Source organism: Gigantopelta aegis, chromosome 8 (genome assembly GCF_016097555.1).
Source record: "Gigantopelta aegis isolate Gae_Host chromosome 8, Gae_host_genome, whole genome shotgun sequence".
NCBI lineage: Eukaryota > Metazoa > Mollusca > Gastropoda > Neomphalida > Peltospiridae > Gigantopelta > Gigantopelta aegis.
Window position 1 is genome coordinate 10,216,427 of NC_054706.1, and position 144,179 is coordinate 10,360,605.

Consider the following 144,179-nt stretch of genomic DNA (forward strand, 5'->3'; position numbering starts at 1 on the left):
TTGTCCGACGGGCAACTAGTATCATAGAATTAAGTTATCTGACTGAATATTATGTCATAGAGAACGTATTCAGGATCCAGTTGTTCACAGCATAGTTAAACTAACCCTGGGTTGGTCGACTCTTTTCCTTTTAATTAATGTTGCACAAATACAAAATAAACTTTAGATTAGTTTATGTATGAATACCTTTAGTAGTTCTAAATCAAATATTAAAATTATGTTTTCAATTATTATTTGTATTGATGCAGTCCTTGGTTTTCAAAATGTCTGTGAACCACTGGTGAAGCTAACTAACGTTTGAACAAGCAGCCCTGGTGTTTTAGGAACCATTTCATTGTATGCTGAGAACTTGTTTACACATACAGGCTGCTTTTCTATAGATCTATTAATACACACTGCACACTGCGTGTAATTTACTGGGCACCGTTCCACGAAGCGATCTTAGCCACAAGATCAATTTAATGCATAGGGTAGCTATGCGCTTAAGGTAATCTTAGGGCTAAGATCGCTTCGTGGAACAGGGCCCTGAACAACAGGAGACCAATAAATATATTTTTTAATAATCACCCCAAAGGGATTTTTTCTTCAGTAAAACAGTTTTATTTTAAATTTAAACTCACACACAATTGTGTAATGATACAGGCCCGTAGCCAAAGGGGGATCGGGAGGGTCGATCGACACCCCCCCCCCCCCCCCCCCTTTACCGGTGACTTTTTTTAACATTCGGCAATCTTCGCGCCCTCGTGTGAGCCTAAATGACCCCCCCCCCCCCCCCTCAAAATTCTGGCTACGGGCCCGTCAGATAGTCTAAGGTTTTTGCACATTCGAATTTGTTCGTGTTACTTCTTTCAATTCGCAATATTATTGTAATGCACCACAACGCATTTTGTGTGTGTAGTAATTGATGTTGTTTTTACGAATATCCTTAATGCTTTCCCAGTAAAATTGTTTTACGCTAAATGTAGACTGAAAAATACAAATAAGAAATGCTAGTTCCATTTTATGCAGTGTAGAAATTACACATTAATTATTTCAAGTTAGTAATGTTGCTTATGTTTTCGCACAGGACTAAACTGCTGTGTTTACAAAAAGTTGGAGGTTTCTCAAGATTTAGAGAGCGCGTATAAAAAACCCTGCAAATAGACGTTGAATCAAAAAGCAGTTATTGATTGTTTTTGATGAGAAAATGTGTGCATACTTGAATCATTAAAAGAAAATATATTTATTTTCTAACGGTAGATTTCTTCCTAGCGTAAAGTAATTTCTGACTGATTGTTCCAGCGTTACATGTTATTTCTGATAGACTATAAAATGCCGACGTCAATGGGCATCAACAACGGCTAGCAATGAATGAATGACACCCCAGCACGAAAAATACATCGGCTATTGGGTGTCAAACTATGGTAATGCAAACAAATAAGGTGATGATCAACATCAATATAAAAATTCGAGATTTAAATAAAAACTGTGTGAAGAACTGTGCAAAAATACAAATATTACAGATAGATACTGACTTTTACTCAAATTTCGATTTGTGCTGTATTAGCCATTCTCAAAGACAATGTTACACCCCTGCACCACAGTGAGGTTATAGTACGCGCAAAGGAGCAATGTCAGAAAATTGATATTGAACACGTGCTGGCTGTGCTTGAACCTTGATTGGATGTATGCACGGTGATCAAAATGTTGCCCGCCCCGGCACCAACACTGGCTCGCGGTCTGACAACTAAACACTAAGTTCATGTCCCTTTGTCCAACTTGCCAAGTTTAGCTCTTGTTGTATTACATATATTGAATTTGTTTTATACGTTTTATTAGATTACTATCACTAATTCCTTAAACTGTTTTTGTAAAAGTAATATTTATAATTAAGCTACACATAGTTAAATGTATTGAATAGACAGTCCTTACTGGTTCACAACACAGTTTGTACTGGTTTAATTTTCAATATACCCCGAGCTGGAATGAAGATATCTGACTGATACCTACCTGGGAATATTATTTTATTATCATTTAAATACTTAAAACAAATTTACACTACGATTCTGGAACTTTTCCGCTTTGGTGGATGGCTATATTCTATGGACATTGTTTATATCTTTTGGATGTGGCTGCAAACATATCTCATTAACGTCTGAATATGCTAGCATCGGGGTGGGGCGTGGGTAGGTGATATATATATATTCGGCTTCCAAAACGAAAATCTTGATAATTGAGCAGCAGGTGCCCCTGCAGCCCCCACCCTGTGTTTGAAGCTTATGTATCAAAGGCAATGTACGTGTAATGACTGTCGTCTGTATTTTTAGAGGGAATTTCTTCACGAAATCTTTAGACGAACTAGAGAGATTAAGCTACATAAACAACATGCTTCAAATAACCATTCGTTTCCTTTGTTTGCTCTAAATCGAAATTGTAATTATCCCATCAGTTTTAGAGAGAAAAAATCGCAGTTACGACTATTATATATTTGACTTTTTATCGTGACGTCTTTGCGCCGTACTTTTAAAAGATTAACTATGGTAGAGAATTAATCCCCAGTCGGAAACTGTATTGGTTTTCAATACTGAAAGTGTCCCACAACAAAAGAAGAGTTTCGTTCAATGTAGAACATATCTAAACCTGTACGCAGTGAACATTAACGACCATCAATGTACATTGTATACATAAAAGCAATACTAAACACGTTTTATTTATTTATCACCATGACCGCCAGTAGAGAAAAAAAACCTCCACATATATCTATAATTATAATTACTCTGTATAGTTCTCAAATCGTTCATGGTAGCACGTATTTAGATCTGTAAAAAAATTTTTTTATCTCAATTCCGTTCTCGTTGTCATGGTTTCTTTTATTAAAAATGTAGGTGTGTTCCCCCGTACATCTATATTTTTGTATATTACAAAGGGGAACAAAGTCGCGCCAAACACAGCTCACATGGGAAACGGACTTTATATGGCTTGAATAATAACTATGGCAACAATAATTACAAATAGTTGAATATGGAAAACAAAGTATTAAACAACACGACTGATATACCAGTCGTAGAGAAGTGGATGGAACCAACAATAACCCAAATTGTCTACTGGGGTGAACATAGTGCAGGGCCGGGATGTGGCTCAGTTGGTAGAGCCCCTGCCTGAGGTGCTCCGCTCATAGAATTGAATAACCTCAAAGGGCCCAGTGTTGTTTTGGCTTCTTTTTTTTCGTTTTTTTTTTTTACCTCGTCCCAACCAGCGCACCACGACTGATATATCAAAGGTCATGCTATGTGCTGTCCTGTCTGTGGGAAACTGTGTATTTCAGATCACTTGCTACTAATGAAGGTTTCGTCCATATACATTGTTGTTGAAGATTTACTGACTTCGATTATAATCAAACAAATAATGTATGCATCAAAGATTTTTATATCATCACATTTATGAGTTTGCTATCTATCCGTTATCTTAAAAACACATCAGTAGTTCAGTAGTTGTGCGCACTGGTGTAGCCGGGCGAGTGAGTATAAGGGCCAACTTTTATATGTGCCTGCCTCTCCATAACATGGTTCATTAATAGTGTGGTTGCCTCTCCCACGAGCGTGTCCCCCCCCCCCCCCCCCAAAAAAAAGAGAAAAAAAAAGGTTATTCTGAAACATTGGGTCGAAGTGTTGAAACGGTTTAGTTCACATGTCAAGATATAATACTATGAATACTATGAATGGAAGCTAGAATGGGGAGCTGAATATTTTAGTCTATTAGGAATAAACTTTTCTCTATATATGCAACAAATGATTGATGAAAATTATGAATATAAAATATTGGAAATGAAGAAATCTATGAAACAGTGGTCAGCAAGAAAATTAACCGTTTTGGGTAGAATTATTGTGGTAAAATCGCTTGTAATACCCAAAATAACACATTTACTTATTTCTTTACTAAATCCACCGGAAAGAATATTAAAACAAATAAATAAATGACTTTTTAATTTTGTATAGCAAAACAAACCTGACCGGATAAAAAGAACAATACTAGTGCAAGATTATGAAAAAGGTGGGCTTAAAATGATAGATATTATACATTTCTCTACAGCATTAAAACTGACTTGGATAAAAAGACTGTTTGGGTCAAATTCTAAATTGGCAAATATTTTTCTGCTCCAAATTTGACTGTTTGACCAAAGCATAATAGATATCTGGTTTTTATGTGCAACATCCGGCAGACAGCATAACACATATCTGGCTTATATGTGCAACATCCGGCAGACAGCATAACACATATCTGGCTTTTATGTGCAACATCCGGCAGACAGCATAACACATATCTAGCTTTTATGTGCAACATCCGGTACACAGCATAACACATATCTGGTTTTTATGTGCAACATCCGGCAGACAGCATAACACATATCTGGTTTTTATGTGCAACATCCGGCAGACAGCATAACACATATCTGGCTTTTATGTGCAACATCCGGCAGACAGCATAACACATATCTGGCTTTTATGTGCAACATCCGGCAGACAGCATAACACATATCTGGTTTTTATGTGCAACATCCGGCAGACAGCATAACACATATCTGGCTTTTATGTGCAACATCCTACACTATCCCACATACAGGATAGTACATACCACGGCCGTTGTCCAGTTGTGGAGCACTGGCTGGATATAGCCCAATTGGCCCACCCACGGGGATCGATCCCAGACCGACCGCACATCAAGGGAACACTGAGTTACGTCCCGTCCCCACAGGGTTATTAGAGGCTGCTTGAAAAAAAATCGTAACATAATAAATAAAAAAACAAATAAATAAATAAAAACAAGTAAATAAACTTTCAATAACTAACTCATAATAATAAAACTATTAGGAAAAGGAACTCAATACCCTCAAAAATGTATTTTAAAAAAAAGAAAAAAAAAGACACGAGTGTTTGAATGAATGTGTGTGATAGGTATGACCAGTGTCTCTCCGCTCAAAACGATGGACGGATGGATGTAGGCACTGTGTTTTGTTTTCACTACAATATATATTGCCAATGATTTGAAATTTTCAAATTTCACTGTGGATACTGGGAAAAACATATGTCAAGTAAATCCACTGTATATCAGTCATGCCTAATTTTGGGGACCATGCAAATTACATTGATCACCTGCTGCAAAATGTTTACATGTGTACATGATGGGTAGCATTGAACCATTGAACAACACAATCTCTGTATATTTAATAGGTTACATCCACATATACTGACTAAAAACTAAATCACAATACACCTCTAAAGGTATACTAGTTTTAAATCTTCTCTGTATACATGGTACAGTTTTAAAGCGTAAATGTCCTTATATATGAGTGTGAATATATATATATGTACCTTAAAATCTAATATAAATTAATTAAACTGCTGTTTAAACATGAAATGTTACATTTCAAAACAACCTACCTATATAGACCCCCGCCCTACAGGTGATATATAGGCTGATTGTACAAAGGTGAAAGGAGGCTGCTTGAAAAAAAAATCGTAACATAATAAATAAATAAATAAATAAATAAGCAAACAAATAAATAAATACAAATAAATAAACTATAAATTATTTTATTTTTTTTAAATAATAGAAATTTTTTAATTTCCCTACTTTAGATACGAACGGCGTACCTTTTGCGTTGGACGCGAACTCGTTCGCAGTTAACTACTTCACACATGTAAACAAAGCCTGTCATTTAAACCACATATACATATATGCGAGTGGCGAAGTGCTTTCTTTGGGTATGTTAAAATAGTTTAATAATCTTGTGAATGCGCTATCACGGGAGACATAGTGGCACGAGAATTCTATTTTACACCTATTTAAATCATTTCTTATTTCACGTCTTTAAGAATGTAACTTCTAGTTCCTAAGAGTATTGCCACCGACAATAAAATAGGATACCACCGCTTCCCGGACGTAAGCAGTTATAACCATTCAACATTCAGTGCGCTAAAATTAAAGACACTACCTCGCGTCGGGCTGAGTCCTTAGAAGTGGTTTTGTTTATCGACACCACTAGAGCACCTTGATTTATGAATCATCAGCTATTGGATGTCAAACATATTTTGGACAGTTTTAGAGAGAAAACCCGCTACACTTTCCCATTAGTAGCAAGGGATCATACACTTCCCACAGACAGGATAGCACGGGCGTTGCTAAGTGCGACGGATCGGGGCCGGGCTAAATAGGTCATGGCTAGACTAAGTAGGTTGGGGGGCCGGTCTAAGTAGGTGAGGGCCGGGTCAGTAGGACGTTGCACACGGTACAGTAGGCCAGTTTAAATAGGTCAGGGTCAGTCTAAGTAAGTCAGGGCCGGGTCAGTAGGACGAGGTCACGTGACAAGTCCGTGACGTCATCAAGGTCAAGGTCACGTAAAGTAGGTCATGGCTCTATACAGGCCTCCTTACTACTCCTGTGGACTGATGGCCTAACCACGACGCCACCGAGGCCGGTAGTCGTAATGTTTTTTCCAATAGAATAAAACCCCAGTGATGTATTCCATTGTAATTGTATCTGCGGATACACGCTTCTTGAACACCACGGCTACTGTGGGTAGAAATCGACTAGTTCGAACGCTATCATGTTTCATATTTAAATTATTATTATTATTATTATTATTATTATTATTATTAGTATTACTGGGAGTTTGTAATACGACAGAACATAGACTAGTTGCACTGTATTTTTAACTTTAAAGGGACATACCCTAGTTTTTAAACACTAACGCATATGTTTTTACTATTATAACCGTTTTTGATAACTTAAACCATACTTTACATAGATTTTATTATTTAGATTATCAATTTCCGTACTTTCGAAGTGTTTTTGGTCATCCTGGTGTTTTTAACGTCACAAAATGCATTTCTCATATTTTTAAAAAAGCACGTGCGTCTGAGAAGTAACAGTTATGGAGTCGAGTTTTAGTCTATTTTTAGAGGGTATTTTACCATTTCAAAGTCACAGACTCATGTTTCACTCAATTGTAACTTTATCCAAATGTGTTACAGGTTTGTAGATTAACTAAACTTAGTGTTAATTTTCACGGGCTGAAACTAGGGTATGTCCCTTTAATGAAGAAAAATAAAACAAAACAAAGCAAGAGAAAAAACCACAAATAAACAAATAAAAACGGGCAACTGCGAATGGAAACTAAATACAAAAGATAAAAGAAATTAATCTCAGTAATTACTAAATGAATATTAAGTATAAACTGTGATACTGAAAAGCATACATGTAGTCGTCGGAAACGAGGTGGTGGTGGGCGGGGTGAGGTGGTTATGTACTCTACATATAAGTATTCACCCAACAACCACTAGTTGACAATGAGAAATAGCATTTAACCTGCTTACCAAGATGCTGACATTTTCCAACACCCATGAGTGGCAGAAATATTGGGTCTGGTGTAGATGGGGATATTTAATGAACATTTAGAGGCTTGACAACATCTTTTTTCTACTTTATTAAAATAGTGGGCGAGATCCCTGTCGGTGGGCCCATTGGGCTATTTCTCGTTCCAGCTAATGCACCACGACTGGTATATCAAAGCAAAGGCCGTGGTATGTACTACCCTGTCTGTAGGATGGTAATTTAAAGATCCCTTGCTGCTAATCGAAAATAGTAGCCTATGAGGTGACAACAGCGGGTTTCCTCTCTCAATATTTGTGTTGTATTTAACCATATGTTCGACGCCATATAACCGTAAATAAAATGTGTTGAGTGCGTCGTTAAATAAAACATTCCTTTCCTTATGTGTGTGTTTGTGTGTGTATAGCAGAAAGTACAATTAATTTTTTTTTGCTGCATATAGGTTACTTTGTATTGAATTTGCCAGATTAGTTAGAAATTCTGAATTAGCTTTGTTAATGGGAGTTCTAAATGACGAAGCCAAGCAAAGATTGTTTTATGGGAGAGTTGCAAAATTTGCAATCAAATATTTGTGCAATATTAAAAACATTTGGACCTCAGCTTTTGCGCATATATATGTGTGTGTGTGTGTGTGTGTTGTATATATATATATATATATATATATATATATATATATTATGATTATTATTATTGTCGTTGTCCCCTGCGCGTGCTGTAACCTCACCGTGTTGCAGATGTGTAACATTCTCTTTGGCCAATACAGCACAAAATTGAAATTTTGAGTCAGTATGTATCTGTGATATTTATATTTTTGCACAGTTCTTTACACTGTTTTATTTAAATCTTGCATTTTTATATTGATGTTGATCATCACTTCATGTTTAGCATTTACCATAGTTTGAGACCCAATAGCCGATGTATTTTTCGTGCCGGGGTGTCGTTAAACATTCATTCATTCATTCATTCATTCATTCATTATTGTTGTTGTTGTTGTTGTTGCCCTTGCGCGTGCTGTAACCTCACCGTGGTGCAGGGGTGTAACATTCTCTTTGAAAATGGCCAATACAGCACAAAATTGAAGTTTTGAGTAAAATTCAGTACAGTTCTTTACACTGTTTTTTTTTTTCATCACTTTATTTATTTGCATTACCATAGTTTGACACCCAATAGCCGATGTATTTTTCGTGCTGGGGTGTCGTTAAACATTCATTCATTCATTCATTCATTTATTTTGTTGTTGTTGTTGTTGTTGTTATTGTTGTTGTTGTTGTTATTGTTGTTGTTGTTGTTGTTGTTGTTATTATTATTCAACAACACTCAGATACAATACAATTTATAACATTAGGACAATAAAAAAGCATAAACGTTAACATACATAATAACACTAATCAACATGCATATAGTTAACATAGATCAGCTGGTACATTATCAAAGTAACTAAAAAGTGCCAAATTATTACATAATTATTGTATGTAACCCTGTTAAATTATACTGTGGTAACGTACCATATGTATTCATATTTTGTTTATTATAGCATGACTGTAACGTAGTGACATCAGGGCTCCCAACCCTGACACTACCATATATATTTCTGGTGGTTAATAAACTTTGTTTTTAAATATTAAAAAAAAGTACCAAAGAGAAACATCGATTGAAAATACAAGATGGTGTTTTAAAATAAATATAGCAAGATGTTTTAATAATGGTGCATTACGCAAAAAAGGCGGGACGTGTCGCAGTGGTAAAGCGCTCGCTTGGTGCGCGGTCGGTTTGCAATCGATCCGCGTCGGGGGCCCATTGGGCTATATCTCGTTTAAGCCAGTGCACCACGACTGGTGTAGGATGGTTCATATAAAAGGACTCTTGCTACTGATGAAAAAATGTTCGACATCCAATAGCCGATAATTAATAAATCAATGTGCTCTAGTGGTGTCGTTAAATAAAACAAACAAACTTTACACAAGGAAGGAAATATTTATTTAACGACGCACTCAACACATTTTATTTACGGTTATATGGCGTCAGACATATGGTTAAGGACCACACAGATATTGAGAGAGAAAACCCGCTGTCGCCACTTCATGGGCTACTCTTTTCGATTAGCAGCAAGGTATCTTTTATATGCATCATCCCACAGACAGGATAACACATACCACGGCCTTTGATATACCAATCGTGATGAACTGGCTGGAACTGTACACAAAAGTATCATAGTTTTCATAGGATTACTTCTACTATATGTTTTAAATGTTCTTCTAATGTTTCTATATTATTTTTACATCTGAGTAATTATCTCAAAGCACTTAAAAGTGTGTCGTGGAACAGACAAGACCTTGTGAAAAATTATCTTTGGAAAGCCGCGTCCAGAAATAAGAACTTGAATGCGCTAATGGCTCTCTCTGATACGGTCAACTACTCTAATTGATGCATGGTTACAGCGGACAGCACACAAAACGTCTCACGTATTAACGACGAATTAAATATATCTATTGCAATTAGATTTGGAATAAAGGCTGCTTTTGAAGGATGACAAAGAATGGCGTGTCTCGGGGAAAATTATTGGTTAAATAACAGGAGTATAAAGATTGCAACGTTAATGTGTTTCCCAGACGTTTTTATGACGGAGGTGACAATACATGTGTGTGTGGTGGGGAGGGGGGGGGGGGCGGGGGGGGGGGGGGTATTACGGAGGTGCCTATATAGTCGTCTTTTCATGATGCAGGTGACAATGCAGGCGCTTTTATGATGGAGGTGACAAAGCAGGCGTTTTCATGACAAGTAACAATGCAAATGCTGCTGTTTATGACGGAGGTGGCAAAGCAGGCGTTTTCATGACAAGTAACAATGCAAATGCTGCTGTTTATGACAGTACAGGGTTTTTTATTATGGATGTGACATGACAGACTTTAATAGCAGTTATCGTCTCATTTGGAAATTTGTCCGCGCAAGTAGTCTGCTGTTTGACTGTGATTATTTCATGGCAGACAGCTTTAAAGTGGCAACTATTTGACTGAAGTGACAGGGGGGATCATGTAGTTTGTTAACATGTTTAACTTGTTGACATTGAAGACTTGTTTGTGGTATTTCCGGCCCATGCAAAAGTAGTGCTTTTTATGTAAAATGGGTGTACTCCGACCAGGTTTAGTGGGTGTGTTTGTTTAAACCAATATCCTGGGAGAAAGAGCTGGACAACAAGGGTTGTCCTTTTCAGAGTATGTTTATGCAAAGGTACATAAAAAAATCCATGGGCCTGCTGATATTAATAAAAATGTTATAGCCACTAACGCTATATAGAAACACACAGCGTAATTAATTGTTGTCTGTGGCCGTTTGTTGCACACGCTTGTTAGACTGGTTTTATGCTGCACATTGAACCGACAGAACACTTTGGGAACCAGTCACAACAGGTTTTGTGGAGGTAATAAAAAATGATTTTATTACGGAGCCTTCTGATTTCATAACTTTTTTGTGAACGAATATTGCCACACACACACATACACAATATACTTGGCCATAGACATTTTAAAAGAAATTTGAATAAAAATTATCTTTATTTAATTATTATTAAATAAATGTTAATTTAATAATTAAATAAAGATAATTTTTATTCAAATTTTATGACAACATACATGCATACCTGACACTCAATGGCAGGACATTGTGTCATCATTATTTAATTTCATATTCAAGTCGTTTTAGATATTTTATCGTAATTGCACTTCATATCTCCTGTTTATAGATACAGTTGTTTAAATTACACGTTTGTATTTTTAAAATACGATCAGTAAAGTAAAGTAAAGTAAAGTTTGTTTTATTTAACGACGCCACTAGGGCACATTGATTTATTACCTTATCATCGGCTATTGGACGTCAAACATATGGTCATTCTGACACTGTCTTTTTTTTTAGAGGAAACCCGCTGTCGCCACATAGGCTAGTCTTTTGCGACAGGCAGCGTGGGATACAAACACAAAGAGATCAAAAAACATCAAGTTCGTTTAATATCATGGTGCTTAAATATGATATGCCAGTGGGTCCTATCACAAACTGTTCATGTTGTGTATCCACAATTTCTATCACAGATGGCCATGACAAAAATGGCTTCCTGACATAATTTGACATTCTTAGTGATATATTTTGTCTCGAAGATATTTTAGCAAATCACATGTTCCTGTCTGTGTAAGAACCCGCTGTCGCCACATAGGCTACTCTTTCACAATAGGCAGCAAGGGATCTTTTATTTGCGCTTCCCACAGGCAGGATAGCACAAACCATGGCCTTTGTTGAACCAGTTATGGATCACTGGTCGGTGCAAATGGTTTACACCTATCCATTGAGCCTTGCGGAGCACTCACTCAGGGTTTGGAGTCGGTATCTGGATTAAAAATCCCATGCTTCGACTGGGATCCGAACCCAGTACCTACCAGCCTGTAGACCGATGGCCTAACCACGACGCCACCGACGCCGGTCAAAATACGATCAGATGCATTGGTAATCATCAAACTTAAAAACGAAGAAACGACACGAATTTAATCTTGAATTTTTACAAAAACGTAAACACGATTTCTATATTTTCACTGTAACAAAAATATATTCTGTACATTCAAACAATGTTTTATATACAATGTTAGCTGGGGTGTAGCCAGAGAGGAAAAAACGCCGAGACAAACCCAGACCTGTAAAATATATATCAGTGTCATGGGGAAAATACAATAAATCTGGTTAGATAATTAAAATGATCGTGTCTTCATAGTAATTTAATAAAATTGCCACAAAAAACACATTTATGTACAATTAGTATTATGTTTTTCTACTTGAAATGTGACTTTGTACTTTAAAATTTCAATATGTTCAGTTAGTGGTGAAATGTCTGTTCTCACGGCATTTTTCTACTTTTAGACTAGTTTTGTATCTGCTGCAGATCCTGAACATGCCGAAGTATGTTATTGAACACCTGAATTGAATTGTTGGCGATGATGTTTTTATATATTACATGTGAGCCAAAACTTGCTTTCACCAGATTGACTTCGCCGTGTCAGTCACTGTAAAGCGAAATGTGTGTCGCCTTTAAAAAAATGCAGTGACCACTTGCATTGTACACAATACCGGATGTATGACGAAGAACTTGAGGAACACCTATTCATAGGTATTAATTAGTGTTAAGTGTCTGAGAGTTCGAAGCGACACTGACGCCACAAAATCATGCGACAAGCTTACGGATCGCCTATCTAGCTCTAACAACACCGAATGTTTTAGGGAGGTTGGGTCATGTTCCACCGGAAATATAACTACAAATGTAGTTTCATGCAGACTTTCGCATAATGAATAAATTCAACATACACACAAAGATATCGAAATTATACAAGCAAACCTGTCTGAGTGACCACTGTAAATTCTAAAAACAAAATGTGTTCATTTAAAACAACGTTGACAGGTAGCAACAAATAAGCGATCTTCACACCTTCACGGATGCTGGTCCGACCTCTCCACTGTGTATCAATTAAGAAATTGTGACTGTGGAATGCATCTAATTGCCTCTGGGTAATCTAAGTAAGACCGGCTTCGGTGGCGCAGTGATTAAGCCACCTGACTACAGGCTGGCAGGTACAGGATTCGCAGCCCGGTACCGGCTCCATCCTAGAGCGAGTTCTCAAGGAGTCATTTGGTAGGTGTAAGACCACTACACCCTCTCCTCTCTCACTAACCACAAAACAACTAACAACTAACCCACTGTCTTGGACAGACAGCCCAGATAGCTGATGTGTGTGTCCAGGACAGCGTGCTTGAACCTTAATTGTATATTAGCACGAAAATAAGTTAAAGCGAATTAATAAACTAAGTAAAGAGAAGACACACTTGAGAGAGAATTTATTCAAAACGGTTCGAAGCTGGCTCACACATTCATCTTTCTCATCTATCACCCTCTGCTTATTATTCTCATTATCTTAATATAAGAAAATTTCCAATTTCAACCTCTTTCGACACTGTCTGTCAGTTTTTTCTGACTGTCTTCTGAGCTGTCCACACCATCGCCTACCTGTCTCAACTTCCTCCACGGGTGCAGTCTCTGTGTATTTCCATGCACCCACCTGGTATCCTTGTCCTCTGCCGCTAATAAAGCTGGTCTGACCCACGGCATTGACTAACGACTGCCGGTAGTAGGGGTGCATAGGTGGTTACAAGTGCCTCTTAACAATGCCAGAAATAACTACTGAACACTTCCCGGAGTGGTCAGACTAAGCCCACAGTTAAAAGCTGATGTGGAATGGCAGGTGTGTGACACAGATAGCCACAAGAGACAAGCACCTGTCGAGGTTGGAGAGACAAGGACTGGGATGTGGAGGTGGACAGCGAAAGAAGTTGAAAGATAGGAGGAGTTTCTAGATCGGGAAGAAATGAGATGGAATTCAAAGGAGAGAAAGGAACGGGGGCAGTGGGATTAAAAAAAAATCTCAACGGTTAACTTAGTGCTTTTCAGTTATATTTTATTATTTGTGAAGAAGGCGACATGTGGAAAGGTGATTTTTATAAACGTCTAGAGCACACATCCATCAATTAGCAGTACAGATAGTGGAAAAGGTTTTTAAATCATAGACTGTAAATGTTGCCACTGTTTTTAACGTCCACTTTTCTTAAGCGGTTGCTTTTGACTACTCCTTTGTGTCTCTGTGTCAAGTCTCCCTCCTGTTAAAAACTTCGTCTCTCTGTTCGCAATTAATTGAACCAAAGGAGCGTGCAATAAAAGACATGTTGTTATAGACAGGTCGAAATATTGTCAATATTTCTTCAAACAAACCAAAACAAAACCATACTTGTATAATACATCCTGACCACAGAATTTTATTTCGTAATATTGATATTCTATATTTAATAACAACACTATGACATGAAAAAAATCGTTTGCACTGCGGGTATTGTGCGGCCAACAATAACGTCTAAAATGTCGGAACTGTTTGTCACGCAAGAGGTCACTCATGAAATCGACTTATGTTCTCTTCGAGATTTTATAAAAGAAATATGATCGCTGCTAATACCGTGTGGGGTTTACACAATCAGTTGTGGGTGTGCGCTTCCGCCACCATGTTTTAGAACATTCAGTAACAATAGGGAACTCTATCGAATGCCCTTCACGGAATGAAGACAGAAAGAAGCAAACAAACATTGAATAAATAAATAAATAAATAAATAAATACAATAAATAAATAAATAGTGACAAACAGATAAATAAGTGTATATATATCGTAATAAATAAATAGGCGAACTATTTAAAATATATAACAATATATACATAAAAATAAGAAGAAGAATATAATAATTATTATTAGTAGTAGTAGTAGTAGTAGTAGTAATAGCAGCAGCAGCAGCAGCAGCAGCAGTAGCAGTAGTAGTAGTAATGAACATATATTGGAATGAATGAACGAATGAATGAATGAATGAATGAATGAATGAATGAATGAATAAATCAATGGAAGTAATTAATAATAAAAATAATTATTACAATTAAATTTTAATTTCTTATAATTAATAATATTTAACTGAACAATGAATCTGGAGGTGCAATGCACCAGAATGTAAATGGGTATCACAATAGAGCACAACAAACTGAACATAATAAACAGGACAAATAAATAAAATTCCTCTTGTTGACATATAGCATAATAGTCACCTGTTTTCACAAGGCGACAAAGCTGCGTCCATGCTGCATAGTGTTGTTTGTTTGTACTTATTTTCGTGTTTATATACAACTACATGTATATCTGTTCAGGACAGTATATTAATGAATAGTTGTTAGAGATAAGTCAGTGTAGTGGTTTAACGCCTACCCACTGAGTGGGAGCCTGGTAGCCGGTAGGCGATTGCGAACCCAATACCTACCAGCCTTATGTCAGATGACTTCTACATACAAAAAAAATGCATATTAACTTGAAACATGCATGAATATATTAGCAACAACATTGGCATGTGGTCCTTTTACTCAGAGATGACTGTAGTGCTAAGTGTTGGTCTTTGTTTCGAATAACTGAAATATCTATGAGCCTGTATAGAATTGTTTCGGTTCTGTTGTTACATTGTGTTAGTTTGCCCATTTACTGGATGTTCAATAAAATAAAACAAGCACATTCTCCACGCTCCACTTGCGATTGTTAAAGAGTTTACCAAAAACGTCTGACGTTTCATAGCTGCAAAACAAACACATACAACCATTCTTTGAAACCTTTCATTCGTAGTGTTTTACCATTTATTTATTATTAATATTCGTGCGGTTTGCATATATGTATAGCAAAATCTATCTGTGTATAAAATATTTCTAAAATGTGTTTTTTCCCAAGAGAAAGCGAATGTTGCTGTCAACAAAATGAACGTACTGTCACATCCTTGCATTATTAATGCAATTTCAATATCATATTCTCAGGTATACATACACCAGTTGTTCTCCACAATTGGTGATTGATTAGCTGAATTCATTTCAAAATGTTTAAATTGCATCCCTCTTTTTTTCAGAAGGTGCCATCTCGTTAGAATATTATATAATTGAATCATTAAAGGGACATTCCTGACTTTGCTGCAATTTTTAAGATGTTATCAACTAACAGATACTTTTTGACGACTGTAATTACATATCAAATATATTTTTCTGCATAAAATATTAGTGGCTGTATATTAAAGTGTGTCTGATCGTTCTAGTATTTGTACTAGGTTAAATTTCATTTTATTTCCTAAAACAGATTTTTTCGTATGTACGAAATTATTTGAAGACAAAATCCAGTTTGGGCCTCTTACAAATATTAAGACAACCAGAAACACATTGAATATACAGACACCGATATTCTAAACAAGAAAATATATTTAATCTTTAAGTTTAATCGTAGAAATATTGTATTAGTCGGAAACATCTTACAATGCAGCAAACTCGGGAATGTCCCTTTAAAATTCAGTAACTGGTTTTGTTTTCTCATTCCAGTGTTTAGAAGTGGTACAGCGCTCGCTTGATGCGCGGTCGGTTTCGGATCGATCCCCGTCAGTGGGCCCATTGCGCTATTTCTCGCTTCAGCCAGAGCACCGCGACTGGTACATCAAAGGCTGTTTTATGTGCTATCCTGTCTATGGGATGGTGCATATAAAAGATCCCTTGCTGCTCATCGAAAAGAGTAGCCCACGAAGTGGCGACAGCGGGTTTCCACTCGTAATATCTTTGTGGTCTTTAACCATATCTCTGGCGTCATATAACCGTAAATAAAATGTGCTGAGTGCGTCGTTAAATAAAACATTTCTTTCTTTCCAGCGTTTCGAAATGACGGTGCGCCATGATGTTTCCGAACGTTACAGTTCGACACAACTACGGTTATAAATCTAACCACAGAAATTATTGCCATAACAAAACATGTGGAACATGAGCACTGAATACAGCCATCCAATTACAAATGTAACGTGAGGGACCCTAGCTTAAATGTGAACGACCAAAACCGTTATCCGTTACAAAGATCATATCTCTGCACAGTGCATAGTCGAATGGGCATTTGGCAAAATAGTGCTTGATTCCACGAATGTCTATCTAGTGCCTCGACATTAGAAAGATAGACACTCCCGAGAAGATCCTTTACTGGACAACAAATCTTTCGTACGCTTAAAAGAGGACTGCCACCCCAGAGTAATTTACTGAATCAAACCTAGCTCAGAACAGAGCTCATTGGAATACTTTAAAGAATGTTTTTCCCCAACTGTTTTCACTCTTATTGCAGTAGTTAGCGTTAGGGTTACATATGGCTTAGGTTAGGGTTACATATGGCTTAGGTTTGGGTTACATATAGCTTAGGTTTGGGTTACATATAGCTTAGATTAGGGTTACATATAGCTTAGGTTTGGGTTACATATAGCTTAGGTTAGGGTTACATATGGCTTAGGTTAGGGTTACATATGGCTTAGATTAGGGTTACATATAGCTTAGGTTAGGGTTACATATAGCTTAGGTTAGGGTTACATATAGCTTAGATTAGGGTTACATATAGCTTAGATTAGGGTTACATATAGCTTAGGTTTGGGTTACATATAGCTTAGGTTAGGGTTACATATGGCTTAGGTTAGGGTTACATATGGCTTAGATTAGGGTTACATATAGCTTAGGTTAGGGTTACATATGGCTTAGATTAGGGTTACATATAGCTTAGGTTTGGGTTACATATAGCTTAGGTTAGGGTTACATATGGCTTAGGTTAGGGTTACATATAGCTTAGGTTTGAAAATATCATCGGATATATTGTTCTTACATGTACTGACGAATACAGTTGCTTTTACATTAAAATCATACCGCAATAATGAAAAAAGCGACGGTGTTTGTGGTAATAGTCGGGACAGTTTTTAAAATTATATAATATTACACAGTAAAAGTAAACAGTGTACCAAACTGAATGTTCCAACACTTTAGTGCGTGTGTCTAACAACCATTTAAGCAAGCTGTTTTGGATGCACCAGATGCCCATGTCAAAGTATACCGAGCAAAAAAAGACACGCGAATATTTTAAATATAAATAATTTATAAATAATAATAAATAAATAAATAATAATAAATTAATTCGGTAAATAGGCCTAATATGGTAACAAGTCATTAATATACTGAGTCAAATTAAAAACTTCACAATCTAAAATTTGAATAAAGTCAATGAATGTTGAAAGCAGGTATTTTTCAGGAATAAATATTGTAATGGCAATGTCTACACTCCATTTGAAGCCCATCGCAGCCCACGTGACCCACAGTACCATTGAGGCAAACGTGGTTTTGCGCGTGCCACTGGTCATGTGACTACAATATCACACGTGTTTTCATCGTTACTTGCTCACAGTAGTCTGACACAACGACAAAATACATTAAAACGATATTTGTTACGACCTGTTTCGATGCCACGCCTCACAAATGTGCAGCATGAACGTGCCGTCGGCATGTTGCACGCGAGAACGTCAGTAGCTGACATTGCTAGGGCGTTGGGTTGCAGTCGACGGACACGAGTACAACATACGGGAACAACACCTGATCGCCCCCGACTGCGCACTCTCAGGAACCCTCCACAGGCTTTGCAGGAACTTGGTGCCTCATTAGTGGAACATTGGCGTCGTATCCCTAATACAGCCTTTACACGCACCAGGCAGTCAATGAGGAGGCGTTGCCTTGCAGTTGTGAGTACACATGGAGGGCATACGCGCTACTGAACCTGTGATTTCATCAGACGACCCTGCTTGTGAATTACCATTTTGACTGACTGTGATTTTGACGAATGAATGAATGAGTGTTTAACGACACCCCAGCACGAAAATACATCGGCTATTGGGTGTCAAACTATGGTAAATGCGACAACAATGTGTTGATCAACATCAATATAAAAATTCAAGATTTAAATAAAAACAGTGTAAAGAACTGGGCAAAAATACAAATATCACAGACAGATACCGACTTTTACTCAAAATTTCAATCTGTGCTGTATTGGCCATTCTGAAAGAGAATGTTACACCCCTGCACCACGGTGAGGTTACAGCACGCGCAGGGGTGTGATTTTGACAAATGCTGTGGGCGCATCGAGCCGATGTTTGACTCAACATTTATTCCTATTCTTTCTTTGGACGTCATACAATAAAAAAAAAAATCTTATTTAACACGTTCTTCTGTCATAGTTGCTAATTAGCCAAGATGAAACGGTTGTGAAGCTTTTAATTTGATTCAGTATAATTCTAAACGACAGAAAAGCTAATGGTATTCAAGCTGAATAATTTTAAATAAAACTAAATTAATAGTTGAGTTTATTTTGTTGATCAGTATATACTGAGTCTGCCTATAAACGTTTGTTTTGTTTAATGATACCACTAGAACATATTGATTTATTAATCATCGGCTATTGGATGTCAAACATTTGGTAATTTTGACATATTATAGTCTTAGAGACAAAGTATGGGTCCACCGTGGAAATCAGCACCACTACATTTTAAAATTAGTAGCAATCGATATTTTATATGCACCATACTACAGACAGGATAGGAAAGTGGTGGTGCACTGGCTGGAAAGAGAAATGTCCGAATGGGCCCACAGGCGGGGCTCGATCCCAGACCGATCGCGCATCAAGCAAGCGCTTTACCACTTGGCCGTGGTAAGAGATAACCTGTCTGTTGGATTGTCACAGAGAGAGAGAGAGAGAGAGAGAGAGAGAGAGAGAGAGAGAGAGAGGAGAGAGAGAGAGACAGACAGACAGACAGACAGACAGACAGACAGACAGACAGACAGAGAGAGAGAGAGAGAGACAGAGAGAGACAGAGAGAGACAGAGACAGACAGAGACAGAAACAGACAGACAGACAGACAGAGAAAGAAATATAAGACAGACAGACAGAGAGAGACAGAGAGAGAGAGGTGGGGGAGAGACAGACGGGTATATGCACATACATAGTATATATTTTCTCTTGCGTGCTGATTTCCACGGTGGACCCATACTTTGTCTCTCTGTCTCTCTTTGTCTCTGTCTCTCTCTGTGTCTCTTTGTCTGTCTGTGTGTGTGTGTGTCTCTCTCTCTCTCTCTCTCTCTCTCTCTCTCTCTCTCTCTCTCTCTCTCTCTCTCTCTCGCTCTCTCTCTCTCTCTATCCAGTTAATTTTAAAATATGCTTAGTTGTCATTAAAACATCTCTTTCCTGTCCGTTAGTTTTGCTATTATCCATGTTATTGATTACACTGGGACAATTCTCTCGTTTTACGTCACATGTCCCAGACTGTGAACACTTGTCAAGTAAGTATCAGTGGCTCCATTGTGACCAACAGACCAACTCGTGCGGGCTCTGTCATGTGGATCACTGTTGAAACTACGAATATGACATGTATTGATCAACGCATTGTTTCTACTTAAATTTTTAATATCACCAATAGATCAAGTTTGTTTGTCACGCTGTTATAGACATTTTACCCTTTTTTATAATTTTCTTTGGAACTTGATTAATCCACACAAAGGAAAAGAGACGCAAAGCTGTTGTGTTGTGTTTCGGATCTCAGTCTGTCGAATACTGTTTGTCTCGAAGGATGTTCGGCTCGACACAGTAAAATGTTTTCCAAGAACAGTTTTATGCTGTTAGCTGTGGGCATCCTCCTACTGAATAAAGGTAAGGGCATTGCATTGGGTTGGGGGTAGAGGGTGTTTGATACAATCATGGTTTCTCAGTGTCACAAACCAATAAATTCAGTTAATTGAAAAATGAAAATAAAATCATTTATGTCACCTTCTAAAATAAGGTGTTTTCGTGCATAGTTAAGGACATTCCTGAGATAATTTGAAAGAGGTGAGGGTGGCAGACTCTCTCTCTCTCTCTCTCTCTCTCTCTCTCTCTCTCTCTCTCTCTCTCTCTCTCCCTCTCTCTCCTCTCTCTCTCTCTCTCTCTCTCTGTGTGTGTGTGTGTGTGTGTGTGTGTGTGTGTGTGTGTGTGTGTATATATCTCCTCTCTCTCGCAAGAACTTAGAAACATCTTTTAACACTAAATAATAAAATGTTTATATATTTTTGTCTAAAACTGATTATTTTTTTCTTTTGTCGAAGTACGTAAAATATATTCTCAATGTATAGTCATCTAAAAGTATGTCCAGCCCACAACAACATATACGTTTCAAATCTTATCTCGAGATAAGTACTTGCGTATACCACTGATATCTAACTAACTGTGAGTCCAATATTATTAAAACCATCGTACATCCTGAGTAGTCCGGTATTTTCAAAATCATCATGCATCCAGGGGATTCATACGATATATATCTTAGAATAGAAAAGTCCAGTATTATCAAAATTATCAGACATAATGAGGATTCAGCAAGATTATTCATTTAAAAAATATAATATTATCGAAACCATCATACACTTTGGGAATTCAGTAAGATGTATTTCTTTAAAAAGTCCAATATTATAAACATTATTCAGTAAGATATATTCCAGTATTATTCAAATCATCATACACCATGGGCATTCAGTAAGATATATTTATTTAAAAGTCCAATTTATTACAATAATTCATACATCCTGTGGATTCAGTCAGTAAGAAATATTTGTTACAATTGTCCAATATTATCAAAATCATCAGACAACCTGGGGATTCAGTAACAAGTATTTCTTACAAACGTCCAATATCAAAATCATCAGACAACCTGGGGATTCAGTAACAAGTATTTCTTACAAACGTCCAATATCAAAATCATCAGACAACCTGGGGATTCAGTAACAAGTATTTCTTACACACGTCCAATATCAAAATCATCAGACAACCTGGGGATTCAGTAACAAGTATTTCTTACACACGTCCAATATCAAAATGATCAGACTACCTGGGGATTCAGTAACAAGTATTTCTTACAAACGTCCAATATCAAAATGATCATGTATCCTCAGAATGTATACGATATATTTCTGGCAAAAGTTTAATATTATCAAAAAAAGTAAAGTTTGTTTTATTTAATGACGCCACCAGAGCACATTAAACGTGTTTCTGATGGTTCTAATATTTGTACTAGATTAAATTTCATTTTATTTTCTAAAATAATTTTGTTTCGTTCGTACGAAATTATTTGAAGACAAAATCCAGTGTGGGCTTCTTACAAATATTAAGACGACCAGAAACACATTGAATATACAGACACTGATATTCTAAACAATTTTTTTTTTTTTAATATGTATGTTTGATCGTAGAAATAGTTTGTTAGTCGGAAGCATCTTGCATGCAAACTCAGGAATGTCCCTTTAATGATTTGTTGGGGTGGGGGGGGGGGGGGTGCTGTGGTGGTTTTTGTCGTTCGTTGTTTTTTTGTTTGTTTTTTGGGGGGTTGGGGGGGATGGGTTGTGTTGGGGTTTTTTGTTGGTTGTTTGTTTGTTTGTTGTTGGGGTTTTTATTGTGTGTAGTTGATGTTGATGTTGTTATTGCTGTTGTTGTTGTTGTTGTTGTTCTTGTTTTTGGGGTGGGTTTAAACATTAAAGAATGGAGAGTATTACATGAAACTTGTACTTATTTATGATGCAAACACTAATATTTCAGTTTGTGAATACTTTTACATATATATTTATTGATTTAAAACCAAAAAAAACACGACGGCAAGCATTCAGCAAAAAGTCTGGTATGTGTAGAGTGTTTGACGCGACGCGGGCAAAGAACGCGGAATACGGGCGTATCAAAAATCCACTCGTTGGTTACCAGTAGCGACGCAACTACATACGCGTCGAGGTTTTTGTAAGAAACATATTTTCTTCATATTTGGGGGAGGGGGGTGAGTGTGTAATTAAAAGGCAAACCAAATAATTTTAAACAATCTAGTGGTTAGACCGTCGTCTCAAAAGCTGAAAGGTTACCATTTCATCAATGTTTTCAACCTAGAACTAGGGACTTGGTGGGCAGTACACTGTTTATAGAAAAGGTGTGATATCATGACAGTGTTCTTGAATTGCAAAATGGTAGATTTGGGGTTTTGAAAATTATCTGTGAACCGTGATTAAAATACCCTGAATTTTACATGGACGTGTAGCCGATGTATATCGAAAATAAAACAAAACAAAACAAGTAGCTGGGGTAATAAATAAAATAACAAACTCGATACCAGTTATTATCAAATTTATGTCCCGAGTGAAATATATTTCGCTTGTCACGAGCTTTTGCGAGTGACAAGTGAACATTATTTCACGAGGGACATACATTTTATAATAACTGGTAACTCGTTTATTATCCTCAATTTAGTGGCCATTTAACTGCCAGTATATGATGCTACAAAAATGGACAAGGCAATTTTGTTACCAGTCTGTCATTCATATGTGTCTTAAAACTGTCCGAAATGACGACAGTTACTAGTACATTGAGTGGAAATGTTTCTAATGACGACGTAAGGATGTAATGTACTGGGTAGTGACAGTATTCCCGTAGAAGAAACACCTTACAGCAATTCGTGAAAATAATCATTACCGATGCCCTTTCGACTCTGCCTTGTGCGGAGGTACGATTTTGATCAAGAAAACAGCTTTGTCGTTAAGATTCTATTTAAAACAACAACATAGTAAACTTTATAAATAAAGGAATGGAATTTATGTTTAAATATATTTCTAAATTTTAATGATAAAGTTGTTCCTGAACATTGTTGTGTGATGTAAATATGGAGCTTAAGTGCTTCCTGCAATAAACAGAATTGTCAGTCACAACCTCTTTTTTAACTTGAGTAAATATGGACTTTTATCATCTGTGATAGACCACTAACATCAATTCTCCACTTGCCTCATTAAAATAACTGAGTGACTAGAATAAACAGGTATGTCGGTTCCAGCATATATGGCAAAGTATTGTAAAATCAAGAATATTTTAAGTTCAAGATGGCGATTTTCGTGATATTCACGAGCGCATTCGTGCTTCAAACGTTATTTTGCTTATAAAATAAAAAAAGACATTTAAATATTTTTTATAAACAAGTTTCACGGAACTAAAAATACGTAAAACGAGAACAAATTGATTGCTGTGCAGTTTTCACCTCTTTTTCACTAATCCCAATTATATTGTGTTCCAATTAACTTCATTTGTATTTTACAGTACCATAAACGTATATAGGTGCAGGTAGGTGGCATGTGTATCAATTTCGATATTTGGTTCTTCTGATAAAGTCAAACTTTACTGTCTCGAAATTACAATACTCGAGGGTATATTTTTCAACTTATATTGTGTAATTCTATTCCCTATGCAGACTGTTTTCAACAGTTTTATTGTAGTTATCGATAACAAATATAAAATAATCCGTTAATGAAATTAATGAGAATAAGCAATCTCGACCTTTATATATTTTACGTTGATCATATTGAATTTAATATGCGTTGCCTAGCTACTGCTAATATTTTGCACTTTTGACTGTCAGTGAACATATAACTAATATTGTACTGCATTAACTTCTGCAGGATATTCAGTCTCTTACTTGTCCGCATGTGTAACTAATATTAAAATGATAACAACATTCGCAGGGCACCAATTGAATTGCTGAGAGAAGCTATTTGAAATGGGGAACGCTCTATAGTCCAAAGGTTCCATGGCCCAAAGGCTCAATAGTCCGAGGACTACTAAACCTATGGTTAGGGTTAGGGTTGAACCTTCGAACCATTGGAAATAGGGTGTTTATTTTAGCGTCATACATTCTTTATAATTAATTTAAATATTCTCTTCGCTCCAAAAATTATTTGAATGATATTTCTGTAAACTACAGTTCTTGTTAATCTGAAATGACAATCAGGATGGGTTAGTTTGTCAGTTTCATTGACATGTTAGATGTTTGCAATTAGTTTTTCGGCTGACCATGAATTAACATTGAGTTACATATTTAATATAAAATATCCTTATTAATAAATATCTATTAAATAGTTTGTTGCTGTTTGTGGGTCTTTACTTTATTTTATTTTATTTTATTTTATTTTTATTTTTATTTTAGTTTATTTTATAGTTTTATTTGTTTGTTTGTTTTGGGTGGGGGTCTTTTTTCTTCTTTTTTTAGGAGGGGGGTTGTATAAGTTTTTTATTAGTAGTTGTTTTGTTTTGTTTTGTGGGTTTTGTTTTGTTTTGTGGGTTTTGGTTTGTGGGGGGGGGGGGGTGTTTGTTTTTTGTGGGTTTTGTTTTGTGAGGGGGGTGTTTTGTTTTGTTTTGTGGGTTTTGGTTTGGGTTGGGGGGGTTGTTTTGTTTTGTTTTGTGTTTTGGTTTTGTGTGGGGGGTTTGTTTTGTTTTGGAAGGTGGCGGGGCAGTATTAGTTTTTGTTTATGCTACAGTAACTTTTGGACATGTTATACACCGAAATGTTCAATAAACTTGTTGCGATTCCAATGTGGCCGACTAGCAATCCAGTCTGCGAAACGTCTGTTGGTCAACACCACTAGAGCACGTTGATTTATCAATCATCAACAGTTGGATGTGAAACATTTGGTAATTTTGATATATAGTTTTAGAGAGGACACCTGCTAAATTGTTTCGTTAGTAGCAAAGGATAATATATATGTACAGCCCCACAGATAGGATAGCATATATCACGACTTTTGATATACCAGTCGTGGCGCACTAGCTGGAACGAGAAGTAGCCCAATGGGACCACCGATGAGGATCGATCTTAGACCGACCACGCATTAAGCGAGCGCTTCACTACTGGTTACGTCCCTGTAATAGCTTCTGACTGCTCAACTAATAAAAATGAAATAATATAGTTTTAATCATCTTATTAAAGAGGTTTACATGTCTGCCTTGTTATAGGTTTTAAGTCAGTTGTATTGCCCTGAGACTGACTATATTAGCACAAAATAGTATTGTGTCGTGCTCGCATCGGTCATACATACTTAACCCATTCATTTATCTTGAAGCAGGATCCTCCACCTCAGTTTGAGCACAGTCAGTGTATTCTGACGGTGCGCCACATTTTGGTGGAGTGTAAGCATCTGAAGGAAACTAGAAAAGATATAATATTTGGACAACGAAATGTGATGGAATCTTCTTCTATTACAATTTCTTCGAGATACTGATTTTTATTATAAATTTTAATTTTACCTATCTGTGATATTTGTAATTTTCGCACAGTTCTTTACGCTGTGTTTTTATTTAATTCTTGAATTTTTATATTGCTGTAGATCATCACTTTATTTGTTTATACCGGCCTCGGTAGCGTCGTGGTTAGGCCATCGGTCTACATGCTGGTAGGTACTGGGTTCGGATCCCAGTCAAGGCATGGGATTTTTAATCCAGATACCGACTCCAAACCCTGAGTGAGTGATCCTCAAGGCTCAATGGGTAGGTGTAAACCACTTGCACCGACCAGTGATCCATAACTGGTTCAACAAAGGTCATGGTTTGTGCTATCCTGCTTGTGGGAAGTGCAAATAAAAGATCCCTTGCTGCCTGTCGTAAAAGAGTAGCCTATGTGGTGACAGCGGTTTCCTCTAAAAACAGTGTCAGAATGACCATATGTTTGACGTCCAATAGCTGATGATAAGATAAAAAACAACAATGTGCTCTAGTAGCGTCGTTAAGTAAAAAATATATATATTTGTTTATTTTACCATAGCTGATGTATTTTTCGTGCTGTGGTATCGTTAAACATCTATTCTATTCTATTCTATTCTATATTAGCACAAGGCAAAGTCGGCAAAACGGCAAATACAGTGAGAGAACTTATAACAACATCTACAGGAACATTCATTCATTCATTTCAACTTATTTTCGTGCTTATATCCAATTAAGGTTCAAGCACAGAGTACTGGGCACACACTTCAGCTATCTGGGCTGTCTGCCCAGAACAGATGATTAGCGGTTAGTGGTTAGTGAGAGTTAAGTTGGTGTAGTGGTCTTACACCTACCCATTGAATCGTTAAACTCGCACTAGGTACCGGAATATTGAAATTAACATTCATAGTTGCTGATATTTGGGGATTAAATATTGTGTGTCTGAAATCATAGTTTGAAAAAGTAAATCCTAGGAATTACTTTTTGGAGACCATGAAAGAAAATAACACACTCACCCAAAGCAATAACCAAACACAAAATAAAGAAACCAAGGACACACAAAAACATTTTCAAATATATATACGCATGTACGCGCTCACTGTAGCATCCAAATCATACTTATTGTATACATTAACGGCTTCTTTGTTCGTTGTACATGACAATGATGGTTTTCGCTTTCTACACCAGAAATATATTTGATAATTTTCACAATACGTTTCACTTCATATCTCTTTAGAACTGGTATCTGAACTGGCTCGTATCGCAGCATTGTGTTCCATGACAAACGACAAATACCTCTGGGGAAGGTCAAGGGGAAATATACTGGACATGGTTATTGATTGTAAACCAACAGCCGCAATGCATAAATAATAAACATGACACTAAAGTTAGCACCCAAAACAACCTTTACTATTTTCATTAAATGTTAAATGAAAATACATTGTGACAGTTTATTTTCTGAACCTGGTTACGGCAGATCTATTGCTCTCTTGGCACTCCGCACTATTTTCTGTTGATGTAATTTTTTTAAATGGCAAGTAAAAACAAGTTGTATTGCTGTTTTGCTTATTAAAGAAAAGAATTTGATAATGCAACAAGCTGCAAATTACAATTTAGAAATTCTATCCGGTATTTAAATTAATGTACGAATGTTTTAACGTGTGACAGCCCCATTCTCAGTTTTCTTCTTTTTGACTGATGCAAGGTGACGCACTATCACCCTTTTTGTTGTCTGTGTTTTGGGAACTGAGCCAATTGTGGGAATTTGTAAGTTTATAAAATATGTTTTATTATTATTATGCCCTGTAGATTATCAGGGTGTTTGAAAGGTTCAAATGGATTTCTGTAAAAACAAAAAAAACAACAACAAACAAACAAACAACAACTTTGCATGTTAAAGGAAGATTAACAGATGCAATAGTGTTAACATAAGTTGAAAGACTGCTGTATTATATTCAATGGAATATGAAACAATATCAGTGACATAGTCTTGCTATTTTGTGACACATGGTGTTATTTGATTAATTGGGTTGTCACCATGTCTGTGTATGTCTGTTTGTCTGTCTGTTTGTCTGTCTGTGTTTGTCTATGTATATCTGTGTTTGTCTGTCTGTGTCTCCCCTGCCTACTTGTGATCGTGTATTCAGTGTTCAAAACTTGCACCTATTTATTTTATCTACCCACAAGATAACTTTATAACTTGCAATCCTAAAAAATAAGCCAAATTTGTCGCTTAGGGTAGTTTAATAAATGATATCAGCACCACACTAAGCAAGAGTGGTGGGATCAATAATCTATTGAACAAGAATCTAATTTGATAAAACATGCGTCAAGAAGAATTTAGCCGTATTTAGGTTCTCACTTGCTGTAATAGGTTGCTACAAACTGTGCAGAGATAGAGTCAATGTTGGGATGAATAAGTGTTTAACGACACCCCAGCTCGAACAATACATCGGTTGTTGGGTGTGAAACGCAATGTTGGAAGTAACAAAAACCTATGGTAGTCGGTTCTGGACTAACCACTCCCAGCAAGTTATCATGTTTCACCCGTTTGATCACCCCCAAACTTTTTTTTTCTATAGTTTTACACTGTGCTTTAATTAACCTCATGATTTTGTATACTGATGTTGTTCGTCACTTAATTTTTGCATTTACCATAGTCTGACACCCAATAGCAGATGAGTTTTTCATGATGGATTGTCGTTCAATATCCATTCATTTGACATCCAATAGCCGATGATTAATAATGTGATCTAGTGGTGTCGTTAAACAAAACAAACTTTGTTTTTCATTCTTTCATTTTGTTTTTCTATAGTCATCGCAAAATAGTTATCTGCCATCAATACCGAATCTCGGCATCAACTTACCTTTTTTCGGGGGGGGGGGGGGGGGGGGGGGGGGGGACGTGCATTTGTGCAGGTAAAACATTCATCATTTTGAACTGAGCATTGCGCATAGCTGATGTTAACTATAATCATTTTGCAGCCATAGTAAATTAATGGTGGAAAACACTTTATAAGAGTAGATTGCTTTGTAAGTACTTTTTTATGTATCGGTTTTATTGTTTATTCATATATAATTCTGTGATACTACAGAAAGACCAACGCATAAAAGCTATCAAATGGCACTGTTGTTTGTTACTGCCCATTAGGACAGTAAATCAATTGATTTATTCTGAAAATGGATACCTATATGGAAAATTAATAATTGTTCGTGCTCTCGTGTTTACGGTATGATCTCTCGGTTTAGCGACGATCGATATGCAATGCACAAAATGTATCAATATTCTAAGTTTTGCAATGAAAAAACCCGAATGTTTGATTAAGGGCCCCCATCACATTTTAAGGCTATCTGGCTGGCTGATTTGTTGGGTGGTTGGCTTATTTTCTCCTAAGCACGGTTTGATAAGTGGATGTGTATGTTTTAAGTTACAAAACATATTTTTTTAATAAAATAGTCAGGGCTGTAGGAAATTCTGACAAAAAAGTTAAAGTTTGATTTGTTCATTGACACCGGATGGAACGAGTATTATGGAATGACAAATAAAAACTCGTTGCACTGGCGTAAAAAGTGCGGTGGCAAGAGGGGCATATGCCCCCCCCCCCCCCCCCCCCCCACACACACACACACACTTTCCATGATGCAGTGGAAGAAGCGATGGTTTATACTTACATTCATTCACACACACACACACACACACACACACACACACACACACACACACACACACACACAATACAGATACATATACATATATATATAGTCACATGACCTTCCGTAAATAGTGATATTGCTCTGAGACGGTTCCACCAGTCCGATCAAAACTGATATTGCCCTGGAAGATTTAACCAATGAAAATAAAGATTAGACAAAATTATATCCAATTAATAGCGGTTATATAGCGTCAGACATATGATCAAGGACCACACAGATTTTGAGAGGAAACCCACTGTCGCCACTACATGGGCTACTCTTTCCGATTAGCAGCAAGGGATCTTTTATTTGCGCTTCCCACAGGCAGGATAGCACAAACCATGGACTTTGTTGAACCAGTTATGGATCACTGGTCGGTGCAAGTGGTTTACACCTACCCATTGAGCCTTGCGGAGCACTCACTCAGGATATGGAGTCGGTATCTGGATTAAAAATCCCATGCCTCGACTGGGATCCGAACCCAGTACCTACCAGCCTGTAGACCGATGGCCTAACCACGATGCCACCGAGGCCGGTTATATAACAAATAAGGGGCGGGACGTAGCCCAGTGATAAAGCGTTCGCTTGTTGCGCGGTTGGTCTAGGATCGATCCTCGTCGGCGGCCCATTGGTCTATTTCTCGTTTGAGCCAGTGCACCACGGTTGGTACATCAAAGGCCGTGGTATGTGCTTTCCTGTCTGAAGGATGGTGCATATAAAAGATCCCTTGCTACTAATGGAAAAATGTAGCGGGTTTCCTCTTTGAGAATATATATCAAAATTATCAAATGTTTTGCATCCAATAGCCGATGGGGTGTCGTTAAACATCTTTTCTATACTAATAGCGATGATTAATAAATCAATGTGCTCTAGTGGTGTCGTTAAACAATACAAACTTTAAAATAACAAATAAATGTTTTCATTAATATGGGGGGGGGGGAGGGGGTGACATTTCGGATGTTACTTAAATTAATATGTTTTAAATCGTTATTTAGTTTAGCAGTGTTACATAATTCATAACTGCATGGTACAACGACGGAATAAATGGAATATTTAAAAGTACGTAGTGTCAGTTGACAGGATTTGAACCTACTGTAGCGATTCGCACGGCATTTAACAGCCCGCGACTTCTCGGTAGCGCAGTGGTTAAGCCATCAGACTACAGACTGGTAGGTACATGGTTCGCAGCCTTGTACCGGCTCCAGCCAAGAGCGAGTTCTTAAGGACCCAACGGGTAGGTGTAAGGCCACTACCCCCTCTTCTCTCTCACTAAACACTAACTAACCAACTAACAACTAACCCACTGTCCTCGACAGACAGCCCAGATAGCTGAGGTGTGTGCCCAGGACAGCGTGCTTGAACCTTAATTGTATATAAGCACGAAAATAAGTTGAAATGTAATGAATGTTGGTTAATTGTTAGTTTTTAGTGAGGGAGAATTTGAAATAGTAGCTTTACATTTTCTCATTGAGCTGTTAAAAGTTCAACTCTGGTGGATAGGAACCCCTGACACCGGTATATGACACCGGTACCTACACGTCTTAGTGCCGCTGGCTTGAAGCACCACGCCACCGAGGCACACCTGGACACACATCTCAGCTCTCTGGGCCGCCCGTCGAGGTCCGTGACATATGAGACAGCTATTATTGATATTTCAAAGGGAATGGCTCGAAATAGTTGAGCGTCTGAGTATCTCCTATGGGAGTAATGCTCGGACTCCTTGTCCTGATTTTAGGCAGGTCGGTAAAACGATCGTCTGGGTCGTAGAATCGAACCGCCAAGACGGACGCATTGGGGGTTTTTTTTCCCTCCCGCCCCAGTGCCCACAACTAGATATCAAAGACCCGTGGTATGTGCTGCTCTGTCAGTGGTAAGGTGTATATAAAGGACACCTTGCTGCTAATCTATAAATGTAGCGGGTTTCGGAATTATCAAGTCTTTGAAATCCATTAGCAGATGTGCTCTAGTGGTGTTGTTATGTTGACCGCAGTAATAGTTTGGGTGTTGTTGGGTTATTAGGTTGTCAATTTTTAGGAAATTTGTTTGCATCGTTTACTGTTTTGTGTATTTCAATCCATGGTGATATCGATTTATTATTCTTCGTTAGTCTTCTATCGTTACGCTTGTTGCTCAGGGTTTTTGTGTGCATAATGTTAGATAAATGTCAAATGTAATCGTTAATTTTTTTAACCGTAATAAAATTGTGTGATCCAGTGATATAACCAGGATGCGGTTCTCAAACATGTACGGTCGCTCTGAACTTTATGAGTTTCTTATTTAGTCATAGTATTTTTGTTTTATTTTTGTAGTCCATGAAGACAACACTGGTTGATCTATTTTGAACACAACACTATTAGAGTGAAAAATATATTATATTAATTCAAATAACTATATATACTACTCAAAAGAATTTAAGGGTCAGACGATATTTTCGACATTATTTTCTGAATGTCAGTTATATTAGCTAGACCATAATGTCACGCATGGTATTGTTCCATTTTGACGAAAGTGGGTCTAAGCCACCCATAAATGAATTAAAATCCACTGTCATTGACACTGTCGACTAGTTCTAATGGCGAAAACATGCTTACATTTGCACGTAAATTAGGGCGAAAGCGAAAGGTTTGCTAAGTGCCCATAACTTGCTTTTTCATAAAGGGCTTCATTTGCACGCTTTGCACGTGCATTCCATGTCCCCAATGCTGAATTTCCGTATAATTGGAGCTTGCGTTCGTGTACGGTGCACACTCCAAATTCGACAATGGTACGACTTCAACTGACTATCGAAGATCGAGGAAGGGCTATTGCTTGGCTTCAGGATGGCAATACGCAAAGAAATGTTGGCCGACTGTGGCAACGGTACCAAGCAACGAATTCTGTTCGAAATCGTCCACGTTCGGGAAGACCCCGAAGCACTACAAATAGAGAGGACCGCTACATCACCAATATGGCTGTACGTCAACGCACAACCACTGCACGCCGATTACGTGACAATCTGCGGACTGCGACTGGAACTCGAGTGTCTGATCAAACCATACGCAATCGTCTGAGAGCCAATAATCTACGCTGCCGTCGCCAGGCTGTTCGACCACCACTCCTACCACGTCACAGAACGGCCAGACGTCACTGGTGCACGCTTCATCTGCGGTGGCAACGTGTTCAGTGGGGTCGAGTGATGTTCACTGATGAGTCCAGGTTTAGTCTCCAGTTCAACGACGGTCGGGTCCGTGTCTACAGACGTCCTGGGGAGCGCTTCGCTGACGTTAACGTTAGACAACGTCACCGGTTCGGTGGTGGCAGTGTCATGGTGTGGGGCGGCATCTCTATCCACCACAGGACCCCCCTCTATGTGGTGGATGGCAATCTGAATGGAATCCGCTATCTGAATGAGATTATCCGGCCGTTGGTTCTCCCAGGCCTTCAGCAGATTGGCGGCGGGGCAGTTCTGCAGGATGACAATGCCAGACCCCACCGCGCCAGGGTGGTAACGGACTTTCTCAGACAACAAGGTATCGCCAGGATGGATTGGCCAGCATATTCGCCTGACTTGGCCCCAATAGAGAACGCCTGGGACGAATTAGGCAGGAGAGTTCGGGATAACCATGCCCCTCCGGCCAACCTTCATGGTCTGGGTCAACTTCTTATGGCAGAGTGGCAGACCATTCCCCAAGAGTTCTTCAGACGTCTGATCAACAGCATGAGGCAACGATGTGTCGAGTGTATTCGCGCCAGGGGTGGATTCACACACTATTAAACGAATGTTCTAATGTGTAAAATCCATGTTTGACAACCTTCAACTTTGACAGCATGTCATGTGACTTTCTTGTATACAGTGACGTTTATTTGTGGTTTTTTGTAAATATGGAACAATAAATAAAAAATTTGGTGTAGTTTACATCATCAATCTAATACACTCTGAAACTTATTTGGTTATAAATGTTTGACCCTTAAATTCTTTTGAGTAGTAGTATATATATATATATATATATATATATATATAGAGAGAGAGAGAGAGAGAGAGAGAGAGAGAGAGAGAGAGAGAGAGAGAGAGAGAGAGAGAGAGAGAGAGAGAGAGAGAGATACATACATATATATATACATATATAGTTGTTTATAACCTGTCTAACTTTCGCCTTTTACTTCGTTTATTTCTTTTATTTCTTCTTTCTCCTTCTTGTTCCTGTTCTCTTTCTCCTCCTCCTCCTCCTCCTAGTTCTCCTTCTGTATCTTCTTTGTCCTTGCCATCTTCTTTTTATTATTTATATTGGTATTCTTATTCTTCTTCATCCTCATCATCTTCTTTTTATTCATTCCTTTATTTCAATATAATTTTTTTTTTTTTTTAAACACGGATCGATCTATTTCTAAAATACTGGATCGAGTTACAATGAAACAAATATATATTTTACGACAGCCTTAACAACATTCTAATTTAATTCCCGTTTCAAACGGCACCCACCAATCTAGATGTGTTTTAATACAATTTGTTCGCGCTTTCATGTTGTATTAATTCTATTCCATTCCCGAAGACACCTATTGAAATTCAATAGTATGACAAACACGTTTCCTTTCATTTGTATCCGACACGATTCAAACAATAATATACGCATATGTTTTATGAATGTTCTGCTCTTAGGAAAATGAAAACTACCACGTTCATCGAATTTGTTCTTGTAGTCTCCATCAATATTTAAAGTTTTCGCTCGCTGATTCACTAATTGTGTCCCGCTTGGATGCTATTCAGAAAAGTATACCATAGATAGTATTTCATCAATATTAGACGTGCAGGAGTTATTTTCACATCCACTCTAAAAGCGTTAAACAATAATGGTGATCTCTGTCGCTGCACCAGTGAAACGAAACTGGAGTCCATTGTTTTCTTTGTATTTAATTTTAATTGTGTATTTTGAAATGGCTTTAGGGTCGCGTACCGAGTTATGGAACTGCAAGGACAGGAATGGTTGTTTTATGACATCTATTTGGCGTAAGACGATGCCAATCGTTACATCAGCCAGAAATTCATCTATTCGCCTTCTTGTGTAGAGGGAGGGGGACATGTATTATCTTTAAGAGTTTGGAGTCAGTGCCCGCAACCTTCCAACCCCGCTTCCAACGCCTGTGCCAAGATGGCTATTTTGACTCTTTAAGAGTGAGGGGCTGGACGTAGCGCAGTGGAAAGGCGCTCGCTCGATGCGCGGTCGGTGTGGCATCGATCCCCGACGATAGGCCCATTGGGCTATTTCTCGTCCCAGCCAGTGCATCATGACTGATATATCAAAGGCCGTGGTATGTACTACCCTGTCTGTGGGATGGTGCATATAAAAGATCCCTTGCTGCTAATCGAAAAGAGTAGTCCATGAAGTGGCAACAGCGGGTTTCCTATCTCAATATCTGTGTGGTCCTTAACCATATGTCTGACGCCATATAACCGTAAATAAAATGTGTTGAGTGGCGTCGTTAAATAACACATTTCTTTCTTTGGTGGCAGCAGGTTTCCTCTCTCAATATTTGTGTGGTTCTTAACCATATGTCTAACGCCATATAACCGTAAATAAAATGTCTTGAGTGCGTCGTTAAATAAAACATTTCTTTCTTTCTCTAGAACTGCGCGGTTGGTCTAGGGTCGATCCCCGTCGATGGGCCCATTGGGGTATTTATCGTTCTAGCCAGGCACGACGACTGGCATATCAAAGGTCGTCATATGTGATACCATGTCTGTGGGATGGTACATTTAAAAGATCCTTGCTACTAACGGAAAATGTAGGCTTTCTCTCTAAGAATATGTGTCAACAATATCAAATATATGACGTCCCATAGCCGATAATTAATAAACCAATGGAATCTAGTGGTGTCGTTCAACAAAACAAACTTTAACTAAAACTTTGCTTAATAATTTACAGATGAAACTCGATTTCGCCAGGGCGGGACGTAACCTAGTGATAAAGCGCTCGCTTGATGCGCGGTCGTTTTGGGATCGATCCACGTCGGTGGGCCCATTTGGCTGTTTCTCGTTTTAACTAGTGTTCCACGACTGGTGTATCAAAGGTCGTGGTATGTGCTATCCTGTTTGTGGGATGGTGCATATAAAATATCCCTTGCTGCTGATCGAAAAGAGTAGCCCATGAAGTGGCGACAGCGGGTTTCCTCTCTCAATATCTGTGTGGTCCTTAACCATATGTCCGACGCCATATAACCGTAAATAAAATGTGCTGAGTGCGTCGTTAAATAAAACAGTTCTTCTTCCTTCGATTTCGCCATATATTGTATCGTACTGAATTTAAAAGCAGTAAGCGATCTTGTATATTAAGAAGAGATAATTTGTGTGACATTTCATAAAAACATGTCAGTTCTTACCACGACCTTTGATGTGGCAGACACGGAGCACGGGTAGGGACTGGAAAAAACTACCGAGGGCGATCGATCCTTCGGGATGCTAAACTACATCCCGTCCACAAACTAAATAACATATATATGCGTGTGTTTATATATACATGTATATATATAAACATGTATATATAAACACACGCACACACGCATGAGCGTATATAAATATCCCGTCTATCTGCTATCTCTTTGCCTCACATACAACTGTAGAGCTTATGTATGTGCTTACTATACATAAGATCTGCTGTCGTATATACTAATTTTCGTCTTATTCAGGAATTGGTGCTGCAGAATTGACAGGAGTCACCATAACAGGCCATGATGATGGCTATGTAGCAATGGAGGATGGGTCATGTACTGCATGTAAAGCTACGATCAATGTCGACTACGCCCAATCGTTACCAGGATTCATTTTCTTTGCTGCTGACTCTGGGAATTTGATAGAGAAGCCCATCAGTCAGGGCTCTTCTAGCTATGAGATCGCGAGTACTAGTTTCTCTGGACCAGGCACCTACTGGGTGAACATCACCGTCACACTGGGATCAGACATCTACACGCTTCCTCTGACGTTTATCGTTGAAACTCAGCTTGTTGGGTTTCAGGCGGATATTTCTTCTGGGTTTGTTTCTTGTTTACATGGAAACTGGTCAACGTTATTATTATCAGTAGTAGTAGTAGTAGTAGTAGTAGTAGTAGTAGTAGTAGTAGTAGTAGTAGTAGTAGTAGTAGTAGTAGTAGAAGTAGTAGTAGTAGTACTAGTAGTAGTAGTAGTAGGGGTAGTAATAGTAGTAGTAGTAGAAAAAGAAGTAGTAGTAGTAATAGTAGTAGTAGTAATAGGAATAGTAGTAATAGTATGTAGTAGTAGTAGTAGTAGTAGTAGTAGTAGTAATAGTAGTAGTAATAGTAGTAGTAGTACTAATAGTAGTAGTTTAATAGTAGTTGTAATAGGAACATTAGTAATAGTATGTAGTAGTAGTACTAGTAATAGTATTAGTAGTAGCATTAGTAGTAGTAGTAGTAGTAATAGTAGTAGTAGTAATAGGAACAGTAGTAATAGTATGCAGTAGTAGTAGTAGTAGTAGTAGTAGTAGTAGTAGTAGTAGTAGTAGTAGTAGTAGTAGTAGTAGTAGTACTAGTAGTAGTAATAGTAGTAGTATATTTATTATTATTATTATCATTAAATAAATAATAAATGAGGTTACTGTCTCATATATATATAAAATATATATATATATATATATATATATATATATATATATATATATATATATATATATATATATATATATATACCCGCCTGTGAGATAAGTCGTATGTCTAGTATATCTGTTGCTTCATACCCATATGTCAATTTTCTTCTCTGTATACTGCATTCATACCTGTCTATCTACCGATTTCATAACCGTCTCTTAGATGTCCTGTCTGTCTGCTACTTTCAATCACGTCTGTGAAATATAATGCCCGGCCTGTCTGCCTGCTTTCATCCTCATCTGTTAGATATCCTACATGTCTACTGCTTTCATCCCCGTCTGTCAGATATCCAACCAGTCTCCCTGCTTTCATACCCGTCTGTCAGATTTCCAACCAGTCTCCCTGCTTTCATCCCCGTCTGTCAGATATCCAACCAGTCTCCCTGCTTTCATCCCCGTCTGTCAGATATCTAACCAGTCTCCCTGCTTTCATCCCAGTCTGTCAGATACCCAACCAGTCTCCCTATTTTTATATCCGTATGTCAGGTATCCTGCCTGCCTGTCTGTCTGCTGTCGTCCCAGTCTGTGATATATCCTGTATGTCTGCTTGTGTCATACCCGTCTGCGACGTCACATAATCCGTATGTCTACATTTTTAATCCCCGTCTGTCAGATACCATGTTTGTCTGCTTGTGTCATATCCGTCTGCGACGTCACATAATCAGTCTGTCTACTGTTTTATTTTATTCCCGTCTGCCAGATAGCCTGCCTGTCTGCCTGCCTTCATTACTGTCTTTCAGATATCCTGTCTGTCTGCTTGTGTCACATCCGTTTGCGACGTCGCATAATCCGTCTGTCTACTGTGTTTATCCCCGTCTATCATATATCCTGTCTGTCTACTGCTTTCGCCCCAGTCTTTCAGATATCCTGTATGTTTGTCTTACATCTACCTGCTGTGTGTTGGTCAGTATGTTCATCATTATGTCTTTTTTATAGGTATTTGATTCCAAATGAAGAATTTGCTCTAACGGCTGCGGTAAACAGTGGAACCAACGTTTTGTTTACCGTAGACTTGGAACAAAACATCAGAATGTTGAAATCGTGTGATGGAAATAATCTTCAAACTAACGTCACTTACTCATACAATGAGACTGGAACATATAACCTTGCAGTAATGGCTTCGAACTATATCAGCAACAGCAGCAGCAACATGATTGTCTTAGTCATGTACAAACCAAACGGCTTCACGGTAACGCAAACAAGTCCATCGACATTGCAAACGACAGAGGATACTGTCTTCAAAATTGATCTGGACAGTAATGCACTGGTCTCAATGGGCAACGTCACTATATTTCTTTCCTGCGACAATGGCTCAAACACCTCGACACCATTGACCATCAGCCCGGGAGGGAGTCAAAATGTACCCTGGACTTTCAGCATTCAGGGTAACTACACAATCGAAGTACAAATTACTAACGCTGTAGGCAGCGTCTCTAATACATTCAACATATATGTTTGGGATAGATTAAATATCAGTCTCTGTTTACCCAACAGTTATGTGGCTGTGAACGAAGAAGTTTCATTCTTTATAGATGGACTTCCACCATCTGGATTTCTGTACAAAATTGATTTTGGAAATGGCATTGTTAGGGAAAACAGCGATGAAGACATACTGTACAGCTCGTACAGTCCTATCGACCTCACTGGTGTCAACTACACAGAACCGGGAAACTACACTGTTCATTTCGAAGCACAAAACCAGCGCTATGCTGTAGTCCGAGATTTTGAACTCATAGCACTTGTTGGAATTGATGAACTAATAGTTGAATGGGGAAACGCAACAGTTGCTGTAGGTTCTACCTACATGGTCACGGTTAACGTCACCCAAGGAACTGACGTCCTTGTCGGCATCAATTTTCACGAAACCTTTGCCATGAATAAGGATTGTAATTATCTGCAAGCCGAGCACATATTCAACACTGTTGGGAATTACACAATCAATGTGTTTGCTTCAAATCCAGCTGGCAACAAGTCTGAAACGTTTGACGTTGAGGTCGTATATGACTTAAATGGATTGACTATCGATGTAGAAAAACCCTTTCTACAGACAACTGAAAGCGCCAGTTTCATTGTCAACCTGGATCCAACTGCTAATGTTTCAATGGGCACCTTGACAATTAACATCATGCCGTGTGATACATCTAATTTTACAGGCGCATTGATTATATCTCCTGGAAACTTTAAAACGTTTCCTTGTACTTTTACGATTCAAGGGAACTACTCTGTTACAGTAACAATATTATCCCCACTTGGCACAGAGTTATCAAAGACAGTGGATATCTATGTATGGGATGTTCTTAATGTAACCCTGTCAGTTGATGAATTCAACTTCAAAGTCGGTTACAATCCTGTCTTTCAGATAAATGACCCACCACCTTCAGGTTTCTTGTACGCTATTGACTTCGCTGAGTCGACCACATTAAATCAAATAGATCCTGCTATCCTGGCCAGTCCCTATAGCAACATTATCTTACCATCGTCATTCAACTACAATGCACCGGGACAATATGTAGTTACTTTTAAAGCATTCAACGACTTCTATATGATTTTCAGGAACCTGTGTCTGAATGTCCAGTATGGAATACCAGACAGCTACCTCCAGGTTAATCCAAAACGAACGTATGTTATTCCTGATGATATCGCTACATATATAATCTTTTCAAACTCCAACAGCACTGCTCCAAAACCCACCAATGTCACTTGTGATATTAATTATGGAGATGGGACCGTCCTAACAAATGATTCCACTGAGTTTGATTATGACGACACTGGCCTTGGACTTCGACTAGAACACAGTTACACAGCAGCTGGAACATACGAAGTGATTCTGAACTGCAGCAACCTAGTAAGCAGTCTTGTCCTCACGACCACCATCCATGCAATTGTGGTCACTGCTGATACATTCAATGTATCGTACAGTAGTGTTAACCTACACAACGAGAGTCAGTCTGGGCTGCTGCAGGTTGAGCTACAGCTGTATGACTTGACAACTCCTCCCAATGGTGTCAGTCTATTGTGGGATTTTGCTGATGGTTCTACTCCTGAAGAGGTTAATCCTATGGTTAGCTTTTCTAAACAACACACCTACTCAAACAGAGGAAATTACTCCGGTTCTGTCAAGATAACATATGCAGGTGTTGCAGCTACGAAGTCGTTTGATGTCAGAATGGGAGCTTTTGTAATCACGATGGTTACAGCAGAAGATGTTGGATTGGTTTCTGAGAAGCAGTTTAACTTTGAAATAACTAAATACTTAACTGCAACATCTGCTAATGTTGACGTTAGTTGGGGGGATGGAACCACTGATACATTTGTATTTTCTCAAAGTTTATCACAGAAGTCTGTAAATCACGTCTTTGCATTAGGCGGGGTGTTTGCACCACAAATCCAAGTATCTACTGATAATGGTATAGAGTATTCTTCCATTCAAAATTTCATCACGATTCAGAATGTCGTCCAGAACATAACATGGCCTGTATCCTCAAATGCTGTACTTTTGCGTCCATTTGCACCAAAACTAGTATACAACGGCGACGCGTTCCTGATACATTTAACATGTTACTTCAACTACGATGACGTTAATATGACCAGCGAAAACGTTAACTTCACCAGCGATGCTCCAGAGGTCATTGCACCAACATATACATACGAGACACAAGGGGAGCGGTCAATTTCGGTAACGTGTTCAAACATCTTCACTAGTCAGACATTGACAGCTACAATTCAGGTTTTCAGTGACTGTTTTAATTCTGGCACAATGTTTGAAACCACCTACCGATCTGTAAACACACCGCTCAAAGCATTCATGTCATCTATTCCTGCCATCTCGGGACGGGTGGAACTCACAGCAAAGTGTCAAAACAGCACCGACATCACATACACATGGACTGTTGAAGAACAAGACATTACTGATCCCACTGTATGGCGAAAATTGAATGTTCTTACCCCAAATGCAAATGTGTATGACCTGGCTATCTCAAGCATTGGACCTGGCACGTTTCGACTGACCTGCAATCTGACGGTTGTTGCAACCAAACTGGAATCGATAGAAGACTTTATGTATGTTGAACTCATAAATCCTCCACTTGTGGTTGAACTAACAGGGGGCACGCAGCGAGTTGTAGGGAAAAATGTTGTTATTTCTTTAGATGCTGTATCCAACTCCTATGATCCAGTCATTGGTTATGGAAAGGAAAACCATCTTTCGTTTTCCTGGAATTGTTATCAGGTAGTCGAAAATGACTTGGATAGCTATTTTGTACCACATAGTACTGATACTACCTACAGGGCAAAATCTTCCTGCAATATATTGGTGCCATCAGATGGTGTAATTTCAGTTCTTGCATCATCCTTAGTCTTAGATGGATGGTCTATTTTTGAAGCAAATATTACCAAGGATACTCGGGCAGCAGTAGCAATTCAAGCCATAAAAGTCGTTGAAGTGTCTCCGCCTCAAATAACTCTCACGTAAGTATGTTGCACAATATAATTTTAAACAATATACACTAAAGGTATTGCTTGAATCACCTACACATCTTTGAGACCTAGTTAGTGAGAAATGACGACACATACGTGAGGTAAAGCGCTCGCCTGATGTGATGTCGGCCTGGGGTCGATACCTGTCGGTGGGCCCTTTGGACTATTGCTTGTTCCAGCCAGTGCATCACGACTGGAATATCAGAAGCCTTTGTATGTGCTGTCCTGTCAGTGGGGTGGTGCATATAAAAGTAATTTGCTACTAATAGAAACAAATGTAGCTGGTTTTCTCTCAAAGAATATGTGTGAAACTTACCAAATGGTTGACATCCAATAGCCGATGATTAATAATCAATGTCCTCTTGACTAAAACAAAATTATCATTCAGTTTTATTATGATTCAAACAACCTGCATAAAAACAAAATGACGACGTATTATGCGATGACCCCATTATTGATATATGTAACACGTGTAGACTTCAATTACAAACATGTTATAGCGGCCAAATACAGAAAACATTTTCATGATATTTAAAGACAACAAAAACCTTACTTAATTTATATTTATTTGTATTTGTATTTCATGAACAAATTTTAAACATCATCATGTAGACAATTTCTCATTAGGTTTTGACTGGGAAATAAATACACATGTAGTACTAAGCTTTTTTCATAATAGTTCTCTGATGTAGTAAGGAATAAAAGTTATTTATTTCTGAGCTGATTGTTTTCTAAATTGTACACAAAAATAGTACATTTTTGTTGTTTCCAAAACACTTTGACCTTTCTTTTTACGTCAAACCAAACGGGAATTTAAAAAAAAAAAAAAAAAAAACATTTTTACAGAATGATGGGACGTAGTATAGTTGCTGTGGTCGTACGGTTTGTTTTGTTTGACGACACCACTGGAGTACATTGATTAATTAATCATCGGCTATAGGATGTTAAACATTTGGTAATTCTGACTCGTAGTTATCAGAGGAAACCCGTTGCATTTTTCCTAACGCAGCAAGGGATCTTTTATATACACTTTTCCACAGACAGTATAGCACATAACACGACCTTTAATATACCAGTCGTGATGCACTGGCTGGAATGAGAAACAGCACAATGGGCCCACCGAAGGGGGGTCGATCACAGACCGACCATTTGACTACGTCCCGCCCCTGGTCACACGGAGGATGCCATCTGGAGTACTGTTCATACAGTTGGTATATCAGCATATGGATGTGTGTTTCACAATGGTTTTAATGAAATTACATTCTAGGAGGAAAAAAGTTTGTTTTGTTTAGCGACACCACTAGAGCACATTGGTTTATTAATCATCGGCTATTGGATGTCAAATATGGTAATTATGATATATAGTCTTAGAGAGGAAACCCGCTACATTTTTCCTTTTGCAGCAAGGGATCTGTTATATGCACCATTCCTCAGCCAGGATAGCACATACTACGGCCTTTGATGTACCAGTCGTGGTGCACTGGCTGGAATAAGAAATATCCCGATGGGCCCACCGACGGGGATCGATCCCAGAACGACAAGCGCATCAAGCCAGCGTTTTAGTACTGGATTACGTCCCGTCCCCCACCCCCTTTCAAAAACAAATGCAACAAGAAATGCTTCATTCAAGTAGTTGTCCTCAGAACTTATTCCACTCGAATCATTGTGAAACAGTCACATGTTGATATAGCCGCTCAACAGCACTCCCGGTGGTTGTCTTGCTTGTAGGAGATACATGTAGGAACACAGAAACTAGTTACCCGAATGATGATCACTAATGTACCTATGTCAAATTGTTTACATATTTACATAAACTTGTTCCCGTTTGCCTCCACTGTATCTCTGAACCTAACTATGTATTTATGTATTGTAAAGTTTGTTTTATTTAAGATCACCAGATCACTTTAATTAATTAAACAACGGCTATTGCAAGTTAAAAATTTGACAATAGGGAAAACTCAACACACATTTCCATTGCCAGTAAGGGATATTGTATACTATTCACTTTCTTACATACTTGACAGTACTTACCACGGCCTTTGATATACCAGTTGCGGTAGTTGTATTATATGCATAAATGTCTTATATTTTATGGAAAATAATCCTGAATGAACCACAATACATTTTGTAGTTGCATTCTATGCCAGATAAATTATACATTTTCAGTTTTGGCCATAACAAATAGCACATATAGGAAACCTGGGCATCTTTCATATGTACTTTTCCACATAAAGAAAAGCACATACTATGGCCTTTGACCAGTTGTGGTGGACTGGTTGGAACGAGACCCTGAATGGATCCACCGCGGTGGTTCGATTCTGCGACGCAAACACCTCAAGCGAGCACTCAGCCGACTGAGCTAAACTCGCGCCTAGTCCCTTACAACTGCTCCTGAACTACAGTATCTCGGTGCGTGTTCTTTGAACATCACATGCAGTCCAAGATTTATGACAGGATTATGAAAACCAATACAAACACATGAATCTCCCATCTGTTTCCCTATAAGTTGACAAAACAAAATATAATACAGAATAATCAATTATCATAACATGGTTATCATTTTAATACCAATATTACTAGTATATAATACTAGCATTTGATTTGTTGTTTTTCAGCTGTAAGTGGAACTGTGAATTTAAAAAGTCGAGAGGGTCTCGCATGGTGTACGAGACCGATGTAACCTGTCCTGATTGTTCCGCTTCCCAACTGGCATCAGGAGCATATGAATGGACCTTGTACAAGTACAGCGGGAATAGCTACGATATAGTGGATAACATAGACTCACATTTCCTCTCAGGTAAGTTTTAAGCGGGGTTTTTTTGTTTTGTTTTTCGTTTGTTTGTTCGTTAATTTGTTTTTTGTTTTTGTTTTTTTGCATAACGAAAAAGAACGTTTGATTAACGATCCCGCAGCATATTTTAAGGCAGTACCGACACGACCTATAGTCCGTCCCACAGGGAACGCCTTTTTCATACTGTGGAATGTACTACAAGTTATTTATTTCTGAGCTGATTGATTGTAAATTGCACTCAAAAATAGTAAAATTTTTCATTTACTCATCAAATCAAACTGAAATTATTTACAAAGAAAACCAACATTTTTATAGAATGATGGGACGGACTATAGAGAGTGAGAGGCAAAATCTCACTTCGTCAGTAACAGAAAAGAATATTTTTTTAATGACCGTATCGTTAAAAAATACCTTGGTGTATTGGATCGTAAAGTGGGACGTAATACTTAGATGTCATACGATTGGTGCACTGAAATAACTGAAATCGATTTAGGGATTATGTGAAATAAATAGGATATTAAACTCGCTACCAATTCGTATCATGTTTACGTCCCTCGTGAAATAATTTCCATTGCCACTCGCTGAGGTTCGTGACAGTTGAAAATTATTTCACTCAAGACATAAATATGATGCGAAATGAAAGCTCGTTTAATATCCTATTAATATTCACTTTACTACATCTTCAACTGTGCACTCACTTTGATTCACGCTGCTAGTGGGATACGAGCCTATGACCAACCGACTGTCGCGATGAGTTTTGAAGCAATAAGGAAAGGGAACGCCGGCTATTTTGGTGTCTAACATGGCCATATGGACGTTAAATTTGGTGAAAGCAATGTATACAGACGGGTTATCTGATATACGGATATCAAAGACAGGAAACCCGCTGTCGCTACATAAGCTACTGTCATCGATATAACAGCAAAGGGTCTTTTGTGTGCAATTTCCCACTGACAGGGTAGTACATAACACGGTTCTTGATTTAGTTTGTTCGTCGAGGACAATGTTCCATGAAACCATCCCATCAACTCAAAAAATAAATGCATTAATGAATTCATTAATGTTGAACAATATGGTATATATACTCTTCAAAAAAAGAAACGCAAAAGGGTACAAATGGGTTATAACTCCGATTTTATGTTTCCTACCGGTTCATGCTTTGTGAATATAAGGTCATTGCATGTCCCAAACACATTCCCACGGTTACATTCGATAAAACGCAGCTACTGTACAATAAAGTTCCAAAATGTGAATATTCGCAAAAACGCAGCCACGTGCAAACCATGTCACCACTGCACGTGCGTTGTCTGCACGTGCAACATGAACACCGACAGTATAAAAGTGCAGGGTGTTCGCTTGCCTGGCCTCTGTATCTGGCCGACAGTTGACAATCCAGGACATGCCACGTCTCAGTGAACCGCAGAGAAACAATGCCATCGGCCGACTAGACGCAGGCGAATCCAGAACGGCCGTTGCCAGGGCATTCCATGTGTCCCCAAGCACCATCTCCAGACTGTGGGACCGTTACCAGCAACATGGATCAACACGTGACCTCCCTAGATCCGGTCGACCACGGGTCACTACCCCCGGGCAGGACCGCTACATCCGGGTACGCCACCTTCGGGAACGATTGACTACTGCCACCTCCACAGCCGCAGCAATACCAGGTTTGCGCAGGATATCCGACCAGACCGTACGGAACCGCCTACGTGAGGTAGGAATTCGTGCCAGACGTCCAGTTCGAGGTGTCATCTTAACACCACAACACCGTCGACTCCGACTGCAGTGGTGCCAGATTCATCGACAATGGCCTCAACTGCGATGGAGACAGGTGTGGTTCAGTGACGAGTCCCGATTTCTGCTCCGACGTCATGATGGAAGATGTCGCGTGTATAGGCGTCGTGGTGAACGTTATGCGGCAAACTGCGTGCAGGAAGTGGACAGATTCGGCGGGGGTAGTGTCATGGTGTGGGCAGCCATCTCACACACTGGCAGAACTGACCTGGTCCACGTGCAGGGCAACCTGAATGCACAGGGCTACATTGACCAGATCCTCCGGCCACACATCGTTCCAGTTATGGCCAACGCCAACGCAGTGTTCCAACATGACAACGCCAGGCCTCACACAGCACGTCTCACAACGGCTTTCTACAGAACAACAACATTAATGTCCTTCCTTGGCCATCGATATCACCGGATTTGAACCCAATTGAGCATCTATGGGACGAGTTGGACCGACGCCTCCGACAGCGACAACCACAGCCCCAGACCCTGCCCGAGCTGGCAGCAGCCTTGCAGGCCGAGTGGGCCACCATCCCCCGGGACGTCATCCGTACTCTGGTTGCTTCAATGGGCAGGCGGTGCCAGGCAGTTGTCAACACACGCGGAGGCCACACCCGGTATTGACTCCAGATGACCTTGACCTTGGTGGTGTGTCCTATCACTTACTCACAATGGACTAGAGTGAATTGTGAACAATCCTGCAACATTTGGTAATTATCGGACTCACCATTCAATAATTAAATCAATTCTCCAAATGTTACGACAATGTGGTTTTGCGTTTCTTCTTTTGAAGAGTATACTATCTCAAAACTGGCATACAGAAATGTAGAGACAGGCAGACATACATACATGCACATGCACCCACACGGGTTATAACACTAGCTCGAGTCACCTCCATCTCTCCCTTTATTGATATTGTTTGTTTGTTTGTTTATTTGTTTATTAGCGTGTCACATGACAATACGCATAAAATATTCATACTATATACAATTACGTATTGTCACTCAGCCTACATACGCTTATGAGACACTCAAAACATAAAATACGAAGTATTATTCATATAAAAAACCTAATATGTACATGTATATAAAAGCAACATTACATTATATAATTCAAAAAATTTTTAATAAAATCTAATTTCATAATTAGACAATACTATATAAAATTATAAAAGAATTGTTTCCACTGAACATCAATAAGGGGAGGGTTGGAGTTGACTCGAGTTATAATAAGACATAATTCCAAGTACACATGAGAATGTTACATTGTACTGTGTGTATCCAGCAGAGAAGGGCCACGTGTTGGTGCCGGGTAGATTCATTTGTAGTTTTACTTGGCAGCTAGAGTAAACCACCTATACCCCCCCCCCCCCCCCCCCCCCCCGGACCCGCCACTGATTTTTTTTGTTTATATGACAGCGTCGTCAGCTAAGATGTTTGATCTGGATGGTGATTTCATGGAGCAGGGGAGCAGTTACAAGCTGAAGGTCACATTTATTGTTGGAAATATCGCCCCAGGGTCATCCGAGGTCACATTCGTTGTAAACGAAGAACCGTATGGTGGAACTTGCATCGTCTCTCCTACGACAGGTGAGTTTTCAGACACTTTTCCTAACAATATCTTCCAGCCGTTCATACATTGCCACGAACAGAAAAAATGTAGCGGGTATCTTCTCAAAGACTATATGTAAAATTTACCAAATATTTGACATCCAATAGCCGATGATTTATAAATCCATGTGCTCTAGTAGTGCCGTTAAACAAAACAAACTTGAACTTTTCTTCCTCACGTTCTGCCTTCGTGATTATATATTAGATGATCTATCTGTCATATCCTGCATACTGTCGTCTTTGACTACTTGCTTGGCATATACACTATTCTTCTTATTTACCCGCCTGTTTTCCTCTCAAAATATCTATACATCTCTTTAATCATTCTATACTACTCAAATCAAGTTACGGGTCAGTAAATATATTTTATATGCCAGTGTATCTCATACTACTAGTATTATACTGAAGGCGACGGGATTGTTATGACTTCGAAATGTAGATCACTATGTGGCTAATAAGCGATTGGGACCCCCCCCCCCAATTATTGATGTCCGTCTTTCTCGGAACTGGCAAAATTAACAAAAACAAACGAAACGATATCCCCACTATCACTATGTATCAAATATACTTTACCTTGATTTATGTATTGTATTGTACTTTCCCCCACAGATCCTTATACTGTGGTGTTACGTAATTCTATAAATAACCGGCCTCGGTGGCGTCGTGGCAGGCCATCGGTCTACAGGCTGGTAGGTACTGGGTTCGGATCCCAGTCGAGGCATGGGATTTTTAATCGAGATACTGACTCCAAACCCTGAGTGAGTGTTCCGCAAGGCACCGACCAGTGATCCATAACTGGTTCAACAAAGGCCATGGTTTGTGCTATCCTGCCTGTGGGAAGCGCAAATAAAAGATCCCTTGCTGCCTGTCGTAAAAAGAGTAGACTATGTGGCGACAGCGGGTTTCCTCTAAAAACAGTGTCAGAATGACCATATGTTTGACGTCCAATAGCCGATGATAAGATAAAAAATCAATGTGCTCTAGCAGCGTCGTTAAATAAAACAAACTTTACTAATTCTATAAATAATATTTTTATATACATGTATTTATGAGAATGTTATATTGTTTCTTACCTTTTGTGACACCATATAGCCGGAGCCCTGATATTCTGTGTTTATTTTGATGATCGGGAAATGCACGAGCACGTTTTTGCTGCATGTGCATATTTTTCACTCATGCTGGTGCCTAGAAATTCGTAACAAAACATGTGGTGCAAAGGATTAATGTGTGAGACAGGGCTGCGTGTAGGGGTTTAATGGAGGGGCAGGGTAAGGCCACTAAACCATCTTCTCTCCTACTAACAGCTATCTCATTGTCCAGGACAGACAATCCAGATACCTCATGTGTCTGTATGCCCAGGAGAGTATGCTTGAACCGTTATTCGATATATATTTTTTGTAGTTCTTGTTGGTTGTTTTATGTTGGGGGCTTTTCTGGGGGGTTTCCGGGGGGGGGGGGGGGGGGGGGGGGGGGGTTTTTTCTCTTTTTCCTTTTTTGGAGGTGGATATTGTTGGGGAGCGTTTGTTTTTGTGTGTTTTATTACACAGTGTGCTGTGATTTTAAGGAATAAAATTCTTTCTTTTTTTTCTTCTTTCTCAGGGACGGCTACTATTGCTGCTTTCTCGTTCTCGTGCAGTGGGTGGAAAGACGAAGGCAATCGACGTTCCCGTGACCCCGCCCAAGATAAAAGCGAGCCTCTTACGTACGTCTTCAAACAGGTTAACGGAAACGAGAAGCAGCTCATCTATAGTGGAAGTAAGAACGTTGTTACTGCTAACACTCGGGGCGAGACGTAGCCCAGTGGTAAAGCGCTCACTTGATGCGCGATCGGTCTGGGATCGATCCCCGTCGGTGGCCCATCGGGCTATTTCTCGTTCCGGCCAGTGCACTACGACTGGTATATTAAAGGCCGTGGTATGTGCTATCATGTCTGTAAAAAAAATCTAGCAGGTTTCCTCTCTAAGACTATATATCAAAATTACCAAATGTTTGACATCCAATAGCCGATGATTAATATATCAATGTGCACTAGTGGTATCTTTAAACAATGAATGAATGTTTAACGACACCCCAGCACAAAAATACGCATCGGCTATTGGGTGTATCTTTAAACAAAACAAACCAAACTAACTTTTTGCTAAGACTCTTTCAGATACTGTCAAATCATTTCTGTTCGTGGTGACCTAATTTTTGTGTAATTCGAGGATTAGTGCAGTTTTAGGTATCTGACCTAACTTCTAAATTTGTATTCCAAATTCCCCCCACCTCCGTTCCGGACTTAGTCACTGGCGATGTCAGAGGCTAAGCCCGAGACGGGCGTGTTGGAAACCTTCGTGGTATATCAACACGTGAAAACCAGTTCTAAGTCTAAGTCTAAGCAGTCAACGAAAATATAATTCATGTATACCAATACACGTAATACGAATCTATGATACTACCTTCGAACCACGAATTTAAATACTCAACGAAATGTTCGACGGTTTTGTGGGTTTTTTGCTTGTTTGATTTTTAAAATTATTTTGTTGTTGTTGTTGTTGATGGTGGTGGTGGTTTTTGTGTGCAAAACTCGAAAATGTAAGCCCACGAAAATAAAGGATTTCACAGTAATCCATAAGTTATTGTGAATTTAAAATTACTACAGTTATGAGTTAAGTATATAGTATATTTCATATGACCGTATGTGATCTTATAATCACCCAGCCCCCACCTCTTGTCTTCAATAGTCTTCGAATGTAAAAATCACTAAAATAGTATTTATATCGCTCAATCTTATTTTATTTTATTTTTATTTTTATTTTTATGTTTTGTTTTGTAGACGAAGCTTCAGCGATTCAGACAATTGAAGTCTGCCCGAAAGATGATGGTTATGTATGCTTGATTGAATTCAAAATAAAGGATGCTTTCAAAGCTGAAACCATCGTCGTGTTCAACATTACGGTAAGCATCCGGTCTGTGATTCTCAGGCATGGGCATTGTCATATACTGGAGGAGGTGGAGCTGTGAGTTTTATACCACCACCCACCCCTCCACACACACACACACACACACACACACACACACACATATATACTCCTACACACCAAACACCACACACACACACACTGGCACACTCTAGCACACACACATACACCCCACACACCACAAACACACACTAGCACACTCTAGCACACACACATACACCCCACACACCACAGACACACACTAGCACACACACACTAGCACACACACACACATACACCCCCACCCACCACACACACACTAGCACACACACACATACACCCCCACCCACCACACACACACTAGCACACACACACACACACACATACACCCCCACCCACCACACACACACTAGCACACACACACACACACACCCCCACCCACCACACACACACTAGCACACACACACACACATACACCCCCACCCACCACACACACACTAGCACACACACACACATACACCCCCCCACCCACCACACACACACTAGCACACACACACACATACACCCCCACCCACCACACACACACTAGCACACACAAACACAGACACACACACACACACACTCTCTCGTACACACACTAACACACACATACACACACTAACACACATACACTAATACACAGAGAGAGAGAGAGAGAGAGAGAGAGAGAGAGAGAGAGACCTACACATACACACATACGCACGTACACACATACGCACGTACACACACACACACACACGCACACACACACACACACACCTATACACATACATGTACATATACTCATAGACACATGCATACATATACACACACAAACACACATACAGACAGACACACATATATACATACATAGACACACATTCTGTCTTCTCACCTGCCCTTCACTGAATATTCAGTACAATCTGTCTTCTCACTGCACGAGCCAGGCCTAGTTGTAAACCTGCCTGTCACTGAATGTTCAGTAATTTCTGTCTTCTCACTGCACGAGCCAGGCCTAGTTGTAAACCTGCCTGTCACTGAAACTTCAGTACTTTCTGTCTTCTCACTGCACGAGCCAGGCCTAGTTGTAAACCTGCCTGTCACTGAATATTCAGTACTTTCTGTCTTCTCACTGCACGAGCCAGACTTAGTTCTAAACCAGCCTGTCACTGAATATTCAGTACATTCTGTCTTCTCACTGCACGAGCCAGGCCTAGTTGTAAACCTGCCTGTCACTGAATATTCAGTACTTTCTGTCTTCTCACTGCACGAGCCAGGCCTAGTTGTAAACCTGCCTGTTACTGAATATTCAGTACATTCTGTCTTCTCACTGCACGAGCCAGGCCTAGTTGTAAACCTGCCTGTTACTGAATATTCAGTACATTCTGTCTTCTCACTGCACGAGCCAGGCCTAGTTGTAAACCAGCCTGTCACTGAATATTCAGTACTTTGTATATCTTAGGTTACCAACCCGATACCCGACATTCAATTCAACACATTTGGCGGCTCTGATACTGGCAACAAAAGCGACGACGCCGCCGCCGCAGAATTCACGTCGTTCATGGAGAAGACCATGACAACGATGGTGACAATGTCGAGAACCAACGATGCCGAAAAAACTATCAAAGTGGCAACTAGCTACATGTCGGCTATTAACACCGTGGTACGTACTGTCTGGACTAGCAACACTAATAACCCAATTTGTGTCAAGTAGGGCCACAGTCCGATAGGTTATACGATGGGAATGTTCAGATGATGAATTTCGTCAATTTCCACTCAATGTGGCAATTATCTATAAAGTAATCAGTGTGAAGTATTAAAAATTACAATACCCATAGTTTTCAGATATTTGCATAGTCGGTAGGATTATTGTTTTTGGGATCGCATTGTTTTACTTATAATCCTGAATCTGTTGCTATTTTAACAATATTTGACCTATTGACCTACAATTTTCACTTAAAGTGGCAAATATCTATATAGCGAAATGGATGTGGAATCTCAAAATTACACTTCCCCTACTTTTAGATAATTCTATATTCTTGGGGTGGGGTCACCCGATATACGTTATTTCAGAGACTATCGTAAATACATCTAATCGTATTATCAACTCGTTCATATGACAGTGTATTTTTCGTTTCATTTCCACTTATTTTCGTGCTTATATCCAGTTAAGGTTTAAGCACGCTATCTCGGGAACACGCCTCAGCTGTCCAGGACAGTGAGTTAGTTGTCAATTGTTAGTTGTAAGTAAGAGAGAAGAAGGTGTAGTGGCCTTACATCTCACTCTGGGTGGGAGCTAGTACCGGGCTGCGAACCCTGTTACCCACCAGCCCTATGTCCGATGGCAGTAGGTTCGAATCCTACTAACTGACACTTTGCGTTTTTAAATATGCGTCCCTATTTCTTACTTGTAGACAATTCGGCAAATTACTGGAGATGATATTTTGAATACTTCTAAGTCCATGGAAGTCAATGATATTGTAGAAGATGCCCTGGATCGGTTCACCACAGAAGACCCTCAGACTACTATACTCCTTCAGGTAAATTAAAATTTGTTTTGCAACTAGAAAATGTGTTGCGTTTAACGACACTACTAGAGAACACTGATTAATTAATCATCGGCTATTTGGTAATTCTGACATGTAGTCATCAGAGGAAACACGCTACATTTTTGTATTAGCAGTAAAGGATGTTTTATATGCACTTCACTTCATATATGTACATAGTAGTCCCATTTAAGACTGTACAACTTTTGGGTTTGCTATTCATTTATCTGTCCATGTCCATGAGAAGATTCTTGCACACCCCAACACACATACTGATGGTGCAGATATCCACTTAACAATTTTGAACAATATGTCGTAATGTATAAAGAAAACATATACGTGTGTGTGTGTGTGTGTGTGTGTGTGTGTGTGTCTGTGTGTGGGTGGGTGGGTGGTGGTGGGTGGGGTGTATGTGTGTGTGTGTGTGCGTGTATGTGTGCTAGTGTGTGTATGGTGGGTAAGGGTGTATGTGTGTGTGTGTGTGTGTGTGTGTGTGGAGGGGTAAGTGAATTCAGTGTATGGATTAACATATAACTAGTAATAAAGGGAATTATTTTATCAAAGGGGCAAATAGCACACTGGTACGGGTCATGGCATGGGAGCGTGTCGTTACGACGTTATCGAAATCTTCCTTCAACCCTGTTTCCGGCAGAGCTACGAGAATAAATATGATAAGGGATTTGTCATAGAAATAAAGGTGACATCTGCAACCACGTCAAGACTGTCTGCAAGAAATATTTTTACTTATAATATTTATAACACCAAGGATATTTCATGAGACAGGATATGGCAATGCATAGTATGTACTCGGTTTATCATTTTTTTTAAATTCAGTTTCGTCATTGTATCGAATTTAGGTTAAATACACTATGCTTGCCCGCTCTCTCGGTGGTTTGTCAGTGTCAGGGATTAATCTAAACAATAAAATACAAGTAAAGTTTGATTTCAGTGATCATAAACGGTTGTAATAGTGAAAAATATGCTGTAGTGTTTAAAAACTAGCATCTGACCCTTTAAGGGTTAGTGCAAACTTGAATTTCCGAAACGAGCCTTGAAGATGGCTTTGAAAGATATTTCAGCGATAAATTTATAATTCTAATTTTGGAATGTTCCTTTCATTCTCTTTTGTGTGGCTTTTATCTCTCTTTTTTATTTGTTTGGGTTGGTGTTTGTTTTGTTTTTTTCGGAGGGTGGAGGTGTTTGTTTTTTTATTTGTATCTTTTATTTCTTTGTAATGTTTGTGGGTGTTTTGGTTTTGATGTTGTTGTGGTTTTATTTATTTTTTTACTTGTTTTTGTTTAGTTGTTTCATTAATTTGTTTTTCATTATTATTATTATTATTATTTTTATTATTATTATTATTATTATTATTGGGGGTTGTTTGGGGCTTTTATCTTTTCTATTTTTTTTTTTTTTTTTGCTTGTTTTTTTTATTATTATTATTCCATCTTTGATACAAGCTTATTTAAATGTATATAACACTATTTGATTCAACTGCTCTTGTTGTTGCTTGATAACATCGTTGTGTTCCACAGACAACTGAAGTGGTTACGAACACAATGCTCGTATCCATCAACACGCTGGCGGTAAAACCTTTCAATAGTGATGCCCGCAACAACAGCGACGGCAACATGTTGCACAACAGCGTGCCCGAACCCGATCTGCTCATCATGTTATCAACGTCGTTGGCGACGGCCCTCAAGATACCAAGTGTTGTTAAAGCTAATGTAGTCGTAAGTAATTACTTTTCCTAGTTCATACAGGTGATTTACAAAACAGTTTTCGCAGCTGCTGTAAAGCAACAATAGTCTAATAGATTGGCAACTATAGCGCAGTAGAATAGAACATATTGTGTTCTATGGTAAAAGCGGGATAACTCTTTTTTGGAAAATTTCAAGGAAAAGGTCACGACATGCTAACGTTATGTTGTCCGTCGATTCCGAGGTGTTGCTCGCTCTCTCTCTCTCTCTCTCTCTCTCTCTCTCTCTCTCTCTCTCTCTCTCTCTCTCTCTCTCTCTCTCTCTCTCTCTCTCTCTCTCTCTCTCTCTTTATTGCTAGAGCTATAGTCTGTTTGTGTCAAAAGGGAACCTCCATTATAGTTAATAAAGTGAAAACTCATATACAAATATATTATTAAGTTTTAAAGTTTGTTTTGTTTAACGACACCACCAGAGCACATTGATTAATTGATCATCAGCTACTAGCTGTCATATATTTGGTAATTCTGACACCTAGTCATCAGAGGAAACCCGCTTCCTTTTTCCTAATGCAGCATTAGATCTTTTATATGCACTTACCCACAGACATGAAAGCACATACGACGGCCTTTAACCATTTGTGGTGCACTGGTTGTAACGGGACAAATCCAATCAGTTGAATTGATCCACTGAAGTGCTTCGATCCTACGACGCAAGTACCTCAAGCGAGCACTCAACCTAATGAGCTAAATGCCGCCTGTATTAAGTTTCAAACCAATACCAAAACAGTGTGAATGTTCAGTGTAAATGAAAAGGTTTCCTAACATCAAACTACATAGATTAAAAAAAATATTTAATACTGGTAAAAAGACAACTGATGGAACAGCCCAGGTAAAGAACACTCTGTTCTAACTTTATCTCTGTGTATAGCATTTTCGATTACTTCAATCAATGTGAAAGTGATTCTGCATACCTAGCATTTGACCTTACTTCTGTATTAAAATGAGATTTAATGTATACAATTAGAGGGTAATTTGTAAAGAAACTTCTTTATTTACACTGAAAAACTTTTCAAAAAATATAATAAGGCTGGTAGGTATAGGGTTCTCAGCCCTGTACCGGCTCTTACCCAGAGACAGTTTTAACGACCCAGTGGGTAGGTCTAAGACCACTACACCCTCTTCTCTCTCACTAACCACTAACAACTAACCAACTGTCCTGGACATACAGCCCAGATAGCTGAAATGTGTGCCCAGGACATCGTGCTTAAACCTTAATTGGATATAAGCACGAAAATAAGTTAAAGAAAGAAAACAAATGTTACTTGAGTTGGTAACACTTAAAGGGACATTCCTGAGTTTGCTGCATTGTAAGATATTTCCTACAAATAAAATATTTCTACGATTAAACTTACATATGAAAAGTATTTTCTCGTTTAGAATATCAGTGTCTGTATATTCAGTGTGTTTCTGGTCGTCTTAATATTTGTAAGAAGCCCAAACTGGATATTGTCTTAAAATAAGGAAATAAAATGAAATTTAACTTGAAATATTAGAACGATCAGAAACATATTCAATATACAGACACTAATAGTTTATGCAGAAAAATATATTTGATATGTAATTACAATCTTTGAAAAGTCTCTGTTAGTTGATAATATCTTAAAATTGCAGCAAACTCAGGAATGTCCCTTTAATAATATGTTTTTATATGAATTTCATCTATATTCATAATAATGGAGTTACCTATCCATTCATTCATTCCCTTTCGACGCAAACATTAGTATTGGTGATCATTGTTTACATAGGTCGCTTATATATTTAATCTTCTGTTGCCCGATGGACTACTATAAAACAAAATATTTTGTAACGTATTACTGTAGGATTACGAACAAAAATATTGAGGAAAAAAAAAGAATTTCGGTGAGTTGATAGTAATATTAATCTGTAAAATAAAAACATAAGTGCATTGACTTTTTTTTTGTCTGACCACCATAGCCGTCAAATTACATAAACAAGATAACAGTAGCCTAGCTGACGACATCTCTTATGTGAAGAAGTACACAATGTGCGTGGTTTATACTGAGAAAATTATATGACAGTATGAACGGGATAGGGTCGTAGTCACGTAACGATTTTTAGTAGCGCCTCCAATCGTGCGTAATATAACATGTTCTAATTACTACGATATCGTCTCGACTGGTAGTACCTATAAACATCGTTACGATTTCGGAGTTGGCACTTTAAGATTGCAATCTACTACAAGTCGTGATTCCAAAACTCGTTATAACTATTGAACGATCCATAAGTTGAAGGAGTCAAATTGAAGATAATTAAAACATTTAGAAGGATCCAGGATAGTATCTATAATATCTGTGAATCTTCAGCTGAGATTTATGCATGCTAGACCCTGGCATCCTAAATGCCCACCTATGGTTTAAAATTAAAGAAAGAAACAGGTGGTTTTTGGTCTCAAGGAAATTACTAATGGGTTCATAATTATAAAGAGGACTCATTTTAAAGATTTCGCTTTTGTACATGTTTGAGTTACATTCCAAGATGTGTCCCCAAACTGCATGCGTTTTGGGTCCATTTGTTTACAATGTTTACGCCCATGCAAACCACAACCAAGCGGGAGTTGTCAGATACGACGCATATAGTTTTTGAAACTTTGCTTATAAAACCTTTCTCAAAATCTTCATTTGAATAAAGGTTTAGCTATTAAATGTTTCATAAAAGCAGCTTGTTTGAAAATTATTCAGATTGATCGCGCTTCACTTTTGTCACAAGGAAAACCCAGTGCATGAATACCCAAGCCGCATTACAGCTGAACCGACTGCACTCGTATTGAAAAAATAATAATTTTTGTTTAATAAGCTCAAGAAGTTATTTTCGGTCATGATAACGGTTTGCCGTTCAGGTTAATATTTGTACTACATGTACGCTGTTTCAGGTTAAAACTACTTGTTTTGGGCTTTTGTAGAAAAAGGTTTGTTTTTTATTAGCTAATTTGGAAGTGTATTCAAGTATTGGTCGAGTGGATCTTTGTCTATGTTATACTAGATGTATTATTTTTTTCTTAGCATATTATTTTTGTTTGCTTGTTATAGTCCAATTCGGCGGGAGGAATAACTACCCTAAGCAACGTGTTCGTGAACTTGTTGAATAACACCAGGGATATGGATGTTGTGGAAAGCGCAATCGAAGGTATTTTTCATTTCATTTCAACTTATTTTCATGCTTATATCCAATTACGTTTCAAACACGCTGCCCTGGGTACACACCTCAGCAATCTGGGCTGTCTGTCCAGGACAACGGGTTAGTTGTTAGTTGTTAGTGATTAGTGAAAGAGAAGAGGATGTAGTTGTCGTACATCTAACGATTGAGTCGTTAAGCTCGCCCTGGGTGGAACCCGGTACAGAAGTGCGAACCCAATATCTACCAGCCTAATGTCCGATGGCTTAACTACGACACCACCGAGGCCGGTGTCATTAAAAAGACTAATATAAAATCAGTTCTGTAACCTGTTTCTATGGATGTAGTGCAGGTATTCTTTAACAATTCATTCATTCAGTTCGACTTATTTTCGTGCTTACTAATGTTCAAACATGCTGTCCTGGACACACAACTCGGCTATTTGGGCTGTCTGTCCAGGACAGTAGGTTAGTTGGTAGTTGTTAGTGGTCAGTGAGAGAGAAGAGGGTGTAGTGGTCTTACTGAGTCGTTAAAAGTTCCTCTGGGTGGAAGCCTGTATCGACCTGCGAACCCAGTACCGACCAGCCTAATGTCCGATAGCTTAAAACAACTCCCCACAATGGCGCCCCACAATGCCTCATTAGTCTTGCACATGCTTGCCCCTACATAGCGCCACCCTGCCTGCCCCAGATCGATCAACGCCTTATTGCCCTGAAATTTAATAAACCTTTTTCAGAAATTAATTTTAAAGTGGTCTTTATTATTCTAGAGCTATAGACGGACGAACAACCTCAAACTGAGAAATATGACTAACTGGCGTAATGCTGTGTTATTACAGTAAAGGAATATATATAAGCACATAAATAAATCGCAACAGGGGATATATATATATATCCTGCAACCACTGTTTCTATTTGCCGATTATGATGACCGATTAAAGCAGTAATAATCGAATACCGGTATATTATGACTTTTAACGTCACGTACGCATAGATATATTATATTATAAAGTCGTTCATTTGACTTAAATTATCATACATTGTAGCTGAAAGAACAGAAATACATGTAATAGTTTCCCCGTGAATGTTTGGACGATTACAGGATAAAACTAATACATATTAATGACGTAGGCTATCGGCTTTACCGAAATTTACGTCATTAAATAGTTATTTTCTGTTTATACTATTATTAAAATCTTGCGTTTTAGTGGCTCATTGGGGAATTGCGAGGAAGCTGCACTGTCTTCTTTCTAGCCACTAACAACTTCTTCTTCCTAGCCACTAACAACTTCTGCTTCCTAGCCACTAACAACTTCTGCTTCCTAGCAACTAACAACTTCTGCTTCCTAGCAACTAACAACTTCTTCCTAGCCACTAACAACTTCTGCTTCCTAGCCACTAACAACTTCTGCTTCCTAGCCACTAACAACTTCTGCTTTCTAGCCACTAACAACTTCTGCTTTCTAGCCACTAACAACTTCTTCTTTCTAGCCACTAACAACTTCTTCTTTCTAGCCACTAACAGCGTCTTCTTCCTAGCCACTAACTGCGTCTTCTTCCTAGCCACTAACAACGTCTTCTTCTTCCTAGCCACTAACAACTTCTTCTTCCTAGCCACTAACAACTTCTTCTTCCTAGCCACTAACAACTTCTTCTTCCTAGCCACTAACAACTTCTGCTTTCTAGCCACTAACAACGTCTTCTTCCTAGCCACTAACAACTTCTTCTTCCTAGCCACTAACAACGTCTTCTTCTTCCTAGCCACTAACAACGTTTTCTTCTTCCTAGCCACTAACAGCTTCGTCTTCCTAGCCACTAACAACTTCTTCTTCCTAGCCACTAACAACTTCTGCTTTCTAGCCACTAACAACTTCTTCTTGCTAGCAACTAACAACTTCTTCCTAGCCACTAACAACTTCTTCTTCCTAGCCACTAACAACTTCTTCTTCCTAGCCACTAACAACGTCTTCTTCCTAGCCACTAACAACTTCTGCTTCCTAGCAACTAACAACTTCTTCCTAGCCACTAACAACTTCTGCTTTCTAGCCACTAACAACTTCTTCTTCCTAGCCACTAACAACGTCTTCTTCCTAGCCACTAACAACGTCTTCTTCCTAGCCACTAACAACTTCTGCTTCCTAGCAACTAACAACTTCTTCCTAGCCACTAACAACTTCTGCTTTCTAGCCACTAACAACTTCTTCTTCCTAGCCACTAACAACGTCTTCTTCCTAGCCACTAACAACGTCTTCTTCCTAGCCACTAACAACTTCTGCTTCCTAGCAACTAACAACTTCTTCCTAGCCACTAACAACTTCTGCTTTCTAGCCACTAACAACTTCTTCTTCCTAGCCACTAACAACTTCTTCTTCCTAGCCACTAACAACTTCTTCTTCCTAGCCACTAACAACGTCTTCTTCCTAGCCACTAACAACGTCTTCTTCCTAGCCACTAACAACTTCTGCTTCCTAGCAACTAACAACTTCTTCCTAGCCACTAACAACTTCTGCTTTCTAGCCACTAACAACTTCTTCTTCCTAGCCACTAACAACTTCTTCTTCCTAGCCACTAACAACTTCTTCTTCCTAGCCACTAACAACTTCTTCTTCCTAGCCACTAACAACTTCTTCCTAGCCACTAACAACTTCTGCTTTCTAGCCACTAACAACTTCTTCTTCCTAGCCACTAACAACTTCTTCTTCCTAGCCACTAACAACGTCTTCTTCCTAGCCACTAACAACTTCTTCTTCCTAGCCACTAACAACTTCTTCTTCCTAGCCACTAACAACTTCTGCTTTCTAGCCACTAACAACTTCTTCTTCCTAGCCACTAACAACTTCTTCTTCCTAGCCACTAACAACTTCTTCTTCAACTTCTTCTTCCTAGCCACTAACAACTTCTTCTTCCTAGCCACTAACAACTTCTTCTTCCTAGCCACTAACAACTTCTTCTTTCTAGCCACTAACAACTTCTTCTTCCTAGCCACTAACAACTTCTTCTTCCTAGCCACTAACAACTTCTTCTTCCTAGCCACTAACAACTTCTTCTTCCTAGCCACTAACAACTTCTTCTTCCTAGCCACTAACAACTTCTTCTTCCTAGCCACTAACAACTTCTTCTTTCTAGCCACTAACAACTTCTTCTTCCTAGCCACTAACAACTTCTTCTTCCTAGCCACTAACAACTTCTTCTTCCTAGCCACTAACAACTTCTTCTTCCTAGCCACTAACAACTTCTTCTTCCTAGCCACTAACAACTTCTTCTTCCTAGCCACTAACAACTTCTGCTTCCTAGCCACTAACAACTTCTTCTTCCTAGCCACTAACAACTTCTTCTTGCTAGCCACTAACAACTTCTTCTTCCTAGCCACTAACAACTTCTTCTTCCTAGCCACTAACAACTTCTTCTTCCTAGCCACTAACAACTTCTTCCTAGCCACTAACAACTTCTTCTTCCTAGCCACTAACAACTTCTTCTTCCTAGCCACTAACAACTTCTTCTTCCTAGCCACTAACAACTTCTTCTTCCTAGCCACTAACAACTTCTTCTTCCTAGCCACTAACAACTTCTTCTTCCTAGCCACTAACAACTTCTTCTTCCTAGCCACTAACAACTTCTTCTTCCTAGCCACTAACAACTTCTTCTTCCTAGCCACTAACAACTTCTGCTTCCTAGCCACTAACAACTTCTTCTTCCTAGCCACTAACAACTTCTTCTTCCTAGCCACTAACAACTTCTTCTTCCTAGCCACTAACAACTTCTTCTTCCTAGCCACTAACAACTTCTTCTTCCTAGCCACTAACAACTTCTTCTTCCTAGCCACTAACAACTTCTTCTTCCTAGCCACTAACAACTTCTTCTTCTCTAGCCACTAACAACTTCTTCTTCCTAGCCACTAACAACTTCTTCTTCCTAGCCACTAACAACTTCTTCTTCCTAGCCACTAACAACTTCTTCTTCCTAGCCACTAACAACTTCTTCTTCCTAGCCACTAACAACTTCTTCTTCCTAGCCACTAACAACTTCTTCTTCCTAGCCACTAACAACTTCTTCTTCCTAGCCACTAACAACTTCTTCTTCCTAGCCACTAACAACTTCTTCTTCCTAGCCACTAACAACTTCTTCTTCCTAGCCACTAACAACTTCTTCTTCCTAGCCACTAACAACTTCTTCTTCCTAGCCACTAACAACTTCTTCTTCCTAGCCACTAACAACTTCTTCTTCCTAGCCACTAACAACTTCTTCTTCCTAGCCACTAACAACTTCTTCTTCCTAGCCACTAACAACTTCTGCTTTCTAGCCACTAACAACTTCTTCTTCTAGCTAACAACTTCTTCTTCCTAGCCACTAACAACTTCTTCTTCCTAGCCACTAACAACTTCTTCTTCCTAGCCACTAACAACTTCTTCTTCCTAGCCACTAACAACTTCTTCTTCCTAGCCACTAACAACTTCTTCCTAGCCACTCCTAGCCACTAACAACTTCTTCTTCAACTAGCCACTAACAACTTCTTCTTCCTAGCCACTAACAACTTCTTCTTCCTAGCCACTAACAACTTCTTCTTCCTAGCCACTAACAACTTCTGCTTTCTAGCCACTAACAACTTCTTCTTCCTAGCCACTAACAACTTCTTCTTCCTAGCCACTAACAACTTCTTCTTCCTAGCCACTAACAACTTCTTCTTCCTAGCCACTAACAACTTCTTCTTCCTAGCCACTAACAACTTCTGCTTTCTAGCCACTAACAACTTCTTCTTCCTAGCCACTAACAACTTCTTCTTAACAACTAGCCACTAACAACTTCTTCTTCCTAGCTAGCCACTAACAACTTCTTCTTCCTAGCCACTAACAACTTCTTCTTCCTAGCCACTAACAACTTCTTCTTCCTAGCCACTAACAACTTCTTCTTCCTAGCCACTAACAACTTCTTCTTCCTAGCCACTAACAACTTCTTCTTCCTAGCCACTAACAACTTCTTCTTCCTAGCCACTAACAACTTCTTCTTCCTAGCCACTAACAACTTCTTCTTCCTAGCCACTAACAACTTCTTCTTCCTAGCCACTAACAACTTCTTCTTGCTAGCCACTAACAACTTCTTCTTCCTAGCCACTAACAACTTCTTCTTCCTAGCCACTAACAACTTCTTCTTCCTAGCCACTAACAACTTCTTCTTCCTAGCCACTAACAACTTCTTCTTCCTAGCCACTAACAACTTCTTCTTCCTAGCCACTAACAACTTCTTCTTCCTAGCCACTAACAACTTCTTCTTCCTAGCCACTAACAACTTCTTCTTCTAGCCACTAACAACTTCTTCTTCCTAGCCACTAACAACTTCTTCTTCCTAGCCACTAACAACTTCTTCTTCCTAGCCACTAACAACTTCTTCTTCCTAGCCACTAACAACTTCTTCTTTCTAGCCACTAACAACTTCTTCTTCCTAGCCACTAACAACTTCTTCTTCCTAGCCACTAACAACTTCTTCTTCCTAGCCACTAACAACTTCTTCTTCCTAGCCACTAACAACTTCTTCTTCCTAGCCACTAACAACTTCTTCTTCCTAGCCACTAACAACTTCTTCTTCCTAGCCACTAACAACTTCTTCTTCCTAGCCACTAACAACTTCTTCTTCCTAGCCACTAACAACTTCTTCTTCCTAGCCACTAACAACTTCTTCTTCCTAGCCACTAACAACTTCTTCTTCCTAGCCACTAACAACTTCTTCTTCTAGCCACTAACAACTTCTTCTTCCTAGCCACTAACAACTTCTTCTTCCTAGCCACTAACAACTTCTTCTTCCTAGCCACTAACAACTTCTTCTTCCTAGCCACTAACAACTTCTTCTTCCTAGCCACTAACAACTTCTTCTTCCTAGCCACTAACAACTTCTTCTTCCTAGCCACTAACAACTTCTTCTTCCTAGCCACTAACAACTTCTTCTTCCTAGCCACTAACAACTTCGTCTTCCTAGCCAACTTCTTCTTCCTAGCCACTAACAACTTCTTCTTCCTAGCCACTAACAACTTCTTCTTCCTAGCCACTAACAACTTCTTCTTCCTAGCCACTAACAACTTCTTCTTCCTAGCCACTAACAACTTCTTCTTCCTAGCCACTAACAACTTCTTCTTCCTAGCCACTAACAACTTCTTCTTCCTAGCCACTAACAACTTCTTCTTCCTAGCCACTAACAACTTCTTCTTCCTAGCCACTAACAACTTCTTCTTCCTAGCCACTAACAACTTCTTCTTCCTAGCCACTAACAACTTCTTCTTCCTAGCCACTAACAACTTCTTCTTCCTAGCCACTAACAACTTCTTCTTCCTAGCCACTAACAACTTCTTCTTCCTAGCCACTAACAACTTCTTCTTCCTAGCCACTAACAACTTCTTCTTCCTAGCCACTAACAACTTCTTCTTCCTAGCCACTAACAACTTCTTCTAGCCACTAACAACTAGCCACTAACAACTTCTTCTTCCTAGCCACTAACAACTTCTTCTTCCTAGCCACTAACAACTTCTTCTTCCTAGCCACTAACAACTTCTTCTTCCTAGCCACTAACAACTTCTTCTTCCTAGCCACTAACAACTTCTTCTTCCTAGCCACTAACAACTTCTTCTTCCTAGCCACTAACAACTTCTTCTTCCTAGCCACTAACAACTTCTTAGCCACTTCCTAGCCACTAACAACTTCTTCTTCCTAGCCACTAACAACTTCTTCTTCCTAGCCACTAACAACTTCTTCTTCCTAGCCACTAACAACTTCTTCTTCCTAGCCACTAACAACTTCTTCTTCCTAGCCACTAACAACTTCTTCTTCCTAGCCACTAACAACTTCTTCTTCCTAGCCACTAACAACTTCTTCTTCCTAGCCACTAACAACTTCTTCTTCCTAGCCACTAACAACTTCTTCTTCCTAGCCACTAACAACTTCTTCTTCCTAGCCACTAACAACTTCTTCTTTCCTAGCCACTAACAACTTCTTCTTCCTAGCCACTAACAACTTCTTCTTCCTAGCCACTAACAACTTCTTCTTCCTAGCCACTAACAACTTCTTCTTCCTAGCCACTAACAACTTCTTCTTCCTAGCCACTAACAACTTCTTCTTCCTAGCCACTAACAACTTCTTCTTCCTAGCCACTAACAACTTCTTCTTCCTAGCCACTAACAACTTCTTCTTCCTAGCCACTAACAACTTCTTCTTCCTAGCCACTAACAACTTCTTCTTCCTAGCCACTAACAACTTCTTCTTCTAGCCACTAACAACTTCTTCTTCCTAGCCACTAACAACTTCTTCTTCCTAGCCACTAACAACTTCTTCTTCCTAGCCACTAACAACTTCTTCTTCCTAGCCACTAACAACTTCTTCTTCCTAGCCACTAACAACTTCTTCTTCCTAGCCACTAACAACTTCTTCTTCCTAGCCACTAACAACTTCTTCTTCCTAGCCACTAACAACTTCTTCTTCCTAGCCACTAACAACTTCTTCTTCCTAGCCACTAACAACTTCTTCTTCCTAGCCACTAACAACTTCTTCTTCCTAGCCACTAACAACTTCTTCTTCCTAGCCACTAACAACTTCTTCTTCCTAGCCACTAACAACTTCTTCTTCCTAGCCACTAACAACTTCTTCTTCCTAGCCACTAACAACTTCTTCTTCCTAGCCACTAACAACTTCTTCTTCCTAGCCACTAACAACTTCTTCTTCCTAGCCACTAACAACTTCTTCTTCCTAGCCACTAACAACTTCTTCTTCCTAGCCACTAACAACTTCTTCTTCCTAGCCACTAACAACTTCTTCTTCCTAGCCACTAACAACTTCTTCTTCCTAGCCACTAACAACTTCTTCTTCCTAGCCACTAACAACTTCTTCTTCCTAGCCACTAACAACTTCTTCTTCCTAGCCACTAACAACTTCTTCTTCCTAGCCACTAACAACTTCTTCTTCCTAGCCACTAACAACTTCTTCTTCCTAGCCACTAACAACTTCTTCTTCCTAGCCACTAACAACTTCTTCTTCCTAGCCACTAACAACTTCTTCTTCCTAGCCACTAACAACTTCTTCTTCCTAGCCACTAACAACTTCTTCTTCCTAGCCACTAACAACTTCTTCTTCCTAGCCACTAACAACTTCTTCTTCCTAGCCACTAACAACTTCTTCTTCCTAGCCACTAACAACTTCTTCTTCCTAGCCACTAACAACTTCTTCTTCCCTAGCCACTAACAACTTCTTCTTCCTAGCCACTAACAACTTCTTCTTCCTAGCCACTAACAACTTCTTCTTCCTAGCCACTAACAACTTCTTCTTCCTAGCCACTAACAACTTCTTCTTCCTAGCCACTAACAACTTCTTCTTCCTAGCCACTAACAACTTCTTCTTCCTAGCCACTAACAACTTCTTCTTCCTAGCCACTAACAACTTCTTCTTCCTAGCCACTAACAACTTCTTCTTCCTAGCCACTAACAACTTCTTCTAGCCACTAACAACTTCTTCTTCCTAGCCACTAACAACTTCTTCTTCCTAGCCACTAACAACTTCTTCTTCCTAGCCACTAACAACTTCTTCTTCCTAGCCACTAACAACTTCTTCTTCCTAGCCACTAACAACTTCTTCTTCCTAGCCACTAACAACTTCTTCTTCCTAGCCACTAACAACTTCTTCTTCCTAGCCACTAACAACTTCTTCTTCCTAGCCACTAACAACTTCTTCTTCCTAGCCACTAACAACTTCTTCTTCCTAGCCACTAACAACTTCTTCTTCCTAGCCACTAACAACTTCTTCTTCCTAGCCACTAACAACTTCTTCTTCCTAGCCACTAACAACTTCTTCTTCCTAGCCACTAACAACTTCTTCTTCCTAGCCACTAGCCACACAACTTCTTCTTCCTAGCCACTAACAACTTCTTCTTCCTAGCCACTAACAACTTCTTCTTCCTAGCCACTAGCCACTAACAACTTCTTCTTCCTAGCCACTAACAACTTCTTCTTCCTAGCCACTAACAACTTCTTCTTCCTAGCCACTAACAACTTCTTCTTCCTAGCCACTAACAACTTCTTCTTCCTAGCCACTAACAACTTCTTCTTCCTAGCCACTAACAACTTCTTCTTCCTAGCCACTAACAACTTCTTCTTCCTAGCCACTAACAACTTCTTCTTCCTAGCCACTAACAACTTCTTCTTCCTAGCCACTAACAACTTCTTCTTCCTAGCCACTAACAACTTCTTCTTCCTAGCCACTAACAACTTCTTCTTCCTAGCCACTAACAACTTCTTCTTCCTAGCCACTAACAACTTCTTCTTCCTAGCCACTAACAACTTCTTCTTCCTAGCCACTAACAACTTCTTCTTCCTAGCCACTAACAACTTCTTCTTCCTAGCCACTAACAACTTCTTCTTCCTAGCCACTAACAACTTCTTCTTCCTAGCCACTAACAACTTCTTCTTCCTAGCCACTAACAACTTCTTCTTCCTAGCCACTAACAACTTCTTCTTCCTAGCCACTAACAACTTCTTCTTCCTAGCCACTAACAACTTCTTCTTCCTAGCCACTAACAACTTCTTCTTCCTAGCCACTAACAACTTCTTCTTCCTAGCCACTAACAACTTCTTCTTCCTAGCCACTAACAACTTCTTCCTAGCCACTAACAACTTCTTCTTCCTAGCCACTAACAACTTCTTCTTCCTAGCCACTAACAACTTCTTCTTCCTAGCCACTAACAACTTCTTCTTCCTAGCCACTAACAACTTCTTCTTCCTAGCCACTAACAACTTCTTCTTCCTAGCCACTAACAACTTCTTCTTCCTAGCCACTAACAACTTCTTCTTCCTAGCCACTGACAACAGCCACTTCTTCTTCCTAGCCACTGACAACTTCTTCTTCCTAGCCAACTTCTTCTTCCTAGCCACTAACAACTTCTTCTTCCTAGCCACTAACAACTTCTTCTTCCTAGCCACTAACAACTTCTTCTTCCTAGCCACTAACAACTTCTTCTTCCTAGCCACTAACAACTTCTTCTTCCTAGCCACTAACAACTTCTTCTTCCTAGCCACTAACAACTTCTTCTTCCTAGCCACTAACAACTTCTTCTTCCTAGCCACTAACAACTTCTTCTTCCTAGCCACTAACAACTTCTTCTTCCTAGCCACTAACAACTTCTTCTTCCTAGCCACTAACAACTTCTTCTTCCTAGCCACTAACAACTTCTTCTTCCTAGCCACTAACAACTTCTTCTTCCTAGCCACTAACAACTTCTTCTTCCTAGCCACTAACAACTTCTTCTTCCTAGCCACTAACAACTTCTTCTTCCTAGCCACTAACAACTTCTTCTTCCTAGCCACTAACAACTTCTTCTTCCTAGCCACTAACAACTTCGTCTTCCTAGCCAACTTCTTCTTCCTAGCGACTGACAACTTCTTCTTCCTAGCCACTAACAACTTCTTCTTCCTAGCCACTACTTCGTCTTCCTAGCCACTAACAACTTCTTCTTCCTAGCCACTAACAACTTCGTCTTCCTAGCCACTAACAACTTCTTCTTCCTAGCCACTAACAACTTCGTCTTCCTAGCCAACTTCTTCTTCCTAGCCACTGACAACTTCGTCTTCCTAGCCACTAACAACTTCTTCTTCCTAGCCACTAACAACTTCGTCTTCCTAGCCACTAACAACTTCTTCTTCCTAGCCACTAACAACTTCGTCTTCCTAGCCACTAACAACTTCTTCTTCCTAGCCACTAACAACTTCGTCTTCCTAGCCAACTTCTTCTTCCTAGCCACTGACAACTTCGTCTTCCTAGCCACTGACAACTTCTTCTTCCTAGCCACTAACAACTTCGTCTTCCTAGCCAACTTCTTCTTCCTAGCCACTGACAACTTCGTCTTCCTAGCCACTGACAACTTCTTCTTCCTAGCCACTAACAACTTCTTCTTCCTAGCCACTGACAACTTCTTCTTCCTAGCCACTAACAACTTCTTCTTCCTAGCCACTAACAACTTCTTCTTCCTAGCCACTAACTGCGTCTTCTTCCTAGCCACTAACAACGTCTTCTTCCTAGCCACTAACAACTTCTTCTTCCTAGCCACTAACAACTTCTTCTTCCTAGCCACTAACTGCGTCTTCTTCCTAGCCACTAACAACTTCTTCTTCCTAGCCACTAACTGCTTCTTCTTCCTAGCCACTAACAACTTCTTCTTCCTAGCCACTAACAACTTCTTCTTCCTAGCCACTAACAACTTCTTCTTCCTAGCCACTAACAACTTCTTCTTCCTAGCCACTAACAACTTCTTCTTCCTAGCCACTAACAACTTCTTCTTCCTAGCCACTAACAACTTCTTCTTCCTAGCCACTAACAACTTCTTCTTCCTAGCCACTAACAACTTCTGCTTTCTAGCCACTAACAACTTCTTCTTCCTAGCCACTAACAACGTCTTCTTCCTAGCCACTAACAACTTCTTCTTCCTAGCCACTAACAACGTCTTCTTCCTAGCCACTAACAACTTCTGCTTCCTAGCCACTAACAACTTCTTCTTCCTAGCCACTAACAACTTCTTCTTCCTAGCCACTAACTGCGTCTTCTTCCTAGCCACTAACAACTTCTTCTTCCTAGCCACTAACAACTTCTTCTTCCTAGCCACTAACAACTTCTTCTTCCTAGCCACTAACAACTTCTTCTTCCTAGCCACTAACAACGTCTTCTTCTTCCTAGCCACTAACAACTTCGTCTTCCTAGCCAACTTCTTCTTCCTAGCCACTGACAACTTCGTCTTCCTAGCCACTAACAACTTCTTCTTCCTAGCCACTGACAACTTCGTCTTCCTAGCCAACTTCTTCTTCCTAGCCACTGACAACTTCGTCTTCCTAGCCACTAACAACTTCTTCTTCCTAGCCACTAACAACTTCGTCTTCCTAGCCAACTTCTTCTTCCTAGCCACTGACAACTTCGTCTTCCTAGCCACTAACAACTTCTTCTTCCTAGCCACTAACAACTTCGTCTTCCTAGCCAACTTCTTCTTCCTAGCCACTGACAACTTCGTCTTCCTAGCCACTAACAACTTCTTCTTCCTAGCCACTAACAACTTCGTCTTCCTAGCCAACTTCTTCTTCCTAGCCACTGACAACTTCGTCTTCCTAGCCACTGACAACTTCTTCTTCCTAGCCACTAACAACTTCGTCTTCCTAGCCAACTTCTTCTTCCTAGCCACTGACAACTTCGTCTTCCTAGCCACTGACAACTTCTTCTTCCTAGCCACTGACAACTTCTTCTTCCTAGCCACTGCCACACACTTCTTCTTCCTAGCCACTAACAACTTCTTCTTCCTAGCCACTAACAACTTCTTCTTCCTAGCCACTAACTGCGTCTTCTTCCTAGCCACTAACAACGTCTTCTTCCTAGCCACTAACAACTTCTTCTTCCTAGCCACTAACAACTTCTTCTTCCTAGCCACTAACTGCGTCTTCTTCCTAGCCACTAACAACTTCTTCTTCCTAGCCACTAACTGCGTCTTCTTCCTAGCCACTAACAACTTCTTCTTCCTAGCCACTAACAACTTCTTCTTCCTAGCCACTAACAACTTCTTCTTCCTAGCCACTAACAACTTCTTCTTCCTAGCCACTAACAACTTCTTCTTCCTAGCCACTAACAACGTCTTCTTCCTAGCCACTAACAACGTCTTCTTCCTAGCCACTAACAACTTCTGCTTTCTAGCCACTAACAACTTCTTCTTCCTAGCCACTAACAACTTCTTCTTCCTAGCCACTAACTGCGTCTTCTTCCTAGCCACTAACAACTTCTTCTTCCTAGCCACTAACAACTTCTTCTTCCTAGCCACTAACAACTTCTTCTTTCTAGCCACTAACAACGTCTTCTTCTTCCTAGCCACTAACAACGTCTTCTTCTTCCTAGCCACTAACAACTTCGTCTTCCTAGCCAACTTCTTCTTCCTAGCCACTGACAACTTCGTCTTCCTAGCCACTAACAACTTCTTCTTCCTAGCCACTGACAACTTCGTCTTCCTAGCCAACTTCTTCTTCCTAGCCACTGACAACTTCGTCTTCCTAGCCACTAACAACTTCTTCTTCCTAGCCACTAACAACTTCGTCTTCCTAGCCAACTTCTTCTTCCTAGCCACTGACAACTTCGTCTTCCTAGCCACTAACAACTTCTTCTTCCTAGCCACTAACAACTTCGTCTTCCTAGCCAACTTCTTCTTCCTAGCCACTGACAACTTCGTCTTCCTAGCCACTGACAACTTCTTCTTCCTAGCCACTGACAACTTCTTCTTCCTAGCCACTAACAACTTCTTCTTCCTAGCCACTGACAACTTCTTCTTCCTAGCCACTGACAACTTCTTCTTCCTAGCCACTGACAACTTCTTCTTCCTAGCCACTAACAACTTCGTCTTCCTAGCCACTAACAACTTCGTCTTCCTAGCTACTAACAACTATATGTTTCTAGCCACTAAAAACGTCTTCTAGCTATTAACAACATTCCCCTGCCCTTTAAAATACATCCCAGATAACAGTCGTGTGCCCAGGACAGCATGCTTGAACACTAAATCGACATACGGCTGTTGTTTCATGTGTCATCTTCAGTTTACAGATTCTCTTTAAATATTTGTTTCTTTTTGAACACAGCTATTGGCACAGCTCAGAGTAACTTGAACAAAAACGTGGCTGAGTTGGTTATCGAGGACTATCTGGAGGACCTCCATGGTATGGAGAGATTTGTTAGCAGAGAGCTCAATGAAGGGGAGAAGAGGTTCAATGCCATCGAGAGAAAATACATCAGAAAAGTGGCCCAGAAAAAGAAAAAAGTTAAAAGACAGAAAATGCTGAAAAACGTGAGTATCTACGTTGTTTGTCAAAATATGTATTTGGCTTCACTGTTTAAGGGGCGTGACGTAGCCCATCTCGCTTGATGTGCAGTCGGTTTGGGATCGATCCCCGTCGGTGGGCCCATTGGGCTATTTCTCGTTCCAGCCAGTGCACCCCAATTGGTATATCAAACCTCTTGGTATGTGCTGTCCTATCTGTGGGATGGTGCTTATAAAAGATCTCTTGCTACTAATGGAAACAATGTAGCTGGTTTCCTCTCCAAGACTATATGTTAAAATTACCAAATGTTTGACATCCAATAGCCGATGACTAATAAGTCAGTGTAGTGTAGTTAAACAAAACAAACTTTAAATGTTTTGCTGTTTAGAGAGATACCATTTCTGGATGTGGTAACGGTTTTGTCATTCTGATTCAGATTAGCTGCAAAACATACGATAATTAATGGTCAAGTGTGCTACGAAATGCATGTCCGTCTGAAAAATGTTCCACGAAATTTTGAAAGATGTCTTACACCATTAATGGCACATCTTGTTTTGGTTGTTTGTCCAGATTCGGGAAATCCAGGAGAACTTCAAGACGACAACAGACAATATGCTTCTTTTAATGGATAAAGTAATGCCAGATGGGACGAGCAAAACGGTAGACACTGACAACTTTGCACTGACCTTGGAGAAAAAGACAGTGAAGGACTTGGTGGAGAGCAAACGAGAGCCGATCAATGGTGCAAACTTTGGCCTAAGTGGCATCAGCGACAATCTGCTTGGCAACAATGAAATTGTCAAACTTTATGTAAATATCTATGTATCGTATCAATAGCTATTTATGTAATGGGGCCGTCTTAAAACTGAATCCTGACAAACACATGTATTCATTTTATCTTCCAAAATGTAAAGATTATAAATGAGTTACAAGTCCATTCAAATTTTATACAAATAATTTCATTTACAACTATTTTATAAATTTATATTTTTGAAAATCAAATAAGGGTGTCCTACAGTTTAACACATAGTGCCACACTTTAAATTTGAATTTCATCTCCATATTTATAACGAACTAACTGCTATTTTAATGGATAAACTTTGAAACATTTTGTATATATATATATAGTAATATTTATTTGCCAAAGATTTTGTAAAAAAAAACATTTTACCCCAGTGGGTAACACATTATAGTTTTGACCACCTTGATGTAATTATATTATATGTGGCATCGATTTATTTGTAATTATTTAACACAAATATACATGAAAATGGCAAGATATGATGGTTGCAATTTTGAGTATGCATTTTAAGGGTGGGGGGTTTTCTGGGGGTTTTCTTCTTCTTCTTCTTTCTCTTTTCCCCTAGTAATTAGACAAAACAATGTTAATATCATTATTCAGTAGTAGTATTCGTGTACTATATCCATGCCTGTAAACAAAATTCTGAAGTTTTGGTTCTAGTTAAATGGAATGTGCAGGATAAATATTTTTCAGTTGGTCTCAAATGCGACTCCCTAGAATCTGGGGGACAATACTTTACATGATAATTTACACACTTTACACACACACATATCAGAACGAGAGAGAGAGAGAGAGAGAGAGAGAGAGAGAGAGAGAGAGAGAGAGAGAGAGAGAGAGAGAGAGAGAGAGAGAGAGAGAGAGAGAGAGAGAGAGAGAGAGAGAGAGAGACAGACAGAGAGACAGACAGACAGAGAAAGACAGACAGAAACAGAGAAAGACAGACAGAGACAGAGAGACAAAGAGACACACAGATAGACACAGAGACAGAGACAGAGACAGAGACACAGAGACAGAGAGAGTTTTCTTGGTAAATATTCCTTTCTTTATATGTTTTGTTCTGTTTTAACCTGTAGGTCAAGGTGATGAAGAAGAACATCTACATACAAGGAGACAATGCCAAATACATAGATGGACCGGTCACAGTGGCCAGCGCACGGATGAAGGACGGCGCGACTCTGACAATTACTGAACCTCTCATTAAACAGACTGATCCCGTGGACGCTCCACGTCAGATCATCTTCCCCAAGTTCATCCCAGGAGACGCTGCCAAGCTGTTCTATCATTCGTTCTTCTACAGGTCCCTTCATGCCGATATCTGCTTCTCAGCCCTGCCAATTACAGATGTGAAAATCGTCTACGATATGTACTTTCGTTCCATACTCCCTCCAACCGACATGGAATACGACCATTATACTTATTACACTGTAGCTCCGGGTGTTTCTGGAACCAAATTCTGTGTCCCCGCAGGCGCACTGAAACGTACGGGTGTGGCCTATGTGGGATTGCGACCTAGGCTAAATGAAGGTATTACTTGAATATTTTCTTATTGCGAAGATAGGGTAATTATGTATTTTGAGGTTAAATATTTAATTACTTATCTGTTTCATGCACATTACTTCTGTTCCGTCTTTATTCATAGGTGCTTGTGTCGAAACTACCCTTCTGATCAATTTGAATTTTCTTCTTTTCTAAATACATTTTCTGGGGAAGCATGACTCGAACCCTCCCTTAGCTCGTATGATTAACACTTATTTTGCCAAGCCATCTGTTTTGTATAGGCTCTAATTCGATATATTGAATAATTCCATTAATGACATAGATATTAACGGAATCGATTTTTTTTTTGTAGCTGTTGCTGTTTCACGGAAGAAGAGAAGTGTGTCTAACAACGCCACAACTACAGATAGTGATCTCGAAACACCTTACTTGTTCCGACTTACCACTATTACATGTTTCTCCTGGGACGGGCAGGTTCAAGATTGGAGAAGTACGATATGTGAGGTACAAAGACTCCATCCAACCGTCCATCCACCCACACATACATCTATCCATCCATCCACACATACATCCGTCCATCCACCCACACATACATGTATCCATCCATCCACACATACACCCGTCCATCCACCCACACATACATCTATCCATCCATCCACACATACATCCACTCACATACACGGACGCACACACATATACATACATACATACATAGACAGTATAGATGTATGTAATATAGATAAGGATGACTCGCATACATGCATACATACACACATACATACATAGATAGATAGACAGATAGATAGATAGATAGATGCCCGAATATAGATTTGTTTATTTGTGTTTGCATTGCTACCAATCAGCTATATAGGGCTCCAAACGAATCACTACGCATTTTTACATGGATTACAGCTAACATTGTAACTAGAATGATAGAAATATGTGGTGAAAAGATTTCAGATCAGTTCAGTTTGCTCGAGCCCTCCCTTCCCCCCCCACACACCCCCACCCCCACGACCCCCCCCACCCCCCCCCCACCCCCCCCCCACCCCACCCCCACTCCCATCCTCCCGTCTCGTACGCTTATGCAAGCATGCTGTACAAAGACCTTTCACCGAATACCCACTCAATTTTGCATTGTGCAAACATACATACAATTAAATATACAGTTTTGACCATGGATAACAATTTTGTCATTCAGCCTGGAGAAGATGGTAATTACCCATCCTCACCAAACAAAACCAAAACCCCCAAACCATCTCCATTTTGTTCACCTGGAGAAGACACTCCTACGTCGTTAAGTAAAGGTCCAAGTTTAAATACGTTATCTGTATCGGGGTTGCGGTCGGGGTATGGGGGGAGTGTCTTTGTTTTCTGTTTGTTGTCCTTAATGGTGTGTTACTTATCATCCATTCGGGTGTTTATGGATTTACTGATCTATTCATCATTCCTTCCTTCCTTCAGCTCAAGAGGGATGACACCAACAACGAAACAACGTGCATCTGTCCAAGTACGCAGGAAGTAATAGTGAGCGTGTCGTTTTTCGTCCCACCCAACTCTATTGACTTCTCTACAGTGTTCAGTAAGTTTGACGTTTCAGGCCAGGCAGCCATATTGTCAACTCTGGTACTCATCTTCACTCTGTTTGTCATCGCCGCTCTCTTCTCAAGGTACAAGGATGGCCAGGACGTTCTTCAGGTATGTACTTTTAGTGTGTGTAATGTTGTAAGTAAGTTTTTATTTCACAGAAAATTGTTTTGTTGTTAGATACATGTGTATCATGTACCATAATATTATTATTAGTGGAATTGTGTCATGTCTTTTGTTTGTATTTGTAATTTCACTTTAGTGCATAATATTGTGCATGTTTATTAGGGATGGCTGTGTATATTTGTTAGGACATGTTTGTAATATGTGCCAGTATGTTTACTTTTATGGTTACAAACATTAGTTTTGCTGTCATCCTAAACACCCAATTGGTCTCATTGGTCAAAAATGCTTATTACTTGGTGTGAAAATGTGTTAAAATCGTGTGTTCGTATATTGATTTCACCTCCTCAATACCATTTCAAAAAGTAAAATGACGTGTAATACACATATTGCAGTGGGGCGTGTCGCTGCTAGAAGACAATTTCAGTGAAGATTGTTACTTCTACCTGATAACGGTTTACACTGGAATGATTCGACAAGGAGGAACTAGGTCCAAGATTGAGTTCAACATCACTGGCGAGGAGGGAGACACTGGCATCAGAGTTCTTACAGATGGTGTGCGCAAGGTATAAAGATGTGCAAGTCCTAGTACCCTCTTAGCTTGTTCGGGATCATGTCTGTGTTCCCTCAGCTCTGTGTTCCCTCAGCCGACCCTAACCCTAACCCTAATCCTAACTCCGAGGGAACATAGAGGTGAATAATCCTAACCCTAACCCTGAGGGAACATAGAGCTGACCCCGTTTGTTCAAATAACAAACAGGGGCCATTCTGGTAGCTTATCTTGAGAATGGTGAATACAGCATACATTGTTCGGTATATTTTAATATTTAAAAAATTAGTTCTGTAAGTAGTTGTGTTATCATCAGCTCTATATATTGTTTCGTTTTGTGCTGATAGTTTAGTGCAATATTTTTTAAATGCCCTAACCATTAAACACAGATATAGTACTGTAGTAGTACCACTGGCAAGGATTAAGACACGTGGACCATATAGTGGTTTATTAAACAATGTTTCATCAGTATGTATTTCACAGCTAGTAGTTATAATATCAACGAGCTTTCTGCTTCGTGTTCGTTCTGTGTTCTTCTGTGGGTGTATCTTTGGTGCGTCAGTGGGTGTGTCTCGTGATGTTGGCTACGACTTCTTTTACGTACACTCGTCATCTTTCTTAGGACCATGTGTTCTTCATACTGATGGTCTGCTATCTTTGATGTTGAATCTTAATGGGAGATCAGTGTTTTTAATGGTACCCGTTAATCTAACTGAATCCAAGTGGAATTTGTCATCTCCATTACTCACACTTGGTCACACGTTGACAGTGTTACACACAGACAGACTAATTTTTAATTATATCACCAATATATGTATGGAAGATGGTGGATGAATGGTGAATCTGCAGTATTTCCTTTCGGTAATGAGAGAACTTGACAGGGTTGTGCTCCAGTTGAGATGTCTTGCTTTTACATAATCTGAACGACAAAACCATAATGCGTGGTCAGGGCCGTCTCTCTGCACAATGCAGATATTCTCGGACGGCACGCCAATAATCACACGCGTGATGACTCGGTGTATGTAGTCTTCGACTTGCACTTACACTGGGCTGGAGCAGTATTCATGTATGTTCTATACACCGCGTCCATGCTTTGACTATAATATTTGTGTTTGTCTATTTGAAGATTTTAATGTTGTGTTGATATGTGTCATCAAGTCTGTCAGGTATGTGCCTCATTCCCAGCTGGTACACTATTTTATTGACGATGTAGAATTTATTTATTGCTGTTGGTCACTCTTTACCAGTGTTGATAACTAATGGCCAACGTGTTTTTCTTGCTAATGTCTCATTGAATATTAATTCAATTCAATTCAATTCAATTCGAACAGAGTTTTAAGAATGTTCGAGTTTTTCATTAATGTATTAATTTTTTCAATAAGGTATAAGCATGTAAATTTTCTTTAATATACAGTGAAACTCCTCTAAACCGAACACCCTTAGGACCAAGTAAAAAGACCTGTTTTTAGGGGTATCTGTTTTAGAGACGTTCTGTTCTGTACAGCTATTTAAAAAGGGACCATGAAAAATGTCCGGTTTTGAGGGAATTCCAGTTTACAGAGGGTCCAGTTTTGAGAGGTTTCACTGTATATGAAAGTCTGAGCCCTCTTCTTTTTTCTTTTATGTGTTCGGTATTTCTTCCCAACACGTTAGGTTGGAACACTGTCCCGAACACGTTGTTGATCACGAGGTTGGTCTTATTGATTAAAACATAATATATTACAGCTTTTGTATAATACTTTGACGGGTTACGTTAGGATTGAGGATGATTAAATGTTAATTTATCAAACCATGTGTTCTAATATTTAGTATTTTGGCATCATCTTGTACAGGAATTTGGAGCAGGGAGTGTTCTACACTTCATCATGGCAGTCCCACTACCACTGGGTCACCTGCAGTGTCTCAGAGTGTGGCATGACAATGCGGGCAAGGGTAGTTGGGCGTCTTGGTATCTGAACAGGATAGAGGTCATAGATCTTCAAACCGCTGAAAGGTAAGAAAAGTTCAAAACAGAATATGCAGCTAATGATCGTTCAGACTACCTAGATTACGACATACATAAATTCAAGAAAGTCGAGAACAGTACTTAATTCTTGAGAAATTAGTATATTGTTTTTAGGATATTGCTGTTTGAAGTTTTAAATTGCGATTTTCCATCTCGATTCTGAAGCACCAACATACGTGCAAGCTTTCAGTAATGTTCAGTTCTAGACTCAATCACATCTAGTAAGATCGTGTAGTTTTCAACAGTCTTTATTTTAAAGGTATAAACGTAGATCTGTCGAATACGATACAGTAATAGCAGTGATATGAGTTAAACCAAAAATGAAACGGGCAATGACATTCATTATATAACTTATAATTATATAACCGAAACATCATAAGCATTGAATTGTAACCTTAATCAGTTTGTTGTATTATAGGCCATCATGTTTATATACTCAACAACGAAAGTTTAGCAGATATCTTTTATGACGTCTAAATTTGCCTGGTTGAATAAACTTAAAAGAAAACGAGGTCCTCCTGTTGTTTTAAGGCAAAGGTTGAAGAGTTTATGTTGTTTGTAAATGGTAAACATTTCAGATGTGAATACTAATTAATAAAAATAGGTTCATTTATAAATGTTATGCCATTTCTTTTAACATTAGCTAAACTTTCGTTGTTGAGTATATGTTTTTAAACATGTGTTACTGGATTCTATGATGATTCCATTGTCTGTATAATTATTTAAGTGAAGCCAGTGACACTCTAAAAACATAGTGTTTGTTTCGTAATATGTAATTAAATGCTTGCGGTCTTACAATACATTTTAGGCAATTCAATATTGGGAATCTTTATATTTCAAATATTTCTATTCTGAATATTTTCAGGTTTGACTTCCTGTGTTACAAGTGGCTATCATTTGAAGCTGGAAAAATTGAAGCGATACTTGGGGTAGGGAGCTCTGAAAACATGAAGAACTTCAAAACAATGTTCTTTGAACATGCCAGGGTCCACGTGACTGATGATCATCTCTGGTTGTCAACCGTACTGAGACCCGTGAAGAGCCATTTCAGTCGAGTTCAGCGAGTCGGTTGTTGTTTGGCTTTTCTGCTGCTGTCCATGATATCAAATGCAATGTTCTTTAAAGGAAAGGATTTCAAAGACCGAAAGCAAGTGGCTGACTTCGAATTAGGACCTTTTAAATTTAGCTTATCTCAGCTGTGGATTTCTTTTGTGAGTGCCCTCATCACGGCCATTCCTGTGTTTGTGATGATGCTTCTTTTCAGGTAAATATTAGGTCAATCGGCTTAACTGTAGTCAATTTATCTGAATGATAAATCTTTCTCCACATATATAGATGCAGTGTTCACCATTGACAGCTTTGACATTTTCAGTTAAGAAATAATAGTATGATGATCAGCATTTCAGCAAGTCTAAGTCTTTTTTTCGTCAGGAATAAAAGTTGATTATAAAAAACTAAACTATGCAAGTTTACGATTCGCCTAAACCATCCCCCATTTAAAATACCTGCAACCGTGTACAAAATGTTTTAAAAAGACTGAACAGCTTCATCTCTGAGTTTCATAAATACGACATGGAAAACAATACAAATACAATATGGCTATTGTTGTTTTGAGTTAACGAGTAGCTGTAAGATATTCATTGGTTTTTGTTAGTCTGTGTTTCACACACTATTCGATTTAGTTACTGCATATCTATGACCACCACTATTTCAGGAAGTCAAAGCTGAGCAAGAGTCAGCTGTCTACAGACGAGTACACAACACACTGGATGTTGCCATGTTTCAAACGATTCAAGTTTTACAAGGACAGTGTCTCACTGCAGAAGGTGCTGGTCATAAAAGATATTGTAGATGACGAGGAGGGCGTCCTGCCTCACTTCTGTGTCTACATCGCCTGGGTCATCGTGGTTTTGGCTTCACTGGTACCAGCCTTCTTCGTATTCCTGTACACTATACAATGGGGGAAAGAGATTTCTGAACAGTTCCTCATCACCTTCTTCTTGTCCTTTGCTGAATCCATGTTCATTCTGGATCCGTTCAAGGTTAATGTCAATTCATAAACAAATGAAAAGCATTCTAATAAATTCTATAGAAAATACAATAATGTTAGTTTATTGTTTCAGGGCATTGTATATAATGTAATTTTAGAAATGGAATCCATGTATGAATGAATATAGAATACTGAATAATTAATATTTTTGCTGTGTGTGAAAAGTGCATATAAACGATTCCTTGCTGCTAATGGAAAAAATGTAGCGGGTTTTCTCTGACGACTATGAGTCTAAATTACCAAATGTTTGACGTCCATCAGCCGATTATATTATGAATAAATCGATGAACTCTAGTATTGATGTTAAACAAAACAAACTTTAACTTTTACAATTGTACCATTTAAACAAGGCAAACTTGAGAAATATTTTATTTGTTCTGTCTTGAAAACGACGTATTTTGCATTTGTTTAGATTGTTTTTCTGGCAATCATCTTTGCAATAATTCTGAAGAACATCAAAGTCGTTCGACCCACAGTGTTTTGATTTGAAGCGTATCTATGAGATGAATTGTCGAATCGGAAAACCAACAATACGTAAGTAATAATATCTTATAACAGTCGACTGTTTTGTGTGATACATTACACAAATGACACACTACAACTATGTTTTTTCTCTTGACATGATGTCACTGACTTAGGAGCAAAGCAAATGGCAAATTTATTAGTATTGTAGTCTGTATTTTGAAAATGATCTATTGTAATACAGGATATTCTGAAAAAAATTCGTTTGCTGTTAATTTATGTTGCAAAACGTGAATCGATGTTTCAACCTGATATTGAATTTGGACAAAAGACACGTTGATGAGGTAGGTCTACAAGTTTTATTAACCTATTTTGTCTTCGTTTTTTTTTCATAAATACATAAAATAATATAATATGATAGTATTATTTTTGTGAGTTTTTCAAAATTTTGTGATATTCTAAAGCAGTTAATGTTGTTTAAAACTGTGCTTAAGAAATCGATAGTCATTTCCATCTTGTCTTGTTTATCAATTTTATTGACCCAAAAAGTATGTTCTAAACAAATATGGTGTACTTCAGATTGTGATACAATTATTTCTGATGAACCTGTTTGTGGGAACACATGTTAGAATACAGGCGATAAGATACATGATCGATTTGACTGCTGCGATCGATCAGTGACCGGATCTTACTTGTGGTGGGTGGGTGTTCATTGCTGCTAACGAAGTGTTAACAATTACAATGACACAAAACAATAATAACAATAATATCATTAGTTAGTAATATAGTTTTATTACTATTTATACTGACGTTTAAATATAATGGAAGACGCGGAATTAATATACCAATTAAAACACCACATATGAGGCTAAGTGTCACCATATCGGACGCGTTCTCGGAATTTTGTCTTCTTGGTAAATCATTGTTGCCCCATGATAGCGTACACATATCATCTGATTTATCACGACACTTAACCAATTTCAAAAAGGCTTATATGCCAGTTGTATTAGAATTATAAATATTAATATTGCAGTTATTGTTTTAAATAATCATGTTTCTTAGAATGTTAACAAAAACAATTTTTAGTAACTGTTTTTATCTGTACTTTTGGATTTTCGTTTTGTAAAAATTAAGATAAATATTGACAGTTTTGCTTATCAGAATGTTTCATTACAATATCTTTTTAACAGGTATGTATGTATGTTACTCCACAGAAGGAAAATGTTGTGTTTTTAAGTTATTAACTGTGAAACATGAGTATCTATATACCAAATCTATATATCAGACCTGTATCTTAGCACACGACAGGCTAAACCACTATGTCGTGCTAATAGCTGGGATAAAAACTGAAGTGGTTAAATATTTGAATATTTTCGAAGGGGTCCGTTCAACAAAATCTTTACGTAACGCACTAGAGGGAGGGAATATCATTGATTTTGAGTAAGTGGTGAGATTACGATTTTCCGAAAAATTTGAGAATATTTCTGTGTGGAATATTTATATGAGTCAATATCCGAGTATCAGAAGATTCCTGTATAGAACAGTCGCCCTCCTAATTTGTTTTAGGAAGAAATCCACTCCTAACACTAGTGGCATAAATCTAGTTAATAATAATTTTAGGAATTTATCTTTTAGGTTTCGATCAATTTCGAAGCATATTTTTGAGAGGTTTTGCTTGTTTGTTTTGTTTTTTGGGGTGAGGGCTTTGGGTGTTTTCAGTTTATTTATTGATCTAGTGTTTTCTTTGTCCTCTGTTAGGAAATGGTGGTATGTATTTTAAACTTTACAATTAAATATCAAACACTAACATGGTTAAATGGTTAGGATACAGGTTAGATATGTATTTAATATTTTCAAAAGCATCAGACGGATTTACATATAGCCTATACATGGCACAATTATTGTTTTCAGCGATGTTGAAGAATGTGTCTTAGTGGTCATTTTGATAGAATATAGGTTTGAAGTAGTTAAATCATCACATGAGAACTTTAACCATTCATCTTTGATCATAACACCTGACACAGCAATGTAATGGTTTTACTCGTTTTGCTTCTTTCAGCCAGAAAACGTTTGGACTACAAAAGCCCCTTTCCTGAGTCTGAAATGGAGGAAGTCAAGTTCAGGGTTAATCAGCGATCGAAGATGCACAAGGCTATTAGCGAGTTCATAGTGACGGTTTTTCTGCTTATTCTCCTCTGTTCCATTGGCTACACCAACAGAGATCCTCACGGCTTTCTGCTACGCACAAACCTGCAGAACCAGCTGTTCCGTCCATTAAGACCAGTCTACAAACCAGGTGCCCCGCTTGCACCAACTGACAATGTAAGTGTTTGCCTGTGGTAGTCTTGTTCACAGGGCCGTAGCTAGCGTATGGGCAATGGGGCAGTACCCCCCCCCCCCCCAAAAAAAAAAAAAAAAAAAAAAAAAAAAAAAAAAAAAAAAAATAATAATAATAATAATAATAATAAAATAAAATAAAATAAAATAAAATAAAATAAAATAATAATAATAATAATAATAATCCGGTAAAAATAATAGAAACTTAAAGAATATCTTAAAAAGGATTTTAATTTTGTAAACCCCCTGAAATGGCTGTCTTGCGCCTTCCATGCTCGTTCGTTGCCACAATGCATCTGTCCCCCGACTCAAAAGATCCTAGCCTTGGTTCATCCTCATTTGCTGCTTCTTAGTATTGTTCTCTTTTCTGTAGACATTACCTTAAAGAATACCATGTAATCAAAATATAACGACAGAATTTAACATTGCCTTCTGTCCTAGTTACAACATAGCAGAATGCTGTATTAACGCCATTTTGTTTCCCAAAATAAAGTGTGTTTAACATTAACTTAAGAATACCTTGTAAGCATGCATGTAGCATTAGTACAGACAGAGTTAACACTGCGTTCTGTCCTAGTTATACCAGAATGCCCTATTAAAGGGACATTCCTCAGTTTGCTGCATTGTAAGACGTTTCCGAAAAATGAAATATGTCTACGATTAAACTTACATATTAAATATTTTTTCTTGTTTAGAATATCAGTGTCTGAATATTCAATGTGTTTCTGGTCGTCTTTAATATTTGTAAGAAGCCCAAACTGGATTTTGTCATCAAATAATTTCGTACGTACAAAAAAACAATATTTTAGGAAATAAGATTAAATTTAACCTAGTACAAATATTAAAACGATCAGAAACACGTTTAATGTACAACCACTACTATTTTATGCAGAAACATATATTTGATATGTAATTACAATCGTTAAAAAGTCTCTGTTAGTCGATAACATCTTAAAAAATGCAGCAAACTCAGGAATGTCCCTTTAACTCCCATTTTGTTTCAGTATGGTTTCTTTGGGTGTTTTTTTTTTTATGTCACGTTTATTTAAACCACGCATGCAGGATTCTTAGAAGAGAGGGTGAGATTGTTTTCACAGCGGTACAATTGTTTTCGTGGGCTTCGGATGTGTACAAACGCGTCACTATACCCTGTGTAGGATACGTTCCTATTTAATATGATTATAACGTTTTACAAACAAAGAAGAAGAAAATTATGTTCAGAGTTCAAATTATATTCTTAGAACGAATTACTAAAAATGACAGACGTACTTTGTATACAAAGTAAGGTCAAAAGGTTAGGTCATATCTGTTAACTATGATTTTGTTAATTATTGGGTTTTATTTAAACAAATTGTGTTACCAACTCGTTTAATTTAACTTCAAATGAAGATTGCCAATACAACGGGTTCCAGTCGGCAGTTAAAGGCGTAGCGGAAGCACGTAGACATTGCGTGGGGGGAGGGGGGGGTAACTGAGATCAAGGGTGCAAGCAACGTTTCTAGCGGGTTCTTAGGTATGCTTCCCTGTAAACGTTTGAAAACTAGAAGTCCTGAAATGCTATTTCCTGTATTCTATAAGTAAAATTCATATCTGCCTTAGGATTTACTACCAATAATATTTTTATTCAGAATTAATGGGGGAGCTGCCTCACACCCAGTCCCTCCTGTTCCGCCGTGCCTGAGTAACAACATATATCATTGCGAAAATATATTATATAAGCATTTATTTTCACTCCACAATTGACATCATTTAAGTCTCAATTTTCTGCTATTATGACCGCATCTCTCTGTAATAGTGGTCCGAACATACCGTTGACCCAAACGGTCAGTGCACAATATTACAAATCCACCAGTGAGCTTACCATTGAAAAATATAAATCGTTTTAATTTTTTTACCAATTACTAGAAGCGAATATGTGAAACACAACAACTGGGATTGTTTAGCGATAGTTTTAGTCAATTGAACATTGATTAGCAACTGCAGTAAAATGTTTTAAAATTGTGTAACAATCTCTCTGATAACAAAATGTTCTCTGATATCTTATTAATTTGCTAAACACTGGATCTTTCGGGTCTCATCTAATTTCGGGGCCTTGAAATCCTGGCATTATTTACATATTGGGTTTGCTTACGCCCCCCCCCCCCCCCCAAAAAAAAAATAAATAATAATAATAATTAAATAAATAAATAAAATAACTAAATAAAAATTAAAAAGTCCATATATAATGAGAGAGAGAGAGAGAGAGAGAGAGAGAGAGAGAGAGAGAGAGAGAGAGAGAGAGAGAGAGAGAGAGAGAGGGATGGGAGTTTTATTTCATGGGTTTTTTTTCGAATACAACGAGTGATGTGTACAAACCATATTTTCACTAATTAACAGAAAAATCGTATTCGAAAACACAACATGAAAATGTATATTTATTATATACATGTTTTCAAATTTTTGACAGTATCTTTTGCTTTTTGTTAATATCTTTCGCTTTTCCTATCGAAAACACTTAACGCCATGATACATTTCTTCCGATGGACCTTTTTTCCAGAACATTTACTTGACCATAGACTTTTTAAAAGAAATTTTTTGAATAAAAATTATCTTTATTTAATTATTAAATTAACATTTAATGCATAGATTTTGATATAGACTTCAGAATCTTTAAAACAACACAAAAAAACAAGTTTAAAATTTTGGATCAATTCGGCCACAGCAAACGGATTTCTATTTTTCAAGAACTGGGGAGACAACCAACAGCCTTTAACTTTAATCCTGGCATGAAGGTGGCCCCTAGGTATCTTGGGTGCCCCACCTCTTTAGGCCCCACAAAGAGGAGGATCCACGAGCCACATACCGCTTACCCCTATTAATATCTCCGCCGTCTAGGTTTCCCTTAGAGGGCAACTCCAATACGGTACCGTAAAGGAGAGGACTCCACTGGTTCCTCAGTAGTAGTTCCCAATATAATTAGTAGTATTTCATAATACTGCTGTGCAAACATACCTGACAAAGCGATCGTCCAAAAAAACCCACAAAAACAAAACAAATCGAACGCCGTTAAAATATAACTTACACACAATGACAGGACATTGAGTCATCATTATTTAGCTTCGTATTCAATTCGTTTTAGATATTTTATCATAACTGCACTTCATGTCTCTTTTTTATCCGAAAAGTTGTTCAAATTACTTTCATTTTTTTTTTTCAAATACGATCAGATGCATTGGTAATCATCAAACTTAAATACGAAGAAACGAGACAAAGAGAGATAATTTAATCATGAACTTTTACAAAAAAGTAAATACGATTTCTATTTTCACTGTAGCTAAAATACAGTGAAAATATGACTTTACTTTTCACCATATATATATATATATATATATATATATATATATATATATATATATATATATATATATATATATATATGGTTAATCAAGTTTAGTCCTTCCCACAGGGAACGCCTTTTTTCATACTATGGAATTTATTACAAGTTTATTATTTCTGAGCAAGGCAAGTATTGCGCCCCCTAACCAGTGGACCGTTAGCACCCACCGAGTCCCTTCCACCAGTCCAGAATTTTGCGCCCTGGCTCCTTCAGCTTACTACGCAGGCCAGTAGCCGGGGGGTGGGGGGGGGGGGGGGGGGGGGGGGGTCGGGATTTTACATATAAAAGTCCTTGTCCCCAAATGACCGGAACAACGTAGCCGGGTTTGCTACCCGTCGGACTCTTCAATCACCAAATCAGTTATAGCGGTATGGTTAAATAAGCTATAGCGATGTATGTTGATGATTTGCCAACGCCTCATCTTGTGACAACGGAATTGGATCGATGGCGGCATAAATTTAGGACGGCCATAGATAAACCGAGCTCCCTTGCACGGGCCCTAAAAGCTTGTGATACAACAATGTTTCCCAATATCTTCGTTCTGCTAAATCTCGCGTGCACGTTACCGGTTACTTCGTGCGAGTGTGAGCGAAGCTTTAGCACCATCCAGCGACTACATACATACATACATACATGCCTGCTTCTATGGGACACGAGCACCTTTCTAATTTGGCGCTCCTAACAATTCATTATGACCAATATATAGATGTGAACGAGGTTGTAACATTATTCGCCCGAGGAAAATGCAACTCAGAACTGGACTGTATTTATACAATGAAATGGTATGATCTTATGCAAGTTAGGGGGCGGGACGTAGCAACGTCTGTCTGAGGTTCCATTTGCTGAAGGTTGGATCCTCCTCAGTGGGCCCGTTTGATTATGTCCCGACCCAGCCGGTGATCCATAACACTTCCATCAAAGGATGACGTGTGTGCTATCCTGTTTGTGTGATGTGGGAAGTGCACATAAAGATTCCTTGCTGCTATTTGGAAAGAGTAGCCATGTGGCGACAGCTGATTTCATCTGTGACCAAGTGTCGATATAACTGCGTTTGCCATCCAATAACCGCTGATTAGTAGTCAATGTGTTCCAGTAGGCTTAAATTTGTTACAATTTGTGTCATTTATTATAAATACATTGGTACGACTGAAAACAAACGGTTTCTCGTCATGGCTCTGTGACAGGCCATTTAACATCCATACCACAACTTAATGCAATTTGTTAACATATATTTCGCAACAAAAGTTAGTGCATTATTCTCGAGTGTAACCGGCGTCCTCATATTGTTTGGCAAGGGGTTATATATATATATATATATATATATATATATATATATATATATATATATATATATATATATAAAAATCTGGGGGACCCCCTCCCCCACCTCCACCCCACCCGTCTACGGCTCCGCGCCTTCGGCGCTCGCGTTTGATAAGTTCCGTACACATGAAATTTCAATCTCCCCCGCTAAACATGCTGGCTACGGGCTTGCTACGCACCCCAACCTCCCTCCTTAACTGTCCTGATAAACAAACAATGTATTAATCAGTCAAACGAACGAACAAACAAACAAACACACAAAACAACACATTAAGCAAACAAAGAAGAAAAACAACACGTACCCCCATTCACGGATCCAATCAGCACGTAAACGATATCGCAACAGAACAGCATAGTAGTTAGCAGTGGTTGGGTCTCACTACACAGATCACTTCCGGGTGAGAGTTCATTCATCCAATATAGTTCCTAATTGTGACACATGTTATGGTTCACATATTCACTTCTAGGAAATGGTGAAGAATTAAAACAATATGTATGTTTAATGGTAAGCCTTCTGGCTGTATTTTACCCATGCTATTTTGTAATATTGTGCTTTGACCTTTTGGGACATGGGTGTACAGCGCAAGAGACTGCCGGAGTGAATCGGTTAATGAACCACCTGTTCGGACCGGTACTACAGCCAGATGCGGTCATAGAGAAAAAAACTGAGACGGAAATGTTCTCAATTTTGGAGTGAAAATAAATGCTTATATAATGTATGTTCGCAATGGTGTATGTTGTCGGTGCCAATGAGAACCCGTTCTATTGGCAATCTTCGTTTGAAGTTGGGCAATTTAACATGGGTTTCAATGGCAGATGACATCTGTGTAGTGAGACCTTATTCGGTAGTGTCTGATTTATACACATTTTACATTTATACACATTTAAAATAAATGTGATTATAAATGTCAAACAGCGATTCTGCTGGCACTAAATTCTGAAAAATGCAGTTACTATCACTGTGACATCAATAAGCAGATTAATTAAAACGCCAATGCATTGTTGACGTCACGACAACGGAAATGTTGATGTTTATATGGTAACATTTCCGGCAATTATCGTAACTTAATGGAGAATGTAGACAAATCATATAAATGTATGTGAGTGATCTGGCATGTAATCGTGAAATAAGGCTACTATCGTGGTACAAAGTTTATAGCAAACACAATAGAGAGAAAAGTATCACATTCAACATGCACAGATTTTTGTAAAATGGAAATCAGTCAACTTCGTGCATTTTAGATGATGAATTGTATGTAAAACCTGTCGGGGTTTGGGTTTGTTTTCATGCAAATGTAACGAAAACATGGATTGAATTAAACGTAACATTTGCAAAAATCGTAGGGTCTAAACCAATCTAATTAAAATTAGCTCCACTATTACATGTGGATCTAACACCAGCCAGTTGGAGCTCATGTCCATCAATCAAAACCTTACTTGCAGAATCCTGCCAGTGATTTAAAAATAATTTGAAAACATTCCGAATTATCCTGAGGGTATATGACATGTTTCGTGTGAATTACGAATGCCTTAAAACATGTTTTATTTTATAAAATAAATAATTTGTAATGTAAAACTGAAGACTGATTTAGTTGGGGGGTTTTATAAATAAATAAATAATTTTTAATGTAAAATTGAAGACTGATAACCCACCCCGTTAACGTTATAAAAGGCGAAGTGTGATTGGTCAATATTTAAATTATTATTTACAGACGAAATGTTACCTGGACATTGGGGACTACGCAGTGTTGTTAGCAATCCGATTAAAATTAGTTCTACTGGTCTAAATAAGGCATTCGTAATTTACATGAAACATATTGTATACCCTCAGAATAATTCGGAATGTTTTCAAATTATTTTTAAATCACTGGCAGGATTCTGCAAGGAAGGTTTTGATTGGTGGACATGAGCTCCAACTGGCTGGTGTTAGATCCACATGTAATAGTGGAGCTAATTTTAATTAGATTGGGTCTAAACAATTGAACAGGACTATAATATAGCCATACGCTATCCAATGGGTATGGGTACTCTATTTACGTGCCACTGTCCAAAAAATGGTTTAGGCACGCCCATCACAGATCCGACCTCTGACCTCGCCAGGGGTAGATTCTGGGACGAGGGGGGGGGGGGGGGACGGAGGTCGCTATCCTAAAATGACGTTGGACGGTATAACAAAATAAATTAATGTTGATGGTTCATTCTAAATGGTTCCAAAATATTTATTTTTCTTGTGAAGTGTAACGATTACACTGTATGTAAAGAATTACATGCGGCATGCCCCATCCCCACCCCACACAAAAAAGTGGCCAACATTCGAATAATTTCATTTACCACTTTTCTTAAAAGTATTGAAATATCCTGTTATGATTGACCGACAGGTTAAAACGTGACGTTACATTTCACGTTTGCTTCGTTTAACGAGAACACATTGATTTATTAATCATCGGTTATTCGATGTCAGACATTTTCTAATTTTGTCATATATTCTTCGAGAGGAAATCTGCTTCATTTCTCCATTAGTAGCATTAGGTTACAACAATTGCCAGAAACGTTACCATAAAAAGGGCAACATTCCTTTGGCGTGACATCGACAATGCTTTCACACAAAAAAAAAGAAGAAAAAAAGAAGACTTTTGATTCCAATTGGCTTCTTTTGATATCGACATTCGGCAATAGTTCTTGATTATGCATTTTGATAGGCAGTGCAGCACACCACAGTGACGGTAAAACTTAGAATTTAATTTTAAACAATCTGGGAAGATAATTAATTCTTATATTAAAGAGATAGGCTGTACAACAAAAATGTCGTGCAGCCTATCTCTTTAACATAAGGATTACAGGGCAGTTGCAGCTGGGCGGTTGTTGTTGGTGATGGTAGTGATCTGTGTGCGTGTGTGTGTGTGTGTGTGTGTGTGTGTGTGTGTGTGTGTGCTTGTGTGTGCTTGTGTGTGTCTGTGTGTGTTTGTGTTTTAAGGTTTTTCAGTTTTCTTTTATGTTTGTCTTGGCAAGTTATGGTTTGTTCCCTTGAGTTAGGTATTTTAACAGATAGTCGTCCTATAAACGAAGTAGCCGTCCTGACCATTTCATAACGTCCTTTTGACTTTTTCGTGACTAGATATAGCATTTTAAATATAATAACTGTTCTGTCACTGAGCTCAGACTTGTCAAGTGGATTTACTAGGGTTAGCACATTTCTCTTTCTACTCGCAGGTTCACAGTGTAAGAAAGCACTACATGTGTCTGTTTTCTACTCGCGGGTTCACATAGTATGAGAGTACTACATGTGTCTGTTTTCTACTCGTAGGTTCACATAGTATGAGAGTACTACATGTGTCTGTTTTCTACTCCAGGTTCACATAGTATGAGAGTACTACATGTGTCTGTTTTCTACTCGTAGGTTCACAGTGTACGAGAGTACTACATGTGCCTGTTTTCTATTCGTAGGTTCACATAGTATGAGAGTACTACATGTGCCTGTTTTCTACTCGTAGGTTCACATAGTATGAGAGTACTACATGTGCCTGTTTTCTACTCGTAGGTTCACAGTGTACGAGAGTACTACATGTGTCTGTTTTCTATTCGTAGGTTCACATAGTATGAGAGTACTACATGTGTCTGTTTTCTACTCGTAGGTTCACATAGTATGAGAGTACTACATGTGTCTGTTTTCTACTCGTAGGTTCACAGTGTACGAGAGTACTACATGTGCCTGTTTTCTACTCGTAGGTTCACAGTGTACGAGAGTACTACATGTGGCTGTTTTCTACTCGTAGGTTCACAGTGTACGAGAGTACTACGTGTGCCTGTTTTCTACTCGTAGGTTCACAGTGTACGAGAGTACTACGTGTGGCTGTTTTCTACTCGTAGGTTCACAGTGTACGAGAGTACTACGTGTGGCTGTTTTCTACTCGTAGGTTCACAGTGTACGAGAGTACTACGTGTGTCTGTTTTCTACTCGTAGGTTCACAGTGTACGAGAGTACTACATGTGTCTGTTTTCTACTCGTAGGTTCACAGTGTACGAGAGTACTACATGTGCCTGTTTTCTACTCGTAGGTTCACAGTGTACGAGAGTACTACATGTGCCTGTTTTCTACTCATAGGTTCACAGTGTACGAAAGTACTACATGTGGCTGTTTTCTACTCGTAGGTTCACAGTGTACGAGAGTACTACATGTGGCTGTTTTCTACTCGCAGGTTCACAGTGTACGAGAGTACTACGTGTGGCTCAATTATACAGTGATGGACGCCATGTTCCCACAGGAGAATTACAACGATGATCTGCTCGGGGCAACAGACAGACTATTGATGTCGGATCTTAGCAATCTCCGTGTTGGGGCGCCCAGACTAAGACTACTCAGAGAAAGGAAAAGTAAGATTCATCTTCTAGCCACAGCATTTCCTGGTTATTGATTATGTATCACTAATAATAACAAAACAAACAAAAACTAAGACAGGAACATAGAAAGAAATTCAACAACCGTGTCCTATTTTGAGATCCTAATATTGTTCATGATTGTATGGCGTTGGTATGACATTAGTGTCTTATACTATGTTAGTCTCGAGTCTAGACTTAGTTTCATAAGCACCAGACCAGAATGTTAATGTGGACAACGTTTAGGCTAACAATTTTACATACTCTTCAAGTTCCTTTCTTCATTGCACAATAATGTTAACTGCGTAGGGGAGATGGGATGCAGGTAATAAAATTGCTGCAGCCATATATTTCTCTGTTTGACTAGCTAGTTTATAATCATCCTCCTTTTTTCACAATGGTTGTGTTCTTATGGAAATGCTAAGGATATGATTACACAAAACGCCACTGTATATAATTATTATTAAAGGTAGGGTCAACTCAAACAAGAGCCGTATGTGTTGGAAAGATGCATACCCGGACCACCAACACATACTGACACTTTAACAAATGAAACACGTGTAATTTTAGAATTAATAAAAAAACTTAATTATTCCTGCTAACTGAGGGCAGCCATTTTGTTTCGTTTTTGTGACGTCCGGTGGTATAGGTTGGGGCGAAGTGGCGTCAGCTCCGTCCATCTCCTCTGTGCACAGTGTAAACAAACGGTCTAATTTACAAGGCGCTTCCCTTTATTCAACCTGACTTGTAAAACAACATAAATGACTTGATAGTATAATAACCTAGTTAACTAAATATATTTCAATTTGCATCAATAGAACAAAATGGAGTTCTAGTATTTTTCTTTTAAAAAAAATCCATAGAAAAAAATGCATATTATTAGGCCTATTGGGACTACGTAATTGGTCAGCTTTGTGATTTTAGATTGGAAAGTCTACTTAATAAAAGGGTTTACAGAATTACTTACAGTAATAAAGCAGGACGTCTGATAATGTTCATTACGATTTGATGGATGTCCGTGCGGCTATCAAACAATACCTTGTGATCTTAATAAAAGAGGCACGTCTCTTTAGTGTGTCTAGACCTGCCAATCAGGAACCACAGGTACAGGCCACGGAAAGAAAAGACCAATTAACTAAGAAAACACTCTGATTATTATTTCAGTACATGGGTTAATTTATGTACAAAACATAATACAATGTACAGTTATTTCAACACTTTGACAATGGTGGTTTATTTTGTATTGAAAAATAATATATAAGTGTTGCTGGCTTACTGGGATGGCTATTATTACAGAACAGTGCGATGCATTCGCACACATCAGGTATGTTTTGTTTTTTCAGTTCGAAGACTAATTCCTGACGTGACACGTTAGGTATTATGTAACCACCAGCTCGCCAGAGGGCGTATTCACTGGGATGGTACAAAATGGCTGCGCCCATTATATATAATAGCCATCACATTTAACCGTTTTATGAATTAACTATACGATTATACCTGTTGATATTAAGCAATAATCTGCATTATATATCGTTGAATATGCATTCCAGGCCAAATGCCTTAATTGTCCCCTCCTTTAAGACTTGGAAGGCGATTTGAAGTGGACTGGAAAAAATGGAGATATATTATAATATTGTAATATCTTCAGGATTACAGTCTGCAATAACATGTCCAATTCAGTTTTCATCTTCCTAGCAGTGTTAATCAGTTTATATGGCAAAGCCGTGAGTACTACAGTTGTGTTATAGATTTTCCATTTCAAGGGATACTAACCTTGTCCAAACTCACTATGCACATTCGTCTCTGCGGGTGGAATCGATTGGCAACCCATCCGTTTTCCTATTAAAGCTTGTTGCCAAACAATATCTATCTTATAAATAAAGGAACCTTTTTCATAATGGCTCTTGATAAGCTGCTGGCTTTAATATGATAATCTGTCTCGTATAATATTCTAAGCAAGTAACATAATTTATTTCATCTATTTTTATACTATTTCAGCTTCCTGTTCCTTGCCATATTTAGGCAATGTCAACTGCATTCCACCATATTCAGTTGCTAATGAAGATACACGCGACTATTGTGAGGGCTGGAACTCTACAAAACCATGTAACGAGGATGAAGGGTTGAGACTAACAAGTGCAGCCTGGACTTTCATACCAGCTTGGAAAATCTGGGGTATTCCTATAGCAGGCACATTCAAGGTGTATGGTGGAGGTGGATATATAGCGGAGTTGGACATCAGTCGCCCAGTGGCTAAAAAATCAATAGCTGAACTGATAGAAACCATGTGGATTGACCGTCGCACGAGAGCTGTGTTTTTAGAGTTCACTGTATATTCTACAAACCTGAACATGTTTGCTTACATCAGTTTACTTTCCGAGTTTCCCGAAACGGGCGCTGTCTTTCACTATACCAATATCTTCACCTTCAGAAGTCTACAGCTAACAGGAACTCTGGGTAGCTTCGTTCTGATATGCGAAATCCTTTTCATGATAACCACTGTTGTATGGGTCGTGGTTATGGGAGTCCGCTTGCTAAAAGAGAGATGGACGTTCTTCACGGTGTTCTGGAACATAGTTGAACTCGCCACTGTCGGTCTGTCTTTTGCTGCAGTCGTCTTGTACTTAATCAGGCTTATGTATACCAATGAAGCCATAGCTAAGTTCAAAGAGAACTCTCGCATTTTCATCAACTTCTACCACATTTCAGTATGGGATGGCTTCTTTATATACGTTGTTGCCATTCTTATAGCCCTTGTAACTATGCGACTTATCAAGGTTCTGGGCCTCACAAAATTCACCCGTACCGTCTTCACTGTATTGAAGCAAAGCTCTAAGACTCTTCCTGGTTTCTTTTTCTACATTTTCCTCATCCTGCTGGCATTCGCTGCATGTGGCACCCTGTTCTTCGGCCCCTTCGCAAAGGAATACAAAGACATCATCACGTGTTTGGAGAGTCTCTTCTCTGGCGTGCTGGGTCACGCTGGATTCACCAAGATGAACATCCCTGCCGAAAGCAACTGGTTTGGTTTGATATACTTCATAACCTTCATCATCGTCGTGACCTTTACACTGGCAAATATCTTTATGACGATATTACTGGACACGATGGACATGCTTGCCCAAGATCGCAGCAATGACAGGGATCTGGAACTTACGACATACTTGTGGCACTCTGCTAAAGAAATCATCACCGGGAAGAAAACGGATGGGTTTTTGAAGGCAAAATCAGGTATGCATTTTTTATGAATTGTTCTCTTCATATGTCTATACTGTTGAGAGAGAGAGAGAGAGAGAGAGAGAGAGAGAGAGAGAGAGAGAGAGAGAGAGAGAGAGAGAGAGAGAGAGAGAGAGAGAGGGAGGGAGAGGGAGAGGGAGAGGGAGATAGAGAGAGAGAGTTCATTTTATTTTCTTGAAAAGGAATCCTGTTTTACTTCTAACATCTTTGTTACGCATTCTGAGGCTAGGTCATGATATAATATTTCCCAGAAGATGATTAGTAGCAGTGGTGGTGGTGGTGGTGGTGGTGGTGGTGGTGGTGGTGGTGGTGGTGGTGGTGGTGGTAGTAGTAGTAGTAGTAGTAGTAGTAGTAGTAGTAGTAGTAGTAGTAGTAGTAGTAGTAGTAGTAGTAGTAGTAGTAGTAGTAGTAGTAGTAGCAGCAGCAGCAGTAGTAGTAGCAGCAGCAGAAGCAGCAGAAGCAGCAACAGTAGCAGTAGCAGCAGCAGTAGTAGTAGTAGTGTTAATGAAATCTTTATGAACGTAGAGACAGGCCTCGGTGGCGTCATGATTAGGCCATTGGTCTACAGGCTGGTAGGTACTGGGTTCGGATCCTAGTCGAGGCATGGGATTTTTAATCCAGATACCGACTCCAAACCCTGAATGAGTGCTCCGCAAGGCTCAATAGGTAGGTGTAAACCACTTGCACCGACCAGTGATCCATAACTGGTTAAACAAAGGCCATGGTTTGTGCTATCCTGCCTGTGGGGAGCGCAAATAAAAGATCCCTTGCTGCTAATCGGAAAGAGTAGCCCATGTCTTTCTTTATACTCTTCTACGTTCATAAGAAAGAAAGAAAGAAATGTTTTATTTAACGACGCACTCAACACATTTTATTTACGGTTATATGGCGTCAGACATATGGTTAAGGACCACACAGATATTGAGAGAGGAAACCCGCTGTCGCCACTTCATGGGCTACTCTTTTCGATTAGCAGCAAGGGATCTTTTATATGCACCATCCCACAGACAGAGTAGTACATACCACGGCCTTTGATATACCAATAGTGGTGCACTGGCTGGAACGAGAAATAGCCCAATGGGCCCACCGACGGTGATCAATACCACACCGACCGCGCATCGAGCGAGCGCTGTACCACTGGGCTACGTCTCGCCCTAGAAGAGTGTAAGAACATGGAACTGGGTCGTGTGATGCCAAAATCGCATTCATTTGCATTTAATTTTAGTCTTTATATCCAATTAAGGTTCAATTACGCTGTCCTGGGCAAACACTCCAGCTATCTAGATTAGTGGTTAGTGAGAGAGAAGTCGGTGTAGTGACCTTGCACCTATTCATTGAACCGTTAAAGCTCGTTCTGGTGTGGCGAGCCGATGTCGGAATGCGAACCCACTTGGCCTTACGTCGATGGCTTAACCACTGCAGCACCAAGGTCGGTCCAAGTCAGCTTGTAAAACAAGAATCGGGACGCAGTGGTTTCTAACAGCTAGACAAAGGAGCGCTTCTTCGTTTTTTGTATGATTTGTACATCCTCCTCACGGTCCTGTAGAAAAAAAATCAATTAAAAGAAGATATTTTGATAATGTTTTACAGATACTGATGGCGAATCTATCACACGGATAACCACTTTTCGTCAACTACTGATGACAGACGTCAAAAACCGTGAAAATGCCCAGCTGTAGCCAGTGTTGGTCAAGTGATTAAATGACTTCAGAAGCTGAATGAATAAAGTACCCCGCCGTAAATACTGTAAACTATTGTATACCGTTATACAAAATATATCACATTGTAAAAATCCTAATAGGTGCACGTACCCGCACCTGCATGTACGTATGCACACTAGATACATACACAACTGTCGTATTATTCTGTAAAGTCTGTCATCTTTCTCGGTTTGTTTTTGTTTACTTACAAAATGTCATTATCTGTGATTTAGAGGTACCTCATACCGTCTGTTTTTGTGATACTAAAATATATTTTTACAACAAATGCTGGACCAGTGTTGAATATTGTTTTAAAATTAAATTTTATTGATATGGATGACATACTGTCAAATGTGATAACTTGGTATGTTATTTTGTTGTTCAAGTGTTTGGTGAATGTATATATATAAATAGTATTGTTCTTTGAACTTTATGAATCATAGCCGGTAATAATTTGTTTTGTACTTGATTTTGTTTTTAAACATTTATGTTATTAAGACACAAAATGCTCTATATTTTGGTCTAGGTTTCATATTTATTTATTTATTATTTATTATTTTTTATTTTTTTTAAATATTGTTTTGTTTGGGGGGGGTGGGGGTAATAGTTTTTTGTGTGTTTTTGTTTTGTTTGTTTGTTTGTTTTTGTTTGTTGTTGGGGTTTTTTGTTTGTTTTGTTTTTTGTTTGGGGTTTTTGTTTGTTGTTGGGGTTCTTTTTGTTGTTTTGTTGTTGTTGGGTTGTTGTTGTGTTTTTTTGTGTTTGTTCGTTTTGTTTGGGGTTTTTTTTTTTTTTTTTTTTTTTTTTTTTTGGGGGGGGGGGGGGTGTCTAAGTACATCTATTTACAAAGACATTTGTTTTTAATTCAGTAAGAGGTAGCTAGGGACCTAGTGAATTTGATCATTTGTTATGTGATATACCAGGTATTTGTGTAACGTGTGCAACGTTTTATGTAAAATATACTAATGGAAAGAAACAATCCAAATTTGATTTACTGATCGAGTAGTTATGGTTGCATTATATACACTTTGAACTTTACTGCCCGAGTACTTATGGTTGCATTATATACACTTTAAACTTGTAATATAGGATTAAATGACAGTACTGTCAGTAACTTGTTTAGCCTTCTAATACTGTGAACGAGAGTTTTCGCTGCAGTCAATAATTATTTTCTGTTACTATTTAGGTGTTCCTTTCCATCAGTATATTGTCTCAATAGCTTCTTTTAAAGGGACAGTCCTGTGTTTACAACCATTGTAAAATGTTTCCGACCAGTAGAGCCTTTTCGATGACGTAACATGCAAATTAAATACATTTTCTTATTATTTAAAATGTCAGTGTTTGTATTTATACGGTGTTGGCTGTTGTCCTAATGCTTGTAGTAGCCCAAACCGGATTTTACCGCCCAATAACTTCAATAGCTGCAACCTTTCAGGACAGTCCCTTTAAGAAGTATTGATCAATTCAGTGCCTTGTGTTTGCTTTGTTTTTGTTATTATATACAAATGTTTAGACGATTGTTTTGCGCAGACAACAACCCATCGAGGGTGGACTATAGTATTATCTTATTTATATAAATCATTGAGACTGTGATTATTTCTATCCAATAATGTTTAATTAACGTGTATTTGTGTACACTTTTAGAAGAAAACAGTGTATGTAATTAGGCGATGGTGGTAAAATGTTGTGTTTTTAATACGTTAAATTTATTACAGGTTAAAAAATCTAATTTATTTAAAATTTATTTTAGTACATGGAACGATCCTACTAAGTTGTAAAGCAAAATGATTAATTGTTAAAAGTTTCTTGTTTAACAAAATATGTTTTGTTTTTGCTTTTTCTTCTGCTACGTTTTCTATGTTTTTCGGGATGGGTAGGGAAGGTGAGGTGGGTGGTGGTTGAGGTTTAGGCCAATAGCATGCGTATTTGGTGAATATATTTCATTTACATTATTCTATCAACACTAAATTTACATTTGTCTTCATTTTATTATAAATACATTCTAATTGCTTTAATATATAAACAATATTTTAATACAATTTGTGTCTAAAATGTTTTTTGAACGAAGAAACAAAAATTATACTAAGAATGAAGATAATAAAAACGAGTAAATTTTGGAATAATTGTGTCTGCTTAATTACTTGTAATAATTGTTTGTTATCTTCTGTTTAATTGACAACTTTAAAACAAAGGATGTGGTTTGGTTGGGGGTTCTTTGAACATAACACTTTGGAAAACTAGCTTTTGTTGTATGTTCTTTCTAGGTAGCAGACACTCCTTTTTGGGTTCGCCTATTCTGTATTGTTATATTTGTTGTTTGTTAACTTATTCTTGTGTGCTATACATGTTAGGTTTTAATAAACGTATTTTATGACATATTCGTTGTTTTGTTTTGAGGTTGTTACGTATAATAATATATAGCAGCAGGCGCGTCTGCAGGGGTTGCCTTTCGGGGGTCGAAAACCATCTCTGCTCAAGCGAATTTTATCATTCTTTAAAAGTTTTTGTCTAACGACACCGCTAGAGTACATTTATTATTTAATCATCGGCTATTGCAAGTTAAAGATTTGGTAATTCTGACACGTAGTCATCAGATGAAATTCGCTACATTTTTTGTAATGTAGCAAGGGATCTTTTATATGCACTTTCCCACAGACAAGAAAACACATACCACGGCCTATGACCAGTTGTGGTGCACTGGTTGGAATGAGAAATATCCCAACCAGTTGAACGGATCCACCGAGGTGGTTCGATCCTGCGATGCAAGCACCTCAAGCGAACACTCAACCGACTGGGATAAATCCCGCCCCTCGTTGACTCGACCCCTTAGAAACTTCGTGCATCATAGCCTAGACCTCTCCATGCATACACTCATGCACGCGCGTCTGAGCATGCGGTGATCATATGTTATCTGCGAATTTCCTTCCATTTCAGTGTTTAAGGCGACACCACACGATAAGAGTGCCTGGTATGAGAATAACTGATTGCATAGTAGCCGACTATTCTCAGGCGACGCACTCGTATCGTGTGGTGTTGCCTTTAAGAGACAAAAGGGCAATCACCAACTTTTCTTTTCTTTTCTTTCGTTTGGCTTTATTATTCATAAACAATACCAATTAATGACACATATGGTGGGCATTGTATGTGAGTTTTGGTAGGGTTGTCAAATTATGATTTTTATGTGAAATATAGATTTACAAAATAAGTGATTTCATTGTGTAGTAGCCTGGTGTATATGGAAACTGCTTTTGAATTTAAACAGAAATAATAATAAGTATCACAGGTACGTCTCGGTGCGAACTACATGTAGAACTAAACCAAATAACATATGACTGGGTCAGAGTTGGAGGTGAATCTAACGTTTGATAGAGCAGTTAATACCACAAGACCTGCCATTGGTGGTAAATGTGACTGTTTCATTCGAGCAAAACATGTATGCAATTTTATTTCATCTAGTACCACTGTATCAAGTAACCCTGTGCCTGGAACTTGTATTGGGTACCTGTAAAACAAACGTACTCCAATTTTGTGTGAAGCTAGGGGTGTTTGTAAAAACATTTGGTTATATAAAAAAAAGAGCTGTGAAAGGTACCTGTTTCTTCAGTTAATACTGTGAAGCAGGACTTATAGTACTGATACTTATGGGTCCTTGTTGGTTGATATCGCATACAGTGTTTTTAAACACAAATGTTAACATGGTGGTATACGGGATTTTGTTTGGTATAATACATTTTCATTTCAACTTGTGCTTATATCCAATTAAGGTTCAAGCACGCTGTCCTGGGCACACACGTCAGCTATCTGGGATGTCTGTCCAGGACAGTGGGTTAGGTGTTAGTTGTTAGTGATTACTGAGAGAGAAGATGGGGGTAGTGGCCTTACACCTACCCATTGAGCCCTTAAGAAGTCGCTCTCGGTTAGAGCCGGTAACGAGCTGCGAAGCCTGTACCTACCAGACTGTAGTCAGATAACTTAACCACTGCGGCACCGAGGCCGGAGGTGCGCCACTGAGGCCGGTGGTATAATATAACATTCAAGCATGTCGTCAACAACCCACGGGGTAACTCTAATGACCTTCGGTAATTAACAAATCCTGACTGAGTGGTCTCTCTTTGACTATTACTATTAGTTCTGTTGTACTAAATCATTTCCAATTTCTGATAATATTCACATTTTCGAATAAAATTAACATAAGTAGCGAATGAACACAGTCAGACAGTACACCTATTAAAAGTGTTGCACATCAAACTGACCTGGAAGAACATGGGGTGTCACATGACATTTTAACAGTGTTGCCCATCAAACTGACCTGGAAGAACATGGGGCGTCACATGACATTTTAACCGTGTTGCCCATCAAACTGACCTGGAAGAACATGGGGTGTCACATGACATTTTAACAGTGTTGCCCATCAAACTGACCTGGAAGAACATGGGGTGTCACATGACATTTTAACAGTGTTGCCCATCAAACTGACCTGGAAGAACATGGGGTGTTACATGACATTTTAACAGTGTTGCCCATCAAACTGACCTGGAAGAACATGGGGTGTCACATGACATTTTAACAGTGTTGCCCATCAAACTGACCTGGAAGAACATGGGGTGTCACATGACATTTTAACAGTGTTGCCCATCAAACTGACCTGGAAGAACATGGAGTGTCACATGACATTTTAACAGTGTTGCCCATCAAACTGACCTGGAAGAACATGGGGTGTCACATGACATTTTAACAGCGTTGCCCATCAAACTGACCTGGAAGAACATGGGGTGTCACATGACATTTTAACAGCGTTGCCCATCAAACTGACCTGGAAGAACATGGGGTGTCACATGACATTTTAACAGTGTTGCCCATCAAACTGACCTGGAAGAACATGGGGTGTCACATGACATTTTAACAGTGTTGCCCATCAAACTGACCTGAAAGAACATGGGGTGTCACATGACATTTTAACAGTGTTGACCTGGAAGAACATGAGGTGTCACATGACATTTTAACAGCGTTGCCCATCAAACTGACCTGGAAGAACATGGGGTGTCACATGACATTTTAACAGTGTTGCCCATCAAACTGACCTGGAAGAACATGGGGTGTCACATGACATTTTATCAGTGTTGCCCATCAAACTGTCCTGGAAGAACATGGGGTGTTACATGACATTTTAACAGATTTTCGTTTCTGTAACCCTCATTTTCTAGGGTGGGACATAGCCCAGTGGTACAGCGCTCGCTCGATGCGCGGTCGGTCTGGGATCGATCCCCGTCGGTGGGCCCATTGGGCTATTTCTCGTTCCAGCCAGTGCACCATGACTGGTATATCAAAGGCCGTGGTATGTACTACCCTGTCTGTATAAAAGATCCCTTGCTGCCAATCAAAAAGAGTAGCCCATGAAGTGGCGATAGCGGGTTTCCTCTCTCAATATCTGTGTGGTCCTTAACCATATGTCCAAAGTAATATAACCTTAAATAAAATGTGTTGAGTGCGTCGTTAAATAAAACATTTCTTTCTTTCTTTCCCTCATTTTCTCTTAATATCGCTGGTCCATTTGTAGTGTTCCGAGAGCTGGTGTCAACTTCTGTTTCGATAAAACGTTACTTTTGGTTAGTATTGTTAGTATTTCTTTTTGTTTCATTAAAAACACTTGACCGCGTGTAGACATTGTTAAAATTGGGGCGGGACGTAGCCCAGTGGTAAAGCGTTCGCTTGATGCGTGGTCGGTCAGGGATCGATCCCAGTCGGTGGACCCACTGGGCTATTTCTCGTTCCAGCCAGTGCTCCACAACTGGTGTAACAAAGGCCGTGGTATGTACTATCCTGTCTGTGGGATAGACGTTCTAAATTTTAAGAGTGCTGTCCACAGTTTTTCTGGTATTGATATAGCTTTCGAAAAATAGTTGTTCTTTGTATAATCGGTAAGTGTTGCCTCTCGATGACAGTGATATGTTATTTTTCCATGTTTGTAAATACTGATCGCATTGTCTTTGTTTAATTTGTTGTGAGAGACAATTTACTGATATGAAAGATTGTCTTATCCAGATATCATCCATTCCCAAGTTATTCAGTGTGTTTTTAACAGTATTAATCCAGTTATAGTTAGTTCCGTTAGTAAGGTGGTCATTTAACATAATTTTGTATAAAAGAGTAGACAATTTTGATTGTTTTCCTGATATCAGTCGCGCCCAGTAACATACCATTCTTCTATATATAATTAACTCGACAGGAGTTCTCCCTAACTCTCCATAAAGCATAAATATTGGTGTTGCGTTCTTAACGGGTATGATGTGTCTTAGAAAGTTTATTTGTACAGAATTAAATAAATCAACTTTTTCATATCCCCATATTTCACATCCATATAATAAAACTGGCAGAACCATTGAGTCAAACATTTTAAGTTTACATTCGGTTGATAGATAGTTGTCCTTTGATTTTGATAGTACAAAGTGCATGGCCTTGGTAGCCTGTTGTTTAAGTCTATTCTTTGTAACTCGAAAGTTGTTTAATTTTGTAAAAGTAATTCCTAAGTATTTGTATTCTTTCACATGTTCTAATGTATTATTTCCAATCTTAAAATTTTGTTTATAATCTCTAGTGTTACCGTTAAAAATAAATATTTTCGTTTTGTTGCCATTTATTTTAAGTTTCCATTTATTGCAATATTGATAAAACATATTTAAGGTGTGTTGCAGGTCTGCGGCAGAGGTTGATAATAGGGCAGTATCGTCTGCATATAACAAGCAAAGCATGTATAAAGCAATATCTATTGGGTGATCTTGGTTGTCTGTTGTAGGGGAAACCCCTTCACATCCATGGCTAGATAAATAGTCTTCTAAATCATTCAAATACAGGGAGAATAGAATAGGGGATAAATGTTCACCTTGATGGATACCGTTGTTACATGGGAATAAAGTAGATTGCTGATTATTTACGACAATCATTGATTTAAGACCTTGATACATTTGATGGATAATTCTAAAAAATGTACCGGTTATGTTATGCTGTAGTAGTTTATGCCAAAGCTGTATTCTAGGTACCGTATCGAATGCTTTCTCAAAATCCACAAAAGCGCAATATAACTTCTTTTTCCTTTTTTTCAAGATATCTATTAAGTCATGTAATGTAAAAATATGGTCTGTCGTTGAATAGCCTTTACGGAACGCGGTTTGGGCCTCACTAATGGTATTATTTTCCTCAATAAATAAACTTAAACGGTTATTAAGTAAAGTTGTGAACAGTTTAGAGCAGCAGCAAAGTAATGTTATTGGTCGGTAATTTTTGGCATGTAGCCGATTTCCTTTGTTTTTGAAAATTGGTATAATAATACCGGTATGCCATTCATCTGGTAGGACTCCATTATCAAAAATAGTATTAAAAAGTTTAACATAAACTGGCATGAGCGACGTAGCGGTTGACTTAATGTATTCGTTAACTACTCTATCAACACCTGCTGCTTTATGATATTTTAGTTGTTTTATGGCTTTCATTATTCCATCTGCACTGAAGTTTTCGTTAATAATACTGTCATTGTTTACTTCATATAGTACTTTATCCATGTTAAAATTAAATAAGTTATCATTATTGGGTTCGCCCTTATTTAAGTCGCTGAAATAGTTGAAAAATGTATCAATAGGAGGAACGTTAACGTTGTTATGTAAGTTACCTTGTTTCTTAAGTATTTTATAAAAGGCTTTGGGATCATCTAACCGTAACCGTCTCAATTTAATTTCTGTTTTAAATTTATGTTGTGCAAAAGCTTTGAATATACTTTTTTATAAGACTTACTGGCGTTAATTAATCTCATTTTATTATCTGTAGTTTTATTTCTAGCGTATATTGTTTTGGCCTCCAGATACTTCGTACGTAAATGTTATCCCGAACCAGGATCGCTTGTTGTGCGCTGACCTTTTGTTACGGCTGTTACTGTATACACACACGTGATCGAATGTCGAGGCTGCCGTGTCTAAAAATAGATCTTTTAACATATCGGTGGCTTTTATGACACGTGCTTTTGTATTAGTAGACTCGTCGTCAAGAATTAGAGAAATGCTTTCGATTATGTTGTCATTAATATTATTTATAAAGTCTTCACGTTTACTAGGAACCCATTTGCGTACTGTTTCCCTTCGTACACCGTTACTATGATTTACAAGATTGTTTGTGTCAGTATTACATTTTCAAGACATACGACTGGCTGCTCCTAGGTGATGACCAGGTCACCAATGCCATACATCGACTGCACAATCAAATAAGAATTGTTTCTCATTTTTTAGGAATTTATCGATGTATAAAAGTCACAAATGGTATAAAATCGCGTAGCGTAGCGAAGCGATTTTATACTACATTAATTAATAACATTAATTAATACTACATTAATACTACATTAATTAATAACAACAATAATAACAACCCAGGAACTGATCACTTAATTAGTTAATCTCTAGGTGTCTAGTTTACACAATATGCTAAACACTTCACCGTGACACAACACCCACACGTGTGATAATTGTCTAAAGAATATTGGTATAATACAGTATTAAAATATTTAAAGTCACATCAATCACATCAAGGTTATACAACAGAGCAGAAATAAGATATTTACCAAAGTCCAAACGGACAACGTTCCCTGGGAGCCTTCCTTTTCGTTTTTCCCCGATATCTCTGAAAAACTAGCTATTTATTATAAAACCAGAATATCGCCTGGGGGTACAAGGCGGTCCTCCCCCTATCATCTGATATTCCACCTCTACCAGAGTCGGTATATTTTCTTAGATCTCCAGACTGGCTGTCGCCAATCACGGTTGTAAAATCCGCACTCGCAGAGGTATTACGTAACTACTCGCCACATGGCCTCCGCACCTGGCTAAGTGTGTACGGTCGCGCCGAGGTATTACGTAACCAAGTTGCCCACCTGGCTAAGTGCAATTTGGAACTGCACACGGCCTTCTAAAACAATTAATATCGCCACAGGCGAAACGAAATTAAGAGCATGTACCGTCACACACCCCCACCTCAAAAAGGATATTTCCTCTACTCTAGGAATAGGGAAATATACTACATTAAAACAAAGGGTGCGTTAACCGACGCATACGGGCATTTATAACACATGTAATAATAAGGTGACTACCAGTAATCACACTGAGTCTCTGAGTCCCTGGTATACAAATAAAATATATAAAAAACAAAACAGAAATCAAGAATGTCAACACATTATCATAACGTTCAACTTCGGGACAGGGCATCAGCGATTACATTGGATGTGCCCTTGATATGTTTAATGGTAATTGGGTATTCTTGCAGAAGAAGACTCCATCTCAAAACTCTCTGGTTGGAGGCTTTCATTCGGATGGTCCAGTCCGTCTTCGTCTTCTTGGAACAGCACAGCTCCAACACCCACGTCACTGGCACCCACAGCTAGCTTGAACGGAATTCGGTAGTCTGGTGCTGCCATCACGGGAGACGAGTAGCGCCTCTGCTTGAGACGGTTGAATGACTTCTCGCATTCACCTGACCAATGGAACTTCGTTTCCATCTTTTTCAGCGTCGCACGTTTTCTAGGTTTTCTCCGATAGGCATGCTGTCGAATCGGTGTAGCGTCCTGGCTTAAGGTCTTGGTAACCGTTGGAAGGTCCTGACAAATGGAAACATTGTCTTGTATCAATGTAGTCAGCTTTGATCGCTGGGGGCTCAAGTCTGCTAGAATCTGGCCGTTGGCCAACTTGCGCTCCGCAGTCTTGACGTCATCACAGGAAATTGAGTGTCTCTCAATTTGGACCGGTAACTCTGGAACTATCGGCAGTCTGTCAAAATAACCTTTTAGCAAATTGATGTGACAATACCTACTTTTCCTAACCCTATCAGTAGTGTTTATCACATACCCTGTCTCATTAACCCGTTTGAGCACAACATAGGGCCCGAAATACCTGTTCTGCACAGAACCCCGTTTAATGGGAAGGTACAGCAGCACCTTATCCCCTGGTTTAAATTCCCGGCTCCTATCCTTTCTATCAAATACTAATTTTATTTTGCTCTGAGCATGGCCCAGTTGCTTCCTAGCCTTCCTATCTCTAACTCTCTTATTCATTAATACTCCCTTGTCCATATCATAACCTGACATCTGATCCTCCATCTCACCCTTAGTTAACAACGTAGTGCGAACTGCCAACAAATTTGGATCAGCCCCCTGCTCTAGAACTAACTCTTGTCTATCACAAGGTAAGGCCCCTCTATCAAACACAACTGGTTAATTTCCCCTCTGCGGCAGAGCAACCGGTTCCACCACATTTAATTCCTCAGTTGACTTATCTACCATTTTACTGATAACCTCATCCACTCCAATTTCATGGCTCACACACGTATCAGACAAATCACAAATATCCTCTGGGTCTCGTGCTAACCTACTGGCCATAGCCCTAGTCTTTACACACGCAGGATATTTAATCTCATCAACCTCACACTCTTCTATTGGTAAAGTGCTGTCTTTAATTAACAGTTGGTCACATTTCGGCTGACAACACTGACTAGTGAAGTCATTTCCCAACAAAACTCCTATGTTTTCAACAGGCAAGTCCTTCACAACACCCATAACGACTGGTCCCGTCACAACTTCGAACACAAGAAAACGCTATGTAACCGAACAACCATTTTTTCTCCAGTAACCGAGGTTAAAGCCAAACTACGTCCTGTATCTGAATTTTCAATACCAGGTAAACACTTTTGCGTGATCAGACTCTGACTACACCCGGTATCTCTATAGATTGATATTGCCTTAGGACTCAATTCTTGTTTCACATCACAAACCATACCAGTGGACACATACGGGTTTACTTTCTCTGCCATGGGACTAACCATTAACTCTCTCGCTAACGGAGCTGACCTCACTAAACCGACCACGTGAGCATTATCGCGTTTCCTTTTAAAACAGTCCCCGACAAGATGGTTATCCCTTTTACAGTAACTGCAATGTGGACGAAAAGTTCGTGCATTGGCTGATAATGCAGGTTTATCCTTACTTTGCCCACCAGGTGCATTCCTTGCCTGACTAGCTGACCAACTAGAAAACTCTCCCCGATAGTTACTTTCCCGGGAAAAACCTGGCTGAAATTTCTTCTTATCACCCTGTTGTATAGAGCTACCCTGTACTGCCTGAGCTTTGTGTATTAACACGTAATCATCTGCCACTATGCCTGCCTCCTCTATCTTTTTGACTTCACGATCCTCTAAGTGAATACGTAAGCTAACTGGTAATCCATTTTTAATGTCCTGTAAGATCAACAACTCCCGTAACTCGGTATATGACTCTACCTGATGAGACACCACCCATTTATCAAACATCCCTGCCTTCGTAGCCACAAACTCACTATAAGACTGACCCTGCGTTTTTCTCAACTCGCTATACCGTAAACGATAATCCTCAGGTCGTAATTCATACGCCCTCAACAATGCCGCCTTAACTAGGTCGTACTGACTTGATCGCTCATCACTCATTGAATTATAAGCTACACTAGCCTTAAACTTAGACACGGCTAACAATGTCCACTTAGACTGCGGCCAATTTAGCTGCTTAGCGGCCCGTTCCAAAAGTTGAAAGAACATATCTACCTCCTGGTTATCAAATACAGGCACTGATCTATAAGCCTCCGACATGTTAAAACCATTTCCTGCCTCACGTCTAACTTCTTCAGTATTCAACTTTAACTCATGTTCCACTTTTAATTTTGCTAACTGGAATTCTCTATCCCTATCTCTCTCTTCTCTCTCTCTCTCTCTCTCTCTCTCTCTCTCTCTCTCTCTCTCTCTCTCTCTCTCTCTCTCTCTCTCTCTCTCTCTTCTCTATCCCTCTCTCTATCTTCCCTATCTCTATCTCTATTCTCTATCTCTCTCTTCTCTTTCTCTCTCTATCTCTATCTTCTTTTTCTCTCTCTCTATCTCTATCTTCTCTCTCCCTCTCTTCTCTTTCTCTCTCTCTCTCTCTCTCTCTCTCTCTCTCTCTCTCTCTCTCTCTCTCTCTCTCTCTCTCTCTCTCTCTCTCTCTCTCTCTCTCTCTCTCTCTCTCTCTCTATCTCTATCTTCTTTTTCTCTCTCTCTCTCTATCTAATGCACGTTCCTCTCTTTCGTACTCAAGGTTTTTAAAAGCTAATTGTTGTTCCACACTCAACTCATTTATCTCTATCTCTGGAACAATCTCACTGTCTTCCATAACAGGCCTATCACCAAAAACTTCCTGGATAATAATTGTTTTTATATCACCTAAGGTTTTAGCTGATGTTAAATCAATTTCTCGCTCACCCGCGATTTCAACTAACTCGGCCTTACGTGCTCGCTTAATCTCCACTACACTGAGCGTAGGCCCATCCAACAAATTCTTATCCATGTTTAGATATGACGCACTTATTATTAATTAATTTTCTAGTGAACAACGTTGCTACTTCTGATTAATTTGTAAAATTAATTTATAAAGCCCCCATTTACAAACAATACTTTTTTAAATATGCATGTCCCGTTTCAGATCCGGGACGAGCGCCCCAATTTTCTACTCCTGTCACGGGGATTCTATAATACCCGTAACTGGATAAAACACGATTGTCCAAATATCTCTCCTAACTGTATATCTATTAGATCTCTCTGTAACAGGCGGTATATACCCGCTTTGGCTCGTCTAGGTATGATCAGAGATAAGATCTTATATAAGCATATATTATTATAGCGCGTTTAGTTCACTAGAAAACACAACAAAAACACAATACACTTGGGAATCTGTATTAATCTACGCTGACAAATGTACTGCCGCAGTAGTTAATTAATAACAACAATAATAACAACCCAGGAACTGATCACTTAATTAGTTAATCTCTAGGTGTCTAGTTTACACAATATGCTAATCACTTCACCGTGACACAACACCCACACGTGTGATAATTGAGAAACGCTTCCAGGGGAACTTAATTAATAAAGGAATTACAGCTCTATTCCTAACTGGTTAATTTTTAATTAACCCTAACTACTCATTCAGTAACCTTGTAACACAGAATTAATACTGGTACCTATCACAATAAAGACAATAACCTACAGTTTACCTAGGTCTTCTAGGATGACTGGCTAAGCTTTATATTACCAAATACTCGTATAATGTTAGAACAAAAAGTCTACGATTTACTTCGTCAGATGACCGAAGACACTGTCTAAAGAATATTGGTATAATACAGTATTAAAATATTTAAAGTCACATCAATCACATCAAGGTTATACAACAGAGCAGAAATAAGATATTTACCAAAGTCCAAACGGACAACGTTCCCTGGGAGCCTTCCTTTTCGTTTTTCCCCGATATCTCTGAAAAACTAGCTATTTATTATAAAACCAGAATATCGCCTGGGGGTACAAGGCGGTCCTCCCCCTATCATCTGATATTCCACCTCTACCAGAGTCGGTATATTTTCTTAGATCTCCAGACTGGCTGTCGCCAATCACGGTTGTAAAAACCGCACTCGCAGAGGTATTACGTAACTACTCGCCACATGGCCTCCGCACCTGGCTAAGTGTGTACGGTCGCGCGGAGGTATTACGTAACCAAGTTGCCCACCTGGATAAGTGCAATTTGGAACTGCACACGGCCTTCTAAAACAATTAATATCGCCACAGGCGAAAAGAAATTAAGAGCATGTACCGTCACACCTGGTTTTTTAGGATATGTAAGAAATAGAATAATACATTCGTGGCCGTTAGATACCATTTATCTTACAATTCTTTGTTTAAAAACAAGATCAAACTCGCTTTTGCTCGTTAGATACATTTTAAAACAACTCGTAAGATAAGTGGTGCCTAACGGCCACTCATGTACTATTCTCTATATGCATAATACATGACTATACATTTTGTGATTTGGGAAGATATCCACTGAATACTTAAATACTGGGTAAACTAATAATTGTATTTGAAAAACAGCCTAACAAAATGTGGTATTATTGAATAAGACACTATAATATTGTTCTAATCATTAGGAAGGCTTTGTGAAGAAAAACAAAAACACCAAATAGGAAGGAAAGAAATGGTTTATTTAACGACGCACTCAACACATTTTATTTACGGTTATATGGCGTCGGACATATGACTAAGGACCACACATATATTAAGAAAGGAAACCCGCTGTCGCCACTTCATCTGCTACTATTTTCGATTAGCAGCAAAAGAATGAAAGAAAGGAATGTTTTATTTAATGATGCACTCAACACATTTTATTTACGGTTATATGGCGTCAGACATATGGTTAAGGACCACACAGATTTTGAGAGAGGAAACCCGCTGTCGCCACTACATGGGCTACTCTTTCCGATTAGCAGCAAGGGATCTTTTATTTGCGCTTCCCACAGGCAGGATAGCACAAACCATGGCCTTTGTTGAACCAGTTATGAATCACTGGTCGGTGCAAGTGGTTTACACCTACCCATTGAGACTTGCGGAGCACTCACTGATTAGCAGCAAGGGATCTTTTATATGCACCATCCCACAAACAGGATAGTACATACCACGTCCTTTGTTACACCAGTTGTGGAACACTGGCTGGAACGAGAAATAGCCCAGTGAGCGCACCGACTGGAATCGATCCTAGATCGATCGCGCATCAGGCGAACGCTGTACCACCGAGCTACGTCCCGCCCCGTACACCAAATAGTGTCTTAGCGGGTCAAAGATCGAGGTGCACCCAACCTTTCATTTTACAGTTAACGCTACAGTCCTAACATGTCACAGTGTTTGTTGTCACTTAGCGGGTCAAAGATCGAGGTGCACCCAACCTTTCATTTTACAGTTAACGCTACAGTCCTAACATGTCACAGTGTTTGTTGTCACTTAGCGGGTCAAAGATCGAGGTGCACCCAACCTTTCATTTTACAGTTAACGCTACAGTCCTGACATGTCACAGTGTTTGTTGTCACTTAGCGGGTCAAAGATCGAGGTGCACCCAACCTTTCATTTTACAGTTAACGCTACAGTCCTAACATGTCACAGTGTTTGTTGTCACTTAGCGGGTCAAAGATCGAGGTGCACCCAACCTTTCATTTTACAGTTAACGCTACAGTCCTAACATGTCACAGTGTTTGTTGTCACTTAGCGGGTCAAAGATCGAGGTGCACCCAATCTTTCATTTTACAGTTAACGCTACAGTCCTAACATGTCACAGTGTTTGTTGTCACTTAGCGGGTCAAAGATCGAGGTGCACCCAACCTTTCATTTTACAGTTAACGCTACAGTCCTAACATGTCTTTGTTTTCTTCTTACCAGTAAATTCCTGTGATTTAATTTGAACCAGTGTCAATGTACTATGGTGCTTGAAACACGTACGGGGTTCATTTGCAAAGAGGATAACACATTGTGTCCTGAAATAGGTCCATTAAACGCAACACACCACAATTTAGCGTGATGTTACTTGTCGTAGCAGCTTAATATAGTCTTTAATGATTACAAGTTGGATGACCTCTGTAGTATTTAAATAATCCATTGGTTTGAAGTTACTTCTTATATGTAGTACTAACTGATAACAGCTGTGCAAGTGGTTTGGTTGCCACTTATATAACAGCAACACGAGTCGATGGTCAGGCATAGGGGCCATTCATTGAAACATTTTGTGGTCGACCTATGTTGATTTGTTTACACGGTACTTGTCAGTTGAGAGCACTCCCTAAAATTAGTAGTCACATGACCCTCTCGACAGTGTTGTATTTTTCAAAGAATATATTCTTACATAGGAATTGTGTTGAACTGCATGGAGTAATTAATGGTGGTGTGTAACCTACAGACGCTTCCCGCTATGTCTTAAGCGAGCAGCTTAATTCTCTTCTCTTTTTTTACTTTTTCTTTCATGTTTTGCCTTTACCATAGTTTGACAGCCAATAACCGATGTATTTTTCGTGCTGGGGTGTCGTTAAACATTCATTCATTCATTCTTTTTAGTGTGGTGTGGTCGTATTTATATCCGTGGTATATATATATATGTCGATTGAAACATAGCATGTAGTAGTTTAGGATACATACACATGTATATGTTGTAACTGGCGTGTTTGTTTGGTGTTGTTTGTTTGTTGTTGTTTTATTATATTTGTATTTCTTGTTTGCTGTTGTTTTGTCTTAGCCAACATAGCAATGCATTCGTATGTGTCTTGGCATTGCGTTGCGAGGTCACAGTTGAGAGAGTTTAGTGAAAAGGGCCCCAGTCTCTTGAAGTTAGTGAAAAACGGTCCTAAATTCAAACTTTACGTAAACCTAACTGGGGGCGGGATGTAGTCCAGTGGTAAAGCGCCCGCTTGATGTGTGGTCGATCTAGGATTGATCACCGCAAGGTGGACCCATTGGGCTATTTCTCATTCCAGCCAGTGCACCGCGACTGGTATATCAAAGGCCGTGGTATGTGCTATCATGTATGTGGGATAGTACATATAAAAGATACCTTGCTACTAATGGAAAAATGTAGCGGATTTCCTAAGGCTATGTATCAAAATTACCAAGTATGTACCAGTGGTGTCGTTAACAAAACACACTTTAAAGTTTTAGAGCTGACCTGGACAGTTTATGCTGTCGTCGTGCCGACTGTTGTCGTCGTCACCATCGGGAAATCGATACGTTTACAAATTTAATTCCCACCGGCAAATATGTTAACCTACGTCACTAACCAGTCATTTGTTTCGTAAAGTTATTGTGATTCCCAGTACACCAGTTGTTCCTTTTGCCTAAATAATTAATCCTGAGTTTCCTGAAGCAGCCAACTGCGCAAGCGTAAAATCTTTGGTTATACGACGTTAATGTTCGAAACAAATCCATTGTATTGTTCCTCACTGGAGTCATTCTGTTCAGTTTGAAACTCAAAAACCATAAATTATGCATAAACCTTAAAGACAGAGTGTCTGTTTAAGCATTTAGTATAGGGCCTACAGTCACGGACATTCCACTGTCGAGAATTAGGTCAATTACACAAAGGTCGTGGTATGTGCTGTTTTTGCTGCATTCTCTAAGATTATATGTCCGAACTTATAACATCCAATAGCCTATGATTAATAAATCAATGTGTTCCAGTGTCGTTAAACGAAACAAATCTTAACTTTAACTTAAGTTCACTGACAAATTAATTATCTATGTTGCATGTGCCTGTTGTCACTTTTGGTATATCGCGTTTCTGTGCTGTATTTTCTTACACACCCGCTGATGAGAACACCATTCGTTATTTATGATAACACATACCGTTAACACATATACATGTGATAATACTTCAAAGGCATACGACTGGCCCCCTCCTAAGTGATGACCTGGTGGCCGCTGCCATACCATCCAATGAAACGATTGGTCTGTGACTGTAAAAATTAGTTGAGGTTTGTTTTGTTTAACGACACCACTAGAGCACATTGATTAATCAATCATTGGCTATTGGATGTCAAACATTTGGTAACTCTGACAGTCTTAGAGAGGAAACCCGCTACATGTTTTCATTAGTAGCAAGAGATCTTTTATATTCACTTTCCCACAGATAGATAGATAGATAGATAGATAGATAGATAGATAAATAGATAGAGAAAAATTAAAGAAAAAATTAAAGAAAGAATGAAAGAGAAAGGAATGATATGGCAGTTTCTTTTGTCTTTCAACTTCTTTCGCTGTCTATCGCTACATCCCAGTTCTTGTTTCTCTAAACCTTGTTTCTTCTGGCTATCCGTGGCACATATCTGCCATTTCCAATCAGTTATAACTGTGTGCTAAGTCTGATCATTTCGGAGAGTGTTCGGTAATTACCTTTGGCATTGCTAAGAGTCGCTTGTAACCACCTACAACACATTTGTATTTACCGTTATATGGCATTAGATAAATGGTTAAGGAACTCATAGATAGGGGAAATAAAACTCGCTGCCATCACTCCATGGGCTAAGTTTTTGATTAGTAACAAGGGATATTTTATATGCACCATCCCACAGACAGGATAGTTCATACCACGGCGTTTTGTGGAGCAATGGCTGGAATGAGAAATAGTCCAAGACATTGACATGCTGTTGGGTGTCAAACGTTCGGTAATTTTGACATATAATCTTAGAGAGGAAACCCGCTACATTTTTACATTAGTAGCATTGCATCCTTTATATTCACAAACCACATACCACGGCCTTTGATGTGCCAGTCGTGGAGCACTGGCTGGAACGAGAAATAGCCCAATGGGCCCACCGACCAATTGCTACTAATGGAAAAATGCAACGGGTTTCCGCCAAGACTATATGTCAAAATTACCAAATGTTTGACATCCAATTTCGTTAAACATAACACATTAATTTTTAACTGTTGGTTTTTTTGTTGTTATTGTTGGACTGGTATATCAAATGCCGTGGTATGTGCTACCCTGTCTGTGGGACACTGCATATAAAAGGTCCCTTGCTGCATTAGGAAAGATGTAGCGAGTTTCCTCTGTTTTGTTTTAGTTGTTGATAAATTTTTAAATATTGTTGTTGTTGTTTTATATTAATTGTTTTGTTTTTTGCTTTAAAATATATTTTTCAATCCCTGAATATCGTTATATACACATTCCTTTCCTTTTCTCTTGCTGGGTAGGGCGGGGTGTAGCACAATGGAAGAACGCTCGCCTGAGAAGCGATGCGACTGGCACATCAAATGTCATGGTATGGTATGTACTGTCCTGCCATTGGCAAAGTACATCAGACAAATTCCTTTGTGGCGCTAGTGGGTTTGCTATCTCACTTGAAGCGACAGACACGCCATGATTATCGTGTCGGACACCAAGATGCCGTAGTTGTTCAGTGTGCCGCGCTGACGTGTTTTTGTAACGGATTCCCTTTCTCTTTCTGGAGGTAGCCCAGTGGTAAACGAAGGAAATGTTTTATTTAACGACGCACTCAACACGTTTTATTTACGGTTATATGACGTCAGACATATGGTTAAGGACCACACATATATTGAGATAGAAAACCCGCTGTCGCCACTTCATGGGCTAAATCTTTTCGATTAGCAGCAAGGGATCTTTTATATGCACCATCCTACAGACAGGGTAGTTCATACAACGGCCTTTTGTGGAGCAATGGCTGGAATGAGAAATAGTCCAAGAAATTGACATGCTGTTGGGTGTCAAACGTTCGGTAATTTTGACATATAGTCTTAGAGAGGAAACCCGCTACATTTTTACATTAGTAGCATTGCATCCTTTATATTCACTATCCCACATATCACGGCCTTTGATATACCAGTCGTGGTGCACTGGCTGGAACGAGAAAGTGCCCAATGTGCCCCACCGACGGCTATTAGATGTCAAACATTTAGTAAATTTGACTCGTAGTCACCAGAGGAAACCCGTTACTTTTTTCCATTAGCAGTAAGGTATCTTTTATATCAATCTGATTAAAAGCAGCTCTACTGGTCTACCAGTAGATCTAACAGCATTGCGTGGACTCCCATGTTCAGGTGACATTTCATCTATAAATAACAATTTAAATATACTAGTATACTAGTATAAACAGATTTTATGGCTATACCATCACGGGTTTTTTTTCGTCTTGAAACGAATTTTATGTAAAATTTTATATTGAAATTAGTTTACGGCATACTTCGTAATTCACCCAAATCATTTCGTATACCCTTGGCATAATCCCGAATGTTTTCAAATAATCTCTTCAAATAACTGGAAAGTTTTTGCAAGTAAGGTTTTGATTGGTCCAATGAAAGGTTGCTTCTATATGCACGTTCCCACAGACAGAATGCACATACCACGGCCTTAAGCTTTGGCCAGTCGTGGTGCACTGGTTGGAACGAGAACAAAAACAATCAGTTGAATGGATCTATCGAGGTGGTTCGATTCTGTGACGCAATCACCAAATGTATGTATACACGAGTCTTTGTCATACCGCTATTGTCTGTTATTAGTAAATGTATCGCGAACGAGATTGGCAAGGAGAAGGAACATATAAACAATGTAAATAATGCATGAACGAAACTGTTTTATGTTTGTTATGTTTTCGACTAACAGCATATTCAATAAATTATAGATTAAATACGTTTAGTTCTTCAGACGTTGGGAAACTTAATCGACTTCCAAGCCGGTGGGAACATCTCGAGTGGGGTGGGGTGGGGAGTGTCACAATCTCTACTAAGTGGTCACAGCCTTTTGTGCGGGGAGAGCACACCAAGCCATACTGTGTACTTTTATTTATATAGAATAGGACAACAAACAAAATTCGATCTCGGGAGTTGGAGGGGCGGGTGGGGGAACATTAACAGAAACGGTTTTCCACACCATATCTTCTATGCTAATTCATGTAAGTATAACTTGGGTTGCCAGTGTGTCGCGTAGGACACCGATACCTATGTTTTATAGTTTTAAATAACTGACCTTCTATTAAAGATAACTGACATAATTTGTCTACATTATGAACATCATAAGAAAGAAAAAATATGTGACGATGTTTATGATAACGATTTGCGTAGCAGTGAGTGAAAATATGGTTTTCACACATTACGAGTTGACATAAAGGTAGGTAGGTAGGTAGGTAACTAGATTTACGTGCTCATATATCACACGGGTTTTGAACACGCCTATCCCGAGTCCGACCTCCGATATGATTGGGGGCCTGACTCGGGACGTTGACATAAAAACCGGCACAACTGTCCTAATGTTTGACATTATATTCCTATTTTTGTTAAAATACATGTAGTTCGCTTATCCGATCGAAAACCTGTGACGTCATAGTATATTTATGCAACATTTTGAGGCAACTTTTGCAAAAAATCTATTTGACGTTGAACTTTTAAAAAAACGTTTCTATCAAAATTAATATTTATTTAAGTTAAATATTAATATTTTTTATATAATACTGCTGTGAAAACAATCGTCCAAAATCAATAACAACAAAAAACAGGAATCGATGTTAAAGATTTCAAAGTTCTGTAGATATGTATAGAAGTCACTTTGATGGACAAAGATATTTTCCTAAACACTTCAGAAATATTAACAAGCAAATATGAGCTTTAAAGTTCTATTTGGCAACATTTATGGAACTGAAAAATCACTTCTTTTTTTTTCTTTTTTGAAAACCAGGATGGATTTGATATACATGTACTACTAAACCGTATATGTCACGGAATGTTTGACAAGTAACTGTAACACTTTTAACAATAACGAAAATGGTGAACTGTTATATAAAAAGTAGTTCTAAACTGACTGGTCGGAAGTGTCAGTATATGTAGTTAAATGGAATGAATAGTTTGGTACATTCGTTTATTATATGGGCTCAGCACAAAACATTTTCAAAAGCAAAATGTTATGTTTTTCAACTTATTTTCTAATTATGAATTGCCATTTTGACCTTTAAATTTATTTTTGAAACTTGGGTTGTGAAACAAAATACAACTATGACCAACTATAATACTTTACTGGAAATGTATTTCAATGTTTAACACAGTGACAGTGAATTCATTTGACATTATTACAGCAGACATGTCGTTTATCACCCCACCCTGGGTCACCTGAATCAATCCAGTGGCACTTTTCTCTCCTTTAAATGTCATTAATTAGGAAAAACTTATTTTGCAAGTACAATCTACCTCCTAGGGCAGTGGCAGTCAAAGTGGATCATAGAAGCACTGACAACTTTGCCTAATCCAATTTTGATGAGGAAATACGGGTTTTGTCGTTCAGATTACATGGAATAAAACATGATTACATATTGGTATTGATTATGTATTGGACAGATCTAGCTCAGTGGGGCTGTATGTTCTACTCTTGACCCATTTAGGTCTTTCTCACCCCTATCGGTGACCTATGACCGGCATATCAAAGGCCTTGGTATGTGTTTGTGAGAAACATTATTGGAATTGGAAAATGGTTTAACGTGCACATTCAGAGCAAGCTGTTGTAGCGCACGCCTGTCCTGGGCACAAGTACCGGCCTCAGCCGGTTCCTCCGTCCAGGACAGGAAAGGGTTGGGGTGGGTGAAGGAGGGACCGCCTGCACTGGCAGGTGCAAGGGAGAGAGAAACATTATTTTCAAAATGTAAGGAAGTATACGCGTGTATAAGTGTTGCAATATCTGCACATTATACTACAAAATTGCAATACTAATTACAGTAATACTAGTAGTTTAAAGTGTTCTTAGGTGTGATTAAAGAAACATTTTTTTCCAGCAGTGTTTTTTTTATTGATTGCTGTCACGGGGATTCTATAATACCCGTAACTGAATAAAACACGATTGTCCAAATATCTCTCCTAACTGTATATCTATTAGATCTCTCTATAACGGGCAGTTCAAAACCGCTTTGGCTCGTCTAGGTATGATCAGAGATACGATCTTATATAAAGTATATATTATTATAGCACGTTTAGTTCACTAGAAAACACAACAAAAACACAATACACTTTGGAATCTGTATTAACCTACGCTGACAAATGTACTGCCGCAGTAGTTAATTAATAACAACCCAGAACTGATAACTTAATTAGTTAATCTCTATAGGTCTAGTTTACACAATATGCTAATCACTTCACCGTGACACAACACCCACACGTGTAATAATTGAGAAACGCTTCCAGGGGAACTTAATTAATAAAGGAATTACAGCTCTATTCCCAACTGGTTAATTTTTAATTAACCCTAACTACTCATTCAGTAACCTTGTAACACAGAATTAATACTGGTACCTATCACAATAAAGACAATAACCTACAGTTTACCTAGGTCTTCTAGGATGACTGGCTAAGCTTTATATTACCAAATACTCGTATAAATATAGAACAGTAAGACTACGATTTACTTCGTCAGATGACCGAAGACACTGTCTAAATAATATTGGTATAATACAGTATTAAAATATTAAAAGTCACATCAATCACATCAAGGTTATACAACAGAGCAGAAATAATATATTTACCCAAAGTCCAAACGGACTAACGTTCCCTGGGAGCCGTCCTTTTTGCTTCTCCCAGATATCTCTAAACCCTAGCTATTTATTCAAAACTCTCAGAGACAGCGAATATTGCCTGGGTGTACAACGCGGTACCTCACCTATCATCTGATATTCCACCTCTCCCAGAGTCGGTATATTTTTCTCTGATCGTCAGACTGGCTGTCGCCATTCCGCGAGCAATCCCCTGGCCATAAACAGCACTACCGGAGATATTACGTAACTACTAGCCACATGGCCTCCACACCTGCTCTGGGTGTGTATTAGAAGGTACGGTCGCGCGGAGGTATTACGTAACCAAGTGTCCACCTGGGCTTAAGTGCTTATTGGACTGCACACGGCCCTCTAACACAATTAATATCGCCACAGGCGAAAACAAAAATTAAGAGCATGTACCGTCACAATTGCATTGATTGATAGTCAAACATCGCCGACTGTATACAAGTACTTGTGAAATATTAAAATGCTACGAGGAGTCGTTTCTTCGTGACCATTAGACCAAGTTTAGTTTCTTTCTTCATCCGAATTGCTTCTCAAACTATGAACATATAGTATATTGATCACGACAATGTTTTACTTAAACATTTGTACACCAACTACCAATGGACCTTTTTATATTACGCTTCCGTGGGTCCTTTTCGCAACTTGATCAAAGCAAACAAAAGAAAAGAGACGCAAAGCTATTGTGTCGTGTTTTGGATCTCAGTCTGTCGAATACTGCTTGTCTCGAAGGATGTTCGGCTCGACGCAGTAAGATGTTTCCCAAATACAGTTATATGTTGATAGCTGTGGGCATTTTCCTACTGAATAAAGGTAAGAGGGCTTATATATATATATATATATATATATATATATATATATATATATATAGAGAGAGAGAGAGAGAGAGAGAGAGAGAGAGAGAGAGAGAGAGAGAGAGAGAGAGAGAGATTACACTTGTTTTAAAAATATGTATTATTTTTATTTTATTATTATTTAAAGGCGCAGACCCTAGTTTTAATTTGTAAAAAATGGACACTAAGTTTAGTTAATCTACAAACCTGTAACACATTTGGATAAAGTTACAACAGAGTGAAAGAAGAGTCTGTGACGTTAAATCCGATAAATATCCTTTAAAATAGACTAGAACTCGAATCAATAAGCGCTACTTCTCAGACGCACGTGCGTTTTTTTAAATATTAAAAATGCATTTTGTGGTATTAGAAACAACAGGATAACCAGAAACACTTCGATTCTACGGAAATGGATAATCTAAACAATACAATATAAAGAATGTTTGATTTTAGTGATCATAAACGGCTTTAATAGTGAAAAACATGAAGTGTTTAAAACCTAGGGTATGTCCCTTTAAATTTTATTTTAAATTTTGTTTATTTTTAAAGGGTCTGCTCGTATTTAATGTTGTTTTGATCGTCCTAATATTTGTAAGTAGCCCAAACTGGATTTGGTCTCCGAATAATTTCGTACGTTCGAAAACATATATATTAGGAAATAAATATAAGTTTGTCCTAATGCAAACGCTAAGACGAACAGAAACATATGTAATATACTGTACAGCCACTAATATTTGGGGCAGAAAACTATATTTAATACGTAATTGCAGTAGATAAAAAGTATGTTAGTCCACAATCTCTTAACAATTGTAGCAAATTCAAGACAGACTCTTTAAAATTTGTTTTAAAGCAATCAAACGTTTAATTGACTTAATAGTCTACAGTGTTGTACTTATCATGGGTAGCAGGGGAACAGTTTCCACAAGAAAAGAGAACAGGAAACTTGTTTCTTTTAGTTTACCGTGACATGTTCTGTCCTGTCTGTAGCAAAGTACATATACAAAGGCCCTTGCTGCTAATGGGAACATGTAGCGGGTTTTGTCTCACTACGCGTGGCTTTGACCAAATGTTTAACACTGAGGAGCCTATCATTACTAAATCAACGTCGTGTTCTAGTGGTGTTGTTAAACAAAACAAACTTTAAATGCATTGTCTAGCTGGAGGAACCTATATGAGTCATTCTACAGAAAGTGTCACTTTTATGTCCATAAACAATTTCCTTTTTTATTTATTTATAGAAAACTAAGTTTGTTGTCTTTAACGATACCTTATTAATAATATCATCCTGGCATAGCATTTTTTCTCTCTGTTAATTGGCTTTGATAGAGATTTTATTCAGGATTAGTGGAAATGTCAGTGGTGTTACCTGTCCCTAGCACAACACTGTACATAATATGTACTGTTAAAATATATAACAGAAGATATAACACTGAATAATTTTAATGTACTACGTACTGATGGCTGACTTACTCACTCAAGAAGGAATCTTGTAACTATGTTCCGTATTCAAAATATAGTGGGCAATATAAGCTTGTCCCTGAATGTTTATGTCATTGGTGTTACTGTATATATTTATGAGAAAACAAAGGAAACTGAATGCTCTCTGGATGAAACATTCCATCAGCAGATATCGGCACTTAAACCTATTTGTCAACAGACGTATGAAGAATTGTGAATTGTTTCGTTTATATCTAATGAATGTGGCACTGGTGTTACAATCGTATTTATGTAAAGGTTTATAATTTTAAGAAACGTTTTGTATGTTATTATAAACATAATATGTCTGTTAAAACATGCACTTTTTCATTTTTCTCAACTGTTTCTTTAAATAGCATGAATTATTTTTTTACTTATTTTGTCATTGGTGCTATCAGGTACTCGGTAACACCAATGACCATTAGTAACACCAATAACAATGCGTTTTAATAACATGCCGTTTTCCTCGCTTAGCATATCTTTGATTATGATTTGGAAATTAATGGGGCATGTGCAGCATCATAGCTGCATAATGGCACTCTTGGTAAAATAAATGTTTTGTTGGAATGTAAAGAGTATATCATGAACGTCCCTAACTGCGTTATGCTTCCAGCTCTGTTCGGTCTGTTTTCTCGTACACGGTTCGCTCAATTAACATTCGATTTGTTGTCGTCTGCTTGTTGTTCATTTGTGAGGTTTCCTTCACAGTTAGTGAAAATTTCCATCAACAATAAAGTTCAGACAAGTAGGTATCTAAATACAAAACTTTACAAACCGCTAAAACCATTAAGTCGTTTTTGTTCATTTCTTAAAATTACCGATAACGGGATCCACTTGACTCGTAGAAATTGACTTAAAATAGAGGAAGATGAATTAACATTCGGTGCGTGTAACATGACCTCATACGTGACAGATCAACATGGCCAAATCGTTTGATTTTTTATTATTTGTAAGCCCCCAATTGTTAGAATTTGTTTTAATTATTATATTCAATCTGCAAAAGGTATGCTACATTTTTGTGCTTCGACTGTAGTGAATAGTAGAAAATATAATCCAATCGTAACAATTGTAAATAATTTTGAGTGTATAAATTCTGTTAATATAAGAATCAATTCATTAATTTTTTTTATATTTTACAACCTATTCACTGGTATGAACGAAATGCCTATCTGTATTAAATCAAGTGTTAGTGGTGGGTGTTGGTAAAACGCTGACCGGACTGGAACGCTCGACAAACTGAATTTTGCTTTTGAAAAAAATAGTGTTCGTCCACTGTGCATGGTTGAAAAATATATTTTATCATGTAGCTAATTGCTTTGAAATTTTAAAATGACGATCCTCGTATGTGTGGAAAGGTTATTTTTCCAAATGCATATGTCTGAACGCAATTAAAAACAACCAACCTTTTCAGTTTAAATGTTAAAGGCATATTGTCACAGACCACTGACCTATTAAATGGCCTAACAAAGTATTACCTGAACAAAAATATATTTGATTTTTCCCTAAATGCACTTTATTCAAACATATTCGTAACCACCATACTTGGTGAAAATAATTGAATTATGGCAATGGTCCATAATTCAAAAAATAAAATTGCCTTAAGGATTCCTATGGATTTCACTCCATCACGGTTCAGTTAAACTGATGCGATAGCTAGATTTGCTTTTCAAAAAATTAATGTAATTTTCATTTATTATCCATTTTTATGCCTTTAAAGGTAAACTTTATGATAAAGTAAAGTTAAAATCATACCGAAAATGTATTACCAAGTATATATCAAAAAATTACATTACGTATGTTTTCATTTCCAATAAAGGCTATATAAAAGTTATTTATAAAAATATTGAAAATCCTGCATTAAAATTGCTTTTTGGTTGAAAGAAAAAAGGACCAAGAGTTGACTCTTTTGAATAATGTTTGTATGATTTATTTATTGAATGGTGACATAATTTGTTTGAGTTGCTGTATAGTGTTTGTACTAAAAATATTAGAATAACGTCTCGTATTTATAAGGCATCCTTGTATTCGGAGGGTGTGTGTGTGTGGGGGGGGGGGGGGGGGTTAGAACATTTAGCGTAGAATTTTATATCAGTTACGTGAAAGCAAAAGTAGGAATAGCACTTTTTACTGTTTATGGGCAATATAAAATATACAGTAAAATAGATTTAAGCCATATCGCTCATTTTATTATCAAGTTAATCTTTAAAGAAAGATATGCAGGTCTGCAATTGACAATTCTTTGTTGTATGGTCTATTGCTGGAGCATATTTGAAAACAGACCTGAACTAAGTTATGTTTCTGGATACCTTATTCAGACTGCTGATGTGTGTGTCCAGGAATGAATGAATTTTTAATTTAATATTTAAAAATAATAATTCAGTTGCTGAATTTAGTATATTTGTTTAAACTGTGTGACCGGCCGTATCTAATTTTTATCAATATGTTCCCAGAAACACACAATTATTCTCATAGGCCTTTAATAGTTGTAGGCTGAAAAAACAAACTTTTAAGGAAATATTAATTACATAAGTTTACTAACAAGTAGTGGTAGTCTCAAGAATAATAGTGTTTCAAGGATACAGTCTTAAATGTCACTGGTGTTATTTTTTGTTATTGGTGTTACTCTAGAATATTTTAAGTGTCATTTCTCTAGAAACTTTATTTTTGAAATTTAAATTGTTTATTAAGGAAAGCATAGCTTCTACCTTTATGACTTTGATAAAATTTATTTTGAACGTCTCCATATTTTTAAATAATTAAAATTGCTATAGTGTATAGTTTATGTCGCATACAGAATATCTGTGTGGAAATGCAAAATTACACCCTTGGATAGTTTTTAATACTGAAGTTATTCCAAATATGATATTAAGGAAACCAAAATAACACATCCATGGCTCTTGATCACTATAAACCAATTGGACCACACTCCAGAACTATCCACTTGTCCGGTAACACCAATGACATAATGATATTGTTCATAGAATAAGACGTGTCTGCAATTACAGGCCGATTACAGTACTGCATGGCCAGATATGATTTTACGTTTCTTTGTTCATCTAGTTTCCAAAGGTTAACAGAAAAGCTGTATATCGTTTAATTGTTTTATCTTGAATTTATATTTTGAAAGGTGATGCTTTATGTAGAATAACCCATGTGTCTCTCCCCTTTGATTCGTTTTTAACTGTCCGAGTATTACTAAATCAAATAACTTCCGGCTGTGTTAAAGTTCAAGGTGCACTGATAGAGCAGTTAATATCACAAGTCCTGTTATCGGTGACAAATGTGTGTGTTTGTCGTAAAAAACAACACCCTAGTTTCCTTTGTATTCCGTCTAGTACCACTGTGTTAAGTGGCCTTGTGCTTGAAACATGTATGGGGTACCTGTAAACATGTATGGGGTACCTGTAAACATGTATGGGGTACCTGTAAACATGTATGGGGTACCTGTAAAAAGAGTACTCAGATTGTGTGCGGAACCTGGAAGTCATAGACGCTACCAGTTATCTCTCAAATGAACAGCTTCACTCCCATTTGTTTTCTTATTCACTTTAAGGTTGAGGGTGGTAGTATTTATTAAAAAAAAGTTAAGAAACTGTTATTTTTAATTGTTGAATAATTATTAATATACTCTTCAAAAAAAGAAACGCAAAAGGGTACAAATGGGTTATAACTCCGATTTTATGTTTCCTACCGGTTCATGCTTTGTGAATATAAGGTCATTGCATGTCCCAAACACATTCCCACGGTTACATTCGATAAAACGCAGCTACTGTACAATAAAGTTCCAAAATGTGAATATTCGCAAAAACGCAGCCACGTGCAAACCATGTCACCACTGCACGTGCATTGTCTGCACGTGCAACATGAACACCGACAGTATAAAAGTGCAGGGTGTTCGATTGCCTGGCCTCTGTATCTGGCCGACAGTTGACAATCCAGGACATGCCACGTCTCAGTGAACCGCAGAGAAACAATGCCATCGGCCGAGTAGACGCAGGCGAATCCAGAACGGCCGTTGCCAGGGCATTCCATGTGTCCCCAAGCGCCATCTCCAGACTGTGGGACCGTTACCAGCAACATGGATCAACACGTGACCTCCCTAGATCCGGTCGACCACGGGTCACTACCCCCGGGCAGGACCGCTACATCCGGGTACGCCACCTTCGGGAACGATTGACTACTGCCACCTCCACAGCCGCAGCAATACCAGGTTTGCGCAGGATATCCGACCAGACCGTACGGAACCGCCTACGTGAGGTAGGAATTCGTGCCAGACGTCCAGTTCGAGGTGTCATCTTAACACCACAACACCGTCGACTCCGACTGCAGTGGTGCCAGATTCATCGACAATGGCCTCAACTGCGATGGAGACAGGTGTGGTTCAGTGACGAGTCCCGATTTCTGCTCCGACGTCATGATGGAAGATGTCGCGTGTATAGGCGTCGTGGTGAACGTTATGCGGCAAACTGCGTGCAGGAAGTGGACAGATTCGGCGGGGGTAGTGTCATGGTGTGGGCAGCCATCTCACACACTGGCAGAACTGACCTGGTCCACGTGCAGGGCAACCTGAATGCACAGGGCTACATTGACCAGATCCTCCGGCCACACATCGTTCCAGTTATGGCCAACGCCAACGCAGTGTTCCAACATGACAACGCCAGGCCTCACACAGCACGTCTCACAACGGCTTTCCTACAGAACAACAACATTAATGTCCTTCCTTGGCCATCGATATCACCGGATTTGAACCCAATTGAGAAACTATGGGACGAGTTGGACCGACGCCTCCGACAGCGACAACCACAGCCCCAGACCCTGCCCGAGCTGGCAGCAGCCTTGCAGGCCGAGTGGGCCACCATCCCCCGGGACGTCATCCGTACTCTGGTTGCTTCAATGGGCAGGCGGTGCCAGGCAGTTGTCAACACACGCGGATACCACACCCGGTATTGACTCCAGATGACCTTGACCTTGGTGGTGTGTCCTATCACTTACTCACAATAGACTAGAGTGAACTGTGAACAATCCTGCAACATTTGGTAATTATCGGACTCACCATTCAATAATTAAATCAATTCTCCAAATGTTACGACAATGTGGTTTTGCGTTTCTTCTTTTGAAGAGTATATAACGGGCACGATAAGACCCTATTTCGTTTGTTTAATAATTATTGTTGAATAATAGTTAATATAACTGGCACGCATAAACGTTACTAATTGCTAAGGAATAACGTTTCTGTAATAAAGTAGTAAATTATATCTTTTATCAAACCGAATGTTTAAAACACCGGCCTCAGTGGTGTCTTGGTAGGTACTGGGATCAAAACCCGGTACCGGCTCCGACACAGAGTGAGTTTTAACGACTCAGTGGGTAGGTGTAACACCACTACACTGTCTTTTCTCTCACTAACTACTAACAACAAACCCACTGCTCTAGACAGATAGCCCAGATAGCTAAGGTGTGTGTCCAGGACAGCGTGCTTAAAGCTTAATTGGTTATAATCACGAAAATAAGTTAAAATGGATGAATTAGTCAATCAATCTATCAATAAATCTTTTAAATCAGCTTTTCTATTATTATAAAGAAACTTTGGATATACCTTATATGGACGGAACGATGTGAGGCGGGAGGTTGAAATTTCAAACTGTCTGGGGGCAGTGAATTATTATTCACGCAACTACACGTTCCCGTATACTGTCTGCTACTTCTGTATAAATGCACATGTAATGCGTTACACCGCCACCCAAATCTTAGTCTTATATACAATAGTATTAGAGGCCAATTTCTCTACACGAAACGTCTGTGAAATGTGCGTGAGGCGAGTGTCTCCATCACGTGCTGGGGGGCCGGGACCTAGCTCAGTGGTACAGCTCTCGCCTGATGCGCGATCGATCTTGGATTGATCCCCGTCGGTGGGACAGTTGGGCTATTTTTCGTTCCAGCCAGGGCTCCACAACTGGTGTAACATAGGCCGTGGTATGTACTATCCTCTCTGTGGAATGGTGCATATAAAAGATCCCTTGCTGCTAATCGAAAAGAGTAGCCCATGATTCCTCTCTCATATCTGTGTAGTTCTTAACCATATGTCCGACGCCATATAACCGTAAATAAAATATGTTGAGTGCGTCGTTAACTAAAACATTTCCTTCCTTCCATGATGGGTTGTGAACACGTAGTGAATAAAAGACGTGTGTTATTAGAAAACATTAAGCGGGTTTCTTCTGATGACCACGTGTCAGAATTACCAAATGTTTGACATCCAATAGCCGATGATTAATTAATCAATGTTATCCAGTGGTGTTGTTAAACAAAACAAACTTCATAATGCTTAACAATATAACTATTTTGAATTAATAATTTCATAGAATTATTTATTATTTTATTTTGTTTTTGTTCTTAAACACATAACTCAATGTTTATTGCTTCTCTGTTAATTATAAGTACATTTACTACATGGACTTTGATGGGGGAACAAATGTGTCAACTTACGTGCCAACTACCAAACATTGAATTTGGGAATTTGTATTCATTGTTTAGAATTTAAAATGGACCTTTAATATTGAAAATTGGAAAGTGTATTTCATCCTAGTGTTTTCATTGGGTAGTTCAGAAATTCAGTACTATGATTCTTAGGGGCAATCTTCACAATCTATTAGAGAGATGTCGGTAATTTTGGATTTGTGAACTTTTTTAAATGTATACAAATTAAACATTGAATATTATAAAAGTCTATCTTCTCCTAGAGGTTTACTTGGATTGCAGTGGTCCTTTCCACAAGCTAAAAGAGAAATATTTTGTAAATGTTTATTCAATTTGGCGTTACAAATTTAAAAGTCTATTTTCTCTTTCAGTTTGATTGGATGACGTAGTTTTCAAACTCATTACATTGATTCTTATTAAACGGATATTTTTTAAATTTTAAATTTGTGGATTCAGGAATTGGTGCTGCAAGATTAACTGGAATACTGCACATAAGCCCTACAATTGTATACAATATTTTTGTTCTTCAGGAATTTGGGCTGCAGAATTAACAGGAGTGACCATAACAGGCCATGACAGTGGCCGTCTTACAATACCGGACGGGACATGTGATACATGCAAAACGGCGATCACTGTCCAGTACGAACTAACAACTGCAGGGAACATTGTCTTTTTGACTGATAGCGGTACCTTGCGAGACTCAACTATCACAACTGGCAGTAACCCCTATGAGATCACTGCCACTAACTTCAATGGACCGGGCACCTACTGGATGAACATCACCGTCACACAGGGATCAGACAGCTACACGCTTCCTCTGACGGTTATCGTCGAAACTCAGCTTGCTGGCTTTCAGGCGGCCGTTGTTCCTAGGTTTGCTTCTTCACTGACTTATTGTATTCATTATAATTCAGGGTGGGATTTAGCTCAGTCGGTTGAGTGCTCGCTTGAGGTGCTTGCGTCGCAGGATCCAACCACCTCCGTGGATCAATTCAACTGAATGGGTGTTAGGTTGGTTTTTTTTCGTTCCAACCAGTGCACCACAATTGGCCAAATGCTGTGGTATGCGATTTCCTTTCTGTGGGAAAGTGCATATAAAAGATCCCTTACTACATTAAGAAAATGTAAGAAAATGTAGTGGGTGTCAGAATTATCAAATGTTTGACATCCAAACATAGCCGTCCGACGCAAAATAACCGTAAATAAAATGTGTTGAGTGCGTCGTTAAATAAAATATTTCCTTCTTCCAAACATAGCCGATGATTAATTAATTAGTGTGCTCTAGTCGTGTCGTTGAACAAAAACAAGCTCAGTGGTAGAGCAATGGCTTGATGGATTTGGAATTTTTCCCGTTTCACCCATCAAAGGTCTTATGTAAATATGATATGTAATATTGTATAGTGGAAGCTTTTTTACTACTAAAATCTCTATAGACCAAGTGTGCAAATAACCATAATATGCTAGACATAAAACAGCCGTACTTTAAAATGACTTTGTGTTGACGTGTCTTTACTATATATGCTTTTCCTTTACGGTACTGGGGCGGAACGTAGCCTAGTGGTAAAACGCTCGCTTGATGCGCGGTCGGTTTGGGATCGATCCCCGTCGGTGGGCCCATTGTGATATTTCTCATTCTAGCCAGTGCTCCACGACTGGTATATAAAAGGCCGTGATATGTGCTATCATGTTAGTCTGTGTCTTGGTGCATATAAATGATCCCTTGCTACTAATGGAAAAAAGTAGTAGGTTTCCTCTTTAAGACTATTTGTTAAAATTACCAAATGTTTGACATCCAGTAGGCAATGATTAATAAATCAGTGTACTCTAGTGGTGTCGCTAAACAAAACAAACTTCTTTACGGCGTAGGTTTTCATGTTTCATGGAATAATTAAGCCAACATTCCAAGAATCTGAGAACGTACACCACTATTTACAACAATATTAAATAACATCTTTAGATATGGAATAATAAATAATGCATTCTTAAAACACTCTGATGGCACGCCATCCACACCTGGGCTTTTACCTAACTTAAGTGATTTTACAGCACTTATTTCTTCATCATTAATAGCATCAAAAGTAGAATTAAATGTAATGCAGTCAACACAATCAACAGGATCATGATTAATAATAAAATTATTTACCTCATCATCAAAAGTTGACCAATAACAAACACTAGGGTTTTGAAATATGAATGCCACTTTGGAGATATGCTTGATTGTCTACTTTTGCAAAATAATAGCGACTTTACCTTTTTCCAGAATGTTTAAACATCCTTTTCTTTAACAGCAGTTCCAATATCATTAATAATACATGTACTTTGGTTATACAGTATTTTCTTATTGTTACATAATTTTTGAAAACATCTCTTAACATTATTATAAGCCGTCACATTTGATTTAATCGGGCACTTCCTAAGCATATTTAATAAGCGATATTTATTTTGTTTAGCTTCACAACAATCTCTATCAAACCAAACAGGCTGTCCTAAATTATGTTCCTTTATAATAATGGAAGATCTACACTTCATATGGTCTCCAGCAAAACACAATACATAAATCAATGAATTAGTGGCACTATTTACATCTATATGCACTAAATAATCAAATGAATCAAAGACAACCTGTGCCCTATCAGAGTGAAACATTTGTTGAAATTTTTGAAAACTATCATCAGACCACTTGTATCTAACTACTGGTTCTGTAATTACCACTTCTGGAACAATACACTTAATATGGTCAGTTTCGGTAAATGTTAAAATACAGGAACATCACACAAACATGATAGCACATACCACGGCCTTTGATAGAAAGAGAAATCGCCCAACGAGCCAGCCGTCGATAATCGATCACAGACTACCGCGCATCAAGCTTTATCACTCGGATACATCCAAAAGTAGTTCGCTGGTAAAGCACTTGAATGAAATCAAATGTTTAGCAGGATTCATTGAAATAACCATTATATAATCCACGCATTAGTAATACTATAAAATGTACTCAGATGAACTTGAACAAAGATTCATTTTCTGTGCGCATGCATGTGCGTCTGTGGGGTGTGTGTGTGGGGGGGGGGGGGGGGGCGGCGTGTGTGTGTATGTATGTATCTATGCGTGCGTGTACATGTGTGTATATGTGTGTATCTCCGCGTGTGTGTGTGTGTGTGTGTGTGTGTATGTGTGTGGGTGTGTATGTGCATGTGTATGTGTATATTTGCGTATGTATTTGTGTGTAGTGTGTATGTGTGTGTGTCTGTGTGTGTGTGTGTGTGTGTGTGTGTGGGTGGGTTTGTGTGTTTGTCATATATACAGATTAACAGACTGCGTGCGTGCCTGCCTCTTGGTTGGCGTGTCCAAGATACGTCTGTCAGTCCGGCTGTGTTACTAACTGCATTTATATCCTTCTGTCATACCCGTCTGTCTACTACCTTCATACCCGTCTGTCTACTGCCATTACACCCGTCTGTCTAGTCCTTTCATATCCGTCTGTTTAGTCCTTTCATAACCGTATGTCTAGTCCTTTCATAACCGTATGTCTAGTCCTTTCATAACCGTATGTCTAGTCCTTTCATATCCGTGTATCTAGTCCTTTCATATCCGTCTATCTAGTCCTTTCATATCCGTCTATCTAGTCCTTTCATAACCGTATGTCTAGTCCTTTAATAACAGTATGTTTAGTCCTTTCATATCCGTCTGTCTAGTCCTTTCATAACCGTATGTCTAGTCCTTTCATATCCGTCTATCTAGTCCTTTCATAACCGAATGTCTAGTCCTTTCATAACCGTATGTCTAGTCCTTTCATATCCGTGTATCTAGTCCTTTCATATCCGTCTATCTAGTCCTTTCATATCCGTCTATCTAGTCCTTTCATAACCGTATGTCTAGTCCTTTAATAACAGTATGTCTAGTCCTTTCATAACCGTCTGTCTCTAAATTTCATACCAGTCTCTCAGATAACTTTCTTTGTTGCATTTATATCCTTCTGTTTGCTGCTATCATATCCGTCTGTCTACTACCTTCACACCCGTCTGTCTACTGTCATTATACCCGTCTGTCTACAGCTTTAATATCCGTCTGTCTACTGCTTTCATAATCGTCTGTGTACTGTTTTCATATCAGTCTCTTTGTTGGTTTCATATCGGATTTCAGCTGCCTTCATAACCGTCTGTCTACTGCCTTCATACCCGTCTGTCTACTGCTTCCCTACCCATCGGTCTATTGCTTTCATACCCGTCTGTCTACAGCTTTAATTTCCGTCTGTCTACGGCTCTCATACCCGTCTGTCTACAGTTTTCATACAAGTCTGTCTACAGCTTTCATACCCGTCTGTCTACAGCTTTCATACACTTCAGTCTACAGCTTTCATACCCGTCGGTCTATTGCTTTCAAATCCATCTGTCTACTGCTTTCATACCTGTCTATCTACTACTTTCATACCCGTCTGTCTAATGCATCCATACTCGTCTGTCTCATGTTTTCATACCCGTCTATCTAATGTTTTCATACCTGTCTGTCTACTGTTTTCATACACGTCTGTCTACTGCTTTCATACCCGTCTATCTACTGCTTTCATACACATCAGTCTACAGCTTTCACACACGTCGGTCTATTGCTTTCATACCCGTCTGTCTACAGCTTTCATACCTGTATGTCTACTGCTTTCATAAACATCAGTCTACGGCTTCCATGCCTGTCTATTTACAGCTTTCATGCACGTCGGTCTACTGCTTTCGTACACGTCGGTCTACTGCTTTCATTCACGTCGGTCTACTGCTTTTATACCTGTCTGTCTACTGCTTTCATACCCGTCTGCCTACTGCTTTCACACCTGTCTGTCTACTGCTTTCACACCTCTCTGTCTACTGTTTCATACAAGTCTGTTCTGTCTACTACCTTCATATCCGTCTGTCTACTGCTTTCATGCCCGTCTGTGTAATGCTTCCATGCCCGTCTGTATACTGCTTTATACCAGTCAGTCAGATAACGTGTCTGCCTACTGCTTCCATGCCCAGTTGTCTACTGATTTCATACCCGTCTGCCTACTGCTTTCATACCCGTCTGTCTAATGCTTTCATATCCATCTGTCTACTGCTTTCATAGCTGTCTGTCTACTACTTTCATACCCGTCTGTCTAATGCTTCCATACCCGTCTGTCTCATGTTTTCATACCCGTCTATCTAATGTTTTCATACCTGTCTATCTACTGTTTTCATACCTGTCTATCTACTGTTTTCATACCTGTCTGTCTACTGTTTTCATACACGTCTGTCTACAGCTTTCATACCCGTCTGTCTACAGCTTTCATACACATCAGACTACAGCTTTCATACATGTCGGTCTATTGCTTTCATACGCGTCTGTCTACACCTTTCATACCTGTATGTCTACTGTTTTCATACACATCAGTCTACAGCTTCCATGGCTGTCTGTTTACAGCTTTCATGCACGTCGGTCTACTGCTTTCGTACACGTCGGTCTACTGCTTTCATTCACGTCGGTCTACTGCTTCTATACCTGTCTGTCCACTGCTTTCATACCCGTCTATCTACTGCTTTCATACCCGTCTGTCTACTGCTTTCATACCCGTCTGTCTACAGCTTTCATACCCGTCGGTCTGATGCTTTCATACACGTCGGTCTACTGCTTTCATACACGTCGTTATACTGCTTTCATTCACGTCAGTCTACTGCTTTCATACCCGTCTGTCTAATGCTTCCATACCCGTCTGTCTCATGTTTTCATACGGGTCTATCTAATGTTTTCATACCTGTCTATCTACTGTTTTCATACCCGTCTATCTACTGTTTTCATACCTGTCTCTCTACTGTTTTCATACACGTCTGTCTACTGCTTTCATACCCGTCTATCTACTGCTTTCATACACGTCTGTCTACAGCTTTCATACCCGTCTGTCTACAGCTTTCATATACATCAGTCTACAGCTTTCATACACGTCGGTCTATTGCTTTCATACGCGTCTGTCTACAGCTTTCATACCTGTATGTCTACTGCTTTCATACACATCAGTCTACAGCTTCCAAGCCTGTCTGTTTACAGCTTTCATGCACGTCGGTCTACTGCTTTCGTACACGTCGGTCTACTGCTTTCATTCACGTCGGTCTACTGCTTTTATACCTGTCTGTCTACTGCTTTCATACCCGTCTATCTACTGCTTTCATACCCGTCTGTCTACAGCTTTCATACCCCTCGGTCTACTGCTTTCATACCCGTCTGTCTACAGCTTTCATACCCGTCGGTCTACTGCTTTCATACACGTCGGTCTACTGCTTTCATACACGTCGGTATACTGCTTTCATTCACGTCGGTCTACTGCTTTCATACACGTCAGTCTACAGCTTCGATATCCGTCTGTCTACAGCTTTCATACCCGTCTCTCTCATGTTTTCATACCCGTCTGTCTAATGCTTCCATACCCGTCTGTCTCATGTTTTCATATCCGTCTATCTAATGTTTTCATACCTGTCTCTCTACTGTTTTCATACACGTCTGTCTACTGCTTTCATACCCGTCTATCTACTGCTTTCATACACGTCTGTCTACAGCTTTCATACCCGTCTGTCTACAGCTTTCATATACATCAGTCTACAGCTTTCATACACGTCGGTCTATTGCTTTCATACGCGTCTGTCTACAGCTTTCATACCTGTATGTCTACTGCTTTCATACACATCAGTCTACAGCTTCCAAGCCTGTCTGTTTACAGCTTTCATGCACGTCGGTCTACTGCTTTCGTACACGTCGGTCTATTGCTTTCATTCACGTCGGTCTACTGCTTTTATACCTGTCTGTCTACTGCTTTCATACCCGTCTATCTACTGCTTTCATACCCGTCTGTCTACAGCTTTCATACCCGTCGGTCTACTGCTTTCATACCCGTCTGTCTACAGCTTTCATACCCGTCGGTCTACTGCTTTCATACACGTCGGTCTACTGCTTTCATACACGTCGGTATACTGCTTTCATTCACGTCGGTCTACTGCTTTCATACCCGTCTGTCTAATGCTTCCATACCCGTCTGTCTCATGTTTTCATACCCGTCTATCTAATGTTTTCATACCATACGTCTGTCTACTGCTTTCATACCTGTCTGTCTACTGTTTTCATACCCGTCTGTCTACTGTTTTCATACCTGTCTGTCTACTGCTTTCATACCTGTCTATCTACTGTTTTCATACCTGTCTGTCTACAGTCTACTTTTCATACCCGTCTGTCTACAGCTTTCATACACATCAGTCTACAGCTTTCATACACGTCGGTCTATTGCTTTCATACCCGTCTGTCTACAGCTTTCATACCTGTATGTCTACTGCTTTCATACACATCAGTCTACAGCTTCCATGCCTGTCTGTTTACAGCTTTCATGCACGTCGGTCTACTGCTTTCGTACACGTCGGTCTACTGCTTTCATTCACGTCGGTCTACTGCTTTTATACCTGTCTGTCTACTGCTTTCATGCCCGTCTATCTACTGCTTTCATACCCGTCTGTCTACAGCTTTCATACCCGTCGGTCTGCTGCTTTCATACACGTCGGTCTACTGCTTTCATACACGTCGGTATACTGCTTTCATACACATCAGTCTACAGCATCCATACCCGTCTGTCTACATCTTTCATACCTGTCTGTCTACTGCTTTCATGCCCGTCTGTCTACTACTTTCATACCCGTTTATCAGATAACCTGTCTGCATACAGCTTCCATGCCCGTCTGTCTACTGATTTCATACCCGTCTGCCTACTGCTTTCATACCCGTCTGTCTACTGCTTTCATACCCGTATGTCTACTACTTTCATACCCGTCTGTCTACTGCTTTCATACCCGTCTGTCTAATGCTTCCATACCCGTCTGTCTTATGTTTTCATACCCGTCTGTCTAATGTTTCATACCCGTCTGTATCATGTTTTCATACGCGTCTGTCTAATGTTTTCATACCTGTCTATCTACTGCTTTCGTACATGTCTGTCTACTGCTTTCATACCCGTCTGTCTAATGCTTTCATCCCCGTATCTCTACTGCTTTCATACACGTCAGTCTACAGCTTTCATAAACGTCGGTCTACTACTTTCATACCCATCGGTCTACTACTTTCATACACGTCAGTCTACAGCTTCCATACCCGTCTGTCTACAGCTTTCATACCCATCGGTCTACTATTTTCATACACGTCTGTTTACAGCGTTCATATACGTCAGTCTACCACTTTTATACACGTCTGTCTACTGCTTTTATTCACGTCGGTCTATTGTTTTCATACCTGTCTATCTACTGTTTTCATACCTGTCTGTCTACTGTTTTCATACACGTCTGTCTACTGCTTCCATACCCGTCTGTCTACTGCTTTCATACCTGTCTATCTACTGCTTTCATAGCCGTCTGTCTACTGCTTTCATACCTGTCTGTCTACTGCTTTCATACCCGTCTGCCTGCTGCTTTCATAACCGTCTATCTGCTGCTTTCATACATGTCTGTCTACTGTTTTCATATTCGTCTGTCTACTGTTTTCATATTCGTCTGTCTACTGCTTTCATACCCGTCTGTCTACTGCTTTCATACCTGTCTGTCTACTGTCTACTCCTTTCATACATTTTTGTCTACTCCTTTCATACATTTCTGCCTACTGCTTTCATACTCGTCTGTCTACTGCTTTCATGCATGTCTGTCTACTGCTTTCATACCCGTCTATCTGCTGCTTTCATATCCGTCAGTCTGCTGCTTTCGTACATGTCTGTCTACTGTTTTCATATTCGTCTGTCTACTGCTTTCATACCCGTCTGTCTACTGCTTTCATACCTGTCTCTCTACTGCTTTCAAACATTTTTGTCTACTCCTTTCATACATTTTTGTCTACTCCTTTCATATATTTCTGCCTACTGCTTTCATACTCGTCTGTCTACTGCTTTCATACATGTATGTCTACTGCTTTCATACCCGTCGTCTACTGCTTTCATACCTGTCTGTATACTGCTTTCATAACCGTCTGTCTAGTCCTTTCATAACCGTCTGTCTCCCAAGTTCATACCAGTCTGTCAGATAACTTTCTCTGCTGCATTTACATCCTTCTGTTTGCTGCTATCATACCCGTCTGTCTACTACCATCACACCCGTCTGTCTACTGCCATTACACCCGTCTGTCTAGTCCTTTCATATCCGTCTGTTTAGTCCTTTTATAACAGTCTGTCTAGTCCTTTCATATCCGTCTATCTAGTCCTTTCATAACCGTATGTCTAGTCCTTTCATAACCGTATGTCTAGTCCTTTCATATCCGTCTATCTAGTCCTTTCATAACCGTATCTCTAGTCCTTTCATAACCGTATATCTAGTCCTTTCCTATCCGTCTATCTAGTCCTTTCATAACCGTATGTCTAGTCCTTTCATAACCGTCCGTCTCTAAATTTCACACCAGTCTGTCAGATAACTTTCTTTGTTGCATTTATATTCTTCTGTTTGCTGCTATCATATCCGTCTGTCTACTACCTTCACACCCGTCTGTCTACTGCCATTATACCCGTCTGTCTACAGCTTTAATATCCGTCTGTTTACTGCTTTCATAATCGTCTGTGTACTGTTTTCATGTCAGTCTCTTTGTTGGTTTCATATCGAATGTCAGCTGCCTTCATACACGTCTATCTGCTACCTTCATACCCGTCTGTCTACTGCTTCCCTACCCGTCTGTCTACAGTTTTCATACACGTCTGTCTACAGCTTTCATACCCGTCTGTCTATAGTTTTCATAGACATCAGTCTACAGCTTTCATACACGTCGGTCTATTGCTTTTATACCCGTCTGTCTACAGCTTTCATACCTGTATGTCTACTGCTTTCATACACATCAGTCTACAGCTTCCATACCTGTCTGTTTACAGCTTTCATGCACGTCGGTCTACTGCTTTCGTACACGTCGGTCTACTGCTTTCTTTGACGTCGGTCTACTGCTTTCATACACGTCAGTCTACAGCTTCGATACCCGTCTGTCTACAACTTTCATACCTGTCTGTCTACTGCTTTCATACCCGTTTATCAGATAACCTGTCTGCCTACTCCTTCCAAGACCGTCTGTCTATAGATTTCATACCCGTCTGCCTACTGCTTTCATACCCGTCTGTCTACAGCTTTCATACCCGTCGGTCTACTGCTTTCATACACGTCGGTATACTGATTTCATACACGTCGGTCTACTGCTTTAATTCACGTCGGTCTACTGCTTTCATACACTTCAATCTACAGCTTCCATACCCGTCTGTCTACAACTTTCATACCTGTCTGTCTACTGCTTTCATGCCCGTCTGTCTACTGCTTTCATACCCGTTGATCACATAACCTGTCTGCATACTGCTTCCATGCCCGTCTGTCTACTGATTTCATACCCGTCTGCCTACTGCTTTCATACCCGTCTGTCTACTGCTTTCATACCCGTTTATCTAATGCTTTCATATCCGTATGTCTACTGCTTTCATACCCGTCTGTCTACTGCTTTCATACTCGTCTGTCTAATGCTTCCATACCCGTCTGTCTCATGTTTTCATACCGTCTGTCTAATGTTTCATACCCGTCTGTCTCATATTTTCATACCCGTCTGTCTAATGTTTTCATACCCGTCTGTCTAATGTTTTCATACCTGTCTATCTACTGCTTTCATACATGTCTGTCTACTGCTTTCATACCCGTCTGTCTAATGCTTTCATCCCCATATGTCTACTGCTTTCATACACGTCAGTCTACACCTTTTATAAACGTCGGTCTACTGCTTTCATACACGTCAATCTACTGTTTTCATACTCGTCTGTCTACATCGTTCATACACGTCGGTCTACTGCTTTCATACACGTCGGTCTACTACTTTCATACCAATCGGTCTACTACTTTCGTACACGTCTGTCTACTGCTTTCATACTCGTCGGTCTACAGCTTTCATGCACGTCTGTCTACAGCTTTCATACACGTCGATCTACAGCTTTCATACCCGTCTATCTACAGCTTCTATACCCGTCTGTCTACTGCTTTCATACACGTCAGTCTACAGCTTTCATACCCGTCTGTCTACAGCTTTCATACCCGTCTGCCTACTGCTTTCATACCCATCTGTCTACTACTTTCTTACACGTCAGTCTACTGCTTTCATACTCGTCGATCTACACCTTTCATACCCGTCTGTCTACAGCTTTCATACTCGTCGATCTACACCTTTCATACCCGTCTGTCTACAGCTTTCATACATGTCGGTCTACAGCTTTCATACCTGTCGGTCTACAGCTTCCATACCCGTCTGTCTACTGCTTTCATACACGTCAGTCTACAGCTTCCATACCCGTCTGTATACAGCTTTCATACCCGTCTGCCTACTGCTTTCATACCCTTCGGTCTACTGTTTTCATACAAATCTGTCTACAGCGTTCATACACGTCAGTCTACTGCTTTCATTCACGTCGGTCTACTGTTTTTATACCTGTCTGTCTAATGCTTTCATACCCGTCTCTCTACTCTTTCATACACGTCTGTCTACTGCTTTCATACATGTCCACTATAGCTTCCATACCCGTCTATCTACAGCTTTCATATCCGTCTGCCTACAGCTTCCATACCCGTCTGTCTACAGCTTTCATACCCGTCGGTCTACTGTTTTCATACACGTCGGTCTACTGCTTTCATACACCTCAGTCTACAGCTTCCATACCCGTCTGTCTACAACATTCATACCTCTCTGTCTACTGCTTTCATGCCCGTCTGTCTACTGCTTTCATACCCGTTTGTCGGATAACCTGTCTGCCTACTGCTTCCATGCCCGTCTGTCTACTGATTTCATACCCGTCTGCATACTGCTTTCATACCCGTCTGTCTACTGCTTTCGTGCCCGTCTGCCTACTGCTTTAATACCCGTTTATCTCATGCTTTCATGTCCGTATGTCTACTGCTTTCATACCCGTCGGTCTACTGCTTTCATACACGTCGGTATACTGATTTCATACACGTCGGTCTACTGCTTTAATTCACGTCGGTCTACTGCTTTCATACACTTCAATCTACAGCTTCCATACCCGTCTGTCTACAACTTTCATACCTGTCTGTCTACTGCTTTCATGCCCGTCTGTCTACTGCTTTCATACCCGTTGATCACATAACCTGTCTGCATACTGCTTCCATGCCCGTCTGTCTTCTGATTTCATACCCGTCTGCCTACTGCTTTCATACCCGTCTGTCTACTGCTTTCATACCCGTTTATCTAATGCTTTAATATCCGTATGTCTACTGCTTTCATACCCGTCTGTCTACTGCTTTCATACTCGTCTGTCTAATGCTTCCATACCCGTCTGTCTCATGTTTTCATACACGTCTATCTAATGTTTCATACCCGTCTGTCTAATGTTTTCATACTCGTCTGTCTAATGTTTTCATACCTGTCTATCTACTGCTTTCATACATGTCTGTCTACTACTGTCATACCCGTCTGTCTAATGCTTTCATCCCCATATGTCTACTGCTTTCATACACGTCAGTCTACACCTTTTATAAACGTCGGTCTACTGCTTTCATACACGTCAATCTACTGTTTTCATACACGTCTGTCTACATCGTTCATACACGTCGGTCTACTGCTTTCATACACGTCGGTCTACTACTTTCATACCAATCGGTCTACTACTTTCGTACACGTCTCTCTACTGCTTTCATACTCGTCGGTCTACAGCTTTCATGCACGTCTGTCTACAGCTTTCATACACGTCGATCTACACCTTTCATACCCGTCTGTCTACAGCTTTCATACACGTCGGTATACAGCTTCCATACCCGTCTGTATACAGCTTTCATACCCGTCTGCCTACTGCTTTCATACCCTTCGGTCTACTGTTTTCATACAAATCTGTCTACAGCGTTCATACACGTCAGTCTACTGCTTTCATTCACGTCGGTCTACTGTTTTTATACCTGTCTGTCTAATGCTTTCATACCCGTATGTCTACTCTTTCATACACGTCTGTCTACTGCTTTCATACATGTCCACTACAGCTTCCATACCCGTCTATCTACAGCTTTCATATCCGTCTGCCTACAGCTTCCATACCCGTCTGTCTACAGCTTTCATACCCGTCGGTCTACTGCTTTCATACACGTCGGTCTACTGCTTTCATACACCTCAGTCTACAGCTTCCATACCCGTCTGTCTACAACATTCATACCTCTGTCTACTGCTTTCATGCGCGTCTGTCTACTGCTTTCATACCCGTTTGTCGGATAACCTGTCTGCCTACTGCTTCCATGCCCGTCTGTCTACTGATTTCATACCCGTCTGCATACTGCTTTCATACCCGTCTGTCTACTTCTTTCATGCCCGTCTGCCTACTGCTTTAATACCCGTTTATCTCATGCTTTCATGTCCGTATGTCTACTGCTTTCATACCCGTCTGTCTACTGCTTTCATACCCGTCTGGCTAATGCTTCCATACCCGTCTGTCTCATGTTTTCATACCCGTCTGTCTAATGTTTCATACCTATCTGTCTCATCTTTCCATACCCGTCTGTCTAATGTTTTCATTCCCGTCTGTCTCATATTTCCATACCTGTCTATCTACTGCTTTCATACCTGTCTTGTTACTGCTTTCATACACGTCTGTCTACTGCTTTCATACATGTCCGACTATTTCTTTCATACCCGTCTGTCTAATGATTTCATCCCCGTATGTCTACTGCTTACATACACGTCAACCGACTGTTTTCATACACGTCTGTCTACAGCGTTCATACACGTCGGTCTACTGCTTTCATACCCATCGGTCTACTACTTTCATACCCGTCGGTCTACTGCTTTCATACACGTCGGTCTACTGCTTTCATACACCTCAGTCTACAGCTTCCATACCCGTCTGTTTACAACATTCATACCTCTCTGTCTACTGCTTTCATGCCCGTCTGTCTACTGCTTTCATACCAGTTTGTCGGATAACCTGTCTGCCTACTGCTTCCATGCCCGTCTGTCTACTGATTTCATACCCGTCTGTCTACTGCTTTCATGCCCGTCTGCCTACTGCTTTAATACCCGTTTATCTCATGCTTTCATGTCCGTATGTCTACTGCTTTCATACCCGTCTGTCTACTGCTTTCATACCCGTCTGTCTAATGCTTCCATACCCGTCTGTCTCATGTTTTCATACCCGTCTGTCTAATGTTTCATACCCATCTGTCTCATCTTTCCATACCCGTCTGTCTAATGTTTTCATTCCCGTCTGTCTCATGTTTCCATACCTGTCTATCTACTGCTTTCATACCTGTCTTGTTACTGCTTTCATACACGTCTGTCTACTGCTTTCATACATGTCCGTCTACTGCTTTCATACCCGTCTGTCTAATGATTTCATTCCCGTATGTCTACTGCTTTCATACACGTCAGCCGACTGTTTTCATACACGTCTGTCTACAGCGTTCATACACGTCGGTCTACTGCTTTCATACACGTCTGTCTACTGCTTTCATACCCGTCTGTCTACTGCTTTCATACCTGTCTGTCTACTGCTTTCATACCCGTCTGTCTGCTGCTTTCATAACCGCGTGTCTGCTGCTTTCATACATGTCTGTCAACTGTTTTCATATTCGTCTCTCTACTGCTTTCATACCCGTCTGTCTACTGCTTTCATACCTGTCTGTCTACTGCTTTCATACCCGTATGTCTACTGCTTTCATACATTTTTGTCTACTCCTTTCATACATTTCTGCCTACTGCTTTCATACTCGTCTGTCTACTGCTTTCATACATGTATGTCTACTGCTTTCATACCCGTCTGTCTACTGCTTTCATACCTGTCTGTATACTGCTTTCATACCCGTATGTCTACTGCTTTCATACATGTCTGTCTACTGCTTTCATACGCGTCTGGCTACTGCTTTTATACACGTCTGTCTACTGCTTTCATATCCGTCTGGCTACTGCTTTCATACACGTCTGTCTACTGCTTTTATACCAGTCTGTCTGCTGCTTTCATATCCGTCT

The 144,179-nt window shown here is 39.1% G+C and overlaps 2 protein-coding genes across 2 annotated transcripts; both read left to right on the forward strand.

Moving 5' to 3' along the window:
- The first annotated feature begins 20,366 nt into the window (after positions 1-20,366).
- Positions 20,367-83,317, forward strand: LOC121379459. The gene is made up of 22 exons (XM_041508101.1): positions 20,367-20,495; positions 36,222-36,564; positions 38,132-41,662; positions 44,287-44,468; positions 47,663-47,833; positions 49,454-49,609; positions 50,670-50,791; positions 52,274-52,474; positions 53,226-53,351; positions 54,893-55,090; positions 58,164-58,260; positions 71,869-72,074; positions 72,619-72,858; positions 73,924-74,374; positions 74,700-74,851; positions 75,812-76,045; positions 76,453-76,623; positions 78,440-78,600; positions 79,478-79,876; positions 80,327-80,654; positions 81,075-81,196; positions 83,184-83,317. The coding sequence occupies exons 1-21, from the start codon at positions 20,438-20,440 to the stop codon at positions 81,144-81,146; spliced, it is 7,599 nt and encodes a 2,532-aa protein (XP_041364035.1). The 5' UTR covers positions 20,367-20,437; the 3' UTR covers positions 81,147-81,196; positions 83,184-83,317.
- LOC121379272 (polycystin-2-like) lies at positions 82,863-98,119 on the forward strand. The gene is made up of 4 exons (XM_041507805.1): positions 82,863-83,446; positions 92,357-92,531; positions 94,533-95,765; positions 97,362-98,119. The coding sequence occupies exons 1-4, from the start codon at positions 83,156-83,158 to the stop codon at positions 97,448-97,450; spliced, it is 1,788 nt and encodes a 595-aa protein (XP_041363739.1). The 5' UTR covers positions 82,863-83,155; the 3' UTR covers positions 97,451-98,119.
- The last annotated feature ends 46,060 nt before the right edge of the window (positions 98,120-144,179 follow it).

What these genes read in the sequence shown, in the direction of transcription:
- LOC121379459 (XM_041508101.1), top strand. Translation starts at nt 20,438, where the DNA reads ATGTTTTCCAAGAACAGTTTTATGCTGTTAGCTGTGGGCATCCTCCTA. An exon ending in AGACTCACATTTCCTCTCAG is followed by an intron (nt 44,469 to 47,662) that starts GTAAGTTTTAAG and finishes TTTATATGACAG; the next exon opens with CGTCGTCAGCTAAGATGTTT. An exon ending in TCGTCGTGTTCAACATTACG is followed by an intron (nt 50,792 to 52,273) that starts GTAAGCATCCGG and finishes TGTATATCTTAG; the next exon opens with GTTACCAACCCGATACCCGA.
- LOC121379272 (XM_041507805.1), top strand. Translation starts at nt 83,156, where the DNA reads ATGGTTTTACTCGTTTTGCTTCTTTCAGCCAGAAAACGTTTGGACTAC. An exon ending in CGCTTGCACCAACTGACAAT is followed by an intron (nt 83,447 to 92,356) that starts GTAAGTGTTTGC and finishes TTCTACTCGCAG; the next exon opens with GTTCACAGTGTACGAGAGTA. An exon ending in GTTTTTGAAGGCAAAATCAG is followed by an intron (nt 95,766 to 97,361) that starts GTATGCATTTTT and finishes AATGTTTTACAG; the next exon opens with ATACTGATGGCGAATCTATC.